Below are 144,179 nucleotides of genomic sequence, written 5' to 3' on the forward strand. Positions count from 1 at the left end.
CAGCACTCAACCAAAATTCCTCTGGCCGACCCACTCTCACTATGGAACCGGCAGTCAAGCACGTCTCCCCTGGAGTTCTTAGTCGAGCCTGCCACTTATCAGCCAATCAAAAAAAGAAAGGGTCTATACAATAGCCAATCGGAAATAGGCACCTGTTTCTGCGTAAGATTTGATGCAAAAACCAATGGAAAAAAACCATGTCCTGTAATCTTTCGTGATTCTGCTACGTCTTCTGAAAGTTTTGTTCACCTATAAAGCAAACCGCTGGAGCTCGAGCATCACTTTGAGCACAGTCATGATCTCTTGTTTTAATGTTACAACAAATTCACAACTTGTTTGACACAAACAATGACAACTTGACTGCTGTTAAAAAATGTTTCAAGTTTTGAAGACAGACAAGAGTGACATTTTCCCTGAAATCTTTGGCAGCAATGATTAATGCATCCATGGCCAGGATATAATAATAAAATATGACATTATTTTAAGTCAGAGGCATCGGGCCTATTTACGAACCGCACTGGGTTCAATCTAGCCTGGCTGCCAGCCCAACTTCTCCCCGCCCAAAAGAAATTTGTTCGGGAAATTGGGTCTGGAGGGTCTCGTATTGGGGACCAACTACAGAAAACCAGAATCTGGGCGAACCAATGAAATTGCCAGGGCGGGCTTTATACGATGATGGACAGATGATCAACAGTAACGTAATCACCCACGTCACAAAAGAGCGCTTAAATTGAATTCGTTTTGAACAAACATGGCTACCGCTGGAGATCTGGGATGTTGTGATTCTAGCATCGAGTCTGTTTTAGAAGACATCGACAGCGCATTAATTTTTCAAAAAGGTTGACCGTGTGAACAAGTACTCTCCCTACCCTTAAATTAATTTTACAACACCGGCAAAAATCGTTTGTATTCATTCTTCAAGCATACTTCAAGTCTGCTTGTAGTTTAGTTCTGTTGACAACAACTATGCGGTGCTTAACATACGTCACATACTCTGTTGCTCTGATTGGTTGTAGATCTATCCAATTGAGCGAAGAGGCATTTGTTTTCCAGGCTCGTTTGAAACACGCCCTGTAGTCAAAGCCCAACGGAGAGTTCTCAGACTCATATTCTGACTAGAATTATGAGTATGACAACGTCAGGCTAGGTTCAATCCTGCCACCGCTGACATCCCAAGCGCCGCCACTACCAACTACCCAACAAAAAGCTAGATATTTGTTGATGTGGGTGGCCTATTACTTACCTGAGGAGTGAGTTTCAACGATACACACCGGCTACATCTACTTGTTTTGAGCAGGTGTTGTCAGTGAACAGGCTGTAAAACTGTTGGTTAAGAGACTCGTGAAAAACTAATGCTAATTGTCTGGGAAACATTTTTTAACAGCAGAAGAATAAAGAGCTTGAGAGCCCTGTGAAAAGAAAACATACAGGCGCTATACTGGATGATTGACTGCCAGAAAAGGCAAAACCATCGTTGTCTGGTGTTGTCTATTCATGTTTATTAGGGAGAGCCTTTTTAATATGTTGTCATTGTAGCTGCTAAATACACGCATTATTAAAGCTATAATGTAGTCTGCCTGCTACCTTAGAGTTTCCATTGAATAAATGTTTAGGTAGGTTAGAATCTGGGTTTATTCTACGTTGGTTGATAGGATGGCTCTTTAGGTTAGCTGTTGCTATTTAGCTAACTTGTTAACCGTAACGCATTGCTAGGACAATGGAGGCGTATGAAGTGATTTAAAGACGTTAGTCCTACTCCGGCTCTAGTGTGTGGTAAATGTAGACTACCTGGTTCTTAGATAATTGGCGAGTATTGCTATCGAATCATTACCGAACTGGCATAAGCACCAGCCCAGAACCAGCACCTTTGAATTTTTGGTTTAAAAGGGGTGTGTGTTCGTGTATGTTGGGATATGTTATGTACCTTATCTAAATATTTTAATTAACGTTGGAGTTGATAGTTTAAACCTACAGTTTTGCACTTTAATTTGTAAGCCTTTGTTTGTTTGTCAATGACACATACAGTTTGTTGTTTTCAAAAGAAAATTAACTGATATGGTCCAAAAAAAAGGGGGGGGTTAAGGAAAATTAATCGTTTAGATTAATCGACTAATCGATAAAATAGTCTACAGATGAATCGATAAAAAATAGTCGTTAGTGGCAGCCCTACACACTTGTAGTGCTAACTCTTTAATAATGAGCAAAATCAAATTACCGCTGCTAAACTAGACCTTAAGGCTTTGAATATTGCGTTAATGAATGCAATTATTATGTTACTGAAGCCAGCAATCTCAAAGAGTTGTTTAACAAGCCTTGTTTGAGTTAGCCTACCACTCGTCAACACAATTGTAGTGCTTACTCTTTAATAACGAGCCAGCTCAAATGAACGCCGCTAAACTATATCTTTATAAGGCTTTGAATATTGCGTTACTGAATGCGGTTATGTTACTGAAGCCAGCAATCTCAAAGAGTTGTTTAAACAAGCTTACCACTAATATATTTTGTCATGCTAACAGGTTAGAGATAATGGCGACGAGCGTTCGCTGGAGCAGAGAGCGACTGCTTCAATCTGAAGTGGTGGATGAGATGCTTTTGTTTATTAGCGAGATAGTTCGGGAAGCCAACGATCAACAACAACCTGGTAATGTACTTGTCAGATTAAACATAATCTGAAGAAGCAAGATTCAAAATACGATGCCTCTAACATTTTTCTCTTGAACTGCAGTTGATTCTGGTTTCACCGTACCTCGAATGGGAGGACAGACTGGAGGAAGGCCGGTTTACCAAATCGCCCAAGAGCAGTTGCAGATGTTGTTGTCCTTTAACTTCCCTGCTAAACAGATTGCTGAGATCTTGGGTGTCTCAAGAAGAACAGTGAACTGACGGTTAAGGTATGTGTCAATTGAAGGACTAGTATTTGAATAATCTGACCCCTTTCTCATTGAGCAATTATTTTGTTCATTTACAAAGCACATGAAACACTGCAGAATTACCCTTTCTATACATATCATAAAGAAATTGATACACTGTGATAGAACTCTTTCATATCCCATATCTTTGGAGAAAAAAAACTGTCATGCGCATGAACCACATAGCTGCCTTGTCACTGTTCCTTAAACACATTGTTTTGTTTAGAGTTACTACTAGGGATGAATGTAAAAAATGTATCTAAGTTCTAATATGTATACATTGTCTTCCATAGACAGTACACATTTTTCTTTTAGAAGTCGCTACACAGACCAGATGATGCACTTGATCTGAAGGTGCTGCTATTCGGAGTATGTCCCACAGGCTTCGGAGGAGAACATATCGAGTGGCAGGGTCAAATTTGCTGTGGCATCTTGATGGCAACCACAAGCTCATAAAGTAAGTGGCTTGTGACTTGTTAATTTGCCGTAACTGTGTCCCTAGCAAATTACAAGCTGATTATTTTACAAGTTTTGAATTTAAAATAAGATTTTCAGCTTCACATATATGCAATAGAGCAGTGGTTCTCACCCGGGTCCTCAAGCACCCCCTGTCCTGCATGTTTTAGATGTTTCCCTACTCCAACACACCTGATTCAAATGAATGGGTCGTTATCTAGTTATGCAGAAGCCTGCTAACGACCATTCATTTGAATCAGGTGTGTTGGAACAGGGAAATATCTAAAACGTGCAGGACAGGAGGTACTTGATGACCCGGGTTGAGAACCACTGCAATAGAGGTTAGGACTTTTATTTCAGTTAAACGCCCAACATGTTAAACAGAAATGTATACAAATCATTTTAGCTGAATTCAATCCATTCATATTTTTTTTGTTATTTATAAAATAAGATGTGCAAGTGAAATCTTTTATTTTCCCTTCCTTCATCTCTTAGATGGAGGATTTTAATTCATGGAGGAATCGATGGGTTCAGCCGACTGGTGGTTTTCCTCAAGGCTTACAAACAACAACAGAAGTGACACTGTAATGGACCTGTTTTCGGAAGCAGTGCCCAGTTTGGTGTCCCATCCAGAGTCAGATGTGACTATGGAGGGGAAAAAAACGCAATTTTTCTCTTCATGGATGTCTTCCGAGGATCAACCCGAGGGAACAGTCATAATCAACGCATTGATTAGACATCCAGACATCGCCCCACAAAAAAAACGCAAGGTCCTACGTAGTGTGGTCAGGTCTGCTGAGTTTATCATCGCCAGGAAGCTCCCAGCCCTACAGGACACCTATCACACACGATGCATCAGGACAGCTGGCAGGATTCTAAAAGACTGCTACCACCCATCTTTCAGTCTCTACCCCGCTGCCTTCTGGACAACAGTTTCAATCCAAGGGCCAGCAGGCTTCTGAATGAACATTTACATGGACATTTCTCACTAGCTACTTTACATTGATGCATTTCTCACTAGTCCTTTACACATTCACTTTTAGCTACTGGTTGCACTATCAGCAATATTGCACTAACTGTACCCTACTTGTCTTAGGTTAGTATAGGTGTAAGGTTAGTATAGGTCATTATCTGTACTAGAGGTCTAATATATTGTATACTATTTTGTATATTTAGGAGGTTTATAATATATCATTTCTTTTAGCTTATCATAGATGTAATCTAAGTACTTATTGTTATGCCAGGTTGCTTTGCATTGTCCCTAAAATGTCAATGCTCAGTCTGACTTTGTGGTGTTCTGTGTACCTGACAATAAGACTTGAAACGGATGTCTAGCACTCCTTGTTTACATATCTATATAGAAAATGAAGGAATCATTATTGCCAACAACGAAAGGCATCTTTGGGCTCTTCACTTTGTTTACCTGCCTCGTATAAAACGTGACCTGAGGACTGCCAGATACACGTCACCATATCAAATTTTTGGGCAAGGTTGTCTTACACAACAGTTGCAACATCACACTGGTATCCAAGGTATATATGGAGCAGCCAGTTCCAGGGGGTGGCTGACCAAGGGGCGGCTGCACTTGCCTTTGACTGGCTACAAAGAGTTGTGGTTCCCCTAAACCAATTATAACCAAGTGACGAACAGTTGGAACATCTAAGGCAACACACAAACTGTTTGGGTAGAGATAGAAAGTTTGGGAACTGATCAGGTCCTCAATGTCCTTTTTTTTTGTCCTTAAATACAGTTCACACACACATAATTGGGTGTGCTTTGCCTTCGGCAAGCACAACCATTGTTATCTCACATATATATTATTATTGTGAGAATGCTGTTAAGCATTCTCACTATTGTTTTCCTGTTTCTCTTTATTAGGTTCTTCGGTAGGAGGGAACCTATTGTTATTGTTGGTATTCTTATTCTTATTAGGTTCCTCCGGTAGGAGGGAACCTATTGTTATTGTTGGTATTCTTATTATTAGGTTCCTCCAGTAGGAGGGAACCTATTGTTATTGTTGGTATTCTTATTAGGTTCCTCCGGTAGGAGGGAACCTATTGTTATTGTTGGTATTCTTATTCTTATTCTTATTATTATTTTTCTTCTCCTTGCGCCCCAATATCTCAAAAAGTCCCTTGTCATAAATTTTCTAATTTGGCACATTGATACTACATCCAAGTGGGTACCCCCACACCGAATATGGGCCACATCGGACCATAGGGGGCGCCACAGGCCACGTCCAAAAGTCCAATTTTCAAAATGATTGCATTTCCACCCCATTGCTCCAATTCTTCTGAAACTTGGTGTGCATGCCTCATTTTTCATGAGGAACAAAAAAGCCTCAAAGACCCATAAGGTCCGCCATGATGGATTTTCCTGTACAGTGATAATTATGGAAAACCTTCAAAATTCCTCTTCTCTTGAACCAAAGGTCTAATTGACTTGAAATTTGGTACAGATATGTATCATTGACATATTCAGAAATGTTACTTAAGGCAATTGAATCAAGTACAAAATGGCTGAAAGGGGTGTATCTATGTAAATGTCAACATTGCTTCAATATGTTTGTGTCACTAAATCAAATGTATTTTTGAAGGATGGTTCAAACCTAATAGGCTTTAAGGTGATATGCCTCTGAAGTACCATGCAAAGTTTTACCTTGATATGTCAAAATATGACTGAATTACAGCTGTTTGAACTTGGACCAAATCTAACAATGCTCGCCATTGGAGAAACTGCTTTTTTTATTATCCAGTTATTGAACTTTGTCTATTCTATGCCTGGGAATTGCTCAATTGGCTGAGATGTTGTGCTGGTAAGCAAAGGGTTGTAGGTTCAAAACCAGTCAGAGGCATAGTTTAAAACATTTTATTCTGACAAAACGGTTTCTAGTCTCCCGAAAAATCCTCCGGTTGTAAAACATAGCAATGCGTGTTTATTTGAGCCCATCACAACACTCCAATCGTCTGTTTAGCGAGACTGTGTAAACCACTGCAAAACAAGCCAGGTTCACCACAGTAGCTAGCTACTGGAGGTCAGATGGCTGAGCCGTTATGGAGTCGGGCTATTAATCAGAAGGTTGTTGGTTCGATTCCCGCCCGTGCCAAATGACGTTGTGTCCTTGGGCAAGGCACTTCATCCTACTTGCCTCGGGGAGAATATCCCTGTGCTTACTGTAAGTCGCTCTGGATAAGAGCGTCTGCTAAAATGACTAAATGTACTTGTAGTCTACGCATGGTAGAGATAACGCTAATGGCTATCTCTAATGAAGTAAATTGATTTTTCTGGTGGATCCCTTGTATGTTGCTCAAATTCATTTGAGTAACCTAAGCCAGGACACATCCCCACTGATGCTAGGCATGATTTGAAATTCCCTTCAATGACAAGTTATGGCACTCCAAACAACCTTTTATAAAAACTATAAGTAAGTTATTCTTTACAGCAGCAACCCAGTCATCCTGTTGTCCCATTTTTATAGGAAATTTATAAGCAGTTTCAACTTTGGCTGAATCTAACAACGCTTACCACAGGAGAAACAGCGTACTTTTTTATACAGTTGCTGAACATGACACTACTCAACACTGATAATAGCTCAATGGGCTGGGATGGTGACCTGTAAAGTATAAAGTATTAGGTTGGAATCCAGCCATTATATTTTGGCCTGTCATAATTTTTATTATCTGTTTAGTTAAACAGGACGACATCATTCTGAAATACCCTGCACAAATTCATGCAATTTCACCTTGAAATTCCTAACCTTTGTCGCAAAGCTGACCAAAGCTAATACTCTGCCCTTTCTATTCATACAATCTCAACAGTTGGTGTGTAGCAGAGAGGATAGAGACTGACTTGTAACCTTATGCTCATGAGTTCAAATCCCCATTCAGCCTATTGTTGTTGGCCAAACATGAAGTAGTTTTGCTCTATTGTTGTCCAACTATCAATCTTCTACAGTGAACATGTTTATAATATTTTGCGGAGGAACCTGCATCGCTGCTTGCAGCTATATTTATTATTATTTTTCTTCTCCTTACGCCCCAATATCTCAAAAAGTCCCTTGTCATAAATTTTCTAATTTGGCACATTGATACTACATCCAAGTGGGTACCCCACACCAAATATGGGCCACATCGGACCATAGGGGGCGCCACAGGCCACGCCCAAAAGTCCGATTTTCTAAGTGATGGCATTTCCACCTTATTGCTCCAATTCTTCTAAAACTTGGTGTGCATGCCTCATTTTTCATGAGGAACAAAAAAGCCTCAAGAACCCATAAGGTCCGCCATGATGGATTTTCCTGTACTGTGATAATTTTGGAAACATTCTAAATTCCTCTGCTCTTGAACCAAAGGTCTTATTGACTTGAAATTTGGTACAGATATGTATCATTGACGTATTTCAAAATGTTACTTAATGCAATTGAATCAAGTACAAAATGGCTGAAAGGGGTGTATTTATGTAAATGTCCACATTGCGTCAAATTGTTTGTGTCACTAAATCAAATGCATTTTTTTGAAGGATGGTTCAAACCTAATAGGCTTTAAGGTGACATGCCTCTGAAGTATCATGCAAAGTTTTACCTTGATATGTCAAAATATGACTGAATTACAGCTGTTTGAACTTGGACCAAATCTAACAATGCTCGCCATTGGAGAAACAGCTTTTTTGATTATCCAGTTATTGAACTTTGTGTATTCCATGCCTGGGAATTGCTCAATTGGCTGAGATGTAGTGCTGGAAAGCAAACGGTTGTAGGTTCAAAGCCAGTCAGAAGCATAGTTTTTTAATTTTCATTCTGACAAAACGGTTTCTAGTCTTCCGATAAATCCTCCGGTTGTAAAACATAGCCAATGCGTGTTTATTTGAGCCCATGCTAGGCATGATTTGAAATTCCCTTCAATGATAAGTTATAGCACTCCAAACAACCTTTTATAAAAACTATAAGTAAGTTATTCTTTACAGCAGCAACCCAGTCATCCTGTTGTCCCATTTTTATAGGAAATTTATAATCAGTTTCAACATTGGCTGAATCTAACAACGCTCACCACAGGAGAAACAACGTACTTTTTAATACAGTAACTGAACATGACAAGGTTCAACACTGAGAATAGCTCAATGGGCTTGGATGGTGACCTGTAAAGTATAAGGTCGTAAGTTGGAATCCAGCCATAATCTTATGGCCTTTCATAATTTTGATTATCTGTTTAGTTCAATGGGATGACATCATTCCGAAGTACCACGAACAATTTCACCTCGATATGTCAAAATATGATTGAATTAGAGCAGTTTCAACGTTGGCTGAATCTAACAACGCTTACCACAGGAGAAACAGCTTACTTTTTTATACAGTTACTGAACATGACACTACTCAACACTGATAATAGCTCAATGGGCTGGGGTGGTGACCTGTAAAGTATAAAGTATTAGGTTGGAATCCAGCCATTATATTTTGGCCTGTCAATTTTTATTATCTGTTTAGTTAAACAGGCAACATCATTCTGAAATACCCTGCACAAATTCATGCAATTTCACCTTGAAATTCCTAACCTTTGTTGCAAAGCTGACCAAAGCTAATACTCTGCCCTTTCTATTGATACAATCTCAACAGTTGGTGTGTAGCAGAGAGGATAGAGACTGACTTGTAACCTTATGCTCATGAGTTCAAATCCCCATTCAGCCTATTGTTGTTGGCCAAACATGAAGTAGTTTTGCTCTCTTGTTGTCCAACTCTCGATCTTCTATAGTGTACATGTTTATAATATTTTGCGGAGGAACCTGCATCGCTGCTTGCAGCTATATTTATTGTTGGAATGCTGCTTCAGCATTCCAAGTATTGTTCTTTGAATCTTTATTGTTGGAATTCTGCTTCAGCATTCCAAGTATTGTTCTTTGAATCTTTATTCAACTTCTTCTATTTCTTCCGCGCAACCTTTCAGCGCCTTCAAATATTCAGCTATTAAAACCGTTCAGCTATCAAAAAGTTCAGCAGTTTCAGGCCATGGGCGCTATGACTTTTCAGCTTTGTACCTTTGTACATAATATTTTGTAGTTGAGTTTTTTGTAAGAGTTCTTTCAAATCCTTTCAAACTTCTTAAAACTTTTTCAACTTCCAAATCCTCCTTCTTCCTCAATCTTTCAGCTAGAGCCACCATTTAAACTTTAAAACGTTGACAAAACCCTAAACTATTTTAACATAATTCAGCTTTTTGATATCTATTAAACTTTTTTTTATATCACTGATTATGTTTCGTGACTTTTTCAAACCGTTTCTGAGATTAACATGGGTGTTTACAAGAAAGCCCTGAGTTCAGACTGAATCGCTTAGAGCGGAGGGGAGCTTCGGATGTCGTTGAAAACATATTTCTAGTTTGCCACCATTGCCACCATTTTCGCTCTTCATGCTTAGTTTTTGGATCAATAGATAGCTAATTTTGTGCTGGTTGTAGACAGTTGTCTGTGGAATCTAAAAGACTTACACATTTGTTCAGAGCCCCACGAAAGCGAGACAAAGTCCACCTCTCGCGCCATAGAGTCCAATGCAAATGTGGTGACAAATTCGTCACAGAAAACAAAACATAACAAGATTTATAAACTGCCGTTATAGTCGTATGTCTGAACGCACAGACATATAAAGGACATCTCTGGTTTCGGCAGAGTCTTGGGTCTCGGAAAATATCTTAATTTTTTGGATTGGACGTATAGTTTTGAGTCTACGTTAACTTGTTTGAGGTGTGGATTCCAGCTAAATGTTCTATTCTCTGCCCAGCTCGTAGCGAGCACAGCTGCGCCATCACCGTGGCAACCAAACAGACACGCACCATGAGAGCAGAATTGGGTGACGTTTTGGAAACTGCCAAAAGAGTTGTACTTCTGACCGCACAGACACATAAAGGATATCAATAGTTTCGGCAGAGTCTTGGGTTTCGGAAAATATCCTTATTTTTGGGATTGGATGTACAGTTTTGCGTCTGGGTTAACTTGTTTGAGGTGTGGATTCTAGCTACATTTCTCATAATCGAGCTAGCGCGATGGCTTTCCATAACTAAAGACGGTTCAACTTTTTTTCCACAATCGACCAAACAAGATATGTACATTGAGCTTAAAGTGCACATAATCTTGCAAGAAATCAAGAATCACACTTGCAAGAAATGATCCGCTGCTTAGAATGTATCATGATCTTGTTATTTACCGATAAAAAACTCACCAGGCACAACGACAACATCGGCAACCCTGCACTATTAATTATTATTTTGATGTCATCTTAAAGTGTCTGAACAGGACTGGGTGTGCAGGCACGCATGATTCGTTTCTCCTCCGTCTTGAACCTGAAACCTAGATTCTAGGTTAGAAATGTTGCCAGTCTGTTGCCAATGACCAACGGTTGCTACCTTTTTCCAGCAAGTTCAAGTCATTCCAGTGTTGTCCTTTTACCTTCAAATTCGTTCAACCCAGACTTCAGCAACTGGAGTGCACCAGCTGGGCGTACGCCTGGACGTACGCTACGTCCGACGTAGAATTGAAAGTTACGACTAACTTAAAGTTACGACTAGTGCACCAGTTAGACTTCAGCCCTTTATGTGCTGCACCTGGTGTACATTTTACTAGGGATGGGACGTATGGCACTGACGCATCGATGCTTGTGTCGCAAAACCAATACGCACAGTTTCGAAAAAGTGTTTTGGAGCTTGTATCAAATTACGAAACCACGTGACAGATGACGTTCAATGCTTCAAACGTCACGAACTGGTTCGAAGTTTTGCCGCTCTTCTGAACCAGAGCCATGGAAGGAACGAAGCCACCGCTTCTTGTTAAAGACAAATCTCACATTGTCAGAGAAGCAGCACCAGGCATCGCTAGAGTTTCTTCCATCAGTCATTATTATTTAGCCAAATCCATATAGTAATAATTATAAATCCGTGCATTTGTGTTGTGTTATTTTATTGAAATGAAACGTAACATGATAGGACTAGGTAGGTCTATACAGTGCCCAGAAAACAAATGTTGATGATTCGTCAACATTGTCAACAGTAATAATAATTTGTAAAAAATAAAGTTCCCCCAGTTCACAATAGACCTACATATCACAAATGTTAAGAAAAAATCGGTGTTATCTAGTTTAATTGATATAAAGACCATATCGTATAGAGTCCGTCCACCCGCAACAAAAAGTAATGATTTCTTCGGTGGTGTAGTTGGTTAAAGCATTGTACGCCAACATTGTTCATGCAAATCTGGAATCCTGAGTTCGCGCCTCAATGCAGGGACCGTCGTACGACGTTCTTTAACTTTTACTGTGAGAAAATGACATAATTCTAAAGGCCTACGGATGTATCACAACATTTTAATGTGTGAGAACTAATATCAGATCAAAATGAACACATGTAGCCTTAATTAAATATTGAATAAGGTAGGGTAGTCTACCGTCGGAGATGACGCTGTTCATTTTCAATGCGCCGATAGTTCGGCTCAGAGCCATAGAAAAAGAGAGTTGCGACACGCTTTGATCTCGCCGACACGTGATCACGTGGTTCATGTAGCTCGCTGTAGTTCCAAAAAGCCCCACTGCTGTCAACTTTTTTGAATGGTTTTCAATGGAGCTGGCCAACGGAAGTCGCTTTTTTAGGCAAATGACAAATGAAACAGGCTCGGTTGAAGAAATCTGATATTCTGGCTATCTTCAGCTGACTCGTATCTACATAAGGCAGTCCTCCCTGACGTTTTTGGTGTAAAATAGAGTGAACTACAACATTGTGAACACTCACTGCCAGTGAAACGCAGGAAAAAAGCTAGAGCTTTTTTGTCACATGGTTCCGGTAGCTCGCTGTGGTAAAAAAACAACAACACTGCTGTCAACCTGTGTGAATGGTTTTCGGCGGGACAGACAGCAGCACCATCTCGATTCACGGATATTTTCGGTATATTAACACAATGTCAATTGGTTACTGGTGTGTTGTATCATGTATGTATGCTACTTTATTAACATGTATGTATAACATTAACTTAAAGTACATAACGCAATATTGTGAAGCAGAGCTAGAAATGGCTATGCTAGCAGTAGCCTATATTGTTCCACTTAACGTTTAACCTTCGACTGTTTTTTTTCTTCTTCATCAGCCCACTTACAATTTACCACATTAACAACACTTATGTTTGTAGTACTTGATGCAAGTTGAATCTAACCATGATGACCAGCAACTGTTCAATAGAAAAAAATAGAACAGAATTTACAAGGCAACCAACTGCATTTCAATAAAACATTTTATTGTACAATATGTCCAGTGTTCTTCCACTCCTTTTGTTTGTAGTGAGCAGGTGATCTAAATGTCTCCTTTTCACAAACCCTAGACCGCAGTAGTAGATGCATCTAGTTGAGCTAACTAGCTAGCTATTGAGTGGACCTGAAATTCCTGCCGAGCGTTGCTAGACAATATGGGACCCAAGGCTTTAATCTGCAATTCATTGTTGCTAGCTCTAATCAGATGTACTATAGGCTAATAAGAGCAGATTCTGTAAACTCTGTATGCCAAAGAACACCAATAACTATAACTAATTTGACAGACTATAAACCAACGATCTTCTGGTTATGATACACGTGCTCTCTAGCTAGCTACAGTAAAAGTGTTGCTTAGCTCTAGATACTAGACCCATAGTCTAGCGCAAACTGCATTTAGAATCTAACAAGCTATAATCTTACGATACATTTTCTCTACAGCTGGCTATATGAAATACTACTAATAACAAATGATATGTGGTGGTTGAAATATGAAAAAATTCATGATTTTCATCAATTTACTAGCTAACTTACTTCGGAGACACTGAAAATGAATGGGGTTCAACGGTGGAAAATACAATGTTTGGAACTATAGGTCGCGTGGGACACGCTTTACTTCCGCATTCCTCGATAACAATGGGAGTCTATGGAAGTGTCGCAACTCTCTTTTTCTATGGCTCTGGTTCGGCTCTTTGGGCCGGCACAATCCGGAAGAAACCACCAAAGCTTCACAAGGCATCGTTCGCCCATCCCTACATTTTACGCCTTGTGGGGAGCAGGCGTAAATTGGAAAATCGGACCAATATCCTATCCATGGTAGCCTAATTAGGGCTAACACTAGTTTGATCGCACATGCAGCGCGTCTTGTTAATAGGCAACATGGAAAGGGCATTAAGGCGAGAAAGTCGTCCGTGGTAGCAGAAATCCACTGTTAATTTTGTTGTTGATCGATTTCCAGCTGATTGTTTCTGTTTGTTTGTGTTGATATTATTATACATTTCCCCGTGAACACGCTTCTATTCTCAGTATACAAACTGTATGTTTTCTAATTTCTCTATCAGTAAAATGTATTTTCCTTTTCTTTTTCTTTATCTATGGCTTGTTTGGAAGGGAGATAGGCTAGCTATAAAGTGCGCTTCGGATAGGTTCAGAGAATGTCTAATAAGCCCGTGGACTGGCTCTGATAGGCTCTTAAATGTGTTGCTTGGCAACGATCGACGCTTTCGCATTTTCACAAGGACGCGCATATTAAAGGGGCAATTGACTGCAAAACCGATTTTACCTTGTCATAGTTGAATAACGACAGTTCGGTGGATAAACTGAACATACCGTGAATATCAAAGTCCATTGACACCTCTTTCCTATTCAAATCTCAAAAAGAAAAAATTTGCCTGTAAAACGCTAGCTTTTCAACAAAGCTACCGGTCCTACGTAGGACCGGTGATCGCCCTCTTATTGGCTCTGGTCTGTATCTTTGTCACGCCCCAGAATTTACATCCACATCAGCCCGAGGTAGCATCTATCTCCGATACTAGTTTAGCTGCGCGCTGCTCTGTGTAGGCTACTTATAAGGAATTACAAAGAAGAACGTTTTGAATTATAACAAGGATATTGAAAATGGACCACGGTCGTAAATGCTGTGTTCCAGGCTGTACAGGGAAGGCTAACACTCACATTCTTCCCAAGGAGCCAAGCATTCAACAGGCATGGCTGCTGTTGTCTATGAGAAGATCCCGGCGAAGTTCGACACTCAATCATTCATTTGCTCTGAACATTTCACCCAAGACAGTTTTGACAACCTTGGACAATTTCAAGCAGGATTTGCTAGGAAGCTGAACCTGGAAAGGGGTGTTGTTCCGACCGTATGCTCATTGCAACCGCAAGCTATAAGGACAGTATGATGTTGTGCTAATAGTTATTAGCAATGCTAACGTTTCCTGTATATAGCATACCAGGTAGAATGCTAAATACATTTCTACACACATCAAATGACTCTAGCTAGACTAGCTGTAGTCGGCATTAGAAGGGAAGCTTCCGAAAAATAGCCAGAAAACGAACAGCAGTCTGGCTTTTGCTAACGCCTGTCTAGATAATCTATTTGAAAGAACGGGAGAAAGGCAGGTTCTAGATACAGGATACGTTAGCATTGCTAGTAACTGTTACTAGTAACACCTAGACTGTAGGCATGTAAACAAGTTTAGCTTGCTAGTTAACGCAAGAGCATAGGTAGAATGTGTGATAATTTAGCCTAGTTTATTGGCAATGGGGCTGACGTTGATTCATGTTCCTGACTGTGTTTCATTCAAATAAATAACCTGTGTAATGAAAATCTACAATTCACGATGCATGTTTATCCAGATCTTTGTCATGTTATTTTACAGCAAGATATCTAGAAGCCGAGTAGAATCACGATATGGTTTGGTGGCTAAGCTGTAGCCTAAGGTTCTACCCACCTAAGTCAATCCAGTTTGCTTCAACAACATAAGTGGAAACAAGTAATGTTATAATTTCAAATGATATATAGTCAATCTGTTGAAAACAGTTTTGTGTAGACACAATAGATTTATTTGCGCGTTTTTATTTCAAGTCTCCAACTTCGGTGTTTCAGCAAGTGCTGCTGTTGGCCGTGTTGCGTTTTTGCTCCCAGCTTCACTCGTTGATAACCAACCAATCAGCGCGCAGCTTATCTAAATATTAATGAGCATACCATAAAAGGAGAAAAGCTAGTGTTTTTTCCCGGGAACATTTCAGAGGATCTGTCAGAGGGCATAGAACAGCACCCGGGCCATTTTCAACCCAACCAATGTTACATACCCTATTCGGAGACCTTAAGGAACAGTGTGAAATACCCCCAAAAAACAGTCAATTGCCCCTTTAAGACCAGACGTAGCTACGACCTTGGTCTGTCAAGCTTGGTGCACTTGGTGTAAATTCAAATCACAAAGTCGGACGTAGGTAAGACCAACGTAAGAGTTAAGACCAACTTTTTTACGCCCAGCTGGTGCACTCGGCTCCAGGTTTTCTGCTCAATTTTCACATTTTCATGCAGCTCATCTTTCTGAAATGTTCCCCTTTTTGTTTTGCATTTTTCTTCTCTTTTTTCTCTACTTTTCTGCCTTCATTTTGCTGCAGGTCCTTTATAACTCCAGCAAATAATCTTATTAATTATTATATATTATATTATAAATCATTTTTATGCATTGTTCCTCTTCTTTCTGATTTTTTTCACTTTTTGTTTTGCATTTTTCTTCTCTTTTCTGTAGTTTTAAGCCTTCGTCCAGTTCCAGCCCCTATTTAAAATACCTTTCGGGCGCTTGGAAGCTTCAGCTTATAACTTTCTACAAAATGTTCATCTTTTTTAGCATGGTCAGCTATGTTTCGCAGGAACAGCCTTTTCTAGTTATTATTATTATTCTTTTTGCCCCCCTAAAACGTTGTCAATATTTGGACTACATACACAATGCCTGTGTCAAAATGTTTGTCTTGGTCGCGATTGAGTTGCTTGTATTTGGATTCACGTTCCATTGCACAGTTTAGGAGGTTACAACGTTTTTGTGGTAACAAAGTGCCTTTAGTCGACAAAGGGTAATCTGTGCTAGCTACGTCACCACGTCAACACACGTCAGCAACGACGCATGGATACAACGTGATAGAGACGTTTTAGCACGCAAAATGGAGCTTGGATTACGAGTGAAAAATACCACCCCAAAAAATCCCAACCATTTGGCTTTGTTGAGAAAGCGATTTCGAGTGGAACTGCAATCTCGGATGTTTGATTTAGGTCGTCAAAGTCTTTGTAATTTGAGGGAGTGCGGGTCGCCCGTGAGACCGCCTACACTTTTAGGCGGCAGCCATGCTAGCAGTAGGAGCTAAATCTTTTTTTGCGTCATGGACGTCCATATGGACGGCGATGGCTGCTGATCTTTGCATGGATGGACGGACGGCGATGCTGTTCAGAGTGCCGTCCATAGAGGGAGCATATATTTTGGACGGCGTCATAGCCGTCCATATGGACGTCCATAGAATGACGGCGATGGCTGCTGATCTTACGGACGGCGATGCTGTTCAAAGTGCCGTCCATAGAGGGAGCTTATATTTTGGACGGCGATGGATTGCATGTTTAGAAGGCTGTTGAGCTAACAGAACTGCTGAAGGCTACCATAGCATGTAGCTAGCTACATTAACTTTGGATGACTCAATCTTTTGTCAAGTTAATTTGTATGAATTGCATTTTAGTGTAGGCCATATATTTATGCCTTTATTATTTTCTTAACATAATCAGCAGTATAATCTCATGACAATATAGACTTGAAAAACAATACGTTATGGTTTGGGTTTGCCTAGATATAGGCTACATATATTTTAATTATTTCGAGAATTGTTATAAAGACTCATTTAAAATTTTTACATTTGGAGTGTTAGGCCTATAGGCTATTACGTTTTGCATTTGTCTCCGCTCAAAATGGTTCGTGCGCAACATTGGAGCTACTGACTGGTGGCTCCAAATCCACCCATAAAACACTTTAAACTGACGGCTTAAAAGACCTAAAGGGCAATGTATTTCATAGGGTCATAACACAATGTTAAAATCTTAATTGAGTCTTTATTAACAATTCTCGAAATAATTAAAATATATGTAGCCTATATCTAGGCAAACCCTAACCATAACATATTGTTTTTCAAGTCTATATTGTCATGAGATTCTATTGTTGATTGGCCTACTTTTGTATGTTAAAAATAAAATAAAGGCGTAAATATATAGCCTTCACTTAAATGCAATTCATACAAAATAACGTGACAAAATGTATTGAGTCATCCACGGTTGCTGTAGCTACATTCATGGTAGCCTTTGACGTCTTTGGTTTGGCTCAACACATCGTATTGTATTTTGCATTGGTCTCCGCTCCAAACGAGTGTTTGTTGTTTTGCGTTTGTCTCCGTGCGCAAAGTTCGTGCGCAACATTGGAGCTACTGACTGGTGGCTCCAAATCCACCCATAAAACACTTTAAACTGACGGTTTAAAAGACCTAAATGGCAATGTATTTCATAGGGTCATAACACAATGTTAAAATTTTAAATGAGTCTTTATTAACAATTCTCGAAATAATTAAAATATATGTAGCCTGTATCTAGGCAAACCCAAACCATAACATATTGTTTATCAAGTCTATATTGTCACGAGATTATACTGCTGATTATGTAAAAATTAAAATAAAGGCGTAAATATATGGCCTACACTAATATGCAATTCATACAAATTAACTTGACAAAAGATTGAGTCATCCAAAGTTAATGCAGCTAGCTACATGCTATGGTAGCCTTCGGCAGTTCTGTTAGCTCAACAGCCTGCAAAACATGCAATCCATCGCCGTCCAAAATATAAGCTCCCTCTATGGACGGCACTTTGAACAGCATCGCCGTCCGTAAGATCAGCAGCCATCGCCGTCATTCTATGGACGTCCATATGGACGGCTATGACGCCGTCCATGATCTATGCTCCCCCTAACGACGGACGTCCCTGCTAATCCATCGCCGTCCAAAATATATGCTCCCTCTATGGACGGCACTCTGAACAGCATCGCCGTCCGATGACGCCGTCCAAAATATATGCTCCCTCTATGGACGGCACTCTGAACAGCATCGACGTCCATATGGACGGCTATGACGCCGTCCAAAATATATGCTCCCTCTATGGACGGCACTCAGAACAGTGTTGTCAATGAATGTTGACACTCGTGGACAACAGTGTTGTCGATCTGCGTCTAATTACGTACCAGGGTCAATTCTACATCCAAATGGAGGGCAGTGATATATGGCGGTTGTGAAGACAGCCAGCGGGTCAGCATATTTTTGAGATTTGTGTAAAACTTGGAATTTGAGTGAGACTGCGTCTTGTTTTGACGTTAGCCTCTGAGTCACAGACTGGCTCGCCCACTGGCAGTGTGTAGTAGTAGGCTACAGTCATGGGCGTCGCCGCAATGTAACTTGTTGTCTGGATCCCCCCACATTTGCAATCAAAATATTAGTGCATGACTGGTCTTCTAGTCCAGCGATCTTTCCATTGCTTCACAATCAAATCCGTTCCACTTTATAAGTAGGGAGAATACCCATAGCCAAAGAATTCAACTCCACGTTTTCTAGAAAAAAAGCATCAAGCACGCAGATTCAACTCCCATGCACTTTGATCGACGCATCGCGCTTGTAGCTAGTAGCACTTCAGACATGACGACGAGATGGACATAAGGGGGGTTTTTTGAGGAAGAGGAAAGTAAGTCAAAGTTGCCCAGTTTTCCGTTCAGTGGCCAAAGCACCCTTATAAGACATTCTCTGACTATAATAGCATTAGTTAAGTCACAAAGATCCTTTTGCAAACATTATGATCATAGCTAGCTAGACAAGCAAGCTTTTTACCTACATCTAGCACTAGGCAATACCATACTTTATTTACCCTTTACAAGTGGAACAGCATTTGTTGATTTCTTAATCTGGGTCTGAAATATGTTGTGCTTTTGGCCGTGTTCAGATTTAGACGTCTGTTTCAGGCAGAAAGAGATGACAAGGATGTTTTTTCCAAGTAGCTACTAAAGAAATTACTGGTGTTTTTTTTTTATTGCCATAACAACCGTGAGCTAATCTGGAGTTAACCTTAGCTAACATGCTAGTTTGTCTAGTTTGTCTAACATTGTCTTCCAATTTAAATAAGGTTGCTCAACTTCTAATTTTGGCAATTCGCAGAATTTTATTGCTACATGTTAGTCTGTAACATGAAGGCAAAACTGATTCAACCATTAAAACCATATATCCTCTGAAAGCTTATACCCTGTAGGATGTTATCTAATGAGACAAGAGACACGTCCATCTTTCCATATTAGTATGCTGCCCATGCATAATAAATTCGGTATTGGTAAATGGAGTAGGCTATATGGCTGATACTTTTTTGGGCCGTGCCATTTAGGGAAACTGATTCAACCACCTAAACCATGTATTTTCTGAAAGCTTGGGGCAGTGGAGGCAGCTCTGTTGCTGAGGTGAGTGCTGAAAGGTGACAGGTAGTTGAAGATGTCCCATTGCTTATTGGGAAGTTTAGTTTTCAAAATATTTTTATGTCCAGCCCCTCAGTATATGTATTACAACTATGGTAAATTGTTTTGGTAAGTGCACCAGAATGCAGAAAATTGTATCTACATCTTTAAAAATGTCTAGGTGACAAACCCCCAGACCCCCCGCATAATGTGTCCCCCCACTCTCAAAATGCTGCTGACGCCCATGGCTACAGTACTGTCTTCAATGCCACACATTGCCACAGCTATGGCTTTATTATGTCTATGGCTGTTCTTTAATGCTGCAGAATGCTCCATTTACTTGAATGGGGCATCCCAACGTTCTGCGGTGAACAATTTTCTCATATTTGACCGTTGCTATGCACATTTGACCGCTGTCAAGGGAAGTGGCCTTTTTGCCTCGGATGGCGAACAATTTCTCTGCTGATCAACAATACGAACGGTAACAAATACATTGTAAAAAGACAAACTGTGTGAAGTTATTTTTGTTGGCAAGTAGCCGTGTAATAAGCGGGATAATGCATAGAACGCCGGTCATTATTGGGAAAATAAGCCCCTTCAGGGCGAAACAAAACCCCTCCGCTTCTCGTCGGGGTGCTGTTCTTCCTGTCGGGGCTTATTTTCCCGATAATGACCGGCGTTCTATACATTATCCCTTACAAAAGAAACATTCTCATTTCCGGCGCTTTCAAACAATCAGTGAAGTGTGGATAGCAACAGCAGCTAGCTTGCCTCTAGCAAACTGCTTTTGAATTAGCCATGTCCCCCTAAATTAATAGCGAACTTATTTACGTTTTGGGGGGCTTATTTTCAGTTAGCAGACGGTACTATTTGAATCGCAATTCCATCTGAAATACTGCCAGTGACAACGTTGTTACAGTAGCTTGTTTCAAAAGGGGTTCCTTGTTTCAAAGGGTGTTCTTAATGAATTATGCAATATGAGTAGGCTAAATGCTTGAAAATATCACTAGAAGGGAAAACTGACCCACCTGCAACCGACGCAAGTAAGCACACCCTACAATTTCCCCAGAAATTGTACCCTCTCTAGTTTAACTGTTGTAATCACATTGTCAATAGGCCTTGGAATGAGTAAGCAGTCTCAATCACGTCATTGTAATAAAGATGAGCAGACCATATACAATTTTGTGTGTGTTTAATGTTATTGCATCATGTTACTGAAAATAGGATACATGTAGGACAGCCCTACCAACGGATCAGCAGATCACATACATAACATTGGAAGATGAGTATCACACCTTTGAAATCCATACATTTAAACAGAACAAAACACGTGTTCATGTAAAATAAAATGTATTTACGACTACATTTAGTCCTCCCCAAACTGATCTGCATAACCTATTCTAACCTATTCCAAGCTACACCTTTTAAAGGTGTCATAAGTCTCACCCACAGGTAAGTATAGCACCAGCGCGCACGTGTTTGCATTTGGGAATCTGGCCGTCCATCTTCTGGGTAGAGAAAGGCAAGCTCTAGCTTTACCGGAAATATGTAATATAGGGCTGGGCGGTATGACGGTATATACCGTGCAACGGTAGAAATGTGTCTACCAGGAGAGATTTGGCTATACTGTTTCAACCGCGGTATACTTTTACTAATTATACTAGACTAATTTGTGGCGATGCGCCACAGAATCAACACCAACCACCACATATTGCGTTTCGTAAACATTTTTTTAACACTATTTTGGTTAAACATGCAGCAAATTCTTTCAGCTGCATTTCCTTTCCCTGCTCTCCCTCCGTCTCTCTGTCACTTACGCGTCTTTCTCACATAGCCTACATAGTCACAACATCAGCACACATTAGCAACGATGCATTCATTCGCTGTTCTAGTAAGACAGCTATATCAGCGAGCATTCAGCATTAGCTTAAGATCTAGGAAAGTTCAGGCTACTTTTCACTAGGTACCTACGAACATGTCTTAATCAAAGGTTCCCCTTCGTTCTTTTGGTGACAAGTCTCAGGAGCTAGCTACTTACCCGGCGTCATGGAGCCGACCATTTAAATACTTATTTAGCACTAGAGTTGCTACTTGCATATGCAGACATTATTTGTTTGTGGTTGATTTTGTGAAGGTGTGAATAATTTTGGATGAATATTTAATATAATAAAGTTCTGTGTAACAAATGATTAACGAAGGAATTATTTTTAACCCCCCCCCCCCCGTTTGCCTGAGGGCATTACGGATCCGTATTGCGCTGTGAGTACTAGGCATAAAGTTAATAGGTGCATTCGACATGGACTGCGGCTGCATGAAACGACCGACGAGAGTAGCCGCTTGCAGTCGGGGAGGAGTTGAAAACGGCTCTGTGAAGTCGGACATTCCAGCTTCTCGTGGTTTGCTGCGTTGATGTCAGTCATGGCCGATCAAGCGCTGTTTGCTAACTTTACTTTATTTATAATTTAACTTAGTCTTTCCGGTAGTGAAGAGGCTGACTAAAACCCTTTCTTCAACACATTTTTAATTCAATTAAACTTTTTTGAGCGTTGGCGAAACTGAAGGTGTCCGAATATTCCAAAACACGCGTCAAAGTTGTTACGTGTGAGTCTGGCCAATCATGAAATTGCTGTGTAGTCACTTGAACCCGTTCAGTTGCTCTTGAGAAAATGCGCTCGGCTACACAGCCGGCAGTTCTCGAATCGATCTCGCGGTACTTTGATGGCGAAGTCACAGTGACGTGTCCTCGGCGCCGTCTCAAGTCGGATAAAAAGTCTAACCAGAATGCACTTTTTCAAGTCAGCCGCCTGCAGCCGGCTGCGGCGCCGCATGAAGTCGGGTCATGTCGAACGCACCTATTGACTAAGCAAATAAATGAGTTGCTAGTTTACCCATTTCGGATAGGTTTCAAACTTAGCAAAAATCGGGAAAAATTATTCTATGAAAAAGCTAGTAGTACGAGCCAGGTTCGAGAATCAAACAAAAATTATTGGGGGAGATTGTTTTGTAAATGTTGAGTGGAGTTAATAGAATAAAAACGACCGGAAGAGTCGGAAACCTAACCGTACATGCAATACCACCAACATCCACCGGGGCCGTTGCTTCAAGCCGAGGGGCGAGGGCTTGCATCCGATGCATCCTCGATAAAAAGGGCGGATCAGGAACATTTCCGGGTATTTTTGGCGTTCTTGGTGACTTGTTTTTTTTTATTATTATTTTTTTTTTATTATTATTATGCAAGAAAAGATACAACAAATAATTAGCCACTTACATAACAAAGAAGATACAGAAATAAAAATAAATGCCAGATAATGCATAATTAAGTCAAAGTAAGTTATATTTCTTCAGGATAGCACATGTTTTCCCTGCCTTTGTATTTAAAATGTTGCATAAAGACATAGTGTACATGTTAAAGTCATTAATAAAGTGTATGAAATTTGGCTTTGACAATGACCACTTGCATTTATGAATATGAAATTTACCCATCAAAATCAGTAGTTGGATAAAATAAATACAATCTGAATCAACACCTGGATTCATAAAATAAAAAATAATATCAAAGCTATTAATTGTTATTACATGACCTGTTATGTTATGAATATGACGAACCAAAGCAGACCAAAAGGATGTAGTATAAATACAATTGCAAAACAAATGAATGATAGTTTCATCCTCAGTAGCACAAAAAACACATTTAGGATCAATATTCAGTTTAAATCTCTTATTCAAAAGGTGTGTCACTGGATATATCTTGTGTACAATTTTAAAGGACACTTCTTTCACTTTGTTGGTAATGCAAAATTTGTTAGAAATCTTCCAAACTTTCGACCAGTCTACATCTTCAAAAACAGAAGCCCAATAAAATCTTGAATTCGAAAGGGATGATGCACACACTAAATTCCGAATATATTTATTACAACACCTTTCTTTCATAATATTAAACTTACCTAAAAATATGTCAGATGTGGCATACGTGGAGTATTGTGTAGGTGAAACATTCCTGAGAAGCGCTAAAACACCAAGTGGTATCGCATCAAACACAATAGCATATTCTTTAGGAGTTACAGGTAATTTGAATTTGTCCAGAAAATCTTTATAAGAAAGTAATATGTTATTGGCATCTAACAGTTGAAAAACATAAATGATATTGTTATCAAACCAGTTGGGTAAAAATAATGATTTATTTTTGTATTTAATATCCTTATTATTCCAAATCATATATTTGTGTGGTGAGAAGTTATGTTTGTAGGCCAGAGTCCAAGCCAACAGTGCTTGTTTATGAAAATTGGATAGTTTAATGGGGATTTTAGTAGTATCAAAGTTACTTTTCAAAAGGAATTTCAGACCACCAATTGTTTTAAATATACATTTTGGGAAGATGTGCCATGGTGACTTGTGTTCTTTGGATTGGAACCATAAAAGATGACGTCAAACGAGTTCCTAAGAACACAAGAACGGAAAAAAACGTGGATCGATAAACAGCCATTCTCTGCTACAATGTTGCAGGACCACCGTTTCAAGTAGAAACTTGAAATATCACACTGACCTCCTGCGGCAAACTGTCTTTATTGAACACAAACGATATCCTAACACTTTTTTTAGGATATCGTTTTTTTAAATATTTTTTTCACCTAAAATCTGTGTTTTATCTAATTTTTTCTGTTTTGTTAGTGTTAATGATTTAATTTCCTCTATACTAAAATAATTCGTGTCTCTTGGGGTGCCCTCCGTGTGTTGAATTACCCATTTTGCTCAGCGTTTTGGCGTGATGTTTGACGCAAAACGAAATGTGTCTTTCTAGTGCATGCTGTGGCTAGCGTGCTGTGTGATATGCTGACCGCCATTGTCGCGCAGGTGTAGAAACGGTTAGATGTAGAATTACATCGCTGGCAACATTCTGGCTGTGTTTGGGATTACATGGTCAAGGTTATGTATATAATATCACTAGTAAAAGTAAGATTTCAATAATTCTGGATAAAGTGTTGCAGTTTTATATTAACAGTAGTGTGGTTGGTGCTAATCCAACGCCGCCCTTGTTTGCAGAGCTGGCGCAGTGGCGTTTCTGCCGGTCAAATTCTTCCAGGAAAAAGACGACCAAGTTGGCTAGCAAACAAATGAACGTTTGTTGGAGAGGACTTCATATAGCTATAGCGTCGAATTTCCCTTGTCAGCATTGAATATAAATGACACCACAATGACACCAATTGTTCGCAAGTAGCTTTGTGCTAGTTATGGTTAGTTGTAAGAGTTCCTAAAAGAGACCACTCTTTTGCTGGCTAGGTGGTTAGCTAACACCATAATTTTCTGTAATTTTCCAGTCAAAGTCAGTTTCACCTCGTCGACAAAGGATAGTTGTTTTCAACGCGTCAAGTCCTTGGTGGCGGACCTGGCAACACACTACAATTTAGAGAGGTGCGTTACATTTGATATACGAGCTGAACAGCTAGTCTAGCTATCCAGCCAGACAATCGGGCCCTAGCTAGCTAGCTAACTAAGAGTCTTGGCTCAGCAAGCTAGAGCTAGCTAACAACAATCCCAGGTGGACCTCTTTGCTAGATGTATTAAGCATATGTAAGTGCACATTTATTTTTACGACTTCAAATTGTGTATCCCTGGTGGCTAATTACATATTTTAAAGCATTCGCATCAAAGGAATGTGATTTTATACATTTAAAATGCAATTCCTTAGCTGACACGCCAAGCCATGTAATTCTACGACGCACTATTTGAAATATTTTATTAAACTGTTAGTGTAATGTGTTACAATGCATGGGGAGTAGTTAGCAAGCGTAGTTGAACTACTGACAAAGGTACTTATATAGGGTTCAGATTTGTACCTTAACATATACATTTTCATTTTGCAGCAGGCAGTCTAGTCTGAAAGTAAGCTATGCTAGAGGGAGAAGGAAAGCAGGCTTCGGACTCCGTACAGGAGGGGATACCGGAGTCAGGGGCTGCTGCCTCTACCACGCAGAGTGTGTCATCCGTTTCCCCCCCAGCTTCCACGTTGACACAACCTCCCCCAACTGCAGCGACTGAAGATGAGGAAGAGGAAAGTGAAGATGAGTCAGAGATTCTGGAGGAAAGCCCATGTGGACGCTGGCAGAAACGCAGAGAGGAGGTACACTAGACCTATTACACACCTTGGGATAGATTAATTGAGCTTATCTACAAGATTTGCATCTGACATGCAAAAGCAGAACATTACAGCATCTGCTCTATTTGTTTCTAGGTAAATCAGCGCAATGTCCCAGGCATTGACAATGCGTACTTGGCCATGGACACTGAAGAGGGCGTGGAGGTGGTGTGGAATGAGGTTATGTTTTCAGAGAGAAAGAACTTCAAACTGCAGGAGGTGTGTCCACATAGATCTTCCCTTTAACCCTCTTCACTGTGATGTTAATACACATTAGATGACATAAGGCTACACTGTTATTACATTAAATACACTAGTGCACAGTGCCTGTGATAAAATTGGTGGTGCACACAGATTCCTGGAATTATAGATTTCCTTTATGGGTTAGGGTTTTATGAATAGATAAAAATGTGCGATATATATATATATACAGTGCCCTCCAAAAGTATTGGAACAGTGAGGCGAATTCCTTTATTTTTGCTGTAGACTGAAAACATTTGGGCTTGACATCAAATAATGAACGTGAGACCAGAGATCAACGTTTCAGCTTTTATTTCCAGGTATTTACATCAGGATCTGATGCACAACTAAGAAAATATCACATTTTGTTTGAATCCACCCATTTGTCATGTGAGCAAAAGTATTGGAACAGATATACTTAAAACATATTTAAGTGAATAAGACTTAATATTTAGTTGCAAATCCTTTGCTTTCAATAACTGCAGCAAGTCTGTGACCCATTGACGTCACCAAACTTTTGCATTCTTCCTTTTTGATGCTTTCCCAGGCTTTCACTGCAGCCTCTTTCAGTTGTTGTTTGTTTTGTGGGGTTCCTCCCTTCAGTCTCCTCTTAAGCAGGTAAAATGCATGCTCTATAGGGTTTAAGTCTGGAGATTGACTTGGCCAGTCTAATACCTTCCATTTCTTGCCCCTGATGAACTCCTTTGTTGTTTTGGCAGTGTGTTTTGGGTCGTTATCTTGCTGCATGATGAAGGCTCTGCCAATCAGTTTGGTTGCATCTTTCCTTAAATTGGCAGACAAAATGTTTCTGTAGACTTCCGAGTTAATTTTGCTGCTGCCATCATGTGTTACATCCTCAATGAAGATTAATGAGCCCGTCCTAGAAGAAGCCATGCAAGCCCAAGCCATGACATTACCTCCACCGTGTTTCACAGATGAGCTTGTGTGTTTGGGATCATGAGCAGTTCCTTTCTTTCTCCAAACTTTAGCCTTTCCATCACTTTGGTAAAAGTTAATCTTTGTCTCATCAGTCCATAAAACTTTGTCCCAGAATTTTTGAGGTTCATCTCTGTACTTTTTGGCAAATTCCAGCCTGGCCTTCCTATTCTTCTTGCTAATGAGTGGTTTGCATCTTCTGGTGTAGCCCTTGTACTTTTGTTCATGAAGTCTTCTGCGAACAGTAGATAGTGATACCTTCACTCCTGCCATCTGGAGGTTGTTGCTGATCTCACTAACAGTTGTTTTAGGGTCTTTCTTTACAGCTCTCACAATGTTTCTGTCATCAACTGCTGATGTTTTCCTTGGTCTACCTGTTCGACGTCTGTTACTTAGTACACCAGTAGTTTTCTTCTTCTTCAGGACATTCCAAATGGTTGTACTGGCTATGGCCAATGTTTCTGCAATGGCTCTGATTGATTTTCCATCTTCTCTAAGACTCACAATTGCTTGTTTTTCACCCAAAGACAGCGCTCCGGTTTTCATGTTGTTTTCACCTCTGAATACAGTCTGCATAGACAAAACCTATCTTACCCAATCTGAACCTGAGTGTAGACATTCAGTGGTATTTATTGATTGAATAATGTATGTAATAGGACACACCTGGGCAACAAAACACACCTGTCAGTCATATGTTCCAATACTTTTGCTCACGTGACAAATGGGTGGGTTCGAACAAAAAGGTGATATTTTCTAATTTGTGCATCAGATCCTGATGTAAATACCTGGAAATAAAAGCTGAAACGTTGATCTCTGGTTTCACATTCATCGTTTGATGTCAAGCCCAAATGTTTTCAGTCTACAGCAAAAATAAAGGAATTGGCCTCACTGTTCCAATACTTTTGGAGGGCACTGTATATATATATATATATTAATCGCAGACCCCTAGACCTCCACATCCCCCTATTCTAAATGTCCCTTGATTTCTTTTTGTCCCATAATTTTTCATCCTCCACAATGTTAACAGACCTATGCAGTAGCCACCCATTTAGCTATGGCTGCAGTAAGTTTGTTCTTAGTTGTGGTATCCATGCGCTTCTGTCTGAAGTCATCCATTGTCGCCTGACTTTGACGAGGGGGCGGAGAATTCGCATCAGCTGTGTGTTTGGCCATCAAGTGGTATTTCAGACTGAATGTGCTGCGATGATAGCTCAGTTCACAATGACAAAACACACAGACCACTTTGGTCTTGTCAATGGAACCATTTGGCAACTTTTAAAAAGTAAACTTTCCATTCAGAATCTTTTTGGCATCCATTTCATGCTCGCCATCCACTCACAACGTAACATTAGCCTACTACTCTTTGGCCGGCTAGCAAGCCTAAACAAGTGTGTGCGGCGTGCCTGATGTTTTGTTTCCGGTCTCATTAGATCCGGTGTGGTTTTGTAGTTTTTCTAACGTTAATAGTTGTTGCAACAGCAAGTGGAAAAAATTACAAAGTTTGCTAGGCCAAAACAACATTTAAAAAATTGATGCAGTTAAAATGGGTTTGCATTAACGCCGTTAATAACGCGAGTTATTAGTGTACGACACCTATGACACAAGTTAGTGTACGACTGCGTATTAGGGCCATTGTAAACAAATTAAAGGGAGGGGGGGTAATATTCAGAGAAAAAAGCTGTAAATTAGCAAGAGAAAAACTTTGAGATTCTCCAAGATTATAAAGTCACAAATAAAAAGCTATAGACCTCATCCAAATCAGTTGTTCTAGGTTGTTTCCTTCTGAATAGGCCCATTTCACGGTAATGTCTCTTCAAAGTCCAGATGCTTATGAGAGTGTGCTGATTCTGGGCAAAAATCGTGAATATTTCCTTATTGCTAAATCCATTAGAAAAGTATAACTTGATAAAGTCATCTATTTCTGCAGGCATAGTAGCCCATGGCAAGCTGCGGCATCTGTGGTGTGATGAGTTTGACCATGCAAAGTGATTTGACCCCACCCCCCAAAATACTTGAGGTTTCTTTTCTCCAATATTCGTGCCCGTCTCCGTAATTATTTGTATTGTTTTACCTACAATGGCCCTAAAATGCTGTCGTAATTTTTGACATCAGTAAAATGCATGGAAATACCATGCTCTTTAAGAAAACAATGAATTTCACAGTTGGATGGAATCTTCTTGCAGTAGATGTTGAAACCATGTTTTGGCCCTTGGTTCTTGTTTCCCTTTTCTGAGAAATAGTCTAAGCCGTCAGTGTGGCTGGCTCAGACAGGCTAGTCGTCCAGCGGTTCTACAACATCAAGTACCTATTAGCTACAATATAGTACATTTAGTCATTTAGCAGACGCTCTTATCTTGTATAGTAGTGGGTAAAAAACGATTGCACATTCTGCCTGTTCAGCTTCAGAAGAAACCCACTAAGGTATCCACTCAAATGAAAGGACGACTTAGATATAATGATCTTAATTAAATTAAATAGTTAAACATCCGGTAATACTATACTTTTCTGTAGACTGGAGAGCAAAGTTGCCTTTAAGACAGGGACTTCGCTAGACCCTTTTTACAGGGGCACGTGCCCCAGTATAAATCTGGTGTGCCCCTGTAATTGTTTTTGTTTGACCTATTTAGTGGCGTTTTTATATGTTAAAAATTGGTTGGGCAAAAAACATTTCAAAATATAGGATACCAGTAAGCTACAAAAGTCCCTCTTGCTACTGATGTGTTTATTTAACACGTCATCAAACAGCGTGGCTCCACACAACACTTTTAACGACAGAGCGGCTTGCTTCTACCAGGTGTTGTAGTACACAAACTGCAGAGAGGGAGACCTTCTTGTGTAATTGCTCTCCTTGTCTCTCACACACATGTAAAATTACCACTGTCATATTTACAAACCTAAATTAAGAATGCAACCAAGCTCAGAACCAATGTGCCTACAGGGCCATGCGCAAACAGCAATGAGTTCAACACAACAGGAAGGCCACAACGAAGCAGAAATACAACTTTTTAGGGATACAGATCCATTCTATGACAACAACCAGATAAGCATGGACACACTGACACATCACCATCTTTATCTATCGATCCAGCCCCATAATATGACCAATGCACAGACCAGCACAACAAAGGCAGGATGATAAAATATGCTTTCACTCACCAAGGCTGAGAGCTCACTTGAAGAGAAAGGTGCCTTCTTTTGTATGCTAACTAGACTAACCGTTTGCCACTCTTTAAAAACCACTCCAAGTTAAATCTGCGGTTACTTTTACCAGCAGTTTGAGCGATGACAGTATCGTGGCTGATGGGCACCACTTAAGCTGCTTTACTTTAACTTTCTCCTCCAAATTAAGGGTTTATAAGGTATATAAGGGTATACAACCGGTGCTCAAGTATGAAATCCACTTTATTCATTTTCTCAAGTTATCTGACGTTTGTGAAGCTAACAAGCTAGCTAAGACAATCTAGCTACATCTCCTCGCTCTTCTAGCCGACTAATGTTGGCGACAAGCAGCCAATCGGGGCTGAAATACAAAATGACGCTGAATTGGGGCAACCGGCTCTCAGCCCCACTTGGCATAACATTTGTGTGATCCACATTACATTACATTACATTCTGAGCATGCGTGTTAATACTTTCCCACCTCCAATGCATTGTGAGAGGGGCTAGCCCCACCACGCTCTCCTTTTTGCCGACTAATGTTGGCGCCAGAAAGACAGATAGCCAATCAGGTCTGAAATACAAAATGACGCTGTGGTGGGGCAACTGTCTCTCAGCCCCACTAGCATCAAATTTGTGTGATCTACTTTACATTACATTACATTCTGAGCATGCTTATTAATACTTTCCCACGTCCAATGTACATTGCATTGTGAGAGAGGGGCTAGCCCCACCTTCACGATTAGCCTATGCTAAACTCGAATAGGCAGAACGCAGTCTGAAGCAACAAGGCAGGGACCAATGAACATGAAATAAAATCTTAACACAAACGAATGAAACGAAACAATTTAGGAAGACGCTATATTCATAGATAGTAAATTATTCGAAGTAAACGAAAATAAAAATGTTAGAGAAATTAAAAATAACATAATTTTGTTGCAGTTCTTTCTGTTGATAACAGGTGGGGCACTGCCCCACCTGCCCCTAATGACCAGTCGCCACTGGACCTATTTACTTTGTTAGTCAGTGCATTCATTTAGATTGATAATCCCAGAAAAAGAAACCCAGTATCCTAATCAACGCTTGTAAAATCAATGCAGTTTACCCTGCTTTTTTACTGCGACTTACAGTAAGTACAGGGACATTCCCCTCGAGGCAAGTAGGGTGAAGTGCCTTGCCCAAGGACGCAACGTCATTTGGCACGGCCGGGAATCGATCCGGCAACCTCCTGATTACTAGCCCAACTCCCTCACCGCTCAGCCATCTGACTCCCTAGCCTACATGAAGCTCAAAAAAATGTATTTGATTTCAAGTTATTGCGAAAAATATTAGTGCGCGCTCGCATTAACTATTAATGTCCTTACCAAATCTGATATCAAACTTGCGTCCCTGAACCTGAACTCCCTGGGATCACATGGATCACAATGGTCCCAATTACATGGATAAGGGACTACTTCCTGATCAATGAAGTAGTATCTGTCCTCAAAAACATAATTTATCCTTCTGTTTAACACTTTTAGGAGAAGGTCAAAGCCGTTTTCGACAACTTGATTCAGTTGGAGCACCTGAACATTGTGAAGTTTCATAAGTACTGGGCTGATGTGAAGGAAAATAGAGCCAGGGTAAGGGAAATTCTTCACTGTACTAACATACATTCTGGAAATGAAAATACAGAGTAAGGTTTTGTGATAATAATTTTTGTATGGTGTATTACAGGTCATTTTCATCACGGAATACATGTCCTCAGGAAGTCTAAAACAGTTTCTGAAAAAGACCAAGAAAAATCACAAGACTATGAATGAGAAGGTATGGTAACACTGATTTTGTTTTTCACAGAGGATACAAGGGAAATTGACACAAAAGAATGGAGGACCAACAAATTAATTTATGACACCCCCCCCCCCCCCCCCCCCCCCCCCCCCGGCTCTGAGCTGCAACAACCCAGCCATGTTTGTCCCATTCCTAGGGTCTTGAGAAAAACCCAGTTGTAACTGATTTTATTAAGCCCTCTGTTAATTCTAGGTTGCGCAATGTTTTCAAATGCAAGTACCTGCTGATTAACTGGGCGTTAGGGCAGCTCAAACATACCCACTTTTCAATTGTATTTTAGATTTTGGTGTGGATTTTTAAAATCTGTTCTGTTGTCAGGCATGGAAGCGATGGTGCACCCAGATTCTGTCTGCTCTCAGGTCAGTTACACACATTACACTGTGCTCAGTACACAGGATCACTCTCTTTCCGATATTGTCATTCTTTTTGTCTTATCACACTTGCTTCCTCTTGTCCCCTCCAGTTACCTACACTCTTGTGACCCTCCTATCATCCATGGCAACCTGACCTGTGACACAATTTTCATCCAGCACAATGGCCTTATCAAGATTGGCTCAGGTAATTGGACCCCAGTTGGCATTTGAACTGAGGGGAAAATGTAAACCCCCATAAGTGTTAAACTGTGTTTCCTTTAGGATTTTTTTTTGCATTGGGGGCAGGTCTGTCCAAACAACAACCCCCCTCCCCTTAGCCGAAACGAAGTTCACTGTATTTCGGAGCAGGTTAATGTAATAGTCTACTGTCTACTGTCTAATGTGATATTGCACATATTTTTATCCTATTTCCCCTAAAGCAATAAGGTTAGGCTACTTAAAGACACCCCTTCCGCTCATAAAGTATGTTCTAAATAGCATAAATGCTGCCAATTAATAATTGACATAACAACTTATTGTAAATGGTGCTGATAGCTTTTTGTACAGACCTATTTCTGATACTGTGGCAGCAGAAATTTAGAAAATCAACATAGATTAAACTCTGGTTAAGGGGAAAAAGACAGTGTTGGTGTTAGCCAGTAACCACACTAGCCATAACCTCTAAGAACCTCAATATCTCATACACAGCTGCCCCGCAGGCCCACACACACACAAATACACACACCCTAGTCTGTACTGTTGGGGGTCCCCCTGGCTCACCCAATAAAAATGCAACCACGTAGGCTGGCCCCAGCGACCCAGGTTCCATTCCAGCCCAGGCCCTTTGCTGCACTCTTTCCCTCTCCCACCTTCCCTCCCTCATGCCCTCTCTCGCATTAATATAGCAACAAAGCTGAAAACGAAATAAGGCCAAGGCCTTTATTGGCCAAGCCGAGTATCCAGGCCCAACATTCCCTAACTGTACTGTGAACTGTTGGTTTCTACAGTGGCCCCCGACACCATCAACAACCATGTGAAGACTTGCCGGGAGGAGCAGAAGAGCCTCCACTTCTTCGCTCCAGAGTACGGAGGTAAAAGTCCCCCACTCTACTGCAATGGCTATGGACACTGTGAGACATGGCATTAATGTGTGTTTGTGTTCTCCTCAGCGGTGGCTGATGTCACCACAGCTGTGGACATCTACTCCTTTGGGATGTGTGCCTTAGAGGTGAGTGGAGAGTTCCCTGACAGGAGGACCATGGACTCCCTTCCACCTAGTTAAGAGTTTAACTACAGTCAATCCGGTGTCAAATTAAGCTGTGTCTATTGTGTTGGAGTGTGTTGTCTTGCTGTGAAGGCCCCATTTTCATGTCTAAGTTGTGTGTCGTCAGATGGCCGTGCTGGAGATCCAGAGTAATGGCGAGTCTTCCTACGTGTCTCAAGAAGCCATCACCAGTGCCATTCAGTCTTTGGAGGACCCTCTACAAAGGGTGCGTGGAGCACAAATGTTTTGCAATTTTTGGCTACACACATTCACATACACACACAATCCGGTTCATTGTGTGCGTGTCCTGCAGGAGTTCATTCAGAAGTGTCTGGAGGCAGCCCCCCTCCAGCGGCCCACACCCAGAGAGCTGCTGTTCCACCAAGCCCTGTTTGAGGTGCCCCTACTCAAGCTGCTGGCCGCTCACTGCATTGTCAGCCACCAGCGTGAGAACCTACACGCACACACTGTATCTCACTCTTTCTCTCACTCTCATTCTCACTGTCCCAGCCCACACAAACACACATTATTAAAGACAATGTGTATCTTGCAGACATGATTCCAGAGAACGCTTTAGAGGAGATGACCAAGAACATGGACCCCAACCTTGTGATTGTAGAGTGCAAGGAAGGAGTTCAGCTGAAGTGAGTGTTGGATGTCCGGCTGTTAAGTTTTTGAAGCAGGCAGCCAACCAACTAATTATTGGAGGACATCATGAATTTACTGTGGGGGTGGAGGGTGAGGGCAGCTGCTTTGCAATGCGTGTTGTGCATCCATTGCTGATAGGACACTGATTGTTATGCATGTCAATATTTTCCTCTGCTATAGGCTCTCCCAGTTTCCTGCTCTTGAGCTGGACAAGTTTCTGGAGGATGTGAGGTATGGGTGATTGTTTTTAGAGTGCATCTGTGTAGGTTACCAGTGTAGCTGTGCATACAGCAAAGCATGTGTACTGTAAATAGAGACCTCCCTGAGCACATTCTCCTTCCTGCTGTCAGGAATGGGATATACCCCCTGACAGCCTTTGGGGTGCCCTGTCCCCAGCAGCCCCAGCAGGAGGCAGTCACCTCCCCCATCTTGCCCCCTTCCGTGAAGACGCCCACCCCGGAGCCTGCAGAGCTGGAGACCAGGAAGGTAGGACCTGCAGCCAGCAGGGAAGGAGAGGGGAAGTTGGATGGGGGGGGGTTTCAATGAATGATGAATAAATCTAAATTACTATATAGAATGCATATTTAATTGATACAATTACGGCTGGAACTCTGAAGTACTTATGTTGACCTCCTTCCTCTGCAGGTAATGCAGATGCAGTGCAATATAGAACCTGTTGACGAGGGGGCCAAACATCACGTAAGACTGTCTCACAAATCTGAATGTTTTTGCTTAAAGGGAGTTTGTAGCTTTTTTGTGTCCAACCTTAATTTCTCTCATCTCTTTAGCTGACATTGTTGCTGAAACTTGAGGACAAGTTAAACAGGCATTTGAGTTGTGATTTGTTACCAAGTAAGTAATCCCCACAATATGTCTACTGGTAGGGGTGGAGGGCTGGTGGTGTAGCTCACGTCTGTGCCTCTGTCCCTACAGACGAGAATGTGCAGGAGCTGACCGTAGAATTGGTGCAGCTGGGGTTCATCAGTGAGGTAAGGGGAGGAACATCACACCACGGCCATAAGCACAACGCACATGTTCTTGATGTTCTTTCTCTGTTTCCACACCCAGGGGGATCAGCCGCAACTGGCTTCAGTTCTGGAAGAGGCTTTCACCAAGTTCTATAGCCGTAACGGTTCCCTGAACCCAGTCACAGTCTCCTCCTAGCAGAGGATGTTCAAAGGATTTGGGGAAAGCTTGATCTTCTCCCACACCAGATTCCTGACTCAGCCACTAGGTGGCTGTCCTGTTTGTACTTAATACTGCATTTGTTTCCAGTGCAGCCATCTGCTCCTGTTTTAGAAGAGGAAACAAACCCAGTCGTAACTTTAGAGGCAGGCCATATGTCAGTATTAAGAATGTTTTTAATATGTTGAATAGTTTGTCTGTATGTGAGCGAAATCCATGTCCTTGCGTATGCAAGTGTGTTGATGGTGTTGTGAGGCGTCTGATTTTGATGAATGAAGCTTACTCCACAAGGTTTTTCGATATGCTACTGTCACATTTCTTATTTTACTATGTTCTTTCTGTACATATGAGCTAACTAATCACCACATCCATACCAAAACCACCATAGCTACTGAACAGGGGCAAATCCATGATGAGTCAGAACACCAGAACAATGGATGGTATTTATCAGTACAGTATGGTCTATCATGAGGGTACACTTTCAGCATGATGGCTGTTATTCTAGAGAGTGTGCTTTGCAGTGTAAATGAGAGTTCCGTTATCACAGTCCCCTCTTATATTTGCTCTTATAGGAATAGGAATACAGCAAAAAATGTATGTGCCATAAATGGAGTGTACTCTTGGCATATTGGCCTGAATTTCAAGAAATTAATTGGCCTTCCACTGTAAATATGTGATGCATTATTTTACTATAGTCTACATAATCCAAAGATTAACCACACACCTAATAGTTGTTTCTATGTTCTTGTGCCAACATCAAATTAATGGGTTGGAATGCTTGTGTTATTGGCATTACTTTTCATCACAGATACTCATATGGGCCATCCACTCTGACTACACACTTTCTCCTAAATCGAGGCACAACTCGATGATAGTTTGCACTACTATAAAGTTTCAATTATGTACCTTTCAAATGCTGTACCTTTTGTTTCTACATTTGTGGATGGGTGTGTGTTTCTAAGATGTTCCAGTTAGGTTCAACCTTGTATTGAAAGTCAGTGGGTCATATGCTGTTGATCAATTGTACCTTCTGTAAATTCATAGTCACTCGTACATAGGTTATGTATCGCTGAGCTCTACTGCGTGTCTCGTTAACTGTTAGTAATGCTAGACCTTAGCTGCATCTGCTCCTTGCAGCATCTCTCCCCTATATATATCTTTTTTTTAACTACACCTGAAATAAACAAATAAAACACCTACATTTGTTTGTTTAGCAGATGCTTTTATCCAAAGCGACTTCCAAGAGAGAGCTTTACGAAAAGTGCATTGGTCAATGATCATAAACAACGAGATGGCCCCAAAAACATTGCGAGTAGCCAAAACATGAAGTATACATTGTGAAAAGCAAAAAAGTGCCAATGGGAAGAACCAGAAGAGCATGTAGTTAAACATTACAAATTAAACAACATGAACCTCGAAAGTGCTAGAGTGTACCTGGAGGAAAGCAAGCAACAATAATATCATTCACAGCCAGCAGAGTCGTTCAATCAGTTACAACTAACCAACAATAAGTGATCCTGGAATTAACATCTGATCCAACAAATCTTTCCTAAGTATTGTTGTACTCTCGGAACAAGTGCACCAAAATCCAGTCTTCCTTCGGGCAGAGTTGGTAAATGTCAGTTTAAGCAGAGGTAGCCACAGGGCTGTGGACTGTGATCAGCACAGCATCACAGGCAGGGGGATGAGGAAAGGGACTGGGAACTCGCTGTTGTCTGTCAGGGAGACTGGTGTCCACTTGGCAATTAGATCCAGCTTTGGCAAACCGTCACAGATCAATGTCAGCTGGCGACCAGGTCCAATGTTGGCAGACCAATGACCCGGTAGCCAGGTACTGACAGCACAGTGGATGTGTGGAGGGGGGACAGAGGGGAGAGCAGGGATTCGAGAATGCCAGGAGCAACTAAAAGTTACAGTAATAATAGAACGAGGTCCCCACCGATCAAGTGTGGACTAGTGCAGCAATTTAGCAGAGCAAAAAGGGTATCTGATGCAGCCCTAGGCACTAAGATAGTGCCAGCCCCCCGCGGTGGGAGCATGACATCTGTTCCAGGGAAGAGAAACTCTAAAATACGTTATACGAATAAGAATGCCCCGTCCCCCGTCGTCTCCAACTAGTAACAGAAACAATAACAGTAACAATATACAGTAACAGGTTTACTTTATTTGTATCATCAAGTCGGGCCTCCATGGACATATGGAAGCTTTATTTGTAATTTAAAGTTTTATATGACACATATATACAGACAAACACACACTTCAGGTTGACATTAAAAGTACATACAAACACTTAAGCAGTCATAGAACTGACTAAACAAAACGTTTTTTTTACCTAACTTTGAAACATGGGAGCATCTGGGTATGTTGAAGATCAGGCGGACTGCTGTGTTCTGAATCCTTTGGAAGGGGCAGGTTGCGCAAGCTGGGAGACCGGCAAGACCGGCGAGTTGCAGTAGTCCAACTTGGAGACGACAAGTGCTTGGACCAGCAGCTGGGTGGAATGCTCAGATAGGTATCTCCTGATCTTCCGGATGTTGTAGAGGGTGAATCTACACAACCGGGAGACTGCAGCAATGTGGGCCTTGAGGGTGAGCTTGTCATCCATTGTAACCCCAAGGTTCCGGGCAGAGGATGAAGGGGTCAACATCGCTGATCCCAGGGTGATTGAGAGATCGTGGGAGATGGAGGGTTTGGCCAGGATGATGAGAAGTTCTGTTTTGGCGAGGTTGAGCTGGAGGTGGGTGCTTGGTCATCCAGGTGGAGATGTTAGGCAAATTTTGTCTGTCAGGCAATATATTTCACATGAAGTCCTTGGTGTTGACCAGGAGTTGGGCATACATTTAGCTTAAATTCTGAACTTGAGGTTTTATCATTTGATTTATTTGTTTATACTTAGACGATAAAATGTTTAGAAAGGATAGCGTTTTTTACGCTGGCTCAATAAAACTTGGTTGACTAAACTTAGTCATCAACAATCTGTTAACAAACCAGCATCAAACCAACGGCATTTAAATACAGTCAGCCCAGAAAAACAAGTGCTGAAGTGATCTACACCGAGCAAAAACCTCTAGCAGATGTGAAATGGTTCGAGGCTGTTGTTCCTACCTCAAACCTTGAATGAGTTGAATGTCCTTGAGTCATTAAGAGCAGTCTGGTCCACAGCTGAATTATAGAGATGCATGAAATGGTGTTTGATGTATTGTCTATTAAGAACAACCTTATAGTACTTATTGATGGTATACTGTCCAATTGACTTTGGTGCCACAAAATACATGGTAAGTGCTTTAATTGAGTACAGATACTGCCTCCAAAAATCTGTCAACTGGCCTGTATTATTTTACATAAAACTGACAACATTTGGAGGTGATTCATTACAATTATTTATTAATTTGCTGATTCAAAATATTTTCAGCAAGAAACTTTAGCCCTTGTAACTAGTATGTTACGCACTGCACAACTTTAGGTCACACATATTGTGCTCAAATAAATAGGAATTGTATTATTGAACATTGAAGTCATGCTGAGTCAAACACATTCACTTGTAAATGTAAGCAGTACATTTTCATGTGAAAATGACATAAAACCTAAAAAAAATCTTTAAAAAGATCCTGTAAACATTAAATCTAAACAAAAAGATACCAAAATTGCAACATCAATTTCTTGTATTCCCTAATTTATAAACAATTCAGGGTGTTATTTATTTATTTACACTGCTTTAAAAAAGACTACAAAAACAGTACATAGCACTTCAATTCAAACACATTACAGTCTTACGTTAAATAGTGCGTACTTCCCATTTTGAAAGTAATAGGCACAAAAATTCAATTTTGGAGAAATTCTCAAATGCTGCACATCTAGTACTTTTGGGTCCGCTCAGTACCTCATTATGCCCATGTTATTCACAATGGCCAAAGTATCTATAACTATTCTATAGACACATGTAACATCTACCATTAAAACCCCACAGCATCCTTTCAGATCACTGAAGATTGGCAGGTACTTAGTGCGGTTTGTTCTGTCTGTAAAATTTAGACCTTAAGCTCTGTGGACTGAGCCAATTGTTGGGCAACTTGCAGATCATACTGTAGGTTGAATAAAAGCTACTTATACAACATAACAGCCAATTAATACAGATATAAACTTAATACAACATTAGAACAGACAGCTGCCAAGAGATAGGGGTTCCACCAGGCCTAGCTCACATTGTTTAATATAAGTTGAACATCGTCTTATTCCACCCATTACACACCACCAGCATAGTATCTACTACTCTTCACTGGAAATCCAAAAGGACAATAAAATTGTCTTCCCTCACGTCAAGGGAACTCAATATAAGGTTTTCAACATCAATTTAGGATATCTCTTTAATTCAGCACCAGCTATGCAGCCAAAGGCATTTTGTTTGCCAAAGCATAGATTTGTGAAGATGAAGTATGAATGTTTAAGGCCATTTGCTGGAGGTCGAGCTCTGTGACATCGTCAGGGAAGTTCTTAGTGTCGTCCACTCTGCTCCAGATGAACCTGCCAAGGACTGCCATGATGTCCCCCAGGGGTTTCTGACTAAGAGACAGTTCACTTCTTCAAACACTGGTACATCAGCGCTCGTGGGTTTAGCATGTAGTGCTCAGAGTTGAGGAACTTGGTGAGGTACTGTGGCACAGCTGGGCGTGGGGTCAAGTATGACATGCCCGGACTGACAGCCATGACCTCCGCAATTTTCTGTTTCATCTCTCCAATCTCCTTGTCCTGCTTCATCACTCTCCCTGTAAGGCAGAGCCATTTGTTAATAGAACGTTTTCTCTCAACTCTTTTGTGTTTTATGTTAACAGTTTTTTTACTGGACAAACAGAAAGTGTTTTATGTATAGTCAAGTAAAACAGTTCATACAGAACACTAAATTAACAGTTAAAAAAATGGGTGAGAGGACTGGGGACCTTGTGCTATCTCTAGCTGCCTGCGCGCATCTCCTAGAGCTGAGAACAAGTCCAGTTTGATGCGAGTCTCAGCGCTCAAGTTGTACTCCAGGTGCTGAGCCTTCTCTTGCAGGGCGGCGAGGGCAGACAGCAACACCTCAGTCTCCTGCTCCACACAGCGGAACCTTCCCATCGCCTGAGACCAGGGCAGAGAGAAGAAACTGATACCAGCCATAGATAACAGACAACTGACAGAGGAGAGATCAATGCCTCAGAGGTTGCGCTTTGGTTCCCCAAACTTCTACTGTATTTATGTCAAACATAACTGAAGTAACTTTAGTAACTTAAATTGAATTGTTTGAATTGATCTAATTTAGGAACCAAAGCGCCACAAAACTTTTTCAACAGTGATAGTGGATAAGTGGTATGCCAGCCATTCAAAAAACAATGACCACATTATTAAAATTTTCTCAGGGGGCATTCTGTGTTTCAGTCAGGGAGACTTTCATAAAAATGCAAATGAATTATCTTTGAGGATGGACAATTAACCTCACTCAGCAAGACACGTGACACATAACCATCTGGGAAGTCGTCCTTGGAAACTGCTTGGAAAAGGGCTGGCATTTTCACAAAAACTTGGATGAATCATCTGTATCACTAGCTAACTTCAACAACACTTGCAGGTGCCAGTAGCTCCTCATAGGATGCTGATAGGTCGTTCAGACCACCAGTGGTTTAGGCACAAACGGATGAATTTGAGGTTGGCAAGATGGATTTTCACATGGTCGTGATCTCACAAATCCAGCTGTCTCACAAGGTTAATGGACAACAAGGTGGTAGAGGAAAGTGTATTTTTCTCCTCGTTAAAACTGAAAAGTACTTGTGTGAAAGACGTTCACTGTTTTATGAAAGGCTTGGCTTCTGATTCTGCATGCATTATGGGGTAAACATCACCACAGTGAAAGAGGATAACAAAGAAATTATGCAATACCTCATCCTTAATGAAAAACAGAAACAATCTGCATACTATACAGACAGATGCAACGACAAAGTCAGGGTTCCCACTCTTTTCTAAAGATCGCTTTCCAAGACTTTTTCAAGACTTTTCCAGCGATGGCCTAGCTAGTGTGACAGAGAGGATGTTACATGTGTTTTACATGACTGGAAAATTGTACAACTGTTTTCCAGGATGTGTGGTAACCCTGAAAGTGCCACCTTCAGGCTGCCTTGACATGACACAAACATTACAATATTCTAAATCACAGCAATGAGAGGCATTCCCTAACACAGAATTCAATTCCACAAACAGCATTCTCAAATTGGTGACAAACAAAAATTCTCACATTTACATTACTGCATCTCTGAAACTGCAGACAAATAGGTACCACTTCAGCAAGCATCGCACAAAAGGTCCACACAACACTGTCACAAATTCAAACACGAACATTATCAAATAATCCACTGTATAAAGTATGTAGAAAATACCTCCACTTCTTGCTCTAGAGCTATTACACGACCCTCTTTCCCTTGAAACTCCAGTTGTAGTTGTTTGTACTCTGTCTCTAGATCTTTAGCTTTTTTCCTTAACATTAGGCTCTCTGCGTGTTCCTGCCTGGTGTAGAAAATGGAGAAAGTCAAGGTGGGTAGGTCACACAGAAAAAACAACATTGCAGGTCATTCATCTTCACTGAAACATATGTCTCTACAGAATTTACAGTAAACCTAGAGTATGGTTGCCTGGTCATAATTAACATCTATTGAAACAGCACCACCTGACCGAACTGTAAATTACTAAAACTGTGGATTATGACTTAAAAGCATACATTTATCAAATTGTGAAATTAGACTTCTCGTCTAAGTATTGTATTTAGTTTAGATCAATATTAGCAAGGTACAGAACAGAACAATACTGAGTGTTGTGATGTACAGTTTTACATTAAACAAACAATAGAAGTAGAATGAGACTGCTACTGTACCTGTTTGTCATGTTACGGGCACAGCTAGCTGCCTCCTCCAGTTTTTGAGCCTGAAGTTCAGCTAGAATTTTCTCAACAGAGAGCCTAGCCTCTGTCTCAGATCTGGTCTTCTTCTCCAACACTGCGCTGGTCTGTTTGTCTCTCTGCTTGGTCTTGGTCACACACAGAATCCTAATGCACACATTACAAGCTAGTCTAAGCATTTGTTGCATAGCCTATGCAGAGCATACCCTTGGGACAACTGTGCCTGAATGATGCACCCATTTTTCCAATGGGTTTTGAATGTAATAATATACAACTTTGAAAAAAGAAGTTGTCTGTCTTGACGGGAGAAACTAGAACTAGACGCATGATAATCATGACAGATTTTACTAACAAAAACACCAGTACTACTTGGTAACCAGCAGGCAGGAACACTCACTTGCTCTGGAGCAGGTCATTAGACTGTCTGAGAAGAGACACCTCTGGCCTCAGGCTCCTCTCACTGTTGGTCAGGTTGCAGACGTGGCTGCGTAGCTCCTGCTCATTCTGCCTGCTGGCCTGCAGCTCTGCCTTCAACCTTCTGAACTCTTGCTCCAGTCTACAAAGAGAGAAAGAGTGAGAGAGAGAGAGACATAAAATGAGAAATGGAGAGATAAAGAGAAATGAAAAAAAGGAGATTAAAGAAAGAAGCACATTTACAGATCAGTGGCATTTAGCCAATGTAAGTTAATGTAAGCTCTACAGTAACCTACTTGGTGATCTGCTCAAGGTGGGGATTGTGGTTGGTGTTGACATTCTTGTCGGTTATTTCCCGAATGGGGCTGACTGTTTTGGAGGAGTTGTGCCTCTGCTTCTTGTCTCCCTTGCCTGTGGGCCCTGCACAGTGTTGGGTGTAGTAAAGCGTTACTGTAATTAAATTACTTATCCACTGAAAAAGTAAAGTAAAGGATTACAAGTAACTGTATTAAATTACCTAAAAATGAACAGTAGTTCATTTTTAGGTAATTTATTACATTTATTTGTAATGTACTTGCGTTACATACTGTAAATTAGTCAAACAGTTCTGTATAAATCAATATTGAATTAGAATATAAATGCATCGTCTTACGGTAAAAGTGAACGCTGCCTCTTTAAAATCGTTAGTTGTAATGCAGTTGCATGGGAGACGTGAGTTTTTGCTGCATTAGCGCGGGCTCTAGCGGTTTGAAGTGGAAGATTTCGGACTCGGCCGAAGCAAGTAGCTCTAGCTGTTTTACCAAATGGAAATATTCCAAGTACTTTACCTTTTTGTCACAGGTTGACAAGAACAATGTAAGTGCAAGCTATGTCCTGGGGAAAAAAAACTATATGCGGCTGCGGCTAGCACAAGTAACCTACTGAAGCACCTCACAAGGCAGCATCGACGAACATTTGAGTGATCCATGTTCATCAGAATCAGAAAGGGCCATGAAAGTTTGCACAGACAAGAATTTACTTTGGCATCGACAGATTATACCTCAGCAACACCTGTTAAGCAGGCAAAACTTAATTTTACATCGCCAGTGCAGAAAGTGTCTGAAGGTGAGCTTAAATTCTTTTTTGCAAACTAGATTGCAGGAAGAGATGCTACCGCTGCATACTTTAGAATCCTTTGATGTCATGTTTAACTTTAAGTTAAGCTTTTGTGTTGTGCACATATTGTTTGGTAACTAAAGATGAAAGAAGGTTACATGTGTTACTAAAATGTTAAGTATTAGTAGGCTATGTTTTAAAAAGCTAAAAGGCTAAACTATTCCAAGTTTGACTTGTATTTAATTATTGAAAGAGTTTCCTTTCTGTTGTCTATCCAGTCAAGGTTTATAGGGATTGTAAGAAGTAATGCATTACATTACTTATTGAGTAATTCAATTACTTTACAGAAAGAGTAATCACAAAAGTATTTTAAATACAATATTGATGAAGTAATTAGTAATTAATTACTTTTTTTAAGTAACTTACCCAACAATGGCCCTGCAGACATGTTAGCAGGGGTCCAATGCGCTTTGGGTGGAGAGCTCTTAGAGGGCCAGGGCACTTTACTGCCCTGCTCATCCTGAGGTAGATTTTTGGTGTTTATTAAGGTCTCTGCTCCTTCTACTGCTTCTGAAGTGGGTTCTCTTGACTCACTGCAGCTGATTTTGGATGACGGTGAAGGATGGTTTAAGTCACCTGGCCTGGTCTCCACACTTTTGTGCGCTCCGCTGCTTTCGCTGTGAATTTGAAGGCAGTCCACTGTGTGTCTTTCATCAGTGGTCACTGTGTCGTTTTGACATTGATATTGGGTGGACTCAGGTTTGGGCCTCCACTTTGAGTCTGCAAAAAAACAAAATTGTACAACCCATAATAACAGTATTAACGTCTGTTAACATCTGTTAGAATAACATAAATGTCAACACATGATGCTTTAGGCAAGTGCAATATCACTAAATATTCTAAATTCTAGTTTATTTGCCATTTGCGTCAAGTACAGTTGCATGCAGGAAATTGCTCTCAGCAGTTTCCTGCATGTTGCTGGCTAACCTAAGTAGGTGGTTCTAAATATTATTCTAAATCTTAATAAATAAATAAATATTAATAATACACAGTGAAGATTTGCCGATCCTATATTAATAACTAGAAAAATAATTCTGCAAAAGATATCCGTTATGGTTCAGTGATAATCCACATTTTGTCCTAAAATCAATAGGAGTAAACAGTGATGTCTGGGCTTTATAAACCTAATTAGAATGTTTGTTATCAAAGGTTGCCAAAACACTTCCGGGTGGATAACTGTCATCCTCTCAACAGCAGTTATGGTAGCATAGCATAGTATTTCATAGTAGTTCATTTAAAAGATTAAATTGAAAAAAGAGTGAGTCAGGTGGCTAAGCGGGTAGAGCATCGGGCTAGTAATCTGAAGGTTGTCAGTTTGATTCCCGACCGCTGCACATTATGTTGTGTTCACCCTACTTGCCTCGGGGAGAATGTCCCTGTACTTACTGTAAGTCGCTCTGGATAAGAGCGTCTGCTAAATGACTAAATGTAAAAGATTAACATCATGCCAAAATCTTGTTGTGTTTGGGGTTGTAATGTCAAATGTACACTGGCATGTAAGGGATAAGGCTTTTTCCGTATGCCACGGTTAAATCGAAATCGACCCAATGGAACCTGTGGATAACGTTAGCACAGATCCAGCTATAGTAGCCTAGTCCACGTTTACCGGGTGGTCTCTGCTTCTAACGGTACCAATGGACAGGCTGGCAACTAACCACTCATGACCGGATTTAAAGAAGACATTTCCTCACAGATCATTTGTCAAACGTTTTTGTTGGGTTGCTGTTTGGTAGCATAACGTTGGGTAGCATATCTCGCAAGCTTGCTAGCATGAGAGTACTAGTCCAGTTGATATAAATAAACAAACCACACACAGTGGCGTGATCTGTCTGGAGTTTTACATTTACAGGCCATTCAATTTCAGGCCTAGGGCCTAGACCTCAGGTCAAACTACAAACATCATAACACACCCTCAAGGCTCTAACAGGTGTCAAGCCCTATGGCTCAATATCATTTGTTTCCAAAATGTGGGGAGGAAGAATATCAGACAAGGAGACCAGTGCACAGTCTGACTTGTACACTAACATCAATTCAGGAGATGAGGTTATGGCAGACAGGGGTTTTTTGATTGTTGAAGAACTGGCTAAATGTGGTGCCACACTGGTCATGCCTTCATTCCTCAAGGGGAGAAAGCAGCTCAAATTTAGCTAGGCCAAACACTATTATAAAATGGCCATGAAAGCAAAATACAAATATTTCATTATGTACAGTAATTTGTACAGTACACACACAGTAAACACAGTATTTACAGTAAGTACAGTACACACAGTATTTACAGTATACAGTATTACAGCAATTTGTATTGTATTATTTATAGATATCTGTATATTTAGGAGGTTTACTTATTTAAGCTTAGCATAGATATAATTTATGTTCTGTGAACTAATGTTAGGCCTATGTAAATGCCAGGTGCTTGCGTTGTCTTAAGAATTTGCATCGGACAATAAAAGACTTGAACTTGAACTATATGAAAATATATGTATGCTATATATATATGTAAATATATATGCTATATATACAGACGTATACCTACTATATGAAACAATCAGTATTTAACTGATAAGAAATCTTAATGTTTGCTTTATCTAACATTTACCTTTCTACTGTCAACTGTGCTTGCTCATCGATCCACAAATCCTCAAAACTGCTCATCATTACAATGATAAAGTTTCCATTGTCAATAAGATAGATAGGTACTTAATTAACCCAGACGGAAAATTATTGTGTCCAGATCAGTTCATAAGCATAATTAATGAAACGTGTTAAAATCATAATAATCATAAAAGGTGTTTGTGGTTAAATGTATGGAGGAATAAAAGTGCCACAATGAATTAAATAAATACACCATTAAATAAATAAATACACCATTAAATAATTACTTAAATGTGTGATTAATTAAAATAGAAATTAAATACATCAAACTCGCCCATCAAAGTTGGTAGGCGGATCCCATAACGCCTTATCATCAGACAACTTCATTTTTAACCACTTTAATTACAAGATGGAGAAATACTTTTAGTTGGTGGAATATACATAAATCTGTGGGCAATGTAGAACAGAAGACAGATTAGAAATATCTTATTTTGATTAAAAGTTATGACCATTCTAGTGACTAGCGGAGACAGGGGAAACCGGAGTGATCCTCCCCCAAAAGTAGCTAGCGCTATGGATACTCCTCTCGATAACTAAAATACTTTTAAGTTTCTTCCACAATCGACCGAATTGGCCAAACAAGACATGTACATTTAGTTTACAGAGTACATAATCTAGCTAGTTACTCTTATCTTCCGAATAAAAGTACCCCCCGGAAAAAAAGTACCCCCCGAAAAATTGCCAAATAGGCACGCAAACTGTGTTCATATGCGATCAAAATGTGTTCCTATCAGTGTAAGTGCGCATCTTTTACTGTCACTTGCAATCAGGAGTAGAAATGGACAGCAAATATACCATTGCTAGGAAAAAACTTAAACACTTGTAGTTTGGAAATACATAATCATTATTAGAAATTTTCAAAAAAGAGGCTGTCACAAATATATGGTAGTTTTCCTCAAACACTTACAGTCAACATGACTGCAACATAACATGAAAACCACTGGACATACTTAGTTATTACAAAGTTAAAAAAGAGTCTGTCTAGTTACAAACATACATGTACTAGTACTATCACTTTTCCTTAAACAGACTACAGTCAACATGACAACCACTACCAAATAAAGCATTAGGAAAATACTTCAATGCCTGTAGCTTGGAAATACATAGTTACAAATCTGTCAAATAACAAACATGCCATGACTACTGGTATACGGTACCTCAACAAACTTATAGTAGCAGCGCAGCACAATTGCAGGTGCTGTGATATTTCTAATGACATCATCTCGCAGCACCTCATATTTCGCGTCTTGTGCGGCATACAATCCTGAACTTGCACCAGTACTAGTTACACCTTCAAAGTATCTACTGTACTTGAGTTTGCAAAATATAAAAAAGTAAATGCCCTGGGATTTCTATTTGACGATGAGAGGGTCGTTGTCTATAGGTTGTGACTGTCATGCTGGTGTGCTGAATGGGAACCGTTATGTGAGTGTACAGTAGCTAGAGCTAACATCTGAGCCATAATGAGGCTCTGGCTAACATTTACTAGCTTGCACTGACAACCAGTTGGTAGCTAATGTCGTTGGCTAATGTAAGCTGCTTGCCAGTAGCTAGCTAGCTAAGGTAGCTAACGTTTTCACATCAAAGAGTTCAAATTCAGAAAAAAATGCATGGAATTTTCTAAAATTACGTCTCGATTTCCCCCCAAAAAATAAACGTACCGTCCAAAATAAGAATGTACCGGGTGGATTTTTCGGGTAAAAAAAATAAACGTACCGGTACGTTTATTCGGAAGATGAGAGTAATGTTGTTTTTCCAAGTTTTTTAGAAATCTGCTCAAATCGAGGCTAAACAGTGCTACTACCGTCATAGCTGCCTGTCACAAACGGCCAAGCCGGACACTTATTTTTTTCCTGAAAGAACTTGCGTCACTCCCACAAACAAATTCTTGGTAAGTAAAAAGTTTAGACTTTTAATTGACAATATTGACAACACATATTAAGAAACTTGTTTTTACTCATAATATCGTCTCCGATTTCAATTCGAAGCTGTAAATCTAACACTGTAGGCAGTCTCCCATGGTATCCACTCTGGCCCCGCCTTGGAAAACAATACGTGCGTTTGAGATGACTCGACTTCATGCGGCGCTGCAACCGGCTGCAGGCAGCTGACTTGGAACAGTGAATTCTGGTTAGACTTTTTGTCCGACTTGAGACGGCGCCGAGGATACGTCATTGTGGTTGTGGTTGTGGTTAACTATCGCTAGCCAAGATCGACGTTATCCACCCGGAAGTAAGATATTTGTTGTTGTGACGTCAGGCTGAAATGACCTTTTTTGATGAACATTCTAGAATTTTCATTCGTCAAGTTTGGCCCTTGAAAGCTTCCGGTTTCAGACGCACGAATGCTTGTTTTGATGGAAGTCAGCTAGCATAAATGAGCAAATGCTTATGCTTTTTTTAACAATGTCAATTATGCTGTGTTTGGCTGTTCGTCGAGATTGGGGAAGACCAAGTTGTCAACAAGTTTAAATTCCCTATAAAAACGGGATAACGAGATGACTGGGTTGCTGCTGTAAATAATAGCTTGTTGATCTTTCAACGTTTCAATAGTAATATTGGTGGAAATACCATTAGAAATTCTAGAATAAATACTGTTAGAATCGCGTTGGTTTTTCATCGTTGTTTTAATATTAAATAAGGGTAAAAAATGATGATGGGTCAACATAGTCTGACGTTGGTTCAATGAAATTAGCGTTAAAAGCGGAATGTTGATTCAGTGAAGTTTCAATGAAGTTTGCTATCTGGGTTAGTGCTTTAAAAAGGTGGTTTGGGGTGCCATAACTTGTCATGGAAGGGAATTTCCAATCATGCCTAGCATCAGTGGCGATGTGTCCTCCTGGCTTAGGTTACTGAAATGAATTTGTGCAACAGGATCCATCTGAACAATAAATATACTTCAGTAGAGATAACTCGTTGTGGATCTGACACTGCTTGCGTAGTCCTAGGCTATAGCTAACTCTCATATCCACCTGATTTTTAACCATCGACCATACACTGGGTTCAGAAATTACAGGTGGGTGATGTAAAAACAGCAGATCATAATGAACATTTATCGATGTGTTTATTAATTACTACAATTTCATAGCAGTTATTCAACAGGTAACCAGCAGATATAGCCTACCCGCTGCACACCTCCCCGACCGTTGCATTTAGTATGCAGGCATAGCTGGTCTAGGTCTTTTTAAGCCGTCTCTGCTACATTGTTGACTCCCATAAAAAAATTGTTGTAGGCTTCAGCCTTTTATAGGCTCCAATAACCTCTTTACTGACAGTAAACGCACTCTACCAAATACTATTTGGTAGGCTAAAGTAGCTACTATTTGAAATAGTGGTAGACATCAGGATAGAATGGGGGAGAGCGGGGGCGAAAGTAACATGGGACGAAAGTAACAAAGCGATTTTCTCAGAGCCCTGACTTCATACTGTAAGTTATGACAGCACCAGAGAATGTCTAATATAGAGAGGACTGCCACTCTCGGGGAAACTTCCGGGTTCTGAACTGGTAGCAGTTCCATGTGAGGGCGCTAACGAGCGAGTGCAGAATGAAAGGAGGTCTATGGAGCTATACCCTTCAAAATCCACTTTTCTCAGGATATAATTTTTTGTCTAGTAATTTGAATTCTGAACGAAAGGGGAGGCAAAAAAATACAAACTGCTGGCTGTTAGATTGTTTTAAAGTCGCCTTTCTGTTCTAAAAAGCCTTTGAAAATGTCATTGACATCATACACATAGTACGACCAGAGCTACTGCTTTACGGCAAGCTCTGGTCACTTACATTTTTCTCTCAAGGCATCGACAACACAGCTGACAGGTTAGGCTCTCCCTGTCAATACACATGCTAGAAAGAGTTTGGGCTTGCTAATGTTGTTGCTAATGTTGCTAATGCTCTGACATTCTGATTCCGCTTCGGATGCCATCAAGCGGGAGCTCTGGTCGTATCAGTCCTTCACTAACCAATCAGCATTCATTAGCAGAATGCTAGCGTGTTATGGGCAACAACGACTCACCCTGTAAGAAATCAAAAGGACATAGGTACTCGTTCATTCAACTTTCGACCTATAAACTACGTTGAACATGCAAAAACTACAATCAAATCGGAGATTTCATAACGATAATCAGGCGAAAGAGACAAATTTAGCCGTTTAGCTCCATAGACTTCCATTCAACATGCACTCGCTCGCGATCACCCCCAGTGGAACTCTGGTGGAACTGCAGCCAAATTCGGTACAATGGGGCTCAATAGAGAGTGGCAAGGCTCTCCTTAAACAGGCTCTGACAGCACCTTCAGCATGCAACCGTTGATGGCATTTCACGTGATGTCGTCATCGTTTGCTGCGGTTAGGTGCGGAAAGCACTTTTCGAGTGCGCAAAGTAAATTACTGAGGCGGTTCTTTTTTGCTAATTACAAGTTGTGTTTCCTGTTTCATGTGTCACAGTCACAGATCAATCTACAGGTTATTTAATGCCGCTAATGCAATAGTATGTGGTGAATTTCTGTTTGTGTAAAGCATTTATTAAAATATGTTTATGTCATATAATATCAACAGAATATGCCAAGAGTGAGTGTCAAAAAGACAGACAGAGGTCTGATTCAGTAAAAAATTCTAATAAATATTTGATGCAACTGAAATCTAAAATTCACAGTTTTTTTGCTAAACTAATGGACAAAATGTGTTTGCAGTTACAAGGTCATAGTCAGGTATATTTAATAAAAACCAGAGTAACACAAAAAATCTAGCTTGTATCGATGTGTTAGTTTTGATCCACCCCTGTGTTACTTTCGTCCCAACTGATGGGGTCGAAAGTAATGTGCAACATGTGCACACTTCTAAGTTATGGACCCAAGCAAAAATATATCTATGTCTAAAACATTCTCTTTTAAAATTACGTTTTTCTGAAAAATTGTACTTTCGCCCCCGCCCTCCCCTAGCTCTAGCTTTACCTTAGGTTATACCTTAGGCTATCAATTTCAGACCAGCCTAAAAAAATTATAACCTAAAATAAATAACGTTCTGATCCAGTGGGTCGGTTAAGGGACACTATTCGATGTATCGCTGCTATTCACAGCCAGTTAATTGATGGTAATATGCGGTAGTCATGTTAACTAGATGGTACAGTAGCTAGCGACTAATGTAGGAAACGCGCTAGCAGGATGTAGTTCAGGGCCTTACCAGAGCCTGTTTAAGGAGAGCCTGCCACTCCCTATTTAGCTTCATTGTACCGAATTTTGTTGCAGTTCCACCAGAGTTCCACTGGGAGTGATCGCGTTTGAGTGCAAAATAAATGAGAGTCTATGGAGCTTAACAGCTAAATTAGTCTCTTTCGCCTGATTGTCATTGATAAATCTCAGATTTGATTGTAGTTTTTGCATGTTCAACATGGATTACAGGTCAAAAGTTGAATGAACGAGTACTTATCTCCTTTCGATTTCTTACAGGGTAAGTCGTTGTTGCCCATAACACGCTAGCATTCTGCTAACGAATGCTGATTGGTTAGTGAAGGATTGACTACGACCAGAAATCCCGCTTGATGGCATCCGAAGCAGAACCAGAATGTCAGAGCATTAACAACATTAGCAACAAGATTAGCAAGCCAAAACTTTTTCTAGCATATGTATTGACAGGGAGAGCCTAACCCAGAGATCAGCAACCTGCGGCAACGCCGCCCTAGTGGCTCGCTGGAGCTTTAAAAATAATATGAAAATGGAAAAAGATGGCGTTAACATATTTTTTTGTTTTAACCTTTTAAGGAGTAGCGTCACAGATATGTGACCGTTCGAAAGCGGGCCCCACAGAGTACCGTCACACGTGTGATTATGAACATTCCAACCTACTATTTTCCGATAGACAAAAACTATACTATACTACGTCGGCACTTCAGGCAGTGACAAGCCACATACATAAGGATAACAGTGTACTGCCTGTCCTAGTCCTTCTGAAGTTGTTAAATTGAATAGGCTGAACATAAACATGTAACATCAAGTAAAGCCTAGAAATTCCAAACGAATTAGCGTTAGCTTTCAATTTTACGTATGCCGGGGCTACTTGTACCGTGTCCTGGCAATAAATAAAGAACATTATGCTACATGTTTTGCCAGAATAACTGGCAAGACTATTGAATGTTCATGATGTTCCTGTGTGTTTATTCCTTTGACTGGGTACAACAACGCGATCAGTCAACCGACTATAAATATTTTTAATGTCAGGCTACGAATTTATTGAACAACTTCTGTCTGATACGTGTGGCATCCTTTAGCCAAATAATTAGCCTACATTTTGCTGAGAGATTGAAGAGCTAAACAACGAATGTTCAAATGAATCACCGACTAAAGTCATCTTCTGACATTGCCTTTGCTCCATGTTAAAAGCTCCAAAATGATGGACTGGCAAAAGCTTTATAACTGTAAATCTACTCTAAAATGTACTTTAAAGTATGGCGACGACGTTGGCAACTTATCCAGTAGTAAATGTCGAACGACAAGTATGTCAAAGTAGTTGAACCGCATCGACATCGCTGTGTTTACACTGGCAGACGCTGTGCAAACCACTTCCGGAAATAAAGTGCATATTTGTAGAGTTATGGCGGCCCCCTAGTTTTGGCACGTAACCTTAGGTGCGTTCGACATGACCCGACTTCATGCGGCGCCGCAGGACACGTCACTGTGACGTCGCCATCAAAGTACCGTGAGATCGATTCGAGAACTGCCGGCTGTGTAGCCGAGCGCATTTTCTCAAGAGCAACTGCACGGGTTCAAGTGACGACACAGCTATTTCATGATTGGACAGACTCACACAGACAACTTTGACACGTGTTTTGTAATATTCGGACACTTTCAGTTTCGCCAACGCTTAAAAAAGTTGTAATTGAATTAAAAATGTGTTGAAGAAAAGGTTTTAGTCAGCCTCTTCACTAACGGAAAGACCAAGTTAAATTATAAATAAAGTAAAGTAAGCAAACAGCGCTTGATCGGCCATGACTGACATCAACGCAGCAAACCACGAGAAGCTGGAATGTCCCACTTCACAGAGCCGTTTTCAACTCCTCCCCGACTGCAAGCGGCTACTCTCGCTGGTCGTTTCATGCAGCCGCAGTCCATGTCGAACGCACCTCTTTTCATTTGACATTTCAGCCTGACGTCACAACAAAAAATATCTTACTTCCGGGTGGATAACATCAGTGTTTCCCCTATGTTGATTTTGTCGTGGCGGCCCGCCACCGCTAAATTTCGGCCGCCACGGTATCAGAAATAGGGCTGTACAAGATTTTAGGCCGTTTATCAGCAGTGATTGTTAGAGTGCATGTCGGAGAATAGCAAGGACACGCGCTTCACAGCACAGTTGAGATTGCGTGTGTACGTCCTTGAGAACTGTAAGTCGTATAACTTATGTTTTCAGTTCATTAAAGCCCGTTATTGTATTAGTCTACAGTTATTGCAAATTTAAATTAACTGGTGATTTTTGTTGTTTGTATTCTTCCCCTGCTAGCATAATTGCATGCCTCTTGATTCGCTAGCGATTGCTGCCCTTGCTCACGTTTTATTTTAAGTGCATTATTATGCTGAAGTCGTTTTAATTAATAGTGGGTATATTGTTATTATTTGCTACAGAATGCTTAGCCTATCAAGATCAAATGAAGCCGACAGTGTACATGCTTTTGAGTACCTTGATCGATAGGCTAGGCTACTGACCATTTACAAGTTGTTACGTCAATTATGAATTGGCAGCATATTTCTGCCATTTAGAACATCCTTTAAGTAGCCTAACTGTATTGCTTTACGGAAAATAGGACAAAAATGTATGCAATATTACATTTGTTATTAGACTATTACATTAACCTACTCCAAAATATAGGGTTAGAACTTTATTTCGGACGAGGTGGAGGGGGGGGGGGGGGGGGGGGGGGGGGGTCGGACAGACCTGCCCCCACTGCTAAAAAAAATCCTAGGGAAGCACTGAACATCGATCTTGGCTGGCAATAGTAAACCTTAACAAGCCATTGAAGCCAACAGGATATTCCATGTCATTTAACCACAAACACGTTTTATGATTATTATGATTATAACACGTTTCATGATTATGATCTTGTGAACTGAAAAAACGAGACGTTCCCAATGTCGTTGCTGTTACTATTGTTAGCGAATAACGGTAATATTGTAACGGTATATCAAACTCATAGTGACTGAGATCGCTAGCTAGCTAGCGACTGCTGTACTGTAGCTACAATATCCAACTTATCGATTAAAGATTTTCTGGACTGCGTGAGCTTTCTAGCTATCTGTCTGCCTGGCCATAATAATTTGCGTTTGGGGGTCAATAAAGTATTTATCTATCTTATCGACTATGGTAACGTTATCATATGGCTTCACATTTTACAATGAGGAGGCTAACAAGTAACACTAGCAGGAAGTAGCATTGCTACGAGTGTTATGCTAGGTTGCTAGGTAACGGAAGATAGATAGCTTTTTTAATGAATGCTCATTATGTATTTGTAGCCTACTTATCATTTTGATAGTAGGCTAATATAGCTAATATAGACACTTAGAGCATGTGTTGCCTTCATTATAAGGCTTATATAAGGCCTTTAATTTTTTGCGGCTCCAGACAGAATTGTTTTTAGTTTTTTTGGTCCAATATGGCTCTTTCAACATTTTGGGTTGCCGACCCCTGGCCTTACCTGTCAGCTAGGGGTGGGCGATATGGCCAAAATCTCCTATCACGGTATGAGTAATTTTATATCACGGTTACGGTATATATCACGGTATAGTAATTGATATAGTAAATATAGTCCATTTAATTAAGAAATTGTACTATATAACAATACCGTACTTAATCATCACACTTGATTATTTATTACAAACAAAAACAACTGCCTCACATGAGACAACACTTGAGTTAAAAACTAGACTCAAAGTTAATAGTACGAGCGTTCCGATTGGCTGATGCGCAGTCATGCCATCCGCGTGGTGACCTAGTACTCACAGCGCAATACGGATCCGTAATGCCCTCAGACAAACGGGGGGGGGTTAAAAATAATTCCTTCGTTAATAATTTGTTACACAGAACTTTATTATATTAAATATTCATCCCAAATTATTCACACCTTCACAAAATCAACCACAAACAAATAATTTCTGCATGTGCAAGTAGCAACGCTAGTGCTAAACAACTATTTAAATGGTCGGCTCCATGACGCCGGGTAAGTAGCTAGCTCCTGAGACTTGTCACCAAAAGAACGAAGGGGAACCTTTGATTAAGACATGTTTGTAGGTACCTAGCGAAAAGTAGCCTGAACTTTCCTAGATCTTAAGCTAATGCTGAATGCTCGCTGATATAGCTGTCTATCTTACTAGAACGGCGAATGTATGCATTGTTGCTAACGTGTGCTGACGTTGTGACTATGTAGGCTATGTGAGAAAGACGCGTAAGTGACAGAGAGACGGAGGGAGAGCAGGGAAAGGAAATGCAGCTGAAAGAATTTGCTGATGTTTAACCTAAATAGTGTTAAAAAAAAAATGTTTACGAAACGCAATATGTGGCGGTCGGTGTTGATTCTGTGGCGCATCGAAGATGAAGGTTAATTATTTTTAACCCCCCCCCGTTTTCTGAGGGCATTACGGATCCGTATTGCGCTGTGAGTACTAGGTCACCACGCGGATGGCATGACTGCGCATCAGCCACAAATTAGTCTGTGTGGGAAACACTGAAAAGTATACCGCGGTTGAAACAGTATAGCCAAATCTCTCCCGGTAGACACATTTCTACCGTTGCACGGTATATACCGTCATACTGCCCAGCCCTACTGTCAGCTGTATTGTTGATGCCTCGAGAGAAAAGTGGAAGTAACCAGAGCTTGCCGTCAAGCAGTAGCTCTGGTCGTACGATGTGTATGACTTCAATTACATTTTCAAAGGCTTTTTACATAACATTTACATTTATGCATTTAGCAGACGCTTTTATCCAAAGCGACTTCCAAGAGAGAGCTTTACAAAAGAGCATAGGTCACTGATCATAACAACGAGGTAGTCCCAAACATTGCAAGCAGCCAAAACATGAGGCATACATTGTGAAAAAACTAAACAAGTGCCAAAAGGGAAGACCCATAAGAGCATGCAGTTATACAAGTTACAAATTAAAAACAACATGAACCACAAAAAGTGCAGGACTGTACCTGTAGAAGAACAATCAGCAGTAAAATATTTCACAGCGAGTACAAGACTTAACTTCCTTATAACTAACCTACAAGAGCAACAAGTCACTCAATAAGAGTCATTGTGATCCTGGAGGAAACTAACATCAGGTCCAGCCAAGCATTCCTAAGTGCCGTTGTACTCCCGGAACAAGTGCGTCTTGAGCCTTTTCTTGAAGGTTGGGGAGACAGTCAGTCCAGTGTCCCTGATGGAGGTGGGGAGCTGGTTCCACCATTGGGGGGCAGGCAGGAGAAGAGCTTGTGTTGAGACCGGGCGGTCTTAAGCGGTGGGACCACCAGGCGGTTGTCTGAAGAAGACCGTAGGTGATGGGTGGGGGTTAAAACGGAAAGGCGACTTAAAAAAATTCAGCGGTGTGTATTTTTTTTGCCTCCCCTTTAGAATTCAAAATACTAGACAAAAAATGTTATCCTGAGAAAAGGGGATTTTGAGGGGTATAGCTTCATATGCCTCCATTCATTCTGCACTAGACAGTTAGCGCCCTCATATGGAACTTGAGTGGAACTGCAACCAGTTCAGAACCCGGAAGTTTCCCGAGAGTGGGAGTTCTCCCTTTATTAGAAATTCTCTGGCCTTTCGTTCTAAACTGATATGTTATTGTTTACGTTCCAAAAAAGGTCTATCCACCTTATTCCTAGCTCCCATGATCCATTTCCTGAATTATGGGCGCGAATTCCGGAGCCGGCGATTGTCATGGTAACGCTCATAAACAGTCATTGCGGTAAGCCAAGTCTGATGCGAAATAAAACGTGGGAACACAGACTGTAACACCTGAAACGGGACAATTTGATCATACCTCTGCCCTCTACTATCGAGGGATGGGAGGACGACCTGAAAAAGTGGCCTCAACTAACGTACACTTGCATATTTAGCTACTTTATTAACTCTGTTGCTACGGACGGTGAAGCGATGAATAACCTTAAAAGCTCTGAGTCTTATCAGTACTTTTGCTACCTCCACACCAATAAAGTTTTCACGTTTTAATAAAAGAGGTGGGACACAACCTTGTTTACCTTAAAGCAGACAGAGCCTAGTCAGAGCGTCAAACTCCCACATCACCGGTTCTGGGTTTTAGTTTCATCGTCAGGTGAAATACAAATGGCTGGGTGCTCATGTGTTGCTGGACCAGGGCACCACTAACACACAAAAATTCCTATATGAACACTTGCATCCCACCTTTACTGGCAGTACTGCAACTAAATCTGTGGAGGTACGGTGGCCCTGAAGTGCAAAACACCCCCCCTAATATGAGTACATCCCCCAAATGAAAACACTCCCCCCAATACGAGTCAACTCCCCCCAAATCGGATGACTTGTTCACCTCCCCCCAATACAAAAACACTCTCCCTAAAAATGGAAAACGACATTACATTAACTCAAAAACACATTACATTAACTCAAAAACACATTACATTAACTCTGAACGGAAAGGGTAGGTACTACACTTCAGCGCTGATTGGATGCAGTAGGCTAACTAACAAGAAATAAGAAATTGATAGACAAAAGTCCGTCTGTCCGTCATCTGCCGCTTGTCCGGGGATCGGGTCGCGGGGGCAGCGACCTAGGCAGGGAGGCCCAGACTTCCCTCCCCCCGGCCACTTCCGCCAGCTCTTCCTGGGGGACCCCGAGGCGTTCCCAGGCCAGCCGAGAGACATAGTCCCTCCAGCGTGTCCTGGGTCTTCCCCGGGGCCTCTTCCCAGTGGGACGTGCCCGGAACACCTCACCAGGGAGGCGTCCAGGAGGCATCCTGATCAGATGACCGAGCCACCTCAGCTGGCTCCTCTCTACGCGGAGGAGCAGCGGTTCTACTCTGAGCCCCTCCCGGATGACCGAGCTTCTCACCCTATCTCTAAGTGAGAACCCGGACACCCTGCGGAGAAAGCTCATTTCGGCCGCTTGTATTCGCGATCTCGTTCTTTCGGTCACTACCCATAGTTCGTGACCATAGGTGAGGGTAGGAACGTAGATCGACTGGTAAATAGAGAGCTTCGCCTTTCGACTCAGCTCCTTCTTCACCACGACGGACCGATGCAGAGCCCGCATCACTGCGGACGCCGCACCGATCCGCCTGTCGACCTCGCGTTCCATTCTTCCCTCACTCGTGAACAATACCCCGAGATACTTGAACTCCTCCGCTTGGTTCAGGATCTCCTCCCCGACCCGGAGATGGCACTCCACCCTTTTCCGGTCGATTACCATGGCCTCAGATTTGGAGACAAAAGTACAAAATGCAATAGCCTGACAGAGTTACGTGCCCCAGGACAATTATTTGGGTATCGAAGCATGTAGCATAGGCTACGTATGCAAAAGCGTAAATTGCGTGTTAAACGTAAACATCGATAGCCAAACAACAAGTCCACTTAACTCTGTCATTATCATGAACTTGATTGTTTTGGCTGGAAGGAAAGAGGAAACATTTGTGTTAACAATTCAGTCATGACACTTCTCTTTATTTTAAACAGGGTCATTCCTATGAAATAATCTTGGATATGCTGTTAACGTTTCACAATATAAGTACCCTGTGTGCACGCTAATAACGCAGTTGAAGGAAGCAGGACTAATAGTCCACTACAGAAGAACGAAATGCCACAATGACAGAGTAACGTGGACCAGGATAGTTGTTTGGCTATCAATTTTTACATTTAACACAAAACACTTTTGCCTAAGTAGCCTACTATTTGCTACATTCTTCGATAGCCAAACAAATGTTCTGGTGCACGTAACTCTGCCAGGCTATTGCATTTTGTACTTTGTCAATCAATTTCATATTTCTTGTTAGTTAGCCTACTGCATCCAATCAGCGCTGAAGTGTAGTACCTACCCTTTCCGTTCAGAGTTAATGTAATGTGTTTTTGAGTTAATGTAATGTCGTTTTCCATTTGGGGGAGCGTGTTTTTGTATTGGGGGGAGGTGAACAAGTCAACCGATTTGGGGGGAGTTGACTCTTATTCGGGGGGAGTGTTTTCATTTGGGGGATGTACTCATATCAGGGGGTGTGTTTTGCACTTTAGGGCCACTGTAGCGGAGGTCTTTCGTAGCCCCAACACAAAGTAGGATGCGGATTTCCTCTGTCGGCTTTTTGTCCACAAAATGAAATGAGTACACATACATAGTGTTTTGGGTGGTCTCTTCAAGGCTAAGTTTTTCAGGTACATTCTTTTGTAGTCCTCATCTGTTGGCAGGCGATGGAAACGGTACCGTTTGTCACAAGAACAATCCCTTTTTGTTGTGGGTGTGTGTTCAACGCACTGTCGTTGAATCCACAGATTTAGCTAAGTCTGGTTGTTTGTAAAGTCGCCAACAGCACAACAGGTAGCCTACCAGACCTCCGCAATGACATTTTATAACAATAATAATAACAATATAAATAACAATATATGTTTGAAAGCAAACCAGTTAGACCAGTAGTTAAATTACAGTTGAAATTACTTTAGAAAGAATCACTGCTGACGGCTGGCTGGGACTAACGTATAGCAAACCACAACTTCCGCTACTCACCGGAAGTTGCACCCATAATCATTTCTACAGTAGACCCCCTGAGAATAAGGTGGATACTTACTGCCGTTGCTATCTGTGACAGACTTGGGGTAAAACTGCAACCCAGGAGACAGAGACTGTTGAAGGAGGTGCACGTGGAAGTCATTTTCATTCTGGACTGCTTTCTGTGTCCTCATCTTAAAGATGCTGCTGAAATAGCAGGTGGCATCAAACCCCAGGTAGACAACAGGATACCCAATGCTGAGGGGTCAAACAAACAGCAAGAAGACAGTTACAAGTGCTCACTACGAACAAATATTGGAACATTAGATTTGAAACACAATACATTTATTACACAATTTAAAAAAAAAAACTGACTATTTTAACTCCTTCACAACAAGCAATGAAGTACAAAAGCATCTCTATAGATTATACAAGTAAACTACTTGGTGATTCAATCTAACATCCTGTAGGTCTCTGTTTACTGTAATACCACTCAATTCAGAGCAGAATCATTTTACAATTGTCCTGAAACTTGGACCTGAAGGATCTGCAACCAACCAAGTCTGTTTCAGTTCTGCTTGAGGGTGACTCCTCTGTGAGCACTTTGTGCTGAATCGACCTACCAGTGTGCAGCAAAGAGATGAGACAGGTTGGCGTGGGAGTTCTTTAGGTCTTTAAGTCTGAGTGAAGCCTCGGTATACACAAGGAGAATCCACAGGGACACCGTTGACATACAGATGCCTTTTTCTGAGAAAAATAATCAATTTCACAATTTAACATTGTCTTGGCCTGATACTCTGAACCACACCAATTCACTCAGGGTTAATTAGTGCTGTATAGAATCAGTACCAATAAGAACATTTTCAGGTCACATACAATAGACATTGGTTTGACCTTTGTTCCTTTGGGACCTTTGTTCAATACAATCAAAGGAACCATTTGGTCCTATAGGATGAGTAAAAAAAAAGAACATAAAAAATATTACACCAAATAAGTGAACCGTAGTATACTCACCAGTGTGCCATATGTAATTGAACAAGACGTAGGTGCTCGCCGCAAAGAAAAGCCAATTTAGAGGAACAAAAATAAAACAAAAGACATCCAGGGTAAAGGCAGCACAGACAAATGCAACGCATATAACCTGCAACAAAGAGTGAATTTGCTTCAGTGAAAATGGACTGAGGCTTAACATTATTGACTTCTGTATTTTCATGTTTTTATTTTATAATAATCAGAAGCGCCGATGTTCTTACCAGGCCATGACAGTGGAAAGTACTGTAGACGCTACCTAAGAATAACCAGCAAGGCCAAAGGTACTCCAACCGGAATTCAAGAATGAAATCTGCCAGCAGCACTAGAGTCCACACAATCATGAACTTCATAAATGTGTAGGCACTGCGAAACAAAGAATAAAATACATGATGTTGTATAAAGAAAACAATTTAACGTGAATTGGGGCCAAAGGACTAGGGTAGGGTCATTACGTTGACAATTTTAATTTAAAAAACACATTTTCTTTCCCCTTTGACACAGCTAAAGGCTATTGTTTCAACAACTCCTTTGTTCCAGCGCTAGGCTATCAGTGGGGCTACTATCATACCCCACTTGTTTGGTAACCATGACAACGGCTCATATGCCATGGAGAGTGTCTCTGAATGTCTTTTATGCGCATCTTAAGAGAGCACACGCTCCTTATAGAATCGAAAGGCATGTAAGAAAATCTTAAATGTAAGAGCTAGTTAAACCTCCCCCTTCCACATTTCCCTCCCTTTCCACACGCACAAAAGTAGGCTATTGCACAAAATTATATGCCACGCAATTGTAGATTTGCCAATAATAAAATCTTTGGAAGTAGCCAAATGTGAAACGTGCACAAAAAGACTCGATCATGCATTTTCAAAGAAAAAACTATAGGCTCCTGAAAGCACACCATTGCAGTGACGCTTTGTCTCTGGGAACCAGGTTGCCTTTACGTCTAGACATCATGCTCTAACCATAATGCCTCACATATCGTCATATATTTTGGGGCTAATAAAACGATACCGGCCCTCATATTATTATGTAAATTGTATTATTTTATTCATGTTGCCATAATAATGATGGCAAAATTGTTACACGGTTAGGCTACCTTATAATCAACAGTAAGCTAGGTAGCCCTAATATCTTAATAATCACAACATTGGGAGGAATTGATTTATTTATCAGCATGAATTATCATTATTCAATATTAAGAATATAAATCAATTGTAGGCTACTATGTAGAATTCTCAATAATGATGTAGGCTATTATGCGCGCATTTATTTAGAAGTGGATGTTGACAGTCAATAACACGTAAACAATGCAGGTGGGCGTCAAATTTAGACTGCACCCTCTAGAGTATTTTATACAATGTAGGCTAATCTAAAACAAAGGGCAATTTGAAATAGAAGATGTAGACAGATGACGCTAATGAAGATAGAGCATTTCAGCAACAAATACACAGTGTAACGGCTATAGTTACCCTACCTTTCAGATATTTTCTCTGTAAATTTGATCTTTTTCATTTTGCGTATCCTGTTGACGTCCACGTAACGTTTCTTCATCGTTTGGCTTCTATTCCTTGTCCGTACACCGCACAAAGCGGCAATTACTGTAAACACGAACGTGGATGGTTTACTGTAGACTACAACAACCTGACCATATTTTTGGATTATTCTGCACTAGTCTTTGATCAATCCTGACGTTGCGCATGCCCTGTAGTCAGAAGGATACCTCGACGGGTTGAACAGCAATAGCGTCAAGGTTGAAACATCAAAATAGCCCAGGCTACAATTAATCTGTGTGATTATAAAACATTAGGATAGTGATTAAAGCAGAAAACACAAGAAATGTTAGAGTAAGCTCAGTTTTCAATGCAGTTAAATGCAGTGCAGTTTTGATTTTGTCTCACAAATGTTTGTCTTATTCATACATGGAGATGCTGCTCATTGTCAACAATGAGCAATCAAATTGCTCATTGTCACTTTCTGAAGGCAAGGCCTATAAATATACCGTGGCCTATATACTTGCACAGAGAATCCCAAACTCCACAAATATTTAGCAAATGCAAACACGGCATTCAAAACAACTTCTCAAAGTATCTTCTCACCATCAAATGAATGGACATTTCTAAAAACCAAAATGAACACTGACGTAGGGCCTATAGTTATGGAAAACACTGTGGTGGGTGTTAAACACTAGGAACGCTATATCAGTAGGCAGGGCAGGACTTAGGGTGGTGGGCCCCTCGGCTTGGGTCATTTTCGGGCCCTGTCACAAAATGATACAAGCTATATGTATAAGAGCTACACGATTCTGGATAAATTGACAATAAAACAGAGGTCACGATTCTGAAAAAACAACTAAACAAAATAACATAATTTATGTTAATTTCTGAAGTCTATTTAAAATGTTTAATTAATCTGAATTATATAAAAAACTTGGTTTGAATGAATGATTCAATTACTCATTCAAATACTTCACTTGTTTCATGGATAATAAGCATTTTTGAACAAACCTTCAGAATGAACGATTCAATGACAAATATTTTTTAAATCATTATACCATGGCCTGGGTGAATACTCAATTCTGATTGGCTGCAGGGGTGTCCATTATCAGGTGATAATGTACACCTACTAAGTAGTTCCAGTAAAACTGTCTATTCACCGTTCTAAATTATTGCGCTGGTTACATAGTATGAGCCTGTATAGTAGTGGTTCCCAACCTTGGGGTCGCAGGGAATTGAAATGGGGTCGCCAATTATTTTGTTGTTGAATTGTATCAATAACAAATATAATATTAAATATAGTTGCAAGCAGCAATGAGGTGGCCAAGCAGTCAAATGACCCATAAAACATTTTAGACATCCTCAGAAGAGGGTAAGGAATACACGCAGCAAGTTTTGTGTGAATCCATCAAAGATTTGCTGAGATACAACCCAACTTCCTGTTTTATGGCTTATTTTTTGAAGATTGGACAACATGTGTAGGAGGAGTAGAGAAAAAAAGTTTTTCAATGAATTCAAAATGGCGACCGCATCAATTCGGCTATTTACATTTACGCATTTAGCAGACGCTTTTATCCAAATGCGACTTCCAAGAGAGAGCTTTACAAAAGAGCATAGGTCAATGATCATAACAACGATGTAGTCCCAAACATTGCAAGCAGCCAAAACATGGAGCATACATTGTGAAAAACTAAACCAGTGCCAAGGGAAGACTCAGAAGAGCATGCAGTTATACAAGTTGCAAATTAAAACAACATAAACCACAAAAAAGTGCAGGACTGTACCGGCAGAGGAACAATCAACATTAAAATATTTCACAGTGAGTACAAGACTTAACTTCGTTATAACTAACCTACAAGAGCAACAAGTCACTCAATAAGAGTCATTGTGATCCTGGAGGAAACTAACATCAGGTCCAGCCAAGCATTCCTAAAAGTGCCGTTGTACTCCCGGAACAAGTGTGTCTTGAGCCTTTTCTTGAAGGTGGGGAGACAGTCAGTGTCCCTGATGGAGGTGGGGAGCTGGTTCCACCATTGGGGGGCTAGGCAGGAGAAGAGCTTGTGTTGGGACCGGGCGGTCTTGAGCGGTGGGATCACCAGGCGGTTGTCTGAAGAAGACCGTAGGTGACGGGTGGGGGTGTAAGGTTGCAGGAGAGACTTGATGTAGTTGGGTATAGTCCCGTTCACTGCTCAGAAGGTCAGTCCCAGGGTCTTGAATCTGATACGGGCATTGATGGGTAGCCATTAGAGAGAGATGAGGAGCGGGGTAACATGGGAGCGTCAGGGTAGATTGTAGACCAGGCGGGCCGCTGCGTTCTGAATCCTCTGAAGAGGGCGGGTTGCACAAGTAGTCCAACTACTTATAGGTTTACTCGACGCAGCTTTCTTCCTTGGAGTCCGACGCTACTGTTTCTGTTGAACTAGCCAACTCAATGTTCTTGACGGATTATCTTGGCTGGCATAAACTATTAACGTAAGTTAACTATAATGTCTCACACCGACTCACATTGTCCTACATGTGTCATTTTGCTTGAAAAGTTGACTTTTTTAGAGAGTTGCTTGCAGTCGCTTGAGGAAAAACGTATGCTATTAACTTTAGATACGACTGGCGCAACATCACTGGCAGGGAGTCCTAGCGTGAGGGAGGACTCAAGATTAGCCCCACCGGTTTCACCTTTGAAGCCTGGTGGGAGTGGGACTCCTCAGACGTTAGTGATCGGTGACTCCATCACTCGTAACATTAGACTAGAGCAACCAGCGACAGTTTACTGTGTACCTGGGGCCAGAGCTACCGACATAGAAGCTAATCTTAGGGTGCTGGCTAGCACTAGGGCTTAGGCAAAGGCCCAAGCTAAGGCACATGGCGCACGCACTGATGATAGGTATGAGAATATTGTCATTCATGTCGGCACCAATGATGTTAGGCTGAGGCAGTCAGAGGTCACGAAGGTTAATATAGCTTGGGCATGTGATCTTGCTCAAAAGATGAGTTGGCATCGAGTAATAGTCTCTAGCCCACTACCTGTTAAGGGGACTGACAAGATCTACAGCAGACTTGTCTCTCTTAACCGCTGGTTGGCTCGCTTCTGCTCAGAACAGGGTTTAGGATTTGTAGATAATTGCTCTAGTTTCTGGGCCAAACCTGGCTTGTTGAAAAGTGACCGGCTCCATCCGAGCTGGAGAGGTGCTTTTCTATTGTCTAGGAATATTGAAGCTATTTTAGAGCAGACCTGACACTCACTAGAACAAGCCGGGCCGCAGTCTCTTAGAGAGTCTGATAGGTCTGTTCATAGGTATGTTGTGAGCTGTTGGGGACTTGATAGCCTAGCTTGTAGTGTAGCCAGTGTGGTTGCTGATTTAGTTTTTACCATTGAGACGGTGTCGGTCCCCCGGCCCTTTTTCCAAATTTCGGCCTTCAATTATTAGGAATTATACCAATTTAATATGTATTCAGCCTTGCTCCCCCATTGTTCTTCCTACTAAGTTTTCGGATGACTCTGCCACCTTTTCAGAAGAATTATATACGTCTAAAGCTGCCAAAAACCCATTCTGGAATGTTGGGCTCCTAAACATGTGATCTCTATCCACATAGGCCGTTTTGATTAATGATCTGATGTCTGAATGCAGCCTAGACTTGATTGGACTCACCGAAACATGGCTAAAACCTGACGAATATTCCCCCCTGAATGAAGCATCGCCTCCTGAGTTTGAGTACTCACACATCCCTTGTGTATCAAAGAAAGGTGATGGTGTTGCTATGATACAGTGGGGCAAAAAAGCCACAAATTGTGCAAGTTCTCCCACTTAAAAAAATGTCTGTAATTTTCATCATAGGTATGCCTCAACTATGAGACAAAATGAGAAAAAAAAATCCAGAAAATCACATTGTAGGATTTTTTATGAATTAATTGGTAAATTCCGCGGTAAAATAAGTATTTGGTTACCTACAAACAAGCAAGAATTCTGGCTCTCACAGACTTGTAATTACTTCTTTAAAAGGCTCCTTTGTCCTCCACTCGTTACCTGTATTAATGGCACCTGTTTGAACTCGTTATCAGTATAAAAGACCCCTATCCAGAACCTCAAACAGTCACACTCCAAACTCCACTATGGCCAAGACCAAAGAGCTGTCAAAGGACACAAGCAACAAAATTGTAGACCTGCACCAGGCTGGGAAGACTGAATCTGCAATAGGTAAGCAGCTTGGTGTGAAGAAATCAACTGTGGGAGCAATTATTAGAAAATGGAAGACAGACCACTGATAGTCTCCCTCGATCTGGTGCTCCACGCAAGATCTCACCCCGTGGGGTCAAAATGATCACAAGAACGAACAAAAATCCCAGAACCACACGGGGGTACCTAGTGAATGACCTACAGAGAGCTGGGACCAACGTAACAAAGGCTACCATCCGGTGAATGACCTGCAGAGAGCTGGGACCAACGTAACAAAGGATCCCATCCTGTGCGCCTAAGAGATGGCCGCACTGATGAGAGCTCCGCAAAAACCTAGCTTTTTGTTCGTCATTTTAGTGTTCGTTACTTGTTTTGTCGATGTTATATCGTCGTTTATTCAGTACGACCGGCAGACACTTCTGGACATTAAGTTGTCACTTGGGAAGGATTATTTTACGAACTTTAATTCCACTTTTCGGACTGCGAGCTCGGACTGCAGCTGGGACCTTGTAGTTCCGCCGCTCAGACGGAGGAAGAAGAAACGTGGCCGGCGTGCTGGAGTCCTCGTTCGGACTCGGAAACGGTGCTTCAAACCTGCTTTACAAACCATCTTACTAGCTAACGTTCAGTCCATCGACAACAAAATGGATGAACTTAACGCTCGTGTCAAATTCCAACGGGACATCAGGAACTGCTGTGTACTGGCGTTCGTCGAGACCTGGCTGTCTCCGGAGATCTCCGACGTAGCGGTTACACTGTTGGGATTCACCATATATCGCCAGGACAGAACAGCTGACTCAGGGAAGTGCAGGGGCGGAGGGGTCTGTGCTATGGTTAACTCTCTCTGGGCTACGGATGTAGCGGTATTAGCATCTCACTGCTCTCCGGTCCTTGAGCTGCTAACTGTCAAAATCAGACCCTTCTATCTACCTCGGGAATTCACTGCGGTCGTCATCAGTGCAGTCTACATCCCCCCCCCCCAGGTAGACAAGGCCGCTGCTTTGGATGAACTGTATGGGATTATCAATGGTCTGGAAAATGTGCACCCAGAGGCAGGCGTCATTGTTGTTGGTGATTTCAACAGAGCTAACATGAAGAAAGTCCTGCCCAAGTACTATCAGCATATTGACTTCTTCACACGTGGAGACCAGGAGCTGGTTGCACCAACAGGATTTAGGACCAGTCTTAAGCTAAGACTGGCGAAACTCAACGTTCTATGTCTAAAATGATGTTGCGCCTGTTGCACCACGCTGACTTAAGCTGCTTTTCCCCTAAGTCTAGTCCTAAATGTTACGCCCTGTGGAGAGGAGTTATGTTAAAACAGAACGTTTTCTGTGTTGGTTTCTGTAGTAGGCTAATTTTCACAAAACCGTTGAGTGCAGCTAAAACAACAAGTAGCCTATAACAATGGCGCGTCTAATTTATAGATTGTATAATGAACGCGCTTTAAGACGTGAGAGAGTAGTGCGAGACAGAACTAACCCGCTGGATATGTACAATGATGAGGAGTTATTTCAGAGGTTTCGTTTCAGTAGGGTTGAGATTTTTTCTCTAGTGGACGAACTGTCCGACGATTTGCGCTTTCAGGCAGAACGAAATGCTGCCCTGACGCTAACGTTACAGCTTTTAATTGCACTGAGGTTTTATGCAAACGGTGCATTTCAAAACACCGTGGGGGACATGATCGGCGTGCATAAATCTACAGCTCGTAGAGTTATTCGTAGGGTCTCGCTGGCACTGAGTCGCCGCCGACCGCATTATGTCAACTTGCCTAACGAGGCCGAGGCAATCGCTGTCAAGCAGCGTTTCCGCCAGGCGTCTGGCATCCCTGGTATCATCATGGTAAAAATGTATGGGTATCATGGCAACGCACGTTCCATTCTAGAATTCCACGGGCACTTTCATGAACGCGCATGTTACCACCAGTCTTAGTTAAGACTGGTCGTAAATTCAGTTGGTGCAACAGGCGTTAGATATGGGCCTAAGACCGTTCTTAACTAAGACTGACTTAGGACTTAAGACAGTCTTAGCAAAGATTAGTTGGTGCAACCCACTCCTGATCCTTGACCATTGTTACACAACATTCAAGGGCAGTTACAAACCCCTCCCCTGCCCTTCCCTTTGGGAAGGCTGATCACACCTCCATTCTTCTCCTCCCCGCATATGAACAGAAGCTTAAACAGGTCAGACCGGTTGAGAGGTCAGTTCACCTATGTAGTGACGAGTGTGTGACGACCCTCCAGGACTGCTTTGACACCAGTGACTGGCTAATGTTCAGGAAGGCAGCTGATGGGGACATTAATGAATACTCAGACACTGTCTCCAGCTACATCCAGCACTGCATTGACGACGTTGTCCCCAAGAAGGTTGTCCGGTCTTTCCCAAATCAGAAGCCCTGGGTTGATGCCGCGGTCCGGGCCAAGCTGAGAGCCCGCACTGTCGCCTTTAACTCTGGGGACCCTGATGAGTACAGGAAGGCCAGATACGACCTTCTGAAGGCCATCAAAGCAGCGAAAAGGGCTTACAGGACCAATGTGGAGTCCAGCTACCATGGCTCTGACCCCAGGTGCATGTGGAGTGGACTTAAAGCCATTACAGACTACAAAGGGAAAGGCTACAATGAGACCCAGTCCTCTGTCCTACCGCCAGACGAGCTGAACTCCTTCTACGCTCGCCTTGAGAGAGACAGTGACCCCCCTGCAGTGGAGCTACCTGAAGGCCAAGCCAGTGGTGTGCACACACTACTGCACTAACTGTAGCTGAGGTGAGGCTGTGCTTTAAGAAGATCAACCCTCGCAAGGCACCTGGCCCAGACGGCATATCAGGTAGGGCCCTCAGGGGCTGCGCTGACCAGCTGGCAGGGGGTCTTCAGTGACATCTTCAACCTCTCCCTTAACCTGTCTGTACTCCCCACCTGCTTCAAGAGGACCACCATTATCCCTGTGCCCAAGAACACCAAGGTCACATGTCTGAACGACTATCGCCCAATAGCACTGACCTCTGTCATCATGAAGTGGCTAGTCAAATCATTCATCTGCTCCTCGCTGCCCCCCACACTGGACCCTATGCAGTTTGGATACCGGTCATACAGGTCTACAGACGATGCCATCGCTCTAACTAGGCTCCTGTATGGTCATTGACATTGCACTATTGTACTGTACTCCACTTAGGTTAGAATAGGTTATAGGGTTGAAACAGGTTTCTTGTGCATTTAGGGTTAGTATAGTGTACTATCTATTGTTATCTGTAATTTAGGAAGTTTTTGTATTAGGGTTAGTATAGTCGATATTTATTGCTATCTGTATATGTAGGAAGTTGCACTTATTTAAGCTCAGCATTGATGTAAATTGTGTTCTGTGTACTTATATGTTATGTTATGCCAGGTGCTTGCGTTGTCTTGTCTTAAGATTTTCAGTGCCCAGTCTAACCTTGTGTTGTTCTGTGTACCTGACAAATACAAGACTTGAACTTGAACTACCATCAGTAACACACTACGCCGCCAGGAACTCAAATCCTGCAGTGCCAGACGTGTCCCCCTGCTTAAGCCAGTACATGTCCAGGCCCGTCTGAAGTTTGCTAGAGAGCATTTGTATGATCCAGAAGAGGATTGGGAGAATGTCATATGGTCAGATGAAACCAAAATATAACTTTTTGGTAAAAACTCAACTCGTCGTGTTTGGAGGAGAAAGAATGCCGAATTGCAGTCAAAGAACACCTTACCTACTGTGAAGCATGGGGGTGGAAACATCATGCTTTGGGGCTGTTTTTCTGCAAGGGGACCAGGACGTCTGATCCGTGTAAAGGAAAGAATGAATGGGGCCATGTATCGTGAGATTTAGAGTGAAAACCCCCTTCCATCAGCAAGGGCATTGAAGATGAAACGTGGCTGGGTCTTTCAGCATGACATTGATCCCAAACACACCGCCCGGGCAACGAAGGAGTGGCTTCGTAAGAAGCATTTCAAGGTCCTGGAGTTGCCCAGCCAGTCTCCAGATCTCAACCCCACAGAAAATCTGTGGAGGGAGTTGAAAGTCCGTGTTGCACAGCGACAGCCCCAAAACATCACTGCTCTAGAGAAGATCTGCATGGAGGAATGGGCCAAAATACCAGCAACAGTGTATGAAAAGCATGTTAAGACTTACAGAAAACATTTGACCTGTCATTGCCAACAAAGGGTAAATAACAAAGTATTGAGATGAACTTTTGTTATTGACCAAATACTTATTTTCCATCATAATTAGCAAAAAAATTCTTTACAAATCAGACAGTGATTTTCTGGATTTCTTTTTCTCATTTTGTCTCTCATAGTTGAGGTATACCTATGATGAAAATTACAGGCCTCTCTCATCTTTTTAAGTGGGAGAACTAGCACAATTGGTGGCTGACTAAATACTTTTTTGCCCCACTGTATATGAAGTTAGCTTCAACCTCAGCTTAAAATCTGTAAACACCTTTAAATAATTTGAAATAATTTGCATGAAACCACCAACTATTTTAAAAAGGAATAATGCTACTACTCCTGCACCCCCTCCCTCTTTTTGCATAGTTACTCTATACCGGCCCCCTAGCCCGTATTCCCTCTTCCTATAGGACTTTGCAGGTTTTAGTACTGATCTTGTGACATATACTGATAATATCTTAATTATAGGTGATTTTAACGTACATATGGATGACCCAAAAGGTTCTTTAAATAAGGCCTTTACTGCTCTAACGTATTCCACAGGTCTCACTCAGGTAGTTTCCAAACCTACCCATATTCATTTGCATACATTGGATTTAGTTCTCTCGTGGGGAATCAAGATTAGTGACGTCATTGTCCACCACCACAATCCTATATTATCAGACCATTGCCTGGTTACCTTCAAAATGGACCTCTGCCAGAGCCTTGGAGGCACCCAGAATATTATTACTAGCCGCTGCATAACCCCAAATACAGCTCTGGAACTGGCTAGTACTCTACCTGCTGCACTAGAAGCACTTGATGTCCCAAATAAGTCATTAAATGCAAAAACGAGGGATCTGAATTTGGTTCTTCAGCTATCCCTAGACTCAGTTGCCCCACTCAAACCAAAAAAAAGAAAAGACAAGAAACTGGCTCCATGGTATTCAGAGGAAACCCGCACTCTCAAGACGTCCACTAGAAAACTAGAACATAAGTGGCGTACCACTAAATTGGAGGTTTTCTGCCGGGCATGGAAGGACAGCCAAATGGAGTACAAGCAAGTCCTCATCAGGTCCAGATCAGAATATTTCTCTAAATTGATTATTAAGAACAACACAAAGTTCCTATTTGATACTGTTGCAAAACTCACTAAGAAAAGGACACTCTGTGTTAGTTCAGATCTCTCTCCCTTAGATTTCTTAGATTTCTTTGACCATACAATCTATGCAATAAGAGACAAACTACAGACTAGTCCTGGAGGAGTGGCCATCAACACTGAATTTTCCTCTATACCCAGCATAGTGCATGTTGAAGCTCTCACTCACTTTTACCCTTTTTCTAGCGTTCATCGAGCTGATAGATTCCTCAAAACCCAGGGCTCCAGACGAACTTTTTCCCTTGGTTGCACTGGTGCGCCTAACTTTTTTATTTAGGTGCGCCAACACAAAATGTAAGTGCACCCCCATTTTTCCTTGCGTCGCCACAATTTCAAGGTCACCTTTTTATCACGCTCCATATACATTCATATATATTATGTAAATTATCTTAAACAAGAATAAGGTGTAGGTAAATATTGGTTTTATTTGAAGCACAATTAAACTGTATATAAAAATAAAAATCTTGTGATCAGTGCTTCACTGAGCTGCCAAACTAAAACATTACAAGCAAAATAAAAAATTCCAAAATAGAAAGTTCTACTGACCTAACATCTCATGGCTCAAAGTCTTATAGCGGGTCCCCCCTTGCTGTCGCATGCCCTTCAGATGGCCAACACCTGTAATTTGGCTCTCTTGCCCTTTGGCCTTGGCTAAACCAGCTTGCCACACTCTCCCTAGCATCAAATCCCAGCTCCATGGGTTAGCTCCAGACAATTAATTTTGACAAGGTGCCACATGAGAAACATGAAATGTGTTGGAGGGCCGCATCAACAATAACTTGAACTTAATTCTGCTCACTATTCATTTCCCCCCATTGTAAAAAGCAGTATATATTTTGATTAGTTGCTACTGGTTATCAGAAGAATAAGGATATTCTGTAAATTTTTATATAAATATTTTACATTTGGTCAACTAGGAAAAGACTATCGAAGTAACAGTAAAAACGAAAATAATCATGACATCAATGTTCATCACAAACCATGAAAAGTTGTTTTGCAGTATGTTAAAGATATGCAATTGATCAACTTTATACAAAAAACAATACTTTTTTCCAGTTAATTTTGTTCTTTGAGAGGAATCCAGTGGGATTGTTAACAAGCGACTCGAAATCTGGCAGAATGTCTAACGTGGATATGCGAACGACAGCTGATAGGTCATGATCAGGGACCTACAGTTTAACTAGCAAACCATTAACTATCAGCCCGCGCCCACTGAATCAGTCATGTTCTTATGTCTGCGTTAGTTTTTTTCTTTAGTCGCCTAGTGCCAATTCAAATTATAATCCTTCAACACAGCGACCTGTTCTCCAAAACTAAGAACACAGCTTTGACTTTGACCTCAGTAAACAGATACTTATAAGTCCATGTCTTATTAAAAACTCTACATTCTCTATCAACCTTTCGTTTTTCATTTTAGAGGGCTAACTCTACGGTGGCCCTGAAGTGCAAAACACAACGGCAAATAGGAAAACACAACGGCAAATAGGAAAACACAACGGCAAATAGGAAAACACAACAAAATTTACTTCTGACGGAAAAGGTAGAAAGCAGAAATTTCAGAATAATGACCCTTTCACCGGACATATTGTATAATAAAATGTTTAAATGAATGCAATTGGTTGCCTTGTATATTCTGTTCTATTTACCAAACTCCTTTCTTGTCTTAAATTGAGCAGTTGCTGGTGTGATTGCTATCTAGATTAGATTAAGGGCTGCCGCTATTCGTCGACGTCATCGACGACGTCAAAGCTGAAAATGCGTCGACATCAATATTTGAAATAGACGCATTAAAAAAAAAAAAAAATTATTGTAAGGAAATACAAAAAACGCTTCAATTCATTATAACAAATGTTCTTCAATATCACAACGTAATTGGTGCTTGCATGACGTCAGTTGTTGTTGGCTCAAGTCATTGGTCGGCTCCAGTCAATGCTCAAATATCATGGCAGCTGCAGCAGAGTCCGACTGGGTTCCGAAACCCGAGTCCCCAAACACCCGAGGCTTCAAAAGTATGGGAATACTTCGACTTGACGCTATCACCAAACAATAAGGTGGTTGTACACTGTGCAAAGTTGCAATGGCATACCACAGCAGCACTTGCGCTATGCACGAGCACCTGAAAAGAAAACATACAGGCGCTATACTGGATGATTGACTGCCAGAAAAGGTAAAACCACCGTTGTCTGGTGTTGTCTATTTATTTTTATTAGGGAGAGCCTTGTTAATATATGTTGTCATTGTAGCTGCTAAATACATGCATTATTAAAGCTATAAAGTCGTCTGCCTGCTACCTTAGAGTTTCCATTGAATAAATGTTTAGGTAGGTTAGAATCTGGGTTTTTTGCTACGTTGGTTGATAGGATGGCTCTTTAGGTTAGCTCTTGCTATTTAGCTAACTTGCTAACTGTAACCATGACGTGTTGCTAGGACAATGGAGGCGTATGAAGTTTTTAAAGACGTTAGCCCTACTCCGGCTCTAGTGTGTGGTAAATGTAGATTAACTGGTTCTTAGATAATTGGCGAGTATTGCTATCGAATCATTACCAAACTGGCATAAGCATAAGCACCAGCCCAGAACCAGCACCTTGAAATTTTTGGTTTAAAAGGGGTGTGTGTTTGTGTATGTTGGGATATGTTATGTACCTTATGTAAATATTTTTATTAACGTTGGAGTTGATAGTTTAAACCTACAGTTTTGCACTTTAATTAGTGGAGTCAGGTGGCTGAGCGGTTAGGGAATCGGGCTAGTAATCTGAAGGTCGCCAGTTCAATTCCCGGCCACGCCAAATGAAGTTGTGTCTTTGGGCAAGACACTTCACCCTACTTGCCTCGGGGGAATGTCCCTGTACTTACTGTAAATCGCTCTGGATAAGAGCGTAAACTAAATGTAAATGTAATTTGTAAGCCTTTGTTTGTTTGTCAATGACATATACAGTTTGTTAAAGTAAATAAAATGAACTGAAATGGTAAAAAAAACTAAACAATATTATAATTTTTTTTAAGGAAAATTAATCGTTTAGATTAATCGACTAATCGATAAAATATTCTACAGATTAATCCATAGAAAAATAGTCGTTAGTGGCAGCCCTAATTAGATTCAACTTGCATCAAGTAGGCTACAACAAATATAAATGTTCAAGTTCAAGTATTTTATTGTCAGGTGCACAGAACAACACAGGGTCCGACTGGGCACGGAAATTCTTCAGACAAGAAGCAAAGCAACCTGGCATAACATAAGTACACAGAACATAACACATGTTGTTAACGTGGTAAATTGTAAGTGGGTTGATGAATAAAAAATGTGTTTAACAAGTCCCATTAACTTCAACAGTCGAAAGTTAAATGTTCAGTAGAACAAAAGTCCTCAATCATTAGGCTACAGTACGCAGCTTGCATAGTCACTTCTAGCTCTGCTTCGCAATATGGCTGCCTATTGTTATAGGTTAATCATGTAATACATGAATGTTAATAAAGTATGAGATATATACATGATGCAACACACCAGTAACCAATTGATATTATGTGTTAGTAGGCTATACCGAAAATGTCAGTAAATCGAGATGGTGCTGCTGTCTGTCCCGTCGAAAACCAATCAAACAGGTGCTGTTAGTGTTTTTCACCGCTCCTTCCTGTTAAAAGACAGACAGTCCGTTTGTCCAATCAGGAGGGTCCATCTTCTGCTAGAGGCCCTACCTTTTCCGTCTGAAGTTAATGTCGTTGTGTTTTCCTATTTGCCAATGTGTTTTTCTATTTGCCGGTCTGTTTTCCTATTTGCCGGTGTATTTTCCTATTCGCCGTTGTGTTTTCCTATTTGCCGTTGTGTTTTGCACTTCAGGGCCACCATATAACTCTCCTGTTGGTGAGGTTGTGCAAGCGCACATTTGTAAATCGCCTGATCACTAGTCTTTCAAGACTACATATTTACTACAGCTCCACACATTTATTAATTAAAATGTTTTATTTACCTCACGCGGGCCGGATTGGGACAGCCTGTGGGCTGGTTGTGGCCCGCGGGCCGTACAATGCCCAGGTCTGCCATAACTGATTCTCTGGTGCTCAGGTCCTAATTTCAATCACGCAGCACGGAGCAGTGTAGGCCTACAGGAATATCTGGACCACAGCCAATCAGAGGCAAAGACCCGCCCCATCTCTGTCTCTTATTAGTTTAGACCACGATATGATCCAACCATGAGTGTGAGTTCTGTCAAAAAAAAAACAAAGGCTTCGTTCCTGGAGAGGCAGCGGAGGTTAGGTGCACCGGTGCAACCTAGGAAAATGTCGCACCCATACAAATGTTGGTCGCATATGCGACCAAATTGGTCGCACTCTAGAGCCCTGAAACCCACTAGCTGCCTTCTCGATCCCCTCCCTGCCAAACTTTGTAGGGAACTTCTCCCTCTTATTGGACCACCCATGCTTAGTATTATTAATGAATCTATTGTATCTGGCCAAGTCCCAGACGATTTCAAACAAGCTATTATTAAGCCCCTTCTTAAAAAAACAAATCTGGATCCAGGTTGTCTTAGCAACTACAACGCGGGCTCTATCTCTGTCCTGGTTCTTCTAGACCTAAGTACAGCTTTTGACACTGTGGATCATGAAATTCTCCTGGAACGTATGGAAAACTATGCTGGGATTTCTGGTATGTCACTTCAGTGGTTTAGATTGTATCTATCTGATAGATCACAATATGTCCACTATGTTGGCTGCTCATCCAGGAGCTCCACAGTAAAATACGGAGTACCAAAGGGTTCAGTTCTAGGCCCTGTTATTTTCACTCTATATGTTGCCTTAAGGAAACACAATTAGAAGCTCTGGGTACATTTTCACTGTTATGCAGATGATACTCAGCTATACATGTCTATAAAGCCTGGAGATTTTCCACATGCTATGGAAAAATTTGTTTCTGGGTTGAGAACTTGGATGACAGCAATTTTCCTGCCTTAATTCAGATAAAACCGAGGTTCAAATTTTCTGTCCTAAAAAATACAGAAATAATTTATCCAATCTGACCTTAAACTTAGACGGCGTCAAAGTGTCACAAAGCCAGCTGGTAAAACATCTAGGAGTCACAATGGACCCAGACCTTTCGTTTGAGTACCATATTAAGCAAATTACTAGAACTGCATTTTTCCCATGTGATGACGATGTTTAAACCCCCCATCTAGTTTTGTGTATCAAATGGGTTTCCTGTAGGAAAGCTATATGTATTTTTTTCCCGTTTTAATTGAGATAGTAGCCCCTTTGGATTGGATTGAGGTCAACATTCACATTAAATGAAGTGATTTTTATACCTTCCATATTTGAGGTTTTCTTCCATTCAAGATTGCTTTCTTACTTTTAAATCTCAAAACGTTTAGCCATTCCTCCACTTTAACAAGAAAAAGTGATGAACAAGAAAAAAAAACAATAAACATAAAACATCTCAGCATCAAAATTTGAGGCTTCCAAAAGAAAGGGCTGAACTATGACCATGGTAGAGCTCGTAAACTCTGAGGGAAAACCTATGTGAAAAAAGCACAGGGCCCTCGCCTAAATCGTTGGCAATAAAAGAAAAACGTATTCTGCCTGATAACCCTCCTCACACATTCCTCCATATTCCCCCCCTAACCCTTGAAGGACTTGAAGGAAATCTTTGTGTCTAATCCAATATGTAATGATGGTAATCAATGACACAAATATGTGTTCTAGAAAGAGTGGTCTGGAGTCGCAGAGGTCCGATAATATCAGCTTTAATGCAGCAATTGGAAATCAACAAGTACAGAGCTCTGGGGTTGTCTACGTTTCCCTACCCGCAACAGAGTTTGGGCTAGTTCACGAAGTCCAACTGGCTATCTGTCCCTGCCACAGCATATATTATACAGTGCAATTGAAACAGAAATATCAAAAAGGGTTGAGCTTGTTCTCTTGTGTATCAGGGAGTTTGTTCTTCCCTATGCATCCCACCTGCTCGGCTGCTCTCTCAGCCCGGTTTCAAGGTTGCTTCTGAAATGGAGAGATAACAACACAAAATACAGCCTGTTTCCCACACCCTGTGTGAGACACAATGTTTTAAGCCTGAGCACACTTCTAAGTTAATAAGACATCAATTTAGTAAGCACAATACATAACTTCAATACATGCATCCTTTATAAAGTCGTGCGAGCATTGTTCCCGTTGCTATATTCACTAGGGCACAGTGCCCGTGATGCATTTGGTGATTAAGTTGCCACAAATATTAATAACTGGAATTATAGATAGTACTATGCCCGTGATACAGCTAATGATTATAGTTCTAGAATTGTACTGTAATGTAATATAAATTCTTTACCCTCCTCCGCATGGGTTAAACCTTCTCCCATTTTCTCGACTGAATATTCAAGGGAGGTTATTATGGATGTCATTGTCGTCATATTTTCATTGTTTTCCCTTCTAAATGATTTGAGCTCAGCTAATATTGCTACACACGTTATCATCTTCACTCTCTGCAGGGTGTGGGCTAGCTGTGTCAGCGTTAGCTTATTTAGGGAGAAAGAATTTCGACTTTGCACTGTTGTTCACGACGGTAGGCTTTGCTTTCTCTCTTCCAGGTCTGCTCTGGTGACTCATATTGACATTCCATGCACCATCACACTACTTTTGAATAAATACATTAAGGGAGGAATTGGAAAAGGGTTTAGGTTGGTCGCTGCTTCACTAACAAGCAGCTGCCATGACAGTCATCGAAACCGGAAGTCAGTGGGATCTTTTTTAGGCTGAAATTTAAGCACTGTCATGTAATGTGAACTACTACAATTCATTCAATACTATTGACTAGTAACACACCATTTCTACACTGAGACCCATGCATCGTTGACCCCAACGACAACACGGGTGTACAGAAGACAACAACTGAGTACATCGGAGCGGCGTTTGCTGTCAAGTCAGACAGTGCCAGCTGGAATACATGGGCTGCCTATACATCCGCCACCTAGGAGAGCGTGAGGGTTGAGCAACAGTGATTGACACAATGGACTATAGTTCTGGACTTTTGTGGGACTTTGATTCTTCTTTGGTTGGTTTGTGAACTGGTTAGGGGGAAGGATGATATGTAGATTCTATTGTAAGTATTCAGGGGGGCAATAGTACAGAATCATCCAACATTTGAGTGTACATTTCTGTGTTACTGTTAAATTGCCATTGGACATGACAATATGAATTAACACAGGTGTAGTTGATGAGTGAGATGACATGGTCAGCTCAAATGCAATGCCAGAATAAGGCTTTGCTTATTGGCTACTGTAACATAAACTAACTGTACTTTCATGATAACTATCAGATAGACTGTCAGGCCCTTTTTACCTGTAAATATACACTGTTTACATATGTTATTTGTGTCTTATTTCTGCAGAGAAACCTTTGGACCATCATACAACCATCATACACCATAATAGGAGTGTTCTATCACCTTCCATCCAGTGGTAGGCAAAGGTCATCACAATTCTGTATTTACATCCTACTTCCCCCATAAGTCAACTAAGCAATACTAAGGCTTCACAAATTATTCACATACAAATTTCAAACATACAAAAATGCGGTATAAATGTTTTAATTATTTATTTACTTACTCATTGCATCTTGAAAGATACAGACAAATAGAGTAGATCAGTAGGTCTTGTCACAGAATACTCATTTCTATGTTGGTGTTTTATATAAGTTGCCATGTACACAAGAACAATACAATAGCTGCATGTTGATTTTAAAGCTTTTAATTCCATGCCAACTCTGATTCTGAGTTCTGTGAGAGATTAATGTTAAATAGTTCACTAGTGAAGTTTACTGGCTGAAGTTGAAGGGAAGGTCAATCTCAAGCCTTCCTCCCTTAACTTTCACATAGGCCTCCTCGGAAGCATTCTGCAGGAAAGCAGATACGGTGTTGTTGAACTGGCTCACCAAAGCGTTAACCAGCTCCATGACGTAATCAATTACTTGATTGACCTGCTCCATGCTGATATGAGTATTGACCTGGTCTAGGACATTCTTGATCAAGGAGACAAGGTTTCCATAGATAGCATTGATGTAGATGGCAACCGCATCCAGAACGTCAGATTTCAGAGTGTCAACAAATTGCTGGGCCTTCTCAACGACAGCTGTCTGCGTCTCACCTAGCTTTTCTAGAATCATGTCAAGACTCTCCAGATGCTTGATAAGATCCACAATCTGGGCCAGGATGTTCTTCACGCTGTTTCTAGCCTCGTCAATAAACTGAGCACCGGACATGACAGTACCAATTGGCATAGTGACCTGAATATTGCTGATCATGTCCATCAAGGCATTGAACGTGCTCTCAACATTGGCAAGGAGCATCTGGACAGCCCGTTCGAGCAATTGAGCAATGCCAGTGGTCAGCTTCTTGAGAACTTCAGGAAGAGTGGTCATCTCCTCTGAGCCAGGCAACTTGAACTGGATTTCACGCAGGGACTTGACGGCAGCATCCAGGAAGACCTGGACGGTCTTCTGGTACTGGACAACTGTGTTCCTGAAGAGGATGGACAGTTGGCTCAAGTCTGCAGCATGGTTGTTAGTTGTGCTGTATGCCTCCTCAATAAGGTTGATGACTGCACTCTTCAGCCCAGACACCTGTCCAAACAGTTGATACTTGTCAGCAAAGTTGTTGAGAGTGGATGTAATGGTAGGGAGTCTCTCCTTCAGGCCCATGAGCATGTCATTAGGAGCTTCCATGTTGTAGGCAATCTTTAGCCTCATCCTCTCAGTGTCCTGAACAGATGCTCTAATGATTAGGATGTCCACGTCATCTTCAGGGGCAGACTGTTAGGAAGAGAGACATTGTTTATAGCACACATGAATCCTTTTGATTTGATTCATAATCCAGAACAATGATTCCAAGATTGTAAAATCACCAAGAATGGCCTACGATTGCACAATAGTAATAGCACTGATTTGAAATGTTCTTACGGCATAACGACTGTAGAGTCTAGCGTTCAGCTGAGATGGAGTCCTGCCCTGGAGTTGAAGACCCAAGAACCCAGTGGATGGAGTTGAGACAGAAGCACTGATTCCGTCTCTGCGAGCGGCGTAACGGAAATTCACATCAGTGAAGGTAGCGCTGGTGATGTCCACATTTAGGGTGAGCCTGGAGTCACTGAAAAACAATATTTAGTAAAAGCATGATCACCTTGGGGAAGGAAAGGTAATGTACAAATGTATTTGATAGGGGTGGGAATCTTTTGGTACCTCAGGATTCGATTCGAATCGATTCTTGGGGTCACAAATCGGTTAAAAATCGATTCACAATTTTTCTTTATTTTGAATTTAAAAAAATGTATATATATATATATAAAAATCTATACGTTTTTTACATTTGTGAATCGATGTGAATTGCTAGAAGACTGAATCGCGATTCAAATGTGAATACATTTTTTCCCCCACCCCTAATATTTGGTCATCTGACAGATGTTTACATCTAAGTATTGTGTAATATTTACCTTCCTTCCTCTTGGCGTTTCTTCCTGTAGTGGACAATCATGGTTATTTTGAATGCACAAGAACACAAAGTATGAGTAACCGAACTGTAATTATCCTAAATACATCCATAGCCGCACTACATTCAAGGCACGTGAAATCTTACCTCATAACCTGGGAAAGAACATGCTGAATGTCCATGGTCAGGTCAGCATGTGTCAGGGCAGCTTTGCCAGTCAGACTCAGGATGGCATTCTCCAGGCCAGCAGTAATAGAAGCTGTTAAACCAAGAAGTGTATCTTTCAAGCCTTTTTTATGAGTTAAGATAAAAGTAAAATGCCTATGAAATGGTATAACTCACCATCTAGGTCATAATCCAGGAAGACAATGATAGAGGTAGCAGAAGACTTGAGGGTAACTTTGAAGATAGGGGCATCACCCTCAATCTCAGCTGCCAGACTTGTGGTGTACACAGGCGTGACAATCTTGGCAGTGGTAGAAACCTTTTGCTTGGGTGCTGTCAGCTCAACAACAGTCTTCTCAAAGATGGTAATATCACCAAAGGTGCTTGGCTGAGACATGGCAATCTCAACATCAGCATTCAGGCTGGTTGTTGGTGCAAGATCAATGGTAGCCTGGGCTACATGCTTCCCATTAGTGATGAAGGTCATCACATTGGCCTCATTGTTGCTAGTTACCTTGAGAACCACATAAACACGGGTCAGAGAAGCCTCCACAGCCAGGTTCTCATCCACATCAATCTCAAGGATCTTGGTCTCACCGTTGTTGAGTTTAGCATTGGCAATGAGCTTTGAAGTGGAGCGCAGACCATCAGCATTCAAGTACATGTTAGCCTCATTGTCTACAGCGGCCAGAAGTGGGTAGGTCTCCAGGATAGTGCCATCAAGGTTGATCTTGGTGAAAGTCTCCATGGAAATATGGTCTCCAAATGCTTCCTCTAGCTTCAGGCTATGGTCAAGATCTGCCTTACCAACAACATTGATAAGTGGCAGGTGGAAATCACCCTTCAGCTTCAATGTGGATGCAGCATTTGCATTGGTCTTGAGGTGTGCCGCAAACTGCTGGTTGGCCTCAACGTTGAGGATGGGCAGGGCAATCTTAGCAACAGTAGAAACAGAGACATCAGCCTCCATGTTGTCGGTGTTCAGGGTGATTGAGCTGTCATGTGTTCCCTCAATGTGGGGGTTCTCCAGAGACAGAGCAGTGGCCAGTTTCAGCCCTCTCTTGGTGGTCAGACTGGTGGTACCGTCAAGCTTTGCTTTCAGAGCATCAAACACAGAGGCAGAGGTTGCACCCAGGCGGAAGACAAGGTCATCCTCAGCATAAAGTCCAGCATTGGCATTCAGATTAATTATAGCAGACTTGAATGACAAATCTGTGATCAAGTTACCCAAAGAAGGGATTCTGACCAGTCCCATGTGAACAAGGGGAGCAAACTGGCTCTTCTGGTACACAATCTTAACATCCACATCAACAGTCTGCTCAGTGGTGGTCAATATGTGCTTAATGCCACTGTGCTCATACAGATTCACATTGCTGATGGCTGGTGTGTGGATGTTAACAAAGGGTACATGAATCTCTGGAATGTTGAAAGGAGTGGTCAGGAAGTCAAGATTAGCCTCACCATCCATAGCTGCAAAGATGCCTGCCTGATTATTGTTATTGTCAATGGTCAAGTTGTAGGAGTATTTGTACTGGTTCAAGCGAACAAGAGCCACATTGTTGATATGTTGACCATCAGGCTTGATGGTAGCAGAATAATCATTCTGGAGGTCCATTTTGGTGGTCAGAGTTTCACTGATGGTGAGCTTGGTGTTTCCCTTGTTCTGAAAGTCAAGAACAACCTCATCTGGAGAAATCACAAGATTGAAAGAATTAGAGAGGATTCCACTGAGTCCACCAACAAGCTCCGAGTCATGGGCTGCCTTCAGCTCAACCTTCAAATCTCCCATGTTAGCATGTCCAGACGCCACCACCAAGCTGCTCTTGACAGCAGGGCCTTCTGCTTCAGAACGGGCATCAAATTTGAAGTAACTGAGTATTACAGCTTCAGCATTCATGGTCTGCTTCATCTTTAGAATGGCAGTGTCCGTGTCACTAGTGAAGGTCAGCTTTGCAGTGCTGGGATTGAGGGTAAAGTGTAAGTCACTCTTGTGGGTGCCGTCATGGGAGTTGAACTTGGCAGTGCCTTCATTTCCAATGGTCAGAACGATTGTAGTACCTTCCTGGCGAGCAACTGCCTTTGAAGTGAGAGCAGTCTCACTGCTAAGGCCAATGATTGGGAATTTCAGCTGGTGGTTATAAGTGGTGTCAACAGAGGCAGACATACCACCCTCAGTGGCAAAGAAGATGTTATTAACAATGTCAGCTGTATAGGGGGCAGTTGTGGCCTTAACTGTGGTCTTAGCTGAGGCCTGAGCTGCTATGCCATAGAGGGTCACCGAGGCCTGGTGTTCAACTGCCAGAGCAGAATGTGTGAACTTCAATGTCTCTGCAACAATCACACGGCTCATCTTGGGGATAGCAATGCGAGCAGTGGAATCCAGATTGTAGTTGAAGATCTCAAAGCTGGGAGATGTGGCCTGGGAAGTCAGGAAAACTGTTAACTGAGGGGTCATCTCACTGTCAGTTGAGTTCTGGAGCTCAGCTGTGGTCCTAAGGTTGTAGATGGGAGTGCCGATTCTCACTTCCCCATAGAGCTTTCCAAAGGATGGTATCATGACCTCACATGGGATTTTTGGCAGCTTGATCTCAGGGATCTGGAGAGTAGGAATCTCCAGCAGCTTCTCAATAGGAACATGAGGGAGAGACGGAAGAGATATCTCTGGAAGGGTGATCTCTGGGAGGGCGATTTCAGGAAGAGTTGGCAGGTAATTCATGGTCAGTTCTCCAAAGAAAGCATCCACATCAAACATCTTGATCTCAAAGTTGGAAATAAAATCAATGAGCTCAACAATTCTCTGCTTGATATCATCAACGGTAATGGTTAAAGCAGGCACAGTGTGGAAACCGAGGATAGTAAACTCAGGGATGTCCAACTGTGTTGGTATTTCAGCCCCTTGAAGCTTCTCAAGTGTAATCTTTAAGGAAGGTACAACAAGGTCTGTAAGAGGGATGGTAAATGAGGGGAGGTCTAGCTCAGTTGCCTTCAGTCCAGTGACAATGCCCTCAACAATCTGCTTAACTTCACCAACAATTGGTTGCTCAGCAATCCCACTCTTAATAACCTCAACCACATTGACTAACGCATCAGTGATGATAGTGATGGCCTTGGTATAGTAACTGTTCACTAACTGCAGGTAGGAAAGAATCTCAGCTTTCACATCCATTTCAGAGATCTTCTGCTTAAGAGTATCAAGGACAGCTTTTAGGTCATTCAGCATGGCATGGTCAACTACATCCCTCACTTTTTTGATCAGGTCTGCAACTTTGATTTCCCTTAGTTGTTCAATGGAGGTCATTACAGATGACAGAACAAAGTTGACAAAGTCTCTTGTAGCTTCAAACTTCTGTGGAATTTCAAGTGCCTTAATCAGCTCATTCAGGTAGGTGGTGTAGCCACTGATCATCTGGTTGACCTCATCCACATGAGCATTGTAGTCAAAGGACTTGATCTTCTGGACAACAGAATCAAGATTCTCATTCAAGTGATCAATCACCTGCTTCATCTCAGTAGCTTTCAGGTAGTTGATGGCTTCCTCCAGCACCTGCTTTACCTTGGCAGGAATATCAATGGATTTCAGACTGTTTGCCACCACCTGAATAGTTTCATCAATTTTGAACTGGTGAATGAGTTCCAAAACCTTCTCCAGGATGGCCTCAACTTTCTTGTCAGCTTCTAACTGGACAATAACTTCTCTTAGCTTTCCATGGAGAGCATTGACTTTTCCAATGATGTCAAAGTCTAGAATCACTTCCTTGACAGAATCCACAAACTTGCTGATCACTTCGGTGGGTATCTGAGCCATCAGCTCCTCGATGTGGGCTTCTAGGTGTAAGGAGGCAATGAAGCTCTTCAGATCCTCAAGGAATTTGGATGTGTCAAAGCTTGTTATAAACTGTTTCAAGACACCAAGAACCTGCTCCACCTTGGCCTTAATATCAATGTCATGGAGGAAAGCAATGCTGGTGTCCTTCAGTTTCTGCATGTCGATCTGCTTGATCAGCTCATCAATGGTCTCAATCACAGCAACAATCATAGCTCTGATGTCATACTCTTCATAGAAGGTGTTCATCTCCTGCTGAATTCTTTGGATGACAGTTTCAGACAGAGTACCACTCATAATCACTTCCTTGGTAGCAGCAACAATGATCTCTATGCGGGATGCAATGTCAGCCAGCAGTGCCTCAATGGCAGACTTAAGGTTAGCAAGAGTGGCTTCCAGATCTTCTACAGTTATAGCATACTCCTGTGTGAGGGCAATGAGGTTCTGTTTAAGCTGGACAGCCTTACCTTCCAGATTCAGATGAACAGCAAAGTCACTAATACGCTGGGGCAGAGCCTCAAGCTTAGCCTTGATTTCTTCATTGTTGAGGTAATTCTGCAATGCCTCTGCCATGCTCACACTGGTGATCTTGATGCTTTCCAGGATTGCTGGCAAACTTTCAATCAGTGGCAGCTGAATAAAGTGGCTTTCTGTGTTTTTATCATACTTAAGGAAGCCAGACATTGTAAATTCCTGTTTTTCACTGTCATCTGTGTTCAGGAGGTTAGTGAGGAGTGTGCTGGAGACTTCCAATCCAAGCCTTTCAGCGTTGTGGTAGGCTTCGACTTCTTGGTTAAGGGCATGGTCGTTAACCTTGGACTTCAACCTAAGTACGGCTTTCTGCTCCTGAGGAGTCATAAGTGCATCTAGCTTGTTGTCAACTGTGGTCTCCAAAGCGAAGCCATTGTCAAGCAGCTGGGTGACTGAGGCTCTGCATTCATGTGAGCTAGCTAAAGCCAGGGGCTGTGCTTTAACAAGGAATTTGCCATAGAGTTGAGCACTCTGCTTGCCGTACAGGGTTAGGTCACCATCGGCATTGAAGATGGCATCAAGATTGAAGTCAAAAGGAATAACACTGGCACGGATAGTGTGGTCGAAGCGGAGAGGCTGGGAGTTGAAGCGAGCATCATTGTGGATCCTGGCAGCAAGACCAACAACTTCAAGCTCTGTGTTCTGGCTCATGTGGGTTCCAAGGAGTTTTCCAATGATACTGCACTTAGCATTGGCAGTCAGGTCAGCGTAGTTAATTTCATAGGTGTGCTTGATCTCCTCCTCACCATATGCAGCCTTCAAGCTTCCAGTAAAGTCTAATTTGTAGAGCTCTGCCTTCAGCTGAGCCTCATTGACCAGGTTGGCATCCAGCACCTTCAAGTGGTTGTTAACATTTGCTGAGACAGTGTAGGGCTGCAGATCAATGGTAATATCATGAGTGTATGATGTTCTCTCAGTGACAATGGCTTCAGCCTTTGAGGTGAAGGCCAATGTAGACAGAGTGAGGGTCAGAGCATTGGTGTTTTCAACCTTAACATCATTCAGTGCAGCCTTTGTGTCGATGGACAGGGTTGCCTTGGAAGAATCAAGTCCAGCAGCAAAGGTGTTCTCAACAATCAGGGGACTCTGGAGGGTTGTAGTGCCACTTGTGGCCAAGCCATCCTTGTTCATAGTCAGAGTGGCCTTCTGTGTAGCTTCATGCTCAAACAGCTTTATATTAGCATCACTGTTCACAGCCAGACCATTGACATCTAGGGAGGCAGTAACTAAAGAATACACACGATTCTCAGTGTGGTCAGCATTGGTTTCCATCTTTAGAGTGACTGCTCCAGCCCCAGCAGAGGCCTCAGCCTGGTTGTGGATCTTCATGCCAACAGTGAGTGCATTTGTGTCACATTTCAGGGACAACTTGTTCTCTTTGAAAGACAGCTCGGCAGCATGAGTGAGGAGGTCTTCAAATGCATTGGTGTTAGACACAACAGCCAACTCACCATTGCTGAAGGTTGCTGCAAGGGTGTTCTGGACAGTAACAACAGTTGAATCGAATTTAAGCGAAGAATCAATCTTTGCCTCTGGCTTGAATGGGAAGATGGAGAAAGACTGGGTGGCAGTTGTACTGCCATAGACAGGTCCTGCCTTGACTGTTCCCTCCACATTGCTCTCAGCAGTGATTTCTTCAATATTGAAGCCAACTAGTCCAGTGTGCTCCAGAACTACATTTAGACCCAGGGGACTTGTTAATTCAATCTTGCTGCTGGATTTCACATTGATCTTGTCTGTCACTGTACCAACTTCTGTGATGCTCACACTGACATCGATGAGCTTGTGGCTCACAGAGGTCTGCACATGGGCCTTGATGGAGTCAGCAGGAGTGCTGGCGATCAGTCCAGAGCCTATAAATGAAATGTAAAGAAAAAGGCACATTTATTCATTAAGTATACACTGATTTTAGAAAGCATTGTAGAAAGTTTCCTTCTGCACGCATACAATTTGGTACAAAGAATATTGAAATTGTACCTTCAATCTTGATGGAGAGGATGTCCACTGGGGAGTTGCCTGCTACTTCAATCTTTGCTGAGTAGCTTGGGGTCTCAACAGCATCCCTGCCAGCAGAAGCGGAAGCCTCCAAATCGTACAGATTGCTGTTTACCTTGGTGGAAACCTCAGCTTTTCCAAAGAGAGGCACAAACACAGTGATTGTCTCAGGAACAAAGAGTTCAGGGATGGGAATCTGCATGGAGTGAACCTCAAGGCCAAACTGGGGCAGAGATAGGCGTGGGGTGGTCAGGGCAGGTGGGAAGTTGAGCTCTTCAGTTGATTTTCCTCCAAGAGGCATGGGGAGCGTGAGAGTGAAGCGGTCATCATTGAAATGATAAGCAGCCTTAGCCTCACTGTAAAATGCAAATATGATATACATTGATGTTTTAGATTTAATACATACATATTTGTTATACTCATATACATCACCTGTTACAGCAATTCACCCAATGTAACTTACGCATTCAAAAAGAGTTTCTCTGGCAGAGTAATCTCTGGCATCTCTGGTACTCTTAAGGTCTGAATGTAAGGAATATCAGCAGCATATTTCTCCAAGTAGATGTTGGTTGCCTAGAATTATATTTCTTGTTAGGCTTTTATCTAGAAATTATCTCAACAAAACAAGATGGTATTTCAAACTTAGACTTTACCTCCACAGACTTGGTGAGGATGTGGCGGACCTTCATGTCAGTCTGGCCCACCTGCAGATCAAGGGCATCATTGACAATCTTCTTGATTTCTTCAACGATAGGTAGGATGTTCTGGATCTCAGAGTTCATGTCAGACTTCACTTCAGCCTCAATCTTGCTGTTGTCTAGGAGGTGAGAAATAAAATACATAAACTGAGATGTGCAGAGAATTAAAGAACTTGCAAACTAGTTTTCCGTAGATATCTATGGTGATCCAAATAGATCTATTAAAGTGGAATTATTGAATGCCATTGTACCATATTTCAGGGAAATCTTCTGCACTGAGGTTGTCTCAGGGAGCTTGATGTCACTCTCGAGCTCCAGTTGTAGTTCTTCATCACGCTTCAGATGGGCTGTGACTGTGGCATCAGCCTTCAGTGATGGGACAAGCAGCTGGACCTGCAGCATAGCGTCCTTCAAGGCCTCAATTCTGAGAGAAAACAAATCATAAGCTTGTGTATTTTGGTTGATGACACAGGTTGATTCAAAGGTTACAGGTTCTTTGAATCCCAGGTTGATTCACAGAAATGAACATGTGGTACTGCAATGTCATCTTACTTGGCACGGCCAACCAGAGACAACTGAGGAATGTTCTTATTGATGAGATCAATAGAGATGGAGTGTGTTCCTTTGCCCTTTGTGTTTTCATCGACAACACCCAGTCTTAGTCCAACCTCCAGGTCATAGTCAGGGATCTGGATGTCGGTGGTGATGACATTTTTCCTCCTGTTGTACTTCACGGTTGCTGTGGCCTCAGTGGGCTCAGCACCTGTTTTTCCAGATTAAAAAGAGTTCAGCCTCCACCAGAAACAAAATGTTTGGTCGATGAAATGATAGTGTTCTATTTTGAAATAGAATACTTTTTGGATGAAAGTAATACCTTCTGCTTTTAGGACCATCTTCACTGTGTCAACCTTCTGGTTACCTTCTTCTCCCTCCATAAGGAGTTTGTAGGTGACAGTGGCGGAGTATTCAGACACATCACCTGTGGGGTGGAGCTCCACAGCAAGCCTTAAAATAATTGTGTGTCCATTAGAATTCACAACAAAATATATATTTTTAACATTAAATATATTTTCAAGTACTTACTTGCTGTCACCAGTGAACGGGAAGTAGGGGACAGTATCATGAGAGCTAGCATCAGTGTACTGCAGGACAGTGCAGTACTTCATTCCAGCAAAGACAGGTGTGCATTCAGAAACATCAACTTTATCTTCCACGATGGGGAGTATTTTCTTCACCTCAGCAGAGGTCACAGCTACCAAGGAGTTACTGTAAGTGGAGAAGAGAAAGTTAGTTTAGTTTGTGCTGTTATTGGTTTGTTATGATTATCATCATTATGACATTTAGTTGTTTGACACTAACGTGATGCTGATCAGCTTGGCAGGGCTCTGGAGAGCAGGGATGGTCAGCTTGACTTCACTCTCAGACACAGCAATCTTAGCTCTGAGCCCACTCTCGTGGTACAGGTTGGTGTGCATCTCTAGGCCAGACAGGACATACTCAGGGATATGAGAGCCAACCCGGGTCACAAACTCAACTCCAGCAGAGGGCATAAAGGAGAACTCAGCCTAAAGGGAACAAAGCATCTACAATAAGACAAATAATGTAATGCCAGTAGTAAAGAATTATGCTTGTAACTGTAACTAATAAAAGTATACCATGTTAGCAGCACTTTGAGCAATGCCTCCCTTGATACCAGGGGTGAAGGTACCAGAAAGGGCTATCTTCAGAGGCACACCAGTAGCAGTTGGCAATAAGAATTCATTGTCCATGAAGATGTAGTGAGCAAAGACCTCATTGTCCTCCTTGGTCATCAGTCCCTTAATCAGCTATAAGCATATGTAATAATTAATTGAAAGACATATTCAATAGCAGAAACATTGAAAATAATATAAATAGATATTGAAGTAATTTTCTGTATACATACATCAGTGGGGAACATCTTCACCATGTTGTCAATCATCAGAGCTGCAGAGTAGGCCATTTCTTCCATGTCTTTGGTCTTGAGGTACCCCAGCTCATTTCCCATCAGTCTCAGGTAAACCATAGCCTCAGGAGATTCCTGAGCCTTCAGATCCCTCACCAGTTTGTTGATGTTGCGGCCGATTTCTCTTACAAGATTCTGGGAAGTCTAGGATATATATATATATATATTTTTTTACAAAATGGAAGTTAGTGAGATGATTGATTGAAATTATAAATAGATACACAATTAAATGAGACGATAAAAGTGCATTCTTTTGAATACAATACCTGTCTCTTCTTTCTGTCAGCCTTCAGAGCAGGCAGCATGTTCTTCAGGACCTCATTTATTTCATGGGGCATTTTGTCAGAAACAAAGAAGATGGTCTTCAGTACTGTATCAGGGAAGAAGCCATGCTCACCGAAGAGAGTCTCAACTGTTGGCTCCAGTCCTTTACCCTCCATGCCAACCTGAAGAAGGCAAGAATGCATCATCAGAGAACTGTAAACATTAACAATTATGCAGAAAAGGCTTACAAAGAGCTTGATTTTCTTTTTACCTCCAACATGTCAATATCATAGCCAAAAGCTTTCAGGGTCATCTCCAGCATTACTTCCCTAGGCAGGTAGCTGGCACCCTCGAAGATCATGTTGCCTTCAACAGATGCAACCTTGTAATTGCGGGAGAATTTAGTTGGATCCATGACTGTTCCAACGTCATTACCCTGAAGAGCATCAAGGATCTTCTGTCTCAGTCTGTAAGGACGAATATATGGTATGAATGGTTAAAAACAAGCGTGATGAAAGACCAAATAATAAGGACGTTTATCTAAGATAGTACATATTATGTGAATATCTGACTGCAGTTTATTTTGAAACACATTTTTTTATATACCCCTGGGTCTCAGGCTCAGTGGAGGCCAATATGTTGGTCAGATGGGAGATGACAAAGCTTTTAGCCTGCTGGTTCTCCTCAATAGGCAAGGCGGTGGCCAATTGAGCCAGTTCACTTGTTTGAGGATCCTTCATCAACACCAGATAGGCAGCAACACGTTTCTGCAGAGGGCTAGCACTGTCCAAAAGGACCTGCATGAGTATTTCTCTTCCCTGTGACAAGAAAGACAACTTAGTTTTAGTAGGAACGCAAGTCATGTTAATTCTTCGTTGTGGTACTGGATTTTGTTTCTACTAAAGAATGGTTCCTAGTTTGGCTTGCCTCCTCAGGAACAGGTGTCTGTCTGTAGGCCTGGATGGCTGCTTGTTGAACCTCCAGGGTGGCAGCGGGCTGGTTCACGCACTGGATCACAGCGGTCCTCAGGGCAGGACTGGCAGCTCCCATGGCAGCGGCCATGTTACCAATAACCTGGAAACAGACGCAGGAAATGTTAGTCATATTAGATTTTTACCTTGTGTCAGAAGAAATAAAAACGTCATGTATTTTGTTTTATGGACTTCTCACCCTAAGGGTCATGAAAATATGTTCCTGGTCACCAGAGCAGTCCCCCAAATGGGCAGCCATAAACTCAGCAACAGCATGGATCTCAGGGGTCAACTTTCCTTCAGCTTTGTAGAACCTTGTATGGATAATAGGGAAAATATATTACATTAAAAAGGGCGATCAAGACTAAATGTTATCATTCTACCTTGAGTCACAAGCTAAGTAAGCGTTCTCTCACCTCTTGACAGCATTGCTCAATGCATACATGATGGGCTTGCTCTGCTTGTACTGAGCCATAGCCAGCATGTCATTGACCAGTAGGGCAGAGGGGTTAGGCAACAGGCCCATGGTGAACACAGCAGCATCAACCTCAACAGCTGAGGTGTCAAAGGTCCTGAGGATCTGCATGAGGGCACTGCTACATTCTGGTGTGCCGCACTGGGCCAGAACCTGGTATGTCAGGGGACCGGAAATTTCTAAGGCCTCTGGAACAGCAGGGCTCAGGGTCTCTTGCTTCATTCCACGGACCATGCTCACAAGCTTCTGGAAGAGGTGGGCTCTATTCTCTCCGTTGTTGGACTGAGACAAAGTGGCCAGTTCTCTCAGGACGGCCAGTCCTGCATCCTTGTCCTGAACAGCGCTCCTATCTTCAGCAGCCTCCATGGCCAGACCCTTGAGATTAGCCTCATCTGTAGAAAGAGAAAGATTGGACTGATAAATTGCTCCAGCTTTAAAAGTACATTTGCGTATTTTATATGGCTGTCAATCAGTTCCCAAATTAAACTAAGAAGACTCATACAGTTGTCGAAGACTCTCTCATTGTAGGCTGAAACCTCCAGCAGGGTCAAAGTCTGCTTGCCAGTGTTGGTAACTCCATATTGCCCCCTATGGGAATTTATAAGATAGTAATGAGTGCTAGACTAGACTATTTTCATGCATATTATGGAACATGGGGTTTGATGAAGCTCACTTGTGAGAAAAAGGCACCAAGATGTGGTTTTCAGTGCAGGCACCAGAGGTCATGTGCTTGTTCTCATTATCAAACTTGTAGTTGCAGGTCTGAGAGCTCCTGATCAGCTGGGAAAGGGGGTAGTGCTGTAGGAGGAAACGTGTTTTTGTTGTGAATTATTTTGAAGGGGTGTAATTGTATTTCACAGCAGTGACAAAAGCCAAAGTCTCACCATGCCAGAGATGAGGGCCAGGGGGCTGGTGTGGTCCCTCTGGGGGATGAAGTTGTCACATCTTGACAGGTCCCTAGTGAGGGTAATGTCAGTGGCTATGTCCTCCCTTGCATTGACAGTATTGTCGGTCTTACACATGCCATGGATGGTAGGCTAACATGGACAATGAAGAAGAAGAAAAAAAAATCACATTTAATAATGTAACTTTTCATGCATATTTACTGTATGTTACATACATACAACCAACAACAATTGACATATTTCACTGACAACATAATTTACACATACAAGAAACTAGGTGTTAGATGAACATACCATTCTCTTGTTCTTGTCTTCCTCCAGCAGGGGCACAGCAAGGGCAGAGACAATACCCCTCTTAATGTTCAGGATGGTCATGGGCTCATCCTCCTCAGGGTACAGTTTCACATCATAGACTCCCTCAACCACAACCTTCAGAGGATGTCTTAACAAGGAGAATATGACAAGCAATTATTCAATTTTAGCTCTTTAAAAATACATATTAGAAATACTTTACAGGGGCAGCCTAACCCAAGTAAAACAGAATTCAAAAAAAGAGACACACTTCTCCATGGCAGCTGCAAAGGCATCAGAGCCGGCAGCAGGTCCGAACACAGGATTGCCCTCTGCATCCGTATCAACCACCTCACTTAGGCTACAGCCTGTTGTGCGAAGGATGTAACTGCAGCTCTGAGGAACTTCAATCTCAACCTACACACAGAGCTTAGTGTTACAGAACAGAAACTGCATACAACCACATTAGGGAAGTCATCATTGTTGATGAACAGAAGAAAAGCTGAGTGGTCTGAAATACAACTTACTTTGCAGGAGCCTTTAGGTCCATTTCTTAGTTGGGAAGCTCCATTTATGGCATTCAGGGACTCGGCTTCATACTGGTATTCATACTTGTGGAAGGTCTTGTACCTTTGTGCCACTATGAATGAACATATGTAATGAATTGATACTGTTGGCAATTAAGTCATAATTATTGTGCAAAGGGCTGCAATGTGTTTATCAATCCATTTCATGTTTTCTGTTTCTATAAGAAGGCTTGTTTGTTGGCTAAACACACAATAATGTTTAAGGACAATAGGGACTCACGCAAGCAGGATGCATGTTCTTCTTCTTGGGCATCTGTAAAGTTGGTCATGAATTATGAATTTGCATGAAACAAGAAAAAAACAAAAAGTAAGGAAATCACATTTATATACTTTAAATATGTGATGGACATACAGTTATACATACATTTGTTTTATATGACTGATTTATAAGATAATTGATAACTAGGTAATAATAACTGTAAAATGTCTTCTTCTGACATAAATAAAAAGAACTGCACCAGAAACATGTGTAAGGTTTTAGAGAAGAGTCTGAGATATACTTACAGGTTAAGGCAAGGGTGCTTAGAAGCAGAAAAAGGCAGAGCTTGGCGTCACCCATTATGGGTTTGTTGAAGCTCTCTCCTTTGGGATTGGCGAGTACTCAGACGAGACTAATTTCACAGCCACAGCACAGACCTTTTATACCTTTGGTATTCCATAGGAGAGGGGTTGGGACGTACAAAAAGTACTGTCCCAGCTCCAAAGTCCATGCCATACGTCTGTGTGGAGGGACAAAGGCAACTAGTTTCATAAAGCTCTCCATGGATATGATAGCTAATATGCAGATTCAGTCTTTTTGCCTTGGCCAAGCATGTGCTGTCATCGCATGATGTATGTTCAAACGATAGAAAGAATATTCAGATATTCCATACATTTGGAGATATATTTATTATTACAAACATGCTACACTTACAAGTCCTTAAAATGAGTCTATTTCATCTGTAAGTATATCTCAGACTCCTCTATATGTACTTGACTTCTAAATATTAGATACATATTTTCCCAATGGAAAAACAAAGGCCATTGCACACTTCAGGACTATGGGGTTTCTGGGTGCGGTGGGTTCAGAGCTCAGGGTGAAGTCCAAAAATACTTTTATTGCAAAATGTTTGTGGCACATTTTCATTACTAACTATAGTATTTTAAAACTGATTTGTTAATTCTTTGCAAAAAAACTGACTCATATTTTTAAATGAGAAACATAACAGCAATCATTGGCAGACATGCAAGAACATTAAAGCTGCTGTGTTCCAGTTTGCATTTAGCATGTGTTGATCGTTATCAGGCATGACTGTATCACTTGATGTACAGTACATGCCTATGATCTAATGCTTGTTTGTCTTGAGTTTAAGGGTTGCTTTTTACTTACTTTGACTGAACTTTTAAAGTCTGTAGTCTTACATTTGAAATTATGTTTAAACGATTGACATCCTGGCATGAATATTCAACAAAAGGATTAATAATTGGACCACATTTTAATCTAAAAATGTTTCAGAGGTAAGCTACTGAAGAAATACTGAATAATTAATTAATTTCTCATAAAAACACACTTTTTTATTTGTATTTTCATGGCATCTCTTTAGTATAAATGAATAAATCATAGCTCGTAAAAAATTACCACTCTTCCAACAAAATGGTAATCTCTTGCTTTGGGGAGACAAAGTGGGGCAACTCAAACAGTATGTGAATTAGCCCCAACCACCATTTCTTATAATTTATTATGAACTTTAACTACAATTCACGGACCAGTTACCATGGGGTGGGAATACGATTGTTATACATTACGCAGGCACATAATGCAGTAGACTTTTGACTACTCTAGACAGAGACATGAGAAAGATTGTTTGATTGGAATTCAACTGAATTAAAAGGAAATTATCTGTATAATTTGTCATGAAAATATTTTGTACTGGTACCAATACTGGCACGTTTGAATGTGACTATCAGCAAGATTTTTTTACCACTAGATGGCAATAAGACAGCATATTCTACATAATCAACTGTTATGGGGTTCTACCATGAGGTCTTATCTAGTTTATGATGCCTTTCTTCCCAAAGGTAGAAAGTAATAAAGCATGTACAATGATGATGATAATCATCATGATAATGGTGAAGATTCTGAAAATAATACATACTGTAATACACAGCATTTATATATTTTAAGTTTGTAATAATTTAGTAGCCTATTACTCAACTCAATTTAACATTTAGTCACATTCCGTATTCACTTTAAATGCATGCAAAGCACACAATGGCCTCCAATGTTTTTCATAATCTTGGAACTAAAAGCATTGTAATACAATATCTATATATCTATAGATACTTTAACAGCTTCTTCCAAATTTTCATTTATAGACTCAACAAAAATACACTACTACTTTTTTTTAAGCATTCATGGTATCAAATTCATAGAAAATGTGTTAGATTGTGTTCCCTTATTTGTTAGAAATGTTTTTCACTTCTGAAAGATAACAGCTAGAAAACTGATAAGGCAAAATAGACATGGTAATAATAAAGTGTAGCTTTACGGATGGGGAGACTTTAAACATACCTTGAACATAATTTATTTATGCAATACAAGATAAGATGCACCTATAATGACTAGCTTTTGGTCCAGGGTGGCTTCAGCAGATATATATGAAGTTGATAAGGTAATACTTGTGGAGGATGAGCCCGTGACCATCCTAAACATTAAGAGGGACATTGTCTGATGAAAGTTTGTGTCATTAGAAACATTCTGTGTCCTATTATTATTATTTCCAGTGATAACGAGTGAATCTAACTTGTTTTTGTGAGATCTCAAGTTCTATATGTAATTGTCTCAAAAGAACAATTTCTGTTTTCCAATGATCATTTTGTTGAGATAACCAAAATTAGTTTTCTTCAGACAATAAAACAACTGGAGATCATAAAAACAGAACAATAGTCAAGTATTTAAATAATTGCAGGAAACATCCCTCTGTGTAACAATGGCAGAAGAGCAGGAGAATATTGAACACAGTGTCACTTATCTGTCAGACTTCTCAGAACAAGATAAGGGTTCCAAACATGATACTAATATGTTTCAACAACACACGTGAGGTAGTCTAGCTCAAACGTCAAGGAAGATGGTAGGAAGACAGATTCAGCTGACTCAAAGGATTCAGTTGACTTTTGCAAAGGTGCCCAAGAAATTTGATAACTCTGAAAAACGCTTCACTTCTCTCTGCCAAACCCCAACTGACTATTTATGGTATTCCATTGACAACTAGATTTCTTCAGCCAGTACCATAGCACAAAGGAAATTAAGTCAAGTAACATTTTGGGACAAATTTACAAGCCTGTTTAAATGGCTCTAGAAACGGTAAGCGATTCAAACAGATTACTAGAATGCGTCCAACAAGAAAAATAATCATTCCTTCAAAAAGGAAACCACTCCACCTTGTTTGACTAGTGAAGTCATTTATTCGTGTCATTCTTGACATCCCCAGGGTCATCCCAAACAAAAGTCCTGCATGGACTACATGGTCCTGCTGAACAAAGGAACAAATAATGGTGAATATGAAGATTCAAACATTTAAACAATGTTCCATCCTGAAACATAATAGTGGTATTCATGCTAACTTATGGCTGCGTGCGTGCCTAACTGACACAAAACACAAACAAACCCAGGACCGTACATGATGCAATGTTGTAACATCAAGAGTACATTATAGCCACATGAACACAAATAGAAATTATATTGCATACTGTACACAATGTGACTTAATTTGGGTTAAATGGTGCAATTCGTGATTGGTGTCTGTCTACAACCAGGGGTGTAGACAGACATGCTTAACATTCGGGGCTTAGCCCAAACCTGACATTGGACCTTGAGTATGTGTAATTTGACCTCAGCTAGGGACATACACAAAATAGGCCTACTGTTTTATTTGCTTTATGTAGGCTAATATAAACATTACATTAGACTTATTGTTATGATGACTGTAGGAGCCAAATCCGATTATATCATAAATCAACGGGCAATTTTAAAAGTTTCTTTATAAGCTAGATTCTTATCTATACTCCTCTTTTTACTCCTTTTCTTGCATATTACAAAAAGCGTTGAAGAAGTCACTCAATATAATAAAAACATGTTTAGGATCACTAAATGCTACTTGTTAACGTGATTTGATTTGCATCAGGGTGCAGTCATGCTTTTAGCGGGGATAGGGTGTCAATGGTCCCCTAATGATTGCTAGATGAAGCATCTTGCACACAGCCAATGCAAGGTTGGAAACAGGAAGTGGCCTTCGTTAATCTGTCATTCACTTCCGTGTTGATAAGTCTGTGATTCATAACGTCTGTGTTTCATAACCATTGACAGTCCTAATCACCAAGTGAATCGGCTTATTTGGTCTTGAGTCAAGTAGGCCTACCCTTAAATATAATGTTTCACTATAGTTTTGAGGCTATCTCGTTGTTTATGATCATTGAACTATGCACTTTTGTAAAGCTCTCTCTTGGAAGTCGCTTTGGATAAAAGTGTCTGCTAAATGAATAAATGTAAATGCTACTTGATTGTAGCCGGTTGATGCTTAGCCTATTCAATTCACCAACTTTTTTTTTTTTTTTTTACAATTTAACAAATAGCACATAGAAAACAAAAGTTACATTTGATTAATCAAGGAAGCGCCCTATCTATTACAACTCGCCTAACAGATACATTTAGTTCCTTTGACATCCACGGACTAACTTGAATAATAGGCTAATCTTGGGTATTGCATTGTGCACAGGATTTCTTTTTTTTGTTGCTGGTAACCCGTGAATGCATCTTTCAGGCTGTTTGAAAGATGCGACCCCCCTAATGATCGCTTAGTGAATCAATGTATTTGGTCTCAACAGCCTTCCTTTCAACGGTGCCTAGCTTACTCAAATCCAGTTACCCAACATTCCATTCGGATAGGCCTACTTACAGCTCAAGAATACTTTTCTTGGCACTCTTTGTAATATGCATTCGTTGTAGCCAGATGTAAGCTCATTTACACCTCTCGATATTTCAGAAATGCTATTGTAAAATATGTAATTGAGTGAGCTGCTATAATGTTAGGCAGGAATTAAAAAAGAGGGACTGATTGAGAAGGAGGAAGTCGTGTGCAAGTGGAGACAAAAAAGTGTGCCTGGCCGAATCAAGTCACAGAGCCCTGTACTCTGTCCATGTTTCTAATTATTATAAATGATAAGCCTTCAGGAACAATCGGTTATGCTATGTGAATCCAATGATCATAACAGCCCCCGCCCATGCCATCATCTCCTTTTATTAGGCCTACCTTATTTTATTCATAAATAGATTAGCCTTGCATTTGCAAAATAGTTGCGAACTACCAAAGTCATATATTAGTTCCGCTCATGTGTGAATATGCAAATGTAGCCGGTGTGAACTGGTGAAACTCACTCATCAGGCATGTAGTGGGCCACCCGCGTCAATGAATAGCGAGCTTTTCTTTGGCGTAGCTGGTAGTGGTCGCGCTTGGCAAGTCAGAGGTGGTGAGTTTGACTCCTGGTCGGTGCGGACAGATACCGCTGACGGAGTTTTCTTGCAAGACCACGTCCGTTACATACCCGTTACATTGGTGCCGTGACCCGGATCGCTAGGTTAGCATCAGCCAACCGGCCGGAGTGAGTTTGAGGGGTGAATGTAGCCGGTCTGAACTGGTGAAACTCACTCCTCAGGTTTGTAATGTATGGGGGGTGACAAGTGCCCTCGCACACCAGAACAACATACAACCGTCGCTACGCCTGACAATCACGGACGCCGCTACGCCAAGCGTCTGCAAGGAATGGACGCCGTTACGCCAAGCGTCTGCAATGATGGACGCCGCTACGCCAAGCGTCTGCAATGATGGACGCTGCTATGCTAAGGAGGAATAAAAACGTCATGTATTTTGTTTTATGGACTTCTCAGCCTAAGGGTCATGAAAATATGTTCCTGGTCACCAGAGCAGTCCCCCAAATGGGCAGCCATAAACTCAGCAACAGCATGGATCTCAGGGGTCAACTTTCCTTCAGCCTTGTAGAACCTTGTATGGATAATAGAGAAAATATGTTACATTTAAAAAGGGCAATCAAGACCAAATGTTATCATTCTACATTGAGTCACAAGCTAAGTAAGCATTCTCTCACCTCTTGACAGCATTGCTCAATGCATACATGATGGGCTTGCTCTGCTTGTATTGAGCCATAGCCAGCACGTCATTGATCAGTAGGGCTGAGGGGTTAGGCAGCAGGCCCATGGTGAACACAGCAGCATCAACCTCAACAGCTGAGGTGTCAAAGGTCCTGAGGATCTGCATGAGGGCACTGCTACATTCTGGTGTGCCGCACTGGGCCAGAACCTGGTATGTCAGGGGACCGGAAATTTCTAGGGCTTCTGGAACAGCAGGGCTCAGAGTCTCTTGCTTCATTCCACGGACCATGCTCACAAGCTTCTGGAAGAGGTGGGCTCTATTCTCTCCGTTGTTGGACTGAGACAAAGTGGCCAGTTCTCTCAGGACAGCCAGTCCTGCATCCTTGTCCTGAACAACGCTCCTATCCTTAGCAGCCTCCATGGCCAGACCCTTGAGATTAGCCTCATCTGTAGATAGAGAAAGATTGGACTGGTTAAATTGCTCCAGTTTTAAAAGTACATTTACGTATTTTATATGGCTGTCAATCAGTTCCCAAATTAAACTAAGAAGACTCATACAGTTGTCGAAGACTCTCTCAATGTAAGCTGAAACCTCCAGCAGGGTCAAAGACTGCTTGCCAATGTTGGTAATTCCATATTGCCCCCTAAGGAAATATAGAAGATAATAATGAGTGCTAGACTAGACTATTTGCATGCATGTTATGGAACATGGGGTTTGATGACGCTCACTTGTGAGAAAAAGGCACCAAGATGTGGTTTTCAGTGCAGGCATCAGAGGTCATGTGCTTGCAGGTCTGAGAACTCCTGATCAGCTGGGAAAGGGGGTAGTGCTGTAGGAGGAAACGTGTTTTTGTTGTGAATTATTTTGAAGGGGTGTAATTGTATTTCACAGTGGTGACAAAAGCCAAAGTCTTACCATGCCAGAGATGAGGGCCAGGGGGCTGGTGGGGTCCCTCTGGGGGATGGAGTTGTCACATCTTGACAGGTCCCTAGTGAGGGTAATATCAGTGGCAATGTCCTCCCTTGCATTGACAGTTTTGTCGGTCACATGCCATAGATGGTAGGCTAACGTGGACAATGAAGAAGAAGAAAAAAAAACACATTTAATAATGTAACTTTTCATGCATATTTACTGTATGTTACATACATACAACCAACAACAATTGACATATTTCACTGACAATATAATTTACACATACAAGAAACTAGGTGTTAGATTAACATACCATTCTCTTGTTCTTGTCTTCCTCCAGCAGGGGCACAGCAAGGGCAGAGACAATACCCCTCTTAATGTTCAGGATGGTCATGGGCTCATCCTCCTCAGGGTACAGTTTCACATCATAGACTTATTTAACATAATGTATGGGGGGTGACAAGTGCCCTCGCACACCAGAAGAACATACAACCGTTGCTACGCCTGACAATCACGGACGCCGCTACGCCAAGCGTCTGCAATGATGGACGCCGCTACGCCAAGCGTCTGCAATCATGGACGCCGCTACGCCAAGCGTCCGACATTTTGTGGATAGCTAGGAAGATAAGCAGTTAGCTCACCAGAGACCAGAAGGGAACCGGAAGTGACTATGTGAGGCGATCCTTCAATTAAAGTCAAGTTTCTTAACATCTGTTGTAATTTTGTCAATTAAAAGTTGTAATTAACCAATAAGTTTCACCCATTCGTTTTTACTTTGTAACTATAGTATTAAAAACCTTCAGCAAACTGTGCAACTGGCTGGCTAGGCAGGCTACTGTAGCTGTCATTGTTTTTTGCCTTTCCTCACACTCACAGCCAGTCCTAGTTGTCAGTTGGCCTGTGTTATCGATATGTTGAGTAAGAATATGAAAGTTTGGAGAAAAGTACAAATGTGTATCGATATCCTTCAATTACACTAAATTGTTAGTTTACTTGCTGTGCCAACTAGCACTAAATCCCATATTTGTATGTCACTTTGTATAAAAGCGTCTGCTAATCTCAATGAATACAATATCTAAGAGTCTTATGACTCATGAATTTTCCATTCAAATATGACCATTCTATGAATGTACATCTATACCTTTTGGGGACCCAGACCAGATCAAGACCCATCTAACACGGCACACAATACCCAAACCCAAATATTCTAATTCATGTAATTCTTTAATATTGAATCAAACCACTATAAACACTCTTGACTTGTTTTTTTATTCAAATAATGATGCCTACACAAGTATTTGTACGCCTATAAATGCTATTATTGTATGTTCTAAAAGTAACAACAAATAAATCAACAATAACAATTGTTAATAACAATAATAGTCTGATTTTAACCTTTTTATATTTAGCTGAGACATCTTCAACCTCTCCCTCAGCCTGTCTGTACTCCCCACCTGCTTCAAGAGGACTACCACTGTGCCCCAAAACACCAAGGTCAACTGCATGAACGACTATCGCCCGATAGCACTGACCTCTGTCATCATGTAGTGCTTAGAGTGGCTAGTCAAAACATTCATTTGCTCATTGCTGCTTCGCACCCTGGACCCTATGCAGTTTGCATACCGGTACAACAGGTCTACAGATGATGCCATCACCCTGACTATGCCCACCGCTCTCTCCCACCTGGACAAAGGAATACGTAGGTGAGGATGCTGTTCATTGACTACAGCTCAGCATTCAATACAATCATCCCCTCCAGACTCGTCTCCAAGCTTGTGGTCCTGGGACTAAGCACCACAAGTGGATCTTCCACTTGCTGACGTGGAGGCCACAGGTGGTGGGAATCGGTGACCGCACCTCATCCACACTGATCACCAACACAGGGACCCTCCAGGGCTTTGTGCTCAGCCCTCTCCCACAACGCACAGTTCCAACCTCCTTGTTAAGTGTGCTGACGACACAACCATTGTGGGCCTCATCTCTGACAGTGACGAGTCAACCTACAGAGAGGAGGTTGATTCCCTGACATCATGGTGCCCGGACAATTAACTCTCTCTCAATGTCAGCAAGATAAGGAGATTATTGTGGACTATAGGAGGCGGCAGGAGGAGGAGCAGTCATCCGCACTAACTTCTATAGATGCACAATAGAGAGCATACTGACTGGTTGCATCACAGTGTGGTATGGGATCTGTACAGACAGGGACCACAGGGTCCTACGTAGTGTGGTCAGGTCTGCTGAGTTCATCGGCAGGAAGCTCCCAGCCCTACAGGACACACACGATGCCTCAGGAAACCTGGCTGGATTCAAAGAGACTGTCACCACCCATCCTTCAGTCTTTTTACCCCGCTGCTTTCTGGTGAGAAATACTGAAGCATTCGGTTTCGCACACGCAGACTGGAGAATAGTTTATTTCCAAGGGCCATGAGGCTTCTGAATGGACACTGATACATTCTCACCACTTTCTCACTAACCACACTGTCACTTTCAGCTATTGGTTGCATTACATCAGCAATATTGTACTAATTGTTACCCCACTTGTCTATAGGTAGTATAGGTTTATACGGTTAGTATGTGTATTACAGGTTTAGTATACTGTATTGTATATTATTTTGTATATTTAGGAGTTTTTATAGTTTTTTTTTATCATAGATGTAATATGTTCAGAGTACTTGTTATACCAGGTTGCTTTGCGTTGTCTTGTCATAAGAATTTCAGTGCCCAGTCTGACCTTGTGTTGTTCTGTGCATCTGACAATAAAAGACTTGGAACTCAGCTAACAATCAGACTAAATGGTAGAACAATGGTGGTGAAAACCAATCTTCATGTGGACACAAAACAACTTAAAATACATGAAATGGTATTTCATTTTAAAACCAGCACATACAACTCATGTTCACCTCTTCTTTGTCAGGGACACATAAAAAGGCTCTCTCTTGATAGTGACTTAGGACTCCAGCAAATACTATTGTTCAAACATCGAAAGCAGACACAAGGACAAGCAACTTTAAATGCAAAAACATTGTTTATTATCAAAATAGTAGGATAATCAATACATTATGACTATGTAACAAAATCAATACAGAAACAAACGCTACCCTCAGAGCAAACAATAACAAAGGTATTTTAAATGCAAATAAACCTAGCGCACCTAACCTGAGCAAGTATAGGAGGCTTATCAAACTCGGTGATCGGTTTAGCTTCTCCTTTTGTAAACCCATTCTGCATACTAAAATACCGACGCCGGTTATGAAGAAACAATTGCCTGACACATACAAATTCAAATGGACCATCACCGGCACTTGGCTGCAGTAAGACAAATATGCCTTTGCATCAAGACAAGAGAATATGTAAACACATTTTGGGCCTCTGCACAACAAAACTCTAGGCTATCAAACCAGCAAATATACATTTTACAACACTGAAAACATTACTAGAATGTGATGCATAAAATACGAAATTAATACATATCAAACAAAACGTGCTTAAAACTATATTTACACACAACACAAATTTCGGAGTCTAATTAAGGTCTGCCAATACAGCCCAACACGACCTAGCTGAAATAGCTACAGTTGATCATGTAGGCTACTTTCATTTTTTATCTCCGATTGATAGCTAGCTAGCCTACAGTTGCCAACCTGAGACAGGTTATAGCCATAGAGTTAATATAACTAAAGTAAGCTACTTTTGTCTTCCAAGATGGCGTCCCCATTCATATCTATGAAAAGTGCTCAGTGGCGCAGTGAGGCAAGCGAGAGCGCGAGACTGTATGCGGCCATCTTTCCACTTCCGTGTCTTCCTGTCTAGCTTTAAACAGTGGCTCTTTTTTTCCCTAGCTCCGAGAGCTCATGTAAATCGGCTATCGGCCAATGTGAACTTTTGTGCTTGTGTCCTGTTAGTATCCGCGAGCACATTTGCAGGCAACTTTCATTGACTAAGCAAATAAATGGGTTGCTAGTTTACCCATTTCGGATTGGTTTCAAACTTAGCAAAAATCTGGAAAAATTATTCTATGAAAAAGCTATTAGTATGAGCCAGGTTCAAGAATCAAACAAAAATTATTGGGGGAGATAGTTTTGTAAATGTTGAATGGAGTTAATAGAATAAAAACGGCCGGAAGAGTCGGAAACCTAACCGTATATGCAATACCACCTACATCCACCGGGGCCATTGCTTCAAGCCGAGGGCCAAGGGGTGGGGCCTTGGTTATAGCTAACTTACCACATAACGGTAGACGCTTGGCATAGCGGCGTCCATCGTTGCAGACGCTTGGCGTAGTGGCGTCCATCGTTGCAGATGCTTGGCGTAGCGGCGTCCATCGTTGTCAGACGCTTGGCGTAGCGGCGTCCATCGTTGCAGATGCTTGGTGTAGCGGCGTCCATCGTTGCAGACGCTTGGCGTAGCGGCGTCCATCATTGCAGACGGGCTACACGTCACACGCACAAATGCAATGTTTACAAAGGTAACGTCACCGTATACGTCGCCGCTATCAAAGTTCCCTCACGTACTACGTCGCCACGTCGCCGCCATCACTCCCATTGGGAACCAATGGCTGAGATGACACGCACCGTGTGGGCAAAGCTAGTATACAGTGCATGCTGTTTGTGTGTGTGAGGGCACTTGTCACCCCCCATATGTAATGGGCCACCCGCGTCAATGAATAGCAAGCTTTTCTTTGGCGTAGCTGGTAGCGGTCGCGCTTGGCAAGTCAGAGGTGGTAAGTTCGACTCCTGGTCGCTGCGGCCAGATACCTCTGACCGAGTTTGCTTGCAAGCCCACGTCCGTTACATACCCGTTACACTAACAGCATTTATTATGTTTATCCGCTGTACAAAACACATTTGCATCTTATAATTATTGTTTTCGCTATGTCATGACATAAGAATTGCGCTTACCAGTCAACACACAATCGCCCATGTGACGCTAATGCAGTTCATAGTAGTGTTGTAGAACTCGAGACCGGTCTTGGTCTCAAGTCCACATTTTGAAGGTTTCGGTCTTGTAAGTAAGTAAGTAAGTAGGCTTAAGTAATTTTTATTTAATAAAGCACACTCTCAACACAGCAAGGCTGACCGAGGTGTCAAAAAAAAGCACAAAAATTATAATACAAATACATTTAAAAAACACTATAAAATACAAAGTAAAAACAGTAAACAACAGCAAAACAAGTAACATCACAACTCAAGTGGGAAACGCCAGAACATATAAGTGGGTCTTAAGCCTAGATTTAAAAACAGACAATGAAGGAGCCTGCCTAATAGACAGGGGAAGCTGATTCCACAGCCTAGGACCAGCAACTGCAAAGGCCCGATCACCTGTGGGTATACAGCGTGATCGGGGGGAATATAAAAATACCTTGTCCACGGACCTCAGTGACCTAATGGGTGCATGCAATTTTAGGAGGTCCGAGGTATATGAAGGGACCTGTCCATTAAGAGCTTTAAAAACAATAACATTTTGAAATGCATTCTAAACTGGACAGGAAGCCAGTGCAAAGAGGCCAAGACTGGGGTAATGTGGTCAACTTTCTAGTGGACGATAAAATTCTGGCAGCAGCATGTCTCGGAATCGACCGCATTTTTACTCGGTCTTGTCTCGGTCTTGGACAAACAGCACTCTGGATTTTATGTCAAGACCGGTCAAAACCAAAACTGAATATCACTTGATTTTTTAATATTGTTACTGATATTAGATGTAAAACGTCTCGCTTCAAATGCAACCAATAACTAATTTGTAATTTGAAATTAATTACCTATCACCCCTCCTCGCACCCCAAACGTGAATGAGGAAGGTTGGCGAAACAGTGGCTGTTTAAAGATGTTGACCAAATCAGCTATAATTAGATTTGGTTACCTGAACCACAAAGAGTTTACAATAACGTCCAAAAGAAAACACAGTGTGTAAATTCTGCAAAGAAACGCTCACTGAGACGGCTGGCACTAGGCGTAGCTACATCAAACTTCTACCGGCATTTAGAAAGAAAACATTTAAAAAGTAAGTTAGGCGTAAGTGACGCTAGCAAAGTTAGCTAAAGGCCGTTATATGCTACTCCGTACTTCACGATTACGGACACATGGGAAGGGCCTAGGCATAGTTGGAACGCCCTGAAACGCCCTCTCCGTCGTCTGCGGGGCCGTCGGAGACCTCTCCCATGCAACGTTGTAATTGATCCGTCATGCCGTGCTGTACGCGACGGATACCCCTTGGCCGTGATTGGTCCGCTACGACATCATTTCCAAACGACACAATTTCCGACTTCGACAGAAAGGCGTTTTCTCTAAAGTCGTCTCTTTGAAAGACGTCTGTGATGAGAACTTCTTGGAGAGAAAGTTTATTGTGAGCTAGTTTATGCTCTACTCTAGCGAATTCAGAAACGTGAGTTTGTTGTCTGTGCACTGACTGCCACAGTTTAGTCAAATCAAATTTATTTGTATAGCCCTTTTTACATGCAAGCATGTCACAGAGGGCTTCACATACACCCATAGAACTGCCCCTCAACCAACCTAAACCCTCAAGGAAGACAAGGAAAAACTCCCAGAAAAACTCCCAATGGGAGAAAAAATTGAAGAAACCTTGGGAGGAGCAATTCAGAGAGGGATCCCCTCCTCCAGAGACGGTTGGTAGGAGAGAGGAGCAGAACACAAGCTAAACATAGTCATACAGTGTCAATGGGTTTTGAAACACCAAAACCCATTGTTCGCCTTTATAAACGTTGGATGGGACCGGGAAACTCGCTGTTTGCCGTCATGGAGACTGGATTCCGGGTGACGACCTGGTCCAACGTTGGCAGACCGACGACCAAGCAGGTCTTGACAGCTCCAACCCCCCACACCACAGGGAATGTGTGGGGGGGACGACAAAGAGAGGAGAGCAGGGATTAGAGAATGCCAGGAGCAGCTAACAGTTACAGTCATGATAGAATGAGATCCCCACCGGTCAAGTTTGGACAAGTGCAGCAATTTAGCAGAGCTAAAAAGGGTTTTTGATGCAGCCCCACACACCAAAACAGCGACAGCCCCCCTCGGTTGGAACATGAAATCTGTTCCAGGGGAAAGAACTCTAAAATAGGTTATACTTATACGAATAAGGATGAAAACAACCAGTCCCCCGTGGTCTCCAACTAGTAATAAAAACTATAATAGTAACAAGATACAGTAACCGGTTTACTTTATTTGTAACATCTAGATGGGCAATGTGAACATAAGCTATAATTACAATTTAAAAGTGACATGTGATACACACATAGGCAAGCACACACCCCAGGTTTACATAGAAAGTACACACATACTTCCTTTTAACAGTCATAGAATTGACTAAACAAGAACGTTTTTAATCTAGTTTTAAATGTCGAAACAGTATCAGCCTCCTTAATTGAGATGGGTAATTTGTTCCAGAGAAGAGGTGCTCTATATGAGAACGCCCTACCTCCAGCTGTTTTTTTCTTAACTTTGGGTATTACCAGATAGCCGGCATCGTGAGATCTTAGAGTCCTAGCGGGGCAATAGGGTGCAAGGAGAGGTACAGTGGTGCCAATCCATGCAGAGATTTGTAAGTTAGTAGTAAAACTTTGAAATCAGCTCTGGCTTGGATAGGGAGCCAGTGTAAAGAGATAAGAGTAGATGTTATATGATCAAACTTTCTTGTTTTAGTCAATAGTCTAGCAGCAGCATTTTGCACCCGCTGTAAATGTTTTAGGTAGGTAATTGGGAGGCCAGAGAACAACACATTGCAGTAGTTTAGTGACCTAGAGTAGTACATTCTAGTTTTGACAGTACATAGTTTGTATGGATCTTTTTGTTTCCAATTATATCAGCCTTTTTGTTTATCATTTTTCACATTGGATTATACACTTGGTGGTGGAGAAATTAATTCACAAAACCAGAGCCTTGTCTATATCGCAGGGGTGTCAAACTCATTTTCACCGAGGGCCACATCAGCATTATGGTTGCCGTCAAAGGGCCAGTTGTAACTACGATGTAACGTCAGTAACGATGTAAAAACATGGCGTTTTTGTTGTAGCTTTGGTGAACATAGGGCCTATTATGCTGCAATTGAAGTCCGCCTTTTAATTCTTGGACAATCTGCTGTTTTTCTTGGAGGATACATTTGCACATTTTTCTCAGTGTTTGGTGACAAAATGCAAGCGCGCATAGCGCAAGAGCAAAACTTTTGCCGTTTTCCAATTGTTAAAACCTTGTCTAATGAAGGAGATGTCTTCATCATTTCTGGCTCCAAATTGTCGACAAGGGAAGCAGAAACATGCTAGCTTGGCTGAGTACTCTAACCAAGTTCGAGAGCGATACCAACTTGGGTTGATGCCCGTGGACCTTGGCTGAAAATGCACATGGGGTACGTTCGCAGAACCGGCGGCATTGGAGTGCTGTCATTCAAACCATGCTCGCCTTCACCCAGTTAAACTTTGCGTTTAACACTGATGTGCATACACTGCTTTCTAGAGGCGGGATGTCGTCACTTTGCCGTAACACAATCAAAATGCATGGTGAGAGATGTCGTTTATGGTCAAGGCACGCTGTAAAGCAGCGTACTTATTTCAATAACCCATTAGGCTTCCGCGGGCCACATAAAATGACGTGGCGGGGTATATAAGATAAGCATATCATTTTGTTATAGAGTGCTACTATTTTCCCCACAAATAATACCTACCATGATAGAGATAAGTTTGCTCTTTCAGGTGGTTATATTGCATTAGACACAGTCTTTAATATAATATTATGTGACTGCACCTGCTGCACTCATCGTCTGACTAGTGACAGCTGGTAAGAGTGTCACACGTGTGATGACAGGTGGGAGATAAACAACGACGATGTCTAACTTACAAAGACGCAACGTGTTTTCGACAAAAAACCGCTTCTCCACCTACTGTTCTGGCGGTGAATTATGAACTGTGTGACATGACGTGAAGACATGGTTGCCGCTCGACTATGCGGTGTGTACCGGGCGACATTCTCACTCAAATTTCAAGACTTTCGTGACCCAAATCAAAATTCTGATGCGACAGATCATTGAGTAATCGCTTTCTCTCCTAAAGGCATGTCCTCCTCGACGCTTTTGGTCTTTTTAAATCTAACTATTTGTATTATCCGTGTGGTCCTTTTGCCATTTAAAATGCTATCCTTTCCCAGTTTTCTGCAGCCACAGTGCGCGCGCATCCCGATTGTTTACAAACAAATAATTGGTCTATAGATTTCATACACATACATCTATGCATATGACCAACATTTCTATCACAACACTCAGTTTACAGAGAAAAAAAAAGAAAAGTTATCCCTGCCTTACATGGACAAAACTGGACTGGGCTGTGCCATTTGTAAAAGGTGGGATCACTGGGTCCGGAAAAAACTGCAGGTGTGAAACTGGCAAAAGAATGGATCTCGGGCTCAGTGACATCATTTGCGCCAGATTTAAGAAAAAAGCAAAGAGCCTTAAGGAAAAAGGTTTTGAGCATGGGAGTACTAAAGCACATGTAATGGCATCAAATATGTGATAAAACAAAATAAAATATATTGGTGAAGGCAGTAATCAATATCCAAAGCGACCAGGTACAAACAACGATTTTACGTACCGTAAGGAGTTCAAGTGTCACAGGCCAGCTCACGGATTTAAACATGAAATAGACTGTCAGGATATGAACGCTGTGGATATGGGAAGGATTCTCCTCTTTAATGTGGCATGTTCTCACATACAAAAGCATTTTGCAACTGACATGAAAAGAAAACTGCTTGAGAGGATTGTCACAAATCGGACTCCTGCTGGATGAGGCCACAGGCTTGAATAAAACAAGGATGTCCATGAAATATTGAATTCATGAAATATTGTAATGATATAATTGAACATAAGAGGAGTTGTTAATATTGGTGAATTGATGTAATGTATAATGTATGATACAACAATAATATGCTTGTGGACCACTATAAATGACGATCAATTAACATGGAATATCTAATAGAAAATGGCAGATGTAGCTGTTTTGGAAGATTTCGCACACGCTGCATTTCGTCGAGGGGCATGACTTTTTTGCAGAAAGTTGTGAGTGGCTCATTAGTAAATATTGTTTCCCTAAACCCATTTTAGTGGAATTATTATTAGTTTAGGATCTAAGACCAACTTTACATGGACAAACAAGGAGAACAAATGCCATTTCGTTGCACATTCAGGTGCTATACACCTTGGGTATCTTGGAGACGGCTTTTCAGCGCTTGCTGATCGGTCTGGCATCTCACAACCCTTAATGAGTCAACAGAAAAGGCTTCCACTCAATTAACGTGCAAATCATATCGGATGCGCAAAAGATGCTGTTCAATGTGGTGGCGAGATGGCCGGGGGGAACGCAGGACTCATTCATTCTGCAGAACAGCAACGTTGGCCTTCGCTTACAGGAGGGAGCTGTTCAGGATGGCTGGCTTATTGGAATGTAGTTTGCCTACATCACGTATTTGCCATTAGTGGATTCTATTTCCCTATATGAGTCTCCCTGTAGGAGACAGAGGATATCCATTGAAACCGTGGCTGATGACTCCTTTGACCAATCCTGTGACGGCTCAGGATAGAGCCTGTAATGCTATAATACAGTTGCACAAGGTCGATTGTGGACCGCACAATTGGAGCTCTGCCAACAGTTTGTCATCTGTTTGGCACCCGACTACATCAAGTCTCTCCTGCAGCCTTACACCCCCACCTGCCACCTACGGTCTTCTTCAGACAACCGCCTGGTGGTCCCACCGCTTAGGACCGCCCGGTCCCAACACAAGCTCTTCTCCTACCTGGCCCCCCAGTGGTGGAATCAACTCCTCACCTCCATCAGAGACACAGACTGTTTCAACACCTTCAAGAGAAGGCTCAAGACGCACTTGTTCCGGGAGTACAACGGTACTTAGGAATGGTTTGCTGAACCCAATGCTAGTTTCCTTAAGGATCACAATGACTCTTGCTTAGAGACTTGTTGCTCTTGTTGGTTAGTGGTAACTGACTTAAACTGTTGTATTCGCTGCAAAATATTCTATTTTATTTAATCTTATTTTTACTTTTACTGTTGCTTGCTTTTTCTACAGGTACGCTTGCACTTCATGTTGTTTAATTGTAACTTGCTTAACTACGTGCTCTTATGGTTCTTCCCTTTGGCACTTATTTTTTGGTTGTTCACAATATGTGCTTCTTGTTTTGGCTACCCGCAATGCTTTCGGGCTATCTTGTTGTTGTTATTATCAGTGACCTATATGCACTTTGTAAAGCTCTCTCTTGGAAGTCGCTTTGGATAAAAGCATCTGCTAAATGAAGAAATGTATATGTAATGTAAATCTGCTGGGGGTGCTTTGCAGTATACACCGCAAAAGGCTTGCAACATAGTCATGGCCTGTTGCGTACTCCATAACATGGCCATTAAGCATTGCATTCCATTTGTTCAGGAAGACCAACCTGACAAACCGATGCCAGACGCACCACCTCTCCAACCTCCAAATGCCTTTGCAGTTCAAAGGAGGATGGAGATTGTTCAATGTTTTCGAGGAAGTACCCCCCAAAAAAAGAACAACCCACATGCCTTTAGCTCATTTATTGAACATTTGACTGGCACAGTTAACCAGTTGCTGTAGGGATTGATTTATGTTATGAGTGCAGTGCAGATGGCAGTTAATTACTGTGTGTCGCCTAAACATAATAATGACATGAATCAAAGACACCACGTAATTATAATTAGCCAAGAGTAGGTATACCACATCAGTAACACTTATCAATACATATTGACATCTCTGCACACTTGACAAGTTGGAAAACAAACCGCATTAGCATAATACACGCATGTGCACAATTAATTGTATTGCTAGCAGTGTATTCAAGGCCACAAGTAGTTGCAATCTTGCTGTATGCATGTAGGTAGCAAACCAAAAGTTTTGATCTACCCATTTACTGAAGCTGCTTGGTCCAAGTTTGTTCAAAGTCCATTGCAATTGCAACATTTTGACAGCAAGGAAAACGTTCTTGCAGAAAAAGCAGTTTCAACTTAAATTCAGCACCTCAGAACCATATGCTAGGTAATGTTAGATTTCACAAGGGTGCTACAGTAACTTCACCAACACAACAAATATAGCTAAAGCACGTAGGAAGAGTGAAAATGCAGCTCTGGAGAAGGTTTTCCAAACAGAAGGTGTGTATGAAATTCTGTATTGTGTATTTTTCTGTATACAAATAACATACTGCAAAATCAATTTTGCTGTTACAATTGTCGTGAAAAATAGTCTATGTTCTATAAGTTTGAAACAGTACTGAAACTCAACAAGGTCTGATGCAAAGTGTTTATTAGAATTCAGAGTGACAGAGATTCCAACAAACTGAGTGTGTTCCCGGGAGCAGACTGGAATTTTTCTCAGGACCTTCCTCTTATATATCAAAACCTTATCAGTTCTGTAATTCTGCTATTGGTACAATACTGTTTGTCACAGAATGCATGATACTTTTCTCACCCTATTGGTCTCACACCCTATGGGCTCCAGATTACAGTTACATAGAAAACTCTACTATTTTTTAGGCTTGCTCTGGCCTTGAAGACCAGCTGCACTGGGTTGCTGAGCGTACGGTCGTAAATCTGTCCCATGATATCTGGGCCTTGTAGTCCATGATATCTGGGCCTTGTAGTTTTCTATGGAAGAAACATGTACACACAGTCTTCTCTCGCCCTCAGCCCCTAAATATTCAGATTTGCACTTTGGGCTTAATATCTTCTACATATTACATTTAGTCATTTATCAGACGCTCTTATATATATTAGTGGCAATACTAATCAGTCAACAGCTTTGCATCTGGTTTCCAGTAATATAGCATGTAAAGGTAAAAAAGTGATTAAAAGGTACATTTTCAATCATATAATCCATAATCATTACCCATCTTCATAATTACAACAGCGTGATGTTTTTTTCTACAACACAATCTAAGTGCACTACATTTTATTTGAAAATGAGTTGACATACTTACTTACTTACATACTTACTTGCATGCTTATTAAAGGCACAGACAGGACTGGCAGGGCAGAGGGGAGGATGGGCAGGACAAAGAAGACCTATAATCTGAATACCATGCCCCTCTAGTCGTCCGAGTGTCTGCTCCCATTTTTTTTTCATACTATAAGGTAAACTATGCAAGATGCCTTTCTTCTTACTGGCTGGAGAACAGTCTGGAGGACACACATTTTGCATAACCTACAGGTACAATCTGGGGATTTTGTTGCTCAGAGACAACAGGAGTATGGTTTCGCAAACACAAATGCCTGTGATCAAGTCATAAAGCAAACAGCCAACAGAGATTCCAAAACTAAAGTTGGACTGACTGGATTCTCCCTAAACAATGATGCACCACATCACTCCAACACAGTGAACTGCGTGAATCATGAAAAGATAAAAAGGATATTCAAAACATCATGTCAACAATCAAATGTATGATCAACCCATTTGACCAGACATTGGAGGGAGGAAGTCACATAACTTCATGAACAACTAGCTTCAGATGCTGTTGTCAGTGACCTTTTTCAGGCTGAAGAGAGAGGAGACGATGCCTTTGAAGAGTTTGTACAATAAAGGCTATAGAGTGAAGAGATCTTTAAATCTTTAGAAGGACAGAGCAAGAAAAAGACGATGACAAAGGTTAAAGGTCAGGAAATAACTTTTAGAGCAGGCCGAGACCTATCGCTCGTTTGATTATGTTGACACAGCTCAGTCTCCCATCTTCAGCCAGCTCATTCTACCATCTCCAGTCAGCTCAGGGTCCCTTCACCAGCCAATTCAGTCACAGTACACTCAACAAGAGGTAGACACAAGACAGCTTACACCCTCTACCTGGAACACATTATGGCATTAGATGTTTAAAAACACAGTCCAACCTGGATGTTGTGTATTACTTTTTACAGAGTTTTTGGGAGTCACTTGCAAGGGCTACCCAATTCAGGGTCAGCCTGTGTCGATTTTAAGTCTCCACTAAACACAACAAGAGGAAGAGCCAAGACCACTTTCAACATGCCACATAGTATGGTATTTGTTGTATAAAAACATCTCAATGATGTTCTCATATTTCTTTGTTTTTTGGCTATCCTGAGCACAGCCAGCTAAATATCCAGTGTCAGTGAGTGCCAAACTGTTTTAATAGCCACCACTGATTTTAGAAATGAAGAAAATATGGTGAATTAAAGACAGACAGCGGCATGTATATAAGTTTTAGACATTTTAGACCCATGGAAATGCGATGGCAACATGACATTGGCATGTTCTGTAGAGAATTTGGAGCGTGCGCGCTGTGGAGTAAGGGAGACAGTATTTTGGAGGAAGCCATAGCAATTAGCCAAGCATGCACATTTAAAATACAATAAATCACAATAAATTTACTTTTCATATTATATTTAACTGTTTCTCAGATTTGTGTACTTAACATGGGAGCATGCCTATGTTCCCACAGCCCAATGTTCCCACAGCCCTATATTCCCACAGTCCTATGTTCCCACAGCCATATGTTCTCACATTTCACATTACAAGAGCTTTTTCAAAATTAAGGGTTCACCAGCTTCCAAACTCTCTTGACCCTAACCCTAAATAAATCTGGGAACATAGGGCTGTGGGAACATGGGGCTGACCCCCTCAACATTGTCAAGAGTCTTCATATGAACTTATGATTGAATCAGAGTATCAGTTAATGAATAGTGGATGTGTAAAGCAATATTTTAGCATTAGTAAAAACATATTTCCCTTTAATTCAATAATTTTGGAGATATGAAGTTGCCTTTTGCACATGGTAACATTTTGTAGTGTGTTCCTCTTGTGTGGAACAGATCAATTTCCTAGGGCAATGTGGCACTTATGAACCTGCACCTGAAATATGTGCCACAGGTGCGAATTCACCCTTATGTTAATAATTTGGCCATTTTGTAATATATTACTCATTGCTTATCACTCTATACAAAGACATATGTCCTTAACTCTATTGGAGTACATTTTTACACTTTTAAAGTGTCTTATGGGGTCCACACTCCAGTGTCAATGTAACACTTGTAACAGTATAGTATATAGTATAGTTAAAATTTAACACTACTCAAGTGTTCGTTTCTCAGATGGCTGAGCGGTTAGGGAATCGGGCTATTAAATAGAAGGTTGCTGGATCAATTCCCGGCCTTGCAAAATGACGTTGTGTCCTTGGGCAAGACACTTCACCCTACTTGCCTCAGGGGGAATGTCCCTGTACTTACTGTAAGTCGCTCTGGATAAGAGCGTCTGCTAAATGACTAAATGTAAACACCAGTGGGTAGTGTTAGAAATTAATACTCATAAGAGTAATTAATTAACTCATAGAGTGTTTTGCATATAGGAGTTGCCTCATTAACACTATAAAGTGTGATTGCTACTTCCCTCCCCAAAATATTTAATTTAAATGTCAATAATGAAAAATCGTAGTCAATAAAAAATATGAATGACAAGTTGATTACTTTAACAGTTTTATTTTTTCAAATGCGTCAACATTACTAATTATTTTTTAATTGCTGTCAATTTATCTAAATGTAACAATAAGGCACTATGTACGCTCTTCGACTATTCACATTAGAGCACTGCTTGTCAAATGGTCTAAAATAAGTTAGTTTCTTCACAGAGATGATAGAAAAAAGAGATGCTGTCACGAGTTTGATTTTAAACCCTACTATTGCAGTTGTTTAGATGGTTAGAAATGGTTGATGAAGTTGCAATGGTGATTTCAATGAAGTCAGTGATGAGGGTGTTATATAAAGTCCCATTCACCTGTGTTTCTTCCTGCACCATGGCATGCCCATTTCTGAACTACGTTTTGCACTGATATTGAGACGTGCTTTCAGACGTAAGAGTGTGTTTCGGAACAGATCAGACCCTTTAGCTTTTCCCGACGAGTCCCTGCATGAGAGGTATAGATTTACTGGAGATGGAATCCGTTATTTGTGCAGACTGCTAGGTCCCAAAATTTAGCACCGCACAGCGTGAATCCATGGTCTCACCATCCCACAGATGGTCTGTATGGCACTGCGCTTTTTTGCAAGCGGTATGTTTTTATATGCTGTGGGAGATGCCAAAACTGTAAATAAAGGAACTATTTGCCATACTGTCAGAAGTGTGTGTTTGGCACTGAAGTCCTTGGCACACATCTTTATTACCTTCCCTGGCCACAGAAGAATGTGTTACATCAAAGAGGATTTCTACAAGATTGCAGGTAACATGAATTATAGATTACAAAAAGCGTTACTTTAGAACAGTCACCAGATACTAAGACTATTTTGTGTTACAGGTTTTCCTAATGTCATTGGTGCGCTGGACTGCACACACATCCGCATTAAACGCCCTTCAGGGGCCCATGAGGGAGATTGTGTCAACAGAAAATCCTTCCACAGTATCAATGTTCAGGTAAAAATGATTTAATTACTGTCAACTAGCCAAAATGTATTTTGTGCATTAAATGTGTAATGAATGGGCAACATTGCATCGTTTTAGATGATCTGTGATGCTGCCTGCATCATTACTAATGTGGAGGCAAAGTGGCCTGGGTCTGTCCATGAATCCCGAGTTTTTAGGTCCAGTACCATTTCCCAGCGACTATCACAAGGTAGGCCACACACATTTCACTGATAAACACAATTCGGTCAAATGTTTTACTTATGTGTAGTTGTAATGATTACATTTTGTATTCTCAGGTGACTTCTCTGGCGTTCTTCTGGGAGACAAGGGTTATGCCTGTGAGACGTACCTTCTCACTCCCCTTGCAGACCCTCAGACAGCAGCACAGCAAGGATCCAATCTTGCCCATGCAAGAACAAGGTCCCGAATTGAAATGGGCTACTCAAGTCATATTTTCAGTATCTCCACCACCTGAGGGTCACCCCAGACAGGGCCTATGACATCACTGTAGCCTGCACCGTCCTACATAATATTGCCTGTCTGAGGAAGGAAAGGGGTCCTGCACTGGCACTGGAGATTGAGTGGGAGAATGCAGCTATATTCCCAGATGACATCAATGGCAGGCTAGTCAGAGACCAATACATTAATTATTTTAGATGAGATCCATCATGGCAGCGCGCTGGACAACTTGCAAACCCAAACACCAACAACTTCGCCGGATACTTACTTGCTAAAAACAACAACAACACTGGATAACACACCTTGCCAAGACCCGGAAAACGTATTCACCTTCATTGACAGCTACTTTTACAAAAGCGAGATTCATCTACCGAGACAGACAATGAGACAACTATCAAGGTCAGTGTACTCGCATCCATTAATAACAAACTATCGTCGAACTGCTCCACACAGACCTCAAAGAACTGAAAGCTAGTTTCTAGTTTTCCCAGGCACAAATCGAAACACTCATGCTAGAAAACAACAAACTGAAGGGAATTGTCAAAAATCTACTCAAGTAACAAACCTTACTAAAGAAAGCCAAAGCATGAAAGAAACAATACTGGACCTTCAGTGTCGCAGTATGTGTGACAATCTGATCTTTTCCGGAATAAGCAATGCTAGAAAACACACCCGATGACTCAGAAAAAGTATTAAAAGATTTCATGCTTGAATCCCTAAAACTGTCCAAAATGACAGTAAAGGAAATCACATTCCATCGTGTACACCGTCTTCCCTCCAAAGACCCCAAAAAGCCTCCGCCAATAATCGCAAAGTTTGAAATAAGCACAAAGAACTCCTCAAAAGCAGAGGATAACAATTATAAGGAACCAAGTTTGGAATGAACCATCAATTCCCAAAAGAAATCCAAGACCGACGCAGAATCCTCGGTCCAATAATGAAACAATTTTGTGAGAAAGGAAAGCGGGCTACGTTATCGGTTGACAGATTATATGAGGATGGAAAGCTGTACCTTGACCGTGACGTCACCACCTGGCTGTAGCTCAGACGCCATTCCCCGCGCCGAACACTAATAACCCCAAACTTTGACTGCTAATCTGTTCTGCTAGCTGTATCTGACTATGTTGTCATGTTCTATCCCAATAATATATCTCCAATCTCAATATACCCTGCTGTCCTATCCTAGTTTATGTTATATCTGCTCCTACTGCCTCACTACCTCCCTCTGTATCTCTACGTCTTTACCTCTATCTTTTTCTCCATCTTTCCGTTTCATCTATCATTCTCTGTCTCACATTTCCTCTTTATCTCTCATCCTCTCTAACATCACAATCTTCCGCCTCTATCTTTATGTAGGCCTATGTGTGTCCTGTCTATCTATGTTCTGTGTTCATACATGTTAAACGTCATGTCTATCATCGTGCTGTGTTCATACACGTTCAGTGTTTATATGTGTATCTGGTCTATCTATATTCTGTGTCTACCAAGCCAGCCCGAAAAACCCATCTCAATGCAATATGTAATACTCTGTGGAAGAACATGATGAAGGTACTCCATTATGACCTTTTTCGAGATATCTGTGCGATGTATTTTTTACAAATCATAATTCAAAGAACTTTGTCAACCTGCATATCCTTGTACATGTCATGCCTGTGCTACAGGCTTTACTCCTATTCTCTCAATTCTATGGGGCTATTATTGTAGCAAAACTATTCACAAATGCACAGCACGATCCAAAAATGCACAGCACGATCCACAAATGCACAGTATGATCCACAAATGCACAACAAGATTCACGAATGCGTACCGCAATCCAAAAATGCGTACCGCGATCCACAAATGTGTATGATCCACAAATGTGTACTATCCACAAATGCTTACCGCGATCCACATATGCGTACCGCGATCCACATATGCGTACAAGGATCCACAAATGCGCACTCAGATTTGTGTATGTGTAAAATATTGTCCAAATATGTAGTCACAAAGGCTGGCCTATTGGCTGTGTTTTTACACGCGACTTTTGCTACACTTCTGCCGTGGTACAAATCCACAACTCGTGTGCATGTGCGACGATATGTGCCTCGATAGCAGTAAAGCCTCCATACCACCAGTTGGCGGTATTGCGTTCCAGTGATTTTTAAGGCAACGTGACATTTCTGGGTGGGTCAAGCGGTTGGACTCGTAGTGGCTATATTTGTATGTTTAGTAGTAGACCTAGGTGTCATAAGAGGCCTTATATTGTCCAGTAAAATATAATATTATCTACACTAGTTATCTGTGAAGAAATAACTTTAGCTCCGCTTATGCGTCACCGAGCAAACATCATTGAAGTGGCACTAGCAAGCTAACCAACGCTAGACCAATTAACCTACCTGAAAATGTCTGTGCCGTATATGGTGTGTGTAGGTAGCTAGGATCGAGTCACGATCAGGAGTCTATCTAGCTTTAAAACTAGTTTGGTGGAAGTTTGTATTTAAAAAAGGCAAATAATTAAGAGTTGTCTTGAGTTTCATCAGCTAGCAAGCTAGGCACATTCAATCATCAGAAAATGTTTTCCTAATGTACATTCAGACTTTTCTTTGTTCTCTTTTTAATGCTCTGCACATGTCTGGACTAAAGTTAGTAAGTATATGTATTCAAGTGGCCGAACAACTAAAAGTGCCGTTTAAAGTCCCGCTAGGCAAGCTGTACTGTTAATTCAAGGCTCTCTACAGTAGCTTGCATCCATTTGTCTTGAAAGTACAGTAACCACTGTTCACGTGCTTCCGCACGACAGTATGGTATAGAATGAGTCTGTTTGACATTATACAATAACTTAATAAGATGAACAAATCGATCCTCCACTTAAGGCTCTTAATGTTAAGAAAGTGGGCCGTCATGTCATGATTATGCGTGACTTTACAGTCGGATGCAAATACAAATGACGCTGTTTGTGAATTCTGTAAACCACCCATTGATTAGCACAGCAGGAAATGTACATGATTTGGATTTCCTTTAGCCCATACTTCATATGTTGCCAGGCTGGCTGTCAGTCTGTACTGCGTCGGGATCCTGTTACAAATATATATTATGAGTGCTATATACAGTGGGCCAAAAAGTATTTAGTCATCCATCAATTGTGCAAGTTCTTCCACTTAAAAAGATGAGAGAGGCCTGTAATTTTCATCATAGGTACACTTCAACTATGAGACAAAATCAGAAAGAAATCCAGAAAATCACATAAGTAGTACACATAAGTATTTGGTCAATAACAAAAGTTCATCTCAATACTGTTATATACCCTTTGTTGGCAATGACAAGAGGTCAAACGTTTTCTATAAGTCTCCACAAGGTTTTTACACACTGTTGCTGGTAGTTTGGCCCATTCCTCCATGCAGATCTTCTCTAGAGCAGTGATGTTTTGGGGCTGTCGCTGTGCAACATGGATTTTCAACTCCCTCCAGAGATTTTCTATGGGGTTGAGATCTGGAGACTGGCTAGGCCACTTCACGACCTTGAAATGCTTCTTACGAAGCCACTCCTTCGTTGCCCGGCCGGTGTGTTTGGGACCATTGTCATGCTGAAAGACCAAGCCACGTCTCTTCTTCAATGCCCTTGCTGATGGAAGGAGGTTTTCACTCAAAATCTCATGAAACATGGCCCTATTCATTCTTTCCTGTACGCGGATCAGTCGTTCTGGTCCCCTTGCAGAAAAACAGCCCAAAGCATGATGTTTCCACCCTCATGCTTCACAGTAGGTATGGTGTTCTTTGGATGCAACTCAGCATTCTTTCTCCTCCAAACACGACAAGTTGAGTTTTCAACCTGAAGTTCTATTTTGGTTTCATCTGACCATATGTAATTCTCCAATCTCCAATCTTCTTCTGGATTATCCAAATGCTCAATAGAGAACTTCAGACGGGCCCGGACATGCACTGGCTTAAGCAGGGGGACACGTCTGGCTCTGCAGGATAGGAGTCCCTGGCGGTGTAGTGTGTTACCGATGGTAGCCTTTGTTACTTTGATCCCAGCTCTCTGCAGGTCATTCACTAGGTCCCCCCGAGTGGTTCTGGGATTGTTGCTCACCGTTCTTGTGATCATTTTGACCCCACGGTCTGGAGTCTGACTGTATGAGGTTGTGGACAGGTGCCTTTTATACTGATAATGAGTTCAAACAGGTGCCATTAATACAGGTAACGAGTGGAGGACAGAGGAGCATCTTAAAGAAGAAGTTACAGGTCTGTGAGAGCCAGAAATCTTGCTTTTTTGTAGGTGACCAAATACTTAATTTCCACCATAATTTGCAAATAATTCTTTAAAAATCAGAATCATGTGATTTTCTGGATTTTTTTTTCTAAATTTGTCTCTCATAGTTGTAGCAGGGTTTACAAGGTTAAGATTAGCAATACTGAATTTATAGTAGTATATAGTTCTTGGGGGCACCACCTCATACTTGTTAAAGGGACTGAGGAAACCTTATTTAATAATAGCCTTCGTAATAATCAGTCTAATCTTAAGTAGTGAATTCTATGAAAGTAGAGCAGATCAGATAACGTGAGGGATGACACGAGTATTATAAACAATGATTTATTTAAGAATATGTAATTATAATGAACAAATACCAGAGAAGTTATAGGTAAGTTGAGAGTGAGTTAAACAGTATACAGTAGGTTACTAAACTATTTACATTTAGTCATTTAGCAGACGCTCCTATCCAGATCGACTTACAGCAGAGGTCGCCAACCTGTCGATCGCGATCGACGTGTCGATCTCGGAGACTTTCCCTGTCGATCTCCAAAATAATTTCAGAAATACTGATCTCCGACTAATTCATGAACGCGGAGGATTCTTAAACTGAACGCGCGTTCTCTTGTACCTGGATTTGCATATTGGCCTGTGCATGTTGCAAAGCAATTCACCGACAGAATAAATGGGCGTTTTTTCCCGAAGACGACCTTTGAGAGACCTGCTATCCCAGGATACCTGTGGGCGTGGTTGCCGTTGGTTTGTTTATTTACCCGGCCGTGTTGTCCACATAGTGTTAGCAAGCATGGCAGAGGCACCACGAAAGAGGGCGAAAAACTACAGTTTCCATCATGAATGGGAGGAGGAATTCATCTTTACCTTGGTAAAAGACAAGAGTGTGTGTATGTTGTGCCACCAGCCACAGGCACTGTCTAAGCGAGGGAATTTGGAGCGGCACCACAGCACTAACCATCCGAAATTCAAAGACTGCTATCCACCAAAGAGCGCAATCCGCGCCAAAAAAGTTCAGGAGCTGAAAGTGGAGTTGAAGGCTCAACAGTCGCTTTTCTCACAACCTACGTCTCAAAGTAAGGCTACAACAGTGACACGAAGGATGGAGTTACTGTCGGATAACGTTGGTCAACAGGTGTTGGAGGACTTGTCACTCTGTGAATATTTTTCACTGCAGTTTGATGAATCGCTGGATGTAATGGACACGGCTCAGCTTGTTGTATTTGTCAGAATGGCTTTCCAGGACTTTACAACAAAGGAGGACTTCCTCACTCTTCTCCAATTAAAAGAGAGAACGAGAGGTGAGGATATTTACAACGTTTTTAAAAGCTATGTCCGTGAAAAGAACATCCCCATTCAGAAACTGGTGGCAATCACTACCGATGGGGCACCGGCAATGTGCGGTGTGCACGCTGGTTTTATAGCACTGTGCCGTAATGATCCGGATTTCCCCGACTTCATGAAGTATCACTGTGTGATTCATCAGCAAGCCTTGGCTGGGAAAGTTGTGGACTTTTCTCATGTCATGTCACTGGTGGTCAAAGTGGTAAACTCGATTCGAGCAAAAGCGCTTCAGCATCGCTTATTCAAGGCGTTATTGGATGAGCTCGATTCGGCGTATGGAGACCTGCTTCTGCATGCTGATGTCAGGTGGTTGAGTCGCGGAAAAGTGCTGCAGCGATTTGTTGACTTGCTGCCTGAGATTAAGACGTTTCTGTCGAAAAGGAACGAGGAGCACGAGGAACTTTCAACGGATGCGTGGCTACTGGACCTGGGGTTTCTGACGGACCTAACCGGAAAACTGAACTCGCTCAACCACGAACTCCAGGGAAAAGACCGGCACCTCCTCCACATGATCAGCGCAGTGAATGCGTTCAAGGCCAAACTCTGTGTCTGGACCACGAATCTGAGGAAAGGGACGCTGACACACTTTACAAACCTGGAAAAAATGTCACAGTCCATCAAAGACTCTTCTGACTTTCACCCTGAGCAGTACTGTGTGCACCTGGACAAACTGGCAGCGGAGTTCAGTCGACGTTTTGGTGAGTTAGAAATCATGAAGGATATTGCTGCATTTCTTTCAAACCCATTCCTGCCTATTAATACAGAGGAGGTTGCAGACCAATTCGAGAAAGCATTTGCTTTGCCAAGTGGAGTGGACATGGAGATGCTTGATTTGCAAAATGACATTGAGCTGAAAGCCAGGTCAAGGGACAGTGACTTTTGGGGACTTGTCAGCCGAGAGAAGTTTCCTCTCCTCAGTGCATGTGCACTAAAAGTGAGTGCCTACTTTGGATCGACCTACCTCTGTGAAATGGCATTTTCACAGATGAAAATCACCAAATCCAAGTACAGGAGCCGGCTTACTGACAGACACCTCACAGACTGCCTCAGACTGGCTGTCTCTGCTTATGAGCCAAACTACAAGGCACTCACAGACAGTGTTCAGTCACAGCCATCACACTGACTTGTCACATGAGAAATTTGTCAGTGTTGTGTTGTAACTTCAGTTTATAAATAAAACCGTTCATATCCAGCCTGCTCATTGCAAAAGTGTTTTTTCTTGTTCATATTGTTCACAAAGTGTTTGATTTCATTCAATTACAATAAGGCCAAATATAAAGTTAAGTTGTAAGTTCAGTCTGGAGTCTGTTCTGTCTCTCAACGCCTCAATAGGTAGATCTTCGGGTCACCAAGGCAAAGGTCGGTGATCTTTGGCCTAAAAAGGTTGGTGACCACTGACTTACAGTAAGTACAGGGACGTTCTCCACGAGGCACATAGGGTGAAGTGCCTTGCCCAAGGACACAACATCAGGTGCATTGGCCGGGAATCGAACTGACAACCTTCAGATTACTAGCCCGATGCTCTACTCGCTCAGCCACCTGACTCCTGTGAAGCCCCCCCCCTCCCTGTTCTCTGAGTTGGTGCATGTCAGTTTAGGCAAAGGTTGTCTTTTAAACCTCTAGGTTTAAAAATAATTCAGATTTGATTGGAACTCTCTCTTTTATACATTTATAGTTGGATTTGCCATTTAACAGCCATTTAATTTATCAAGCAAGTTGTTTAACTCAAACAACCATAACACAGTACATATGGTATACAAAGCTGCAGTCAGATTTGGAGAAATTGTTAGCTTGGATGTTATCGTGCCATATACATGGAGTCTTGATGATGATGCGCACGCAGCTTCAAGGCAGAAAGACGCGTTCCATTTCAAGAGACTCCGAGACCTTAGCGCGTCACTAGCATTTCGTCATATCACGCGGTCGGAGCACAGCTACATCATCAGCGTCAGCGCTCTTGGGTACCCAGCATGCAGTGTAGCATGTCAAAAAACGCCAAAACTTGTGGAAAATAGTTTGGTTACAATAGCTATGCAAGGGATTTCAGTTTTTGCGTTCGTTCAGTTAGATGTTTGTAATATTATTGTTTGTTAGTTAAAATAATCTTGTTGGTCACCCTGAGAGTGCATGTTGTGTGGTTTAATGGGAAGTGAGAGTCGGCAATTGTACGTCAATGTCCACAAGGAGTTGATCGTGGGCTGTGCCATAAACCTTTTGCCAATGAGGCTATTCTTGAAGTTTTAGTTCAAGTTTTTGTAAGTTTACTGTGGGTCTGGAAAGCGGTCTTCAAGCCATCTTAAAGAAATTCTGCAAACAGTGTTGTGACCAATGTGTTTTGACTGCAAGAGGCCATTTTTGGTCGTCGTCTAAACCTCATGCGTCCGCTACAGCATTTCTGCTTTGGCGTGACTTGCGCTGGGAGGGAGGTAAACAGCATGGATTGGGACAGTGTGCGGGCAGGTGTATTTTTATATAGGGTGAAATGGAATGAGAAATGTAATACAAAATGTCTGAAATGGGTGTATTTATGTAAATGTAACATTGCCTCAATATATTTGTGTCAATAAATCAGATGTCATTTTGACTGATGGTTTTCAAACCTTATTGGGTTCAAGATGATATCACTCTGAAGTACCATCAACAATTTCACCTTGGTATGTCAAAATATGATTAAATTTGAGTAGTTTAAACTTTGGCTGAATCTAACAACTCTTACCACAGAAACAGTTTACTTTTTTATGCCGTGACTGAACATGACAATATTCAACACTGAGAATAACTCAATGGACAGGGAGAGTGACATGCAAAGTATAAGATTGTAGGTTTGACTCCAGCCACAGTCTTTTAGTCTGTCTTAAATTGGAATATCTGTTTAGTTAAACAGGATGACATAATTATGAAATACCACGCGCAATTTCACGCAATTCCACTTTGAAATGTCAACAGCTTCTTAACCTTTGTCCCAAAGCTGACCAAAGCTAATACTTTGCCCTTTCTACTCTTCATTCTCAACAGATGGTGTGTAGCAGAGAGGATAGAGAGGCTGCCTTGTAACCTTATGCTCATGAGTTCAAATCCCCATTCAGCCTATTGTAGTTGGCCCAACATGAAGTAGTTTTGCTCTCTTGTTGTCCAACTCATGTCCTTCTACAATGTACATTTTTATATTATTTTGCCATTTTGCGGAGGAACCCGCATCGCTGCTTGCCGCTATATTTTACATTTACATTACATTTATGCATTTAGCAGACGCTTTTATCCAAAGCGACTTCCAAGAGAGAGCTTTACAAAAGAGCATAGGTCACTGATCATAACAACGAGGTAGTCCCAAACATTGCAAGCAGCATACATTGTGAAAAAAACTAAAGAAGTGCCAAAGGGAAGACCCATAAGAGCATGCAGTTATACAAGTTACAAATTAAAACAACATGAATCACAAAAAGTGCAGGACTGTACCTGTAGAAGAACAATTAACAGTAAAATATTTCACAGCGAGTACAAGACTTAACTTCGTTATAACTAACCTACAAGAGCAACAAGTCACTCAATAAGAGTCATTGTGATCCTGGAGGAAACTAACATCAGGTCCAGCCAAGCATTCCTAGCTCCGGGGGTTAACACTTGTTCCGGGGGTACAACGGCACCGGAACAAGTGTGTCTTGAGCCTTTTCTTGAAGGTGGGGAGACAGTCAGTGTCCCTGATGGAGGTGGGGAGCTGATTCCACCATTGGGGGGCCAGGCAGGAGAAGAGCTTCTGTTGGGACCGGGCGGTCTTGAGCGGTGGGACCACCAGGCGGTTGTCTCAAGAAGACCGTAGGTGACGGGTGGGGGTGTAAGGTTGATGTAGTCGGGTGCAGTCCCGTTCACTGCTCGGAAGGTCAGTACCAGTAATAATAAAGTAATAATAATAATAACTAGAGAGGGTACAATTTCTGGGGAAATTGTAGGGTGTGCTTGCTTGCTTCAGATGCAGGTGGGTCCGTTTTCCCTTGTAGTGATATTTTCAAGCATTTATCCTACTCATATTGCATAATTCATTAAGAACACCCTTTGAAACAAGCGAACACCCTTTGAAACAAGCTACTGTAACAACGTTGGCACTGGCAGTATTTCAGATGGAATTGCGATTCAAATAGTACCGTCTGTTAACTGAAAATAAGCCCCCCAAAACGTAAATAAGTTTGATATTAATTTAGGGGGAAATGGCTAATTCAAAAGCAGTTTGCTAGAGGCAAGTTAGCTGCCGTTGCTATCCACACTTCACTGATTGTTTGAAAGCGCCGGAAATGAGAATGTTTCTTTTGTGAGGGATAATGTATAGAACGCCGGTCATTATCGGGAAAATAAGCCCCAACAGGGCGAACAGCACCCCGACGCGAAGAGCAGGGGTTTGTTTCGCCCTGAAGGGCCTTATTTCATTATCCCGCTTATTACATTTACATTTAGTCATTTGGTAGACGCTCTTATCCAGAGCGACTTACAGTAAGTACAGAGACATTACCCCGAGGCAAGTAGGGTGAAATGCCTTGCCCAAGGACACAACATCATGTGGCGCTGCGGGGAATCGATCCGGCAACCGTCTGATTACTAGCCCGACTCCCTCACTGCTCAGCCATCTGACTCCCAATCAAGACGTGACGTGATAAATAATGGGAGACCAATGCCAGAGCTAAAAAGTTTATTTATTATTACACGGCTACTTGCCAACAAAAATAACTTAGAACAGTGTGTCTTTTTACAATGTATTTGTTACCATTCGTATTGTTGATCAGCAGAGAAATAGTTCGCCAAAGACGTTGAACTTCATAGACTTTTAACATTCTTTAGGCTTCAAATCAGCTGACGTCGCTAAGCAACAGAGTACGCTGGGGTTGAAAAGTTACCGGACTACTTGCGAAGTGCTACGAAAGACGTGAATCCGAGGCAAAAAGGCCACTTCCCTTGACAGCGGTCAAATGTGCATAGCAACGGTCAAATATGAGAAAATTGTTCACCGCAGAACGTTGGGAAGCCCCATTCAAGTGAATGGAGCATTCTACAGCATTAAAGAACAGCCTTGTATAAGACATAATAAAGTTTAGCCATAGCTGTGGCATTGAAGACAGAACTGTAGCAATGGGTGTCAGCAGCATTTTGAGAGTGGGGGGACACACATTATGCGGGGGGTCTGGGGGTTTCTCCCCTATAATTTTTTCAGATGTAGATGCAATTTCCCGCATTCTGGTGCATTTACCACAACTATTTACCATAGTTGTTATACATATACTGAGGGGCTGGACATTAAAATATTTTGAAAACTAAACTTCCCAATAAGCAACGGGACATCTTCAACTACCTGTCACCTTTCAGCACTCACCTCAGCAACAGAGCTGTCTCAACTGCCCCTGCATGCTGCCCCTGCCTCTGACTCACTCTCAATCTCTACCACCTATATCAGGAGACATGGAGATGCATTGAGCATTCTTTCATATTGATAATAATAAGCTTAAAGTAGATTTTTCATATGAAGATTTCTGAGATGTACATCATGTTATCAGCATATAAAATTCAGAATTGGTATAGGTTTAGTAGCCTAATAATTATGTAGGCTACATAAAAAAGCATCTCCCTAAAGCATGACTGGACAGTTCAGAAATTATCAAATTTGTGTTCAAACCTGTAGTCTTTTCCACAGATCACATCCTTAGGATGTAAGCTTTTAGAAAATACATGGTTTAGGCGGTTGAATCAGTTTCCCTAAATGGCACAACCCAAAAAAGTATCAGCCATATAGCCTACTCCATTTACCAATACCGAATTTATTATGCATGGACAGCATCCTAATATGGAGAGATAGACGTGTCTCTTGTCTCATTAGATAACATCCTGAGGGTATAAGCTTTCAGAGGATATATGGTTTTAATGGTTGAATCAGTTTTGCCTTCATGTTACAGACTAACATGTAGCAATAAAATTCTGCGGATTGCCAAAATTAGAAGTTGAGCAACCTTATTTAAATTGGAAGACAATATTAGACAAACTAGACAAACTAGCATGTTAGCTAAGGTTAACTCCAGATTAGCTCACGGTTGTTATGGCAATAAAAAAACACCAGCAATTTCTTTTGTAGCTACTTGGAAAAAACATCCTTGTCATCTCTTTCTGCCTGAAACAGACGCCTAAATCTGAACACGGCCAAAATCACAACATATTTCAGACCCAGATTGAGAAATCAACAAATGCTGTTCCACTTGTAATGGGTAAATAAAGTATGGTATAGCCTAGTGCTAGATGTAGGTAAAAAGCTTGCTTATCTAGCTAGCAATAATCATAATGTTTGCAGAAGGATCTTTGTGACTTAACGCTATTATAGTCAGAGAATGTCTCATAAGGGTGCTTTGGCCACTGAAGGGAAAACTGGGCAACTTTGACTTCTTTTCCTCTTCGTCGAAAAAACCCTCCTTATGTTCATCTCGTCTGTGGAACAGTCATGTCAGAAGTGCTAGCTACAAGCGTGCTAGCTACAAGTCAAAAGAATATGGGAGTTGAATCTGCGTGCGTGATGCTGTTTTTCTAGAAAACGTGGAGTGGAATTCTATTGCTATGGGTATTCTCCCTACTGATAAAGTGGAACGGATTTGATTGTGAAGCAAAGGAAAGATCGCTGGACTAGTAGACCAGTCATGCACTAATATTTTGATCGCAAATGTGGAGGGGTCCAAACGGACTGTAGCCTACTGCTACACACTGTCAGAGGGCGAGCCGAGTCTGTAACGTCAAAAGAAGACGCAGTCTCACTCAAATTCCAAGTTTTACACAAATAACAAAAATATGCTGACCCGCTGGCTGTCTTCACAATAACCATATCTTTATAACACTGCTCTCCATTTGGATGTAGAATTGACCCTGGTACGAAATTAAACAAAGACTCATCAGACGCAGATCGACAACACTGTAGTTGCTGCCGCAATCGGCTCTCACGTAGCAAACAAATCAAAGTTTATACAGCAACCTACATTAAAATCTCACCACCTGGATGTTTTCACAATAGTCATATCGTCATAACATTTCCCTCTTTCTGTTTTTTCGTGTAAAATTAAACTACATAATTAGCCACGAAAATACTACTATGATATGACGCTTTCTAGCATGGCTGCCGCCTAAAAGACTAGGCTGTCTCACGGGCGACCCGCACTCGCTCAATTTTCAAAGACTTTAACGACCTGAATCAAAAATCAGAGATTGCAGTTCCATTAGAAATCGCTTTCTCAACAAAGCTAAATGGTTGGGATTTTTTGGGGGTGGTATTTTTCACTCGTAATCCAAAAAACTAAGCCATCATTCAGTAACGCATCTCAATTTGCGTGCTACATTTACATTTATTCATTTAGCAGAGCTTTTATCCAATGCGAATTCCAAGAGAGAGCTTTACAAAGTGCATAGGTCACTGATAATAACAACAAGATAGCCCCAAAGCATTGCAGGTAGCCAAAAACAGAAGTACACATTGTGAACAACCAAAAATAAGTGCTAAAGGGAAGAAACCATAAGAGCATGTAGTTAAGCAAATTACAATACACAACATGAATCTCTAAGTGCAAGTGTACCTGTAGGAAAGCAATAAAAATAGGATTAAATATAATACAACAGTTTAAATCAGCTACCACTAACCAACAAGAGCAACAGTCTAAGCAAGAGTCATTGAGATCCTTGAGGAAACTAGCGTTGGGTTCAACAAACCATTCCTAAGTACCGTTGTACTCCCGGAACAAGTGCGTTTTGAGCCTTCTCTTGAAGGTGGAGAGACAGTCTGTGTCTGATGGAGGTGGGGAGGTGATTCCACCACTGGGGGGCCAGGCAGGAGAAGAGCTTGTGTTGGGACCGGGCGGTCTTGAGCGGTGGGACCACCAGGCGGTTGTCTGAAGAGGACCGTAGGTGGCGGGTGGGGGTGTAAGGCTGCAGGAGAGACTTGATGTAGTCGGGTACAGTCCCGTTCACTGCTCGGAAGGTCAGTACCAGGGTCTTGAATCTGATGCGGGCCGTTATGGGTAGCCAGTGGAGGGAGATGAGGAGCGGGGTAACGTGGGAGCGTCTGGGTAGATTGTAGACCAGGCGGGCCGCTGCGTTCTGAATCCTCTGAAGAGGGCGGGTTGCGCATGCTGGGAGACCTGCGAGCAGCGAGTTGCAGTAGTCCAACTTGGAGAGGACCATTGCTTGGACAAGCAGCTGGGTGGAGTGCTCAGACAGGTATCTCCTGATCTTCCGGATGTTGTAGAGGGTGAATCTACACGACCGGGAGACCGCAGCAATGTGGGCCGTGTGGGAGAGCTCGTCATCCATGGTAACCCCAAGGTTCCTGGCAGAGGATGAGGGGGTCACCGTCGCAGATCCCAGGGTGATTGAGAGGTCGTGGGAGATGGAGGGTTTGGCCAGGATGATGAGAAGTTCCGATTTGGCAAGGTTCAGCTGGAGGTGGTGCTTGGTCATCCAGGCGGAGATGTCTGGGAGGTAGGCCTCAATCCTAGCTGAGATCCCCGGATCGGTCGGGGGGAACGACAGGTACAGCTGCGTGTCGTCAGCGTAGCAGTGGTAGGAGAAGCCATGGGAGGTGATGATTGGTCCAAGTGAGGTGGTGTACAGAGAGAAGAGGAGGGGTCCAAGGACGGAGCCCTGTGGGACACCAGTGGAGAGCTGGCGAGGGTCTGACACTTTGCCTCCCCAGGAGACCTGGTATGATCTTCCCGACAGGTAGGATGAGATCCACTGGAGTGCATTGCCAGTGATCCCCATCTCAGAGAGTCTGGAGAGCAGGATCTGGTGGTTAACCGTATCAAACGCCGCAGAAAGGTCCAGTAGAATGATGACGGATGACCTCGAAGCCGCTCTGGCAGACTGGAGGGCAGTGGTGACTGAAATGAGGGCAGTGTCTGTGGAGTGGCTGGTCTTGAAGCCCGATTGGTTGGGGTCAAGCAGGTTGTTCTGAGAAAGAAAGTTAGACAGTTGGTTAGATACAGCACGTTCAATTGTTTTAGAGAAGGGCAACAGTGATACCAGTCTGTAGTTCTGGAGGACGGCAGGGTTAAGGGAGGGTTTTTTGAGTAGAGGGGTAACTCTGGCCTGTTTGAAGGCAGAGGGGAAGGTGCCAGAGGTAAGAGAGGAGTTTAGAACATGGAGCAGAAAAGTTATGATAGAGGGGGAGATGGTTTGAAAGAGAGGGGAGGGGACAGGATCAAGGGGACAGGAGGTGGGGCGATGAGAGAGAATGAGGTCAGAGAGCTCTGCCTCGGACAGGGGAGTGAAAGAGTTTAGACATTTAGCTGGGTCATGGAGGGTGAGAGGGTAGGAAAGGTGGGTTTAGGGATCCGACTGCTAATGTCTGCGACTTTTTTCTCAAAGAAGGAGGAGAAGTCGTCTGCTGTCAGGGTGGAGGGAGGGGGTGGGGGAGGTGGGTTAAGAAGGTAGAGAAAAGTTTGTGGGGGTTTGAAGCAGAGTTAATTTTGTTAAGAAAGTAGAGGGTTTTAGCACCAGTTATGTGAGAAGAGAAGGATGTAAGGAGGGAGTGTTACTTATCAAGGTCCAGACCGTCTTTGGACTTGCGCCATCTCCTCTCAGTTGCTCGAAGGGTGGACCGTTCTTCACGAATAACATCCATAAGCCATGGGCAGGAGGGAGAAGATCGTGCAGGCTTTGTTGACAGGGGACAGAGAGAGTCAAGTGATGCAGTTAAAGTGGTTAACAAGGTGTCGGTGGCAGTGTTAGTGGGGTGGGACGAGAATTCGTCAATGGGAGGGAGGGAGGATGTTAAAAGAGAGGAGAAATGGGAGGGGGATAGGGAGCAGAGGTTGCGCCGGAAAGTTACGAGGGGAGGGGAGGTAGGAGGGGTTGGAGGGAGAGAGACAGAGAATTTGATAAAGTAGTGATCAGAAATGTGCAGTGGGGTTACAGAGGTTAAGTTAGTGATACAGTTACGTGTCAGGACGAGGTCTAGCTGTTTGCCTGCCTTGTGGGTCGCCGGTGTGCTCAGCAGCGTCAGGTCGAAGGAGGTCAGGAGAGACAAGAAGTCGACAGCCTGCGTTCCTTGGAGGTGGATGTTGAAGTCCCCGAGGACTATCAGGGGGGTGCCATCATCCGGGAGGACGCTGAGGAGCATGTCCAGCTCCTCCACAAAGTCAGCTAGCGGTCCTGATGGGCGATAAAGAACAATTAAGCATGCTTTGATAGGATCAGTTAGCATCACATAATGGTGTTCAAACGATTTGGCAGTAACAGAGAGTGGTGTGGATGTGTATTTAATATGTGGGGAAAGAAGTAAACCTGTCCCACCACCCCGCCCGGTTGAGCGGGGTGAGTGAGTGAAGGAATGGTTGACGGAGAGAGCAGCTGGAGTTGCAGTGTTCTCTGGGCGGATCCATGTCTCTGTCAGTGCAAGGGCATGAAGAGAAGCATGGGATGCAAACGCCGGGATGAAGTCTGCCTTGTTCACAGCAGACTGGCAGTTCCAAAGCCCTAAAGAAAGAGAGAGGGCAGGTGGAGAAGATCTGGATGTAGTGAAGGTTAGAAGTTGACCGAATATACTTTGTGACATATCTACGTCTATGGGTAGTGTAATGGACAGGAATGCTAAGGAAACACATGCTATCTATGAATACGTTCTAGGTAGAATATAATCTAATTATGAATATGAATAGGTTGATACTTATCAGCAGAGATGATCCGGCCCCGTCGGCCTTCCTCGGTGGACTCCGCAGGTAGACTCCTTTGTCTTTGTGCGATGAGGCTGGCAGACGAGGCTGCCTCTGTAGTGCTAACCGCCTTAAATATGCTAATGTGCAGATACAACGCCCCTAATTACCGTCATCAAAAGAATACCCTGAAGACGAAAATGACTCACTGGCTAGCTCCTCCTTGACCAGTTTGAACTGGTTATCTAACTGCTGACCCTTCCGCTCTGTCCAAGAGACAAACTTTTAGCTAAACTCAATAAATTACTACAGCCTTGATAACTCGCAGTCAATGTAGCGCTCTCGAAGTTCTCTACAGTATGACGCTATACGCTCTCGGCTCATGTGCTAGTCTCTATCACGTTGTATCCATGCGTCGTTGCTGACGTGTGTTGACGTGGTGACGTAGCTAGCACAGATTACCCTTTGTCGACTAAAGGCACTTTGTTACCACAAAAACGTTGTAACCTCCTAAACTGTGCAACGGAACGTAAATCCCAATACAAGCAACGCAATCGAGACCAAGACAAACATTTTGACACAGCCGTTGTCAGTGTAGTCCAAATATTGACTGAGCCTTAGGGGGGCGAAAAGAAACAATAAATAATAATATATATGTGAGATAACAATAGTTTGTGCTCGCCGAAGGCAAGAGCACACCCCAATAATATATATGTGAGATAACAATGGTTTGTGCTAGCCGAAGGCAAGCACACCCCAATAAAACTAACAAAAACAATAGGTGCCACTGCAGCTTCGCTGCTGCTTGACCCCTAATGAATGCTGAAGCAATATTCCAACAATAAACCCATTTGTGCTCCTTCCCCCCCCCCCTTGCCCAATAAGGAATGATTTGCTGAACCCAATGCTAGTTTCCTCAAGGATCACAATGATTCTTGCTTAGAGACTTGTTGCTCTTGTTGGTTAGTGGTAACTTATTTAAACTGTTGTATTTGCTGCAAAATATTCTATTTTAGTTCATCTTATTTTTGTTTTACTGTTGCTTCCTTTTTCTACAGGTACACTTGCACTTAGAGATTCATGTTGTTTAATTGTAACTTGCTTAACTACATGCTCTTATGGTTCTTCCCTTTGGCACTTATTTTTTGGTTGTTCACAGTGTGTGCTTCTTGTTTTGGCTACCTGCAATGCTTTGGGGCTATCTTGTTGTTATTATCAGTGACCTATACACTTTGTAAAGCTCTCTCTTGGAAGTCGCTTTGGATAAAAGCGTCTGCTAAATTAATAAATGTAAATCTAAATAAGAATCAATAAGAGAATCAATAAGGAATCAAATTGATAAGCACAAATTGACAAGGAATTGGAATTGTTAAAATCTTATTTCATCCCTAATCCTCACACAAACTATCAAATTATTTTTGATTTTCGAAACGGTTTGATTGAGTGTTGTCTGTTGACTGCTGCGAGTCCAGGGTATTGCGCAATAGCCAAGAAAACACTCATCTCAACCTCGCATTCTTAGTGTTCTTCGGATTGATAAACAGACTTCAGACGGGCTCTGCTTTGTGTTTGGCGCTGCCGCGCTAGCGTTGCTGGGAAAGATGAGACTTATACAGTGACGTAATGACATGGCTCTGTGGTGGCTCTTTAGCCCGTTGAAAAGCAAACTGGTTCTTAAAAGGCTCCGTTCTTTAACCAGCTCTGAACTGGCTCTAGCACCAGCTCCGAACTAGCTCCCGGTTCACTGTAGTGGAAAGGGGGTATTAGATGTTGTATTTGGCCAGTTTTCAGAGCCCTATTTCCATGAAATGTGAGTGCTCATCATTAACAGGCATACAAACAGGTCAGGGGTAAAAAAGGTGAGAAAGAAACAGCGATCCACCGACCCTCTAGGGGGGTCCGGGTGTATGAAATGTATAATTTTTTAAAAGTTAAACGCATCACTCTGGTGCACTTTGAGAGCAAAATTAAGAGGCTAGAACAATGTAGTATATGTCCTCTTGTAAACAATATCATGTTCTTTTAACCATAAATAAATGTTTCGTAGGAAATTACACGGAGAATACACAGTATAAAAATAAATACGTTGCGTGCTGATTATTTAATGTAATGCGTAACTTGGCGCCGCCGTGAGTCAGAGATAGCTAGCAGCACTAACGCCAGGGATACACTGGCTGCGAAGCGCCGCGCCACGATCAGCTACGACTGGCTCAAAACTGTTCACACCAGATGCGCATTTCTCCTTAACGGTCACCAAGCCTTTCAGCTACTCTGAGTTTCCTTTCGCGCCCGTCTTTCGCACCCCACATTATTTTTGTGTTTGTTCCGTCAACATTTTTAACAGGATGCTATGCTGTTTTGTAGTTTAAGGATTCCCACTGTTGATGAGGAATTCTAAAATACAATTGGCAGCTTTCACATTGACTACTGGTTGTTTTTCATATCAGCATTCTTTACACACCTATAGGTAAGGTACATACAGTTGGCAGCTCCTAGGTTGTGATGAACTTTAATATATGTGAATATGAACACACATTTTTTTTTATAACAAGTTGCACAGGCACCTCCTTTTCCCATTATAATTGTATAAATTAAATCTAAGAGACTATATCAGCTAGATAACTAGCTATCATTTCATGCAGATTAAACTATTTCATTTAAATCATTTAAGGTTTCCTTATCAAGCAAGTTATCTAGCATAGCAACTAGATTACCATAGCAACCAGAAACACAACTTTAGCTGCAAAGTTTAATTTCTCAAAATCAGCTCACCAATAAAAAGCAGTCTTGGGTTCAAAGTGTTAAATTGCTTCAGAGAGACATTAAACAATCCTCAGAGAAATTATGTGCAATCAACGGAGCAAGGGCTTACTACTCAGATATGAACGCAATGTTAGCGAATGAGGGGTGAGAAGCCCCTTGCTAATATTTAGTCTCAGCTGTTTGTCCTAAGCCAAATCTATTCTTGAGGTTCAAGAAGACTATTTGGCTTTGAATGTGAGTTGTCGGTTGCATTATCTTCAGTTCAGTCATTTGAAATAAACTTTTTAGCTCTGGCATTGGTCTCCCATTATTTATCACGCCACGTCTTGATTGGGTGTCAGATGGCTGAGCGGTGAGGGAGTCTAGCTAGTAATCAGAAGGTTGCCGGATCGATTCCCCACCGTGCCAAATGATGTTGTGTCCTTGGGCAAGGCTCTTCACCTTACTTGCCTCGGGGGGAATGTCTTTGTACTTACTGTAAGTCGCTCTGGATAACAGCGTCTGCTAATTGTAATGTAAATGTAAGTCCAGTTTCGAGTCTCTCACACGTGCCCTTCATTGAGGCAGAGGCACTGTTTGCCTCCCCTTTGCTTTTTCATGGTTATATGGTTCATGTACACATACGTAAAATACATTTCCTATTCTATGGATAGAAAGTACATATAATATATGTATATATAAAAGATAAAACACAATGTTGGCAGTTCTGGAAATACATCTAACATGCTAACGCATCTGGATAAGAGCGTGTGCTAAATAACTAAAAATATCCGACGCCATCACCTAGGTGATCACTGGAACAAGACAAAAAAAAACTGTCCAACTTCTCCCTACAGTGCTTAACCAGCCTTTAGATACACATACAAATAGGGCCAAATCACAAAGCAATCTGAATTTACATGTCATCTTCAATGTGCCGTATTCACTCGTAGAGGAACTTTTACGAGTTCCACATTTGTGCTTTTCCCTCCATTGTACCGACCTCGTACTGAACTGTGATGTCTGAACCGCCGTATGAACCGAATCGTGACTTCAGTGTTCCTTTCTAGCCCAATTTTTTTGTATAGCATACATCATAAAAAACTATTAAACAAACGGGTGTACCGTATTTTTCGGAAAACAAGCCACATTTTCTATAACCCTCACCCCACCACAAAGGGAGCTTTGTGTTTGTAAATCGGATTTTAACCCGCACAGAAATATATGCCGCAAGTTTAGCTAGCTTGCAAATCCTGAGGAAAGCCTACTTAAGTTGAATTAGCCAATGTCGTTAGCGATTCTAGCTAACGTTGGTTTGCTAGCTGTATATAACATTTCACTGGGTTTTGCAGCTGTTTGATTTACTAAAATTATTATGAAATGTTATGTTCTACTAGCCAATTGCCTACTTTAGCAAGCTACTGTATTTCCAAGCCCTGATAGTGAAACTGAGACGACACAGTAAATAATTCCTCGTTCAATAAACCCCTGTTCCAGTGATTAAATTAGCTGCACGGTCTGTAGAGATCTTGGGACGAAGACACTTTTTTGTTCTAAAACCGGGCTATACGCCGCTTCAAATATAACCGTACAACCACAAGAAAACTGTAAAATCGGGGTACAAACCACAGTTTTATTTCCGAAAAATACCGTATCTGTGTTGAACTACTTTATTTTCTATAAGTCAAAAGCATCACTTACTGTAAAGCTAACACACATCCAATAGACATCACAATATATGAAATACTGGCTAGCTATCGGAACAACAATATAAAGTGGATAGCATTTCATCCATGAAGAAACCCCTTTGAATGCATCTGATTCAATGGTATGCCAGCAGTCAGCACTAACCTGGCCATATTAGTTGTAAAAGCAAATTTGCTTCTAAATAACAAAACACAATTTACCTATTTTCCTGACTACGAACACTGGTTCATTAAGCGCTTAGTTTCATTTCATTGTGGGTGCCTTTGTCAATCCAATTAGTTCATTATGCAAACAACAAAGTTCAAACAAAACAACTATCAAACAAGTCTCCAATACAGCTTCCTAGTGCACGCGCTAGTGGAGCATATGGTGCGAGCAAGGCCGGATTAACCATTAGGGCACTTGCCCAGTGGCACATGACATCTAAGGGGCCCTGGACAATGTCAACTAAAATGTTATATCACGTTATGAACGCAGTCCTAACTTTCCTTAATGAGAGTACTTTATTGCAACCCGTTCGATCAAAATATTATGTTAAATTACGTCAAAAACAGTGTTTGCGTAGTCTAGTCGCCAGTGCCGCCGCTCCCCCAATTCGCATTACATGCTGTGCGTAGGGTACCAACTCCTGAGGGGGCACCAAAAAATAGCCAACTGAAAAATCATCACAGTTATAACACTTATAATGCCGATACTATTTTAGTATAGAAATATTAGGCACGTATATTACAAAACAGGCAGAACAAGAGATATATTTTAATGTTCAAAAAAGTCACGATGGTGCCCCCCCCTTAAAAACAAACAAACATACACACTCAACTTCCCAAGCTCGCTGTGGGTGCCCTTCCCTATCTCAGTGGCCTGACAAACTTTGACAGTAGGCTAGGTACATTTTTCTAAAATGGGCTTAAAAAGATAACAGGAGTCGGGAAGAAAAGAGTGCGAGATCACTTTTAGGTAAGTCCATGTTAAATCATTGCTAATTACTGGAAATCTGCTGCTAATTTAATGGTTAGCCCATGCATACACCTCAAACTTGCTGACATTTTGGATTATTAAAAGGACACATGCAACAACAAAAAAACTTTGCCAAGTGCCCGGTTCTCGAGTTAATCACAAGAAAATTAAATTCAAATAATACACAGGCAGGTAGATACACACACACATTCCTGGCATTATAATACTGATTATTGCTGATGAATTGGAAGCACAATCGAGAGGTTGATTGTGTCACAGTGAACCATATGGAGACCAATGTTGAATTGTAATGCATGACAGTAAACTTTGTTCAATTGTGAAAAGTACAATGATTTGCAATTCCAGTAGTCAAATCTGGACTAGATTACCAAGCAGACCATACACACACTTCAAATCATTTTTTTCATATTGTGAGAATGCAAGAAAAGAGTTGTGCCTGTTTGAACCCTGGACTCGCTGCTTGTGGCAATGTTTGTATTTTTAATTTGGTGTACTTGCCTTTGGCAAGTAACAACCTATATTCTCTCTCATATGTTATTTATTCAATTAAAATTTTCCAACCTTAAAAAACATTAATTTTTGCACAAGATAGTCAATGTCTGTGTCAAAATGTTCGTCTTGGTCTTGATTCCATTGCTTGTAATTGTGCAAACGTTCAGTTTGACGGTTTAGGCATTAATTCTTTTTGTGGAAAAAAGTGAAGCTAATGGTGGATAACTGGCTAGCCACAGTCACAAATCCATGTTTGATTACCTTTAGTAGAACAATAGTTTAGAAGGTTGTTAAATTCTGGGAAATAACTAGCTACCAAAACGGCAAGACAGCTGCAGAAACGCCACAGGCAAAGGCCAGGGTGATAACATGTAGCTAGCTATGTTTCCAGGCTGTGATATCAACACCCTGTATTTTTGTACGCACTTCGACTGGTTACCTCCTGCAATTCCCACACATCGGTAGTCTAGTAGTTAGCTTAGCTGTGAAACTAACTTAACAGTCTAGGGGTCAGGTCTGCATCTAGGAGCAAGACGGAGCACAGCTGGCCTCAGGTGAGGAACATTTTATGTATGAGTATGCCTGCTGGAATGTGCTCTTCTGTGGCAGACAATCCAGTTCTCCAAAGCCCAGAACGTACCAGCTGTGTTAGCCAGCTCCAGTACTAGCTACCGAACCAGTTAGCTTGCTTTGTTTTCCCTGTATTTGAGCCATTGAGCTAGTATTGTGGTGGGACTATTAAGCAATCAACCACGCAAGGGTTATCAAATGATGATCATAAGTCCTGTAGAGAAATCAATGCCAGTTAATATCCAAACGATTGGAGTAAATAAGCGCAAGGCGGTTTTCCCTACTTAAAACACGGATAGCTGGTCACATCATATGACCACCTAGTCTTCAGACAGCAGTAGCGGAGCCAAAAGGGTGTCCTGGACACCCCTGACATCTGTAATATGTAATTCGCTACTGGAAATTTGATGCTGGTTGACATTTGATTTGACCTCTTGTTGAAAGAAGCATTTATTTTGCTGCATTGAGGTGCATTATTCAAATCGAAGAGAGACATTTATTGTGAGATACAGAAGAATAAGAACAGACAGCAGAATTAAGAATATTTCCACAGCTCACAAGGCCTTTTCGCGATTGAAAAACGCCTTATATTTGAAGTAAGTTTTTAGGTTTGCATTGGGTTTAGGTTTCCTGAAATGTTTTTACGAATGTTGATTAGCCTACATTAGCTGGCTAAGTTAATGTTGGAAGTTCGACTCCAACAACAGACAAACTGAGACAGTCAGTAGGCTTGTACACCGATTTTACATTTTTTTATAATCCGGTTTTAGAACCAAAAAGTGTCTTTGTCTCAAGATCTCTACAGACCGTGCAGCTAATTTAATACTCAACACTTGATCGGGGGCTTATTACTTGAAAGAGGAATTATTTAGGCTATCTCAGTTACACTATCAGGGCTTGGAAATACAGTGACTTGCTAAAGTAGGCAAATGGCTAGTAGAACATAACATTTCATAATCATTTCAGTTAGTCAAACAGCTGCAAGACCCAGTGAAATGTTATAGGCTAGCTAGCTCTAGCAAAATAACGCTAGCATCGCTAACAACATTACTAATTCAACTTTGGTAGTGTAACCGAGCTCTTTGTAAGTTCGGTTTAGATCTAATTGTATATGATCCTGTAGGCAAAAAGAGACGGACGCTGTCTCTCTTAATAACTTGTATTTTACCACTGCTCTTCTTGACATCGCTATTCGAACAGCCCTAGCTGATTTCACAAATGCGTTTAGCATGAAGCCTACGGCAATTCCCGAGGGACAAAACACCCTTGTCCGTTGTCACATAGGGGTCACAAAGGTCTGCTACAGTAGGCTATCCTCAGGATTTGCAAGTTAGCTAAACTTATACTAGCCTACATCTTAAATAATTTTGTAGACATAACAATGGATTCTGCCACTAAATGAGTGACTGGCTTTATTTCTGGACATACTATCCACAACCAGGGCTGGACTGGGACAAAAAATCGGCCCTGGCATTTTTGGCCCAGGCGGTCCACAGATTTAATTTGGTCTTGTTTAGGCCAATTCCAAAACTTTTCTTTGCTATCAGTTAACATAATATGTATGAACATAAATATTATACTGTAAATTTGTAATGTGGTTGGGCACCAAGTTATTTTTATTTTTATTTATATACCTGTCAAGTCAAATTGCTGTGTTTTTTGGGGTTTGTAAATTCACTTTACTTTGTAAATAAACTATGTACTGTGTTATTTCTGTAACACAGAAATGCTATTATAAGTCCCTGGTGCTTGAGCTTTTTTTACAAAAAATATTCCAGCATTTATAGACCCAGATTATACTGTATGTATTAATTAAAACAGTGACCCAATACTCTGGACCCCCTGAAGTAGCCTTGGCCACCCCTTGGCCACCCCATGTATAAAACTCTAGTTCCGCCACGGTCAGACAGGGACGTTACATTGTTACTGACACATAATGATCACTTCTAGTACACGTGTTATAATTAGGCCGCAGAGTGAACCACGAAAAGTATTTTAGAAAATGATTCCCGCTCCACAGTCTGGCATCTACACAATCTTTAGCTCATAAAAAAGAACGAGTCGTGCTAAGCTACCAAAAAAGAGTTTGGCGCTGGAATTGCAGTCGATGAGTCTATGTTTTATGCAGAACTAGTTTCTTCAGAGCGTTATAGGATTTTGGTGGCACGGTTCGACACGTGATCATTCAACACCAATAAGTTAGCTGCTTTTAGTCAACATGGATGGATATGGTTGGCAAATAGAGGATGGGACCTTGCACGTCACCTGGATGACCAGAAATTTGTAGAGTGTATGGCTGCAGCCTCCCGCCTCATAGCCTCCCGCCTCATGCCCTTCCGTCTCATGCCCTCCCGTCTCATGCCTCTACTTTCAAAATAAAAGCTTGTCTGGTCCGCTATTTCTCCTTCCTACTTTGGTGTACGTGTTTTTTTTAACTAGACTACAAACTAAAATCCATTCTACGGCTGCAGCCTGGGAGACCCAGTTGAGTTTAGGTGTCACAACGACGGTTGAGGTTATGATTAGTGTAAGGCCAGGAGTCGTAGTAGAGGACGAGGTTAAGGTTAGGCACAACCACGACGGTTGGGGGACAATGATGGTCAGTACAGCACACCGTGCATTTTGTCACCTGCGGTGTGTTCTTTTTTTTAAAGACACTGATGTGTACCTTAGAAATTACAAAAGAAACCATCAAAGTCTGCAACCATAAATTGCTCTCGGTAACGTTAGCTAATATTCGCTAACAAATGTCAACATAAAACGCTGATGCAGTTTTAAATGAAGGTCATCGCAGGTTTCATCAAATATACGTTAACATCAGGGACAGAACAATAACATCCAGAAATCAGCAAATAATATATTGGTAGAGCTGTCAAACGATTAAAATGCTTAATCGCGATTAATCGCATTAATGTCATAGTTAACTTGTGAATCGCAAATTTGTATCTATTCTAAATGTCCCTTGATTTCTTTTTCATCCATTCTTTTTTCAAATTGTAATGCTCTTATCAACATGGAAAAGTGGTTCGGATTGCTTCGTGCAAATGTTTTTTTTTTTTTTTTTTAACAACATTGCAATCGCCTGGCTTTGACGAGCGGCGGAGAATTCGCATCAGCTGTGTACTTGGCCAT

At 41.6% G+C, this 144,179-nt stretch overlaps 4 protein-coding genes and 1 pseudogene across 9 annotated transcripts; 2 read left to right on the forward strand and 3 right to left on the reverse strand.

The window, feature by feature from the left end:
• The first annotated feature begins 24,451 nt into the window (after positions 1-24,451).
• Positions 24,452-36,603, forward strand: nrbp1 (nuclear receptor binding protein 1). Of its 5 annotated transcripts, XM_047049730.1 has the most exons (20): positions 24,452-24,609; positions 24,700-24,890; positions 24,975-25,068; positions 25,521-25,777; positions 25,889-26,011; positions 31,645-31,746; positions 31,841-31,930; positions 32,273-32,313; positions 32,418-32,512; positions 33,315-33,398; positions 33,477-33,535; positions 33,699-33,797; positions 33,885-34,017; positions 34,125-34,215; positions 34,400-34,450; positions 34,570-34,705; positions 34,865-34,918; positions 35,008-35,071; positions 35,153-35,208; positions 35,288-36,603. In XM_047049730.1, exons 4-20 carry the CDS (start codon positions 25,547-25,549, stop codon positions 35,381-35,383), a joined length of 1,605 nt encoding a protein of 534 aa, XP_046905686.1. In that variant the 5' UTR covers positions 24,452-24,609; positions 24,700-24,890; positions 24,975-25,068; positions 25,521-25,546; the 3' UTR covers positions 35,384-36,603. The 5 variants fall into 5 exon arrangements, with proteins under 5 accessions (XP_046905686.1, XP_046905689.1, XP_046905688.1 ...); XM_047049733.1 differs by lacking the exon at positions 24,700-24,890; XM_047049732.1 differs by having other exon boundaries at positions 24,452-24,582; positions 24,700-25,068.
• A 2,451-nt stretch (positions 36,604-39,054) lies between these two features.
• Positions 39,055-62,927, reverse strand: si:dkey-12h9.6 (macoilin-2). Its single transcript, XM_047049677.1, has 12 exons — positions 62,731-62,927; positions 61,478-61,619; positions 61,239-61,365; positions 60,848-60,971; positions 60,304-60,482; positions 44,253-44,606; positions 43,028-43,151; positions 42,715-42,873; positions 42,294-42,464; positions 41,803-41,929; positions 40,339-40,513; positions 39,055-40,167 (listed from the first exon to the last, which is right to left on the reverse strand). The coding sequence occupies exons 1-12, from the start codon at positions 62,805-62,807 to the stop codon at positions 39,977-39,979; spliced, it is 1,950 nt and encodes a 649-aa protein (XP_046905633.1). The 5' UTR covers positions 62,808-62,927; the 3' UTR covers positions 39,055-39,976.
• A 16,863-nt stretch (positions 62,928-79,790) lies between these two features.
• On the reverse strand, positions 79,791-94,972 carry LOC124487311 (apolipoprotein B-100-like). 2 transcript variants are annotated; one of them, XM_047049539.1, is made up of 30 exons: positions 94,893-94,972; positions 94,609-94,641; positions 94,329-94,441; positions 94,073-94,218; positions 93,805-93,952; positions 93,490-93,642; positions 93,279-93,403; positions 93,108-93,193; positions 92,547-92,997; positions 92,330-92,444; positions 92,087-92,233; positions 91,766-91,977; positions 91,431-91,626; positions 91,162-91,341; positions 90,836-91,039; positions 90,567-90,737; positions 90,271-90,476; positions 89,995-90,177; positions 89,786-89,916; positions 89,464-89,674; positions 89,163-89,335; positions 88,867-89,030; positions 88,677-88,786; positions 88,196-88,569; positions 88,013-88,071; positions 82,042-87,973; positions 81,847-81,958; positions 81,704-81,727; positions 81,174-81,360; positions 79,791-81,026 (listed from the first exon to the last, which is right to left on the reverse strand). In XM_047049539.1, exons 1-30 carry the CDS (start codon positions 94,945-94,947, stop codon positions 80,034-80,036), a joined length of 11,394 nt encoding a protein of 3,797 aa, XP_046905495.1. In that variant the 5' UTR covers positions 94,948-94,972; the 3' UTR covers positions 79,791-80,033. The 2 variants fall into 2 exon arrangements, with proteins under 2 accessions (XP_046905495.1, XP_046905494.1); XM_047049538.1 differs by having other exon boundaries at positions 82,042-88,071.
• A 4,398-nt stretch (positions 94,973-99,370) lies between these two features.
• On the reverse strand, positions 99,371-101,315 carry LOC124487588 (apolipoprotein B-100-like). Its single transcript, XM_047050017.1, has 2 exons — positions 101,263-101,315; positions 99,371-101,177 (listed from the first exon to the last, which is right to left on the reverse strand). The coding sequence occupies exons 1-2, from the start codon at positions 101,313-101,315 to the stop codon at positions 100,526-100,528; spliced, it is 705 nt and encodes a 234-aa protein (XP_046905973.1). The 3' UTR covers positions 99,371-100,525.
• Positions 101,316-117,255: 15,940 nt separating this feature from the next.
• Positions 117,256-118,515, forward strand: LOC124487589 (annotated as a pseudogene).
• The last annotated feature ends 25,664 nt before the right edge of the window (positions 118,516-144,179 follow it).

The sequence above is a fragment of the Hypomesus transpacificus genome, chromosome 26 (assembly GCF_021917145.1).
Source record: "Hypomesus transpacificus isolate Combined female chromosome 26, fHypTra1, whole genome shotgun sequence".
Classification (NCBI taxonomy): domain Eukaryota; kingdom Metazoa; phylum Chordata; class Actinopteri; order Osmeriformes; family Osmeridae; genus Hypomesus; species Hypomesus transpacificus.

What these genes read in the sequence shown, in the direction of transcription:
- nrbp1 (XM_047049731.1), top strand. Translation starts at nt 25,547, where the DNA reads ATGCTAGAGGGAGAAGGAAAGCAGGCTTCGGACTCCGTACAGGAGGGG. An exon ending in AGAACTTCAAACTGCAGGAG is followed by an intron (nt 26,012 to 31,644) that starts GTGTGTCCACAT and finishes TAACACTTTTAG; the next exon opens with GAGAAGGTCAAAGCCGTTTT. An exon ending in TGGAGGACCCTCTACAAAGG is followed by an intron (nt 33,798 to 33,884) that starts GTGCGTGGAGCA and finishes CGTGTCCTGCAG; the next exon opens with GAGTTCATTCAGAAGTGTCT.
- si:dkey-12h9.6 (XM_047049677.1), bottom strand. Translation starts at nt 62,807, where the DNA reads ATGAAGAAACGTTACGTGGACGTCAACAGGATACGCAAAATGAAAAAG. An exon ending in CAATTACATATGGCACACTG is followed by an intron (nt 60,972 to 61,238) that starts GTGAGTATACTA and finishes TATTTTTCTCAG; the next exon opens with AAAAAGGCATCTGTATGTCA. An exon ending in CTCTAGAGCAAGAAGTGGAG is followed by an intron (nt 40,514 to 41,802) that starts GTATTTTCTACA and finishes CCCTGGTCTCAG; the next exon opens with GCGATGGGAAGGTTCCGCTG.
- LOC124487311 (XM_047049538.1), bottom strand. Translation starts at nt 94,947, where the DNA reads ATGGGTGACGCCAAGCTCTGCCTTTTTCTGCTTCTAAGCACCCTTGCC. An exon ending in TCTCTGGTTGGCCGTGCCAA is followed by an intron (nt 89,336 to 89,463) that starts GTAAGATGACAT and finishes GTTTTCTCTCAG; the next exon opens with AATTGAGGCCTTGAAGGACG. An exon ending in AAACGCCAAGAGGAAGGAAG is followed by an intron (nt 81,361 to 81,703) that starts GTAAATATTACA and finishes ATTGTTTTTCAG; the next exon opens with TGACTCCAGGCTCACCCTAA.
- LOC124487588 (XM_047050017.1), bottom strand. Translation starts at nt 101,315, where the DNA reads ATGACCTCTGATGCCTGCACTGAAAACCACATCTTGGTGCCTTTTTCT. An exon ending in TTGGTGCCTTTTTCTCACAA is followed by an intron (nt 101,178 to 101,262) that starts GTGAGCGTCATC and finishes ATATTTCCTTAG; the next exon opens with GGGGCAATATGGAATTACCA.